Raw genomic sequence first — 144,179 nt, 5'->3', positions numbered from 1 at the left:
CAAATGCGCACACTTCCTGCCTATCAAAGAGACAGACAAGATGGAGAAACTAACAAGAACTTATACTAGGGAGATAATACGACTGCATGGTGTTCCTATATCTATTATCTCCAATAGAGATAGTAGATTCACTTCAAGGTTCTGGCAATCGCTACAAAGTTCCCTAGGAACAAGGCTAGACATGAGTACAACCTAGCATCCACAGACCGACGGACAAAGTGGGAGAACTATCCAAACCTTGGAAGATATGTTGCGAGCCTGTGTGAATGAATTTGGGAAGGCATGGGATACTCATTTACCCCTTGTCATGTTTCCCTACAACAATAGTTATCACACGAGCATAAAGGCTACTCCATTTGAAGCCCTCTATGGCCGAAAGTGTAGATCCCCTCTGTGCTGGGCAGAGATGGGTGACACATAGTTAGCTAAAGGACGAGTTCCTGATAGCACTCTCACTGGTCTAGAGATCATTTGGGAAACAACAGAGAAGATTTTTCAGATTCGTGAACGATTGAAAGCCTCTAGAGACCGACAGAAAAGCTATGCAGACAAACGAAACAAACCTTTGGAATTCCAGGTGGGTGACCGCGTTCTTTTGAAATTCTCACCCTGGAAGGGCTTGATACGCTTCAGAAAGTGTGGAAAGCTAAATCCAAGATACATAGGGCCTTTCAAGATTCTCCCTAGCATTGGCCCTGTAGCTTACAAACTCAACCTACCCCGCAAACTTAGTCACGTACATTCTACTTTCCACGTCTCAAACTTGAAAAAGTGCCTATCCGACGAGACTCTTGTAATCCCACTCGACGAGATCGAGATCAACGAGAGACTAAACTTCATGGAAGAACCTGTAGAGATCATGGACCGAGAGGTCAAGCAAACTAAGCAAAGTTGTATCCCGATAGTGAAGGTTCGATGGAATGCCAAGCGAGGACCTGAATTCACTTGGGAGCACGAGGATCAAATGAAAATGAAATACCCTCATCTTTTCGCTTAGTTATTTGTAACTACTTGATTCCTTAAACTCTATTTTTGGGATGAAATTTTCTCTAACGGGGGGATGATGTGACAACCCGAAATTTCTATCTTGTACAACTATTCAGCTCAAAGTCAGGCTTGTTTCTGCTAACTTTTAGCTCTGTTTAGAGTTCGTTTGAGCATCCTGAGCCTAGTACACCAAAGGAATTAGTAAAAGGAAGTTTCAGTTGAAGTTGTAACCTAACAAACAAGCCATAAACCCCTCAATGAGGAGTTTACGGCCAGGACACATGAATTTACGGCCGTAAACTCATGGTGGCTGTAAACTCCACACTACAAGTATGAAGCTTGGCCATTTTTCTTCACTTTTACCAATTCCATTCTTCATGGTGGCCGTAACTAGAGTCTCCTGGAGGGAGAGCGTGAATTTGTGTATAGGGCTATACGGGATTGACCGTCCTACACATTGTTGCTAGCTATAGTGGGACTTGTAGGTCTACGGGTGACGTATGTCATACCATTCCGACGTCTTCGAGCGTCGTGTTTTACTAATTCGATCAAGTATGGTTACAATTATATCACATTATACCTTAATTAACAACCGGTTTAAGGTAGTTAGTACAACAGTAGTCATTATAATGCAACACTACAGTACTTTATTATTTCCCATTGCATTCACATTGTGATCTTCTCACATAAACGGTAATGTAAAAACTATATTTTGTTAATGATAGTCACACTTGGGAAAAATACACACTTTTACAAGAAACAAACACTCAGAACATTTGATGCCTTGGTAGAAGGCTACTTTTAGTAGAAAATATAGGATTTTCTAGGAGATCTAAACATTTACTACAAACTTTTACAAACTTATACATTAAACACTTACAAACATTTTCATACAAACAATTAAACTAAAATGCTTATGAACTCACCAGCTTTAAAGTTGATAGACTCTTTCAAAATAACTTGTATTTTCAGGTCATCAGTAGACAGGTACCGATGATAGGCTTTGAGAAGACGGAGCTTTCAAGACTCGTCTCTTATTTTGATTCATAATTTTGGTATCTTATAAACTATACAGAACACACTTGTATTAATTTATATTATTAATGAATTAGATAATGTTGTTGCTTGTTTACTATTATGCTTTGTTGTGATACTATACATGACATCCTCCGCCCGGAAACATTTCCGCCGTTCAGGTTTTGGGGTGTGACACCAAGGGAAGAAGATGAAGAAATAGAATTCATTCCCATTGAAGATCCTATAGTCAAGAATAGTGCCATGCTCGATCTCGGCTCTTCTATTAATGTCATGCCCTATTCGGTGTATGAATCATTGAACGTTGGGCCTTTAAGTGAAATCGGTGTCATAATTTCACTTGCGGATAAATCGAGTATTTTTCCTAGAGGTGTTTTGGAAGATGTCTTAGTGCAAGTGAACCAATTGGTGTTCCTGGCGGATTTCTATGTGATTGATCTAGAAGAACAAGTGTCCTCCAAGTTGTCTCTAATTTTACTTGGGAGACCATTTTGAAGACGGCTTGAATAAAGTTTGATGTGTATGCGGGAAGCTTAACAATGGATTTTGATGGGGAAACGATAAGTTTTAACATTTATCATATTATGTGATATCCTAGTGATGTTTCATCCTTATGCTTTGTTGATGTTGTTGAACCATTGACCCAAGAATTGTTCGAGTTGTCTAATGGTGACATGTTGGAGACGATTTTGAGCAAATGATTTGATTGTGGTAAGCTATCCAAGATGTTGAAACTTTACTCATTAGACCTGGAAGTTGAGAGAGTGGTTAATAATTTGGAGATCAAGAAAACCACTCAATTCACTGTGATGCAAATTGAATTACCTCAAACTCACACAAGATTGCCACCCTCCCTCATTCAACCTTCGAAACTAGAATTCAAAGTCCTACCTCAACACTTGAAGTGTGCCTATTTACGAAACAAAGAGACTCTTCCGGTTATCATTTCAAACCACTTAATTGAATTTGAAGAAGAGCAACTCCTCAAGGTGTTGAAGGAACATAAAGAAACAATGGGTTGGACGATTGCGGATATCAAGGGATTGAGCCCCTCCACTTGTATGCATATGATCTTGATGGAGGATGAATGCAAGCCGAGTTGGGATGCGCAAAGAAGATTGAACCTGCCTATAATGGAAGTGGTCAAGAGAAAGATATTAAAGCTCCTTGATGCTGGAATGATCTATCTAATCTCGGATAGCAAGTGGGTGAGCCCCGTGCAAGTTGTACCAAAGAAAACAGGAATCACGGTGGTCGAGAACAACAAAGGTATGATGGTCCCCACCCGCATGCAAAACAGGTGCAGTGTATGTATTGACTACCACAAACTCAATGCAAGCACAAGAAAAGATCATTTCCCATTACCTTTCATTGACCAAATGTTAGAAAGTTTGGCCGGGAAATCTCATTATTGTTGTCTAGATGGATATTCCGGTTTTCAGCAAATCCCAGTGGCACCGGAAGACTAAGAAAAGACAACCTTTACATGTGCATTTGGCACTTTCGCATAGGGGTGAGCATGGTGCGGTTCAGTGCAGTTTTTGACCAAAACCGAACCGAAAACCACATTCTTAGTTGCCCTAACAGTTGTTTTCTAGACCCTTTTCTCTTATCTGGGTCTCTACATTCTTAGTTGCCCTAACAGTTGTTTTCAAGGTAGTTGCCATTTTGACCATTGGGCCAAAGTCAGTGGGCAATCCGTTAGCAAATCTATCAGTCTTGGATAGTTAAGTAGGAACCAAGTAGGGAAATAGCTTCATCCTCTCGGTGAATGTGGTGGTATACTCATCAACACTTATCTTCCATTTCTTCAGGTGTTGAAACTCATTGTTCAGGTCTATCAGATATATCTCTAAGCAGTACTACATTTTCAACTGTTCCAAAAACTCTTCCCATGACATCCTTAGGGCTTCTCCTCGTGGCATCGTATCTGCCAGTAGCTTCCACCAGCTCAAGACTCCTGTTTTCAGTTGTCTTACTGCGGAGATAGTCTTCTGTTTCTCACTACAGCTGTAGCTCTCAAACACCATCTCCATCTCGTAGATCCAATCCATAATCTTAACCAACTTTGGGTTTCCTGAGAGACTTGGTGGTTTCGCACCCAAGAAATTCTTGTACATTCGCCCATCCTTGTCATTTCTCCTTTCCGGGCCATCCCTTCGTTCACCTTGAGTCCCTACTTGACTTACTTGGCGGCTGTAGTTCCCTTCTTCCGATTGCTCGGGAATCAGTTCGGGTTGCTCAATGGGCATAGTAGGTTCGTCCCTATTCAACATCTGCCTCATTTCTTCCCTTTGTTCAGCTAACATAGCACGAACCATGGCTTGTACTCCATCCATGGTGATTGGCTCAGTTACATATTCTACTACAACAGGTATTTGCTGAATTATCGGGGGTTGATTCCTACTCCAATTTGCATTCCCAGCTCCACTGTGGGTTCTTGCCATTTTGATCTATACACCGATTAAGGTAAATCCAGACCTTAATTTAGGATTGAAGTTTAAATCATCCTTATCACTCTGAAATGTTTATATGCTAGTTCTAATATCGTATTCGTACGTTTAGAATCCTAAACACATAAGGTTTCCAGATCCGGTCGGCAACAGACCATAGATCCAATCAAAATATAGCAATCAGCATAACAAATCATTTAGCACGTAAAAGCGATTTAGGCAGCATTCCTAAAATAAGCTAGTGCTTGTATCTATTCAGGTGTATTACCTAAATCTATTAGACACACTCCTCACAATCATCACTTAGCATTCTAAGTTTAAGTCTATAAATTTCCTACAAATTCCTAGTTTGCTTAAACTAATGCTCTGATACCAACTGTGACATCCCCATTTTCACGGCCAGAAAAGACCGATTTTTGTTTATGCTTTATAAAAATCAGAGTACCTCTTTTAATAAAAATGTTGCGGAATTTGTTCCCAGTAAAACATGATAAATACGTTATCAAAGCATTTCTGAAGAAAAAGTATTTTTAGTTCATTTTAAAACATTTGGGATGTCATCGTCAATACAGAAACATAAGCATAAACAGAACTTACATTTATTTACACTAGTGATCTACATCTCTTTAATCTCTCAGTGTAATGTGACTTCATCTCAACACCTGTAATATAAATAAACTGAGTGGGTCAGGTTGGGAAACTTGGTGAGTACATAAGGTTTTCAACCCACAATAATATAATTATTATATTTAAACAATCAAACAATCGAACCAATTATCAATCCCCATTATCTTCTTTACTCTTCTGGATCTATCCTAAGAGTCATATATCCCGCATTTGTTCATTCTGAAGTCCTTTGCTTCCAGAGTTATAGGACTTGAACTAAATCCATAGTTGCCAATGCTCGTTCGTAAAACACTAATTCCATAGTTGTTGGGTACTAAATCCATAGCTACCAGTGTTTATCTAATAGGTACTAAGTCCATAGCTACCAATTCCTACCATGTACTAAGTCCATAACTACCAGTATTTATCCAATAGGCACTAATTCCATAGCTGCCGATGTTATTTGTTAGGCAGTAAGTTTATAGCTGTCAATGTTTACTCAAATCATCTTTTATCTCTCATCATTCATCTACCCATCTCATACCCAACATACTTGTATATTTAAAATACGTATACAATTCAAATCATTTAAAACATGTATAAAAAAACATTCATCCAGTATAGACAACAAGTATTCAGATAATATGTACACATAACACGTAGCTTATATAAAATACTTCATATCTATGTGTAAGATGAAAGTAACTATGCACTCACCTGAGAAGGTGGTGAGTCGGTACTCGGACAACGCTTCGTTTACTTTAAAATAATTTCCTTCGACGAAACCTAGTATTATTACCACTAGAATTTAGTGTAATAGTTACCGTGACTAATTATTATTATTATTATTATTATTATTATTAATTATTATTATTATTATTAGTAGTAGTATTATTAACTATATATATTAAAGCCATGGAGGAAAAGAACAATATTCTTTTCTATTTCTGATTTTTGCCACATATTTTCTACATTTTATGACTTTTGCCACATCTTTTCTACATTTTAGTGTTGAAACTTCTCATCTTCATAATTTGACCACTTTATTTTACTTATTTGTAATTTTGCCACTAAAGTTTCAACAAACTTTACATTTTTATAATTTTGCCACTTTATTTGTACTTCTTTATATTTTTGCCACTAAACTTTCACTTTTACTTCTTTACAACAATTTTTTCTTTATTCTTTATCATTTTCGTCTAACGTATTCTTCTATCATTTTTTTTTAGTCTTTGGAATTTCCGTCAAACATATTCTTCTACCTTTCATTTTTTTTTTCTAAAAAGAATGACCCGTGCAAAGCACGGACCTTTTCCTAGTTATTATTATTATATAAGTGTTTAAACAATACTTTCCAACCACTATGTACAGATAGGGGCCAGACATAAAACAACGGAGGGCAGGACCATTTTGGCGTATAGCACTTCTGAAATCCGACAACCCTATGCGGCCCTTTAAACTAGATTTCCCCTACCGCGAGTAGTTAAAAAGATATTATAATGGTACTTATATAAGTCATAATAATAGCTCAAATATTTATTATAAATTTATAATAACAATACTAATTTTAAATATAAACTATATTTAACATAGGGTAAGCATACTTACTTACAAGGGATTTTAGCTAGGAGTCGGGCTCTACAAGGGTAGAACTTCGTCGCTGAATTTTTCTAAGAAAGATTCGTGCAACGCTTCAGCGCTCACCTTACTATACTAAAACTACAAAAAGAGAAGTCGAATCATGAGGGACCGAAATGCTCGGGGGATAAGGAGAGACAGACTCTTGAATCAAGAGAATGATGCAAGAAATGTGAGAGCCCAAGACTCTTATTTATACTAATTAAATTTTCAAAAAACTACCCTCCATAATTACTTAATGACATTTTAGTTATATAAACAACTAAACACCAATTTATAATACTATTTTAAATAGATTTAATGATATTTGTATTAAAATAATATCAAAAGAACTCAACATTAGTCTTATAATGATCGTATCGACGATACCTTTCTAATGATATATACATATGTATATATATGTATACATATATATGATTTATACTTTATTTTAATACGTAAATATACTATTATAATTTGTAACTCGTTCATACGAACTCCATTTTTGACATTATTTACATCCACGCGTAGGTGAAGACGTACTTTACAACTTTCTTTTAGACTTCGTCAGCTAATTTTGACTTTATTTTTAAAGTTATATTTTTAACAGGCTGGGACAAGATCGGTCCGTTAAAATCTCATAACTTCTTCATCCGATGTCCATTTTCGTTTGTCTTTTTATCATTACGCTACTAATAACGAGATCTTCGATTCTCGTTTAGGTTGTGTCGGCTAAAAACCGCTCGATCTAATATTCGAATTTTGGGCTGTACACTGCTAATCTGAAACTTCGAAAAATCATAACTTCCTCATACGAAGTCAGATTTTGGCGTTCTTTTTATGGACGCTTTCGGTTTAACGTATTCTACGACTTTCGTTTAGATCGCTAAGGCTAAATCTTGCTCTATCGTAAATTCACTGTTTACGTTTCCCGGTATCGTGCCGGTTCCGTCGCGAAAGTTCGACGGGTCATAACTTCTTCGTTATAACTCGGATTTCGGCGGTCTTTATATGTACGGAAACCTTGTAACATATACTACAACTTGGTTAAGAATATTTATTCTAAATAATATTTTGCCGAAAAGTCATTTTCGATACTTAGTGCCTCTAAATTGACTAGCCCAGATCTACGAGCATTACATCATACCCCTTATTTTCAGTTTTCACTATGTTTTGGGGGAGAATACAATTTGTTTATTTTAGATCTATGTGTGTATGCATGACTTTGTGTGTTTTTCATGATATATGTGTGATTATGTGTTATAAACTCCATGAACTTGAAAGTATGTTAAAATATGATGATATTGTAGAACATAACATCCATTGTAAACTTATTATGTAAAGAAAGGTTTTAAAATACTTCAAAGTTGCTTAAAACTAAGAAAATTACATAAAAGGGTCAAAAATGAAAAAATAATAAAAAATAAGGTATTTATATGAAACTCATGGTTTTAAGGGATCATAAAGGATTATTTTAGATAAATATGAATCCATATGGTACTTGTGATTTTAAAAGGATTGAAAGTATAAATTTTCACAAATGGACCTCATTTTTGGGCTTTAACGGTTTTTGGGCCAAAATTATAAATGTTTGGAGTTTTGTGGCTTTAGTGTCATTTTCAACAAAGTTGTGCCAAAAATGTAAATTTTTGATAAGAATAACTGAAAATATAAATTTATTAAAATTTGGGCCAAAAAGATAAATTTATTTATAAATGGACCGAGAATACACATTTTCATAAAACTAAACCAAAAATGATATTTTTGACATAAGTGAGTTTAAAATGTTATTTTTACTAAAACTAACCTTAAATGCAAACTTGGGCCTTAAAGGACCTAAAATGTCATTTTTATAAAAAAAAATGTAGCATAATTGTAAATTTTCGGTTTTTAAGACAAAATATAACCTTTTACAAAAAGAATGGCTTTTTATGTCATTTTGGTAAACAACGAAGCTTAAATAACCCACGGATCAATTACATCATTTATATTTTTGTTGGGCCTGGAATATAATTTATATGCTTAGTGGGCCTTAGTTGTCCACTTACATATTTATTGTGCCTGCAATATACATTTTGTGTTTATTCGCGTAAATTCGATTAAGGATCTAGTGAGACATTTCGTTTGACACCAAATGAGTGTGCAAACGTAGCTTCTAGTTATAACCAGCATCTCCCGAAGAGAGAGTGAGAGTTTGTGTATAAATCTATACGGGGTGACACCGCATACCTGAGCTGTGGGTACTGTTAAACACACCTAAAATTTGGGTCAAAACCACCTGACAAATTAAAGTCAGAAACCACTGCTTTATCTTTGAAACCCCAATTGACAAGACTTTATTACTTTTATATATTTTTTTATATTTTTTAATTAACTTAATAATCACTGTATTTTTGGTTTAACCCTTTTACCCCATATAGTTTAAATATACTTTTAATTTATATACTTCTCTATTTTAAAAAAATTACTTTCAATCCTTATTAATATATTATTAATATATTGATATTTCAACTTTTTCATTCAGGTATACACACGAATTTAAATATTTTCAGTTTATATCATTCTCTATTTAAAAGATAATAACTCTCCCACCTTGCCATTTTGTATTATGCAAAACTAATAACTATATTTATATTTATGGTCCTTTAACTTATCATACATTTACAATAAATACCCTATATTTATTTTAGTGTTGTCTAAACGAACGATCAAATCAAAATAAGGTAGTTATATTTACATTTATGGTTCTTTAACTTATCCTACATTTACTATAAATACCCTATCTTTATTTTAGTGATGTCCAAACGAATACCACTATCTTTATTTTAGTGATGTCCAAACGAATACCACTACGATCAAATCAAAATAATATAGCTATATTTACATTTATGGTCCTTTAACTTACCCTATATTTACAATAAATACCCTATCTTTATTTTAGTGTTGTCCAAACGAATACCACTACAATCAAATCAAAATAATATAGCTATATTTACATTTATTTTAGTGTTGTCCAAACGAATACCACTCCAACTAATCAGATCTTTTGCGTAGCATTTGTCTACATGCATAAGGAAACAGAATCCAACTACACTTGGGCACTAGAGTGTTTAAAATCAACAATAGATAGTTGCATGTTTCCACATGTAATTGTCACAGATAGAGACTTGGGTTGCATGAACGCATGCAATAATGTATTTCCATAAGCTAAAGGATTACTTAGTAGATGGCATATCAATACAAGCATTAAGAGAAAATACAAACGTTTTTAGTGCATCGTCGTTGTTGGACCTCCTTTTATTAAGGTTGGAAAAAATTAGTTGAATCTGAAAGTGAGGAAGCATACAATTTTAATCTCTTACAAGTCGAAAACATTCTGGTGGACAATAAAGGTATTTATTTAACATATCTATTAGATTTTTTAGTGTGTGTATATATATATATATATATATATATATATATATATATATATATATATATATATATATGTATTATGTTTCAGAAGTTATTACTTGAAGAAAACGTGGTTGACACAATATAAAGAAAAGTTTGTATCGTTTTGGACCGATGTATTTCTCCATTTTGGGTATTACACAACCAATAGAGTGAAGAGTCAGCATGTCAAAGTAAAATTATACTTGGACTCATCACAATCAGATTTAGCGACGGTATTACCAAGAATTCATGATGTTGTTCAGTCACAAGACTATGCTATCAAAGCAAGTTTAGGACAGAGCATGATTATTGCACGACATAATATCCTACTGTTGAGTACACAAACAAGACCTACTGTTCTACCCACTCAAGATCCAACGACTCAATATCCTCGTAGACATAGTTTTGTGACGTCTATGTTAGATTATAATGGGTCTAATCAGTTTGATATAAATCAGTAACCAGAGACGCACAATACATTTTCGTTTCAACAACCTTCAACATTTTATTCAAATTCCCTTATGAGTGAAATTCCAAATGAATTTCATCCATACATTACAAACATTGAAGATGTGGAGGGAGATGGAAATTGTGGATTTTGGGCAATAGTTGTCTCCCTCGGGCATAGTCAAAATTATTGGCATAAATCCACTCAGAATTACACAACGAATTATTAGAAAAATGGGGATGATTGCAATGATTTTTCAGGATGATATAAACAACGTACATCACTCGTTGAGTTTCACTGGATTGGGTTCTGCACAAAGTGAATATTAGTTGATTATGCTGGATATTGGAATCCTCATTGCTAATAAGTATGGTATAATAGTCTATTTTTTTAGACAAACAAGGTTCGTCAACATGTTTTCCACTTTGGCATAGCCCGCAAGACATCTCACATCATAGATCTATTGTTATCGCCTTCGTTTATAATGGTCATTACGTAAAAGTTGATTTACAAGAATCACATCCAATGCCTACAGTTTTGATACTTTGGCGTCACTACATATCTGAATGTGCCGTTGGATGGGAAATATTGTATAATGCTCGACTTAATGCATATATTCCACCAAATGCACCACGTAATAATTGTAATATTCATGTAGTTGATGTCCCTGATAATTAATAAAATTAAAATATGACAGTGTTTAACAAAACAATGGTAATTGAAAATGATAATTTTATTTATTATAGTTGTGAGAAAATATTATATTATATTTTTTATTGTTCGTTTAATTGTTGGTAATCGTTATTTTTTATTGTTCGAAACGTAAACAAACCCGAATTTAAACCGAAAAGTTTATAAAAAACCATGTAATTTAAAAAATATAACGAAAGAAAATGTTAATCACCTTGAACTATACCCACAAATATATAAAAATAAACTCGTAAAAATATTTTTTTTTAGGTTAACAAATAAAAATTTTAAAAAAATAAAAAAATTATATATCTTGACAAATATATATATATATATATATATATATATATATATATATATATATATATAATTTGAAAAAATAAAAAAAATTATATGAAATTTATACAAACTTTATTAAAATAAAAAAACAAATAAAATTGTTATATAATAATAATAATAATAATAATAATAATAATAATAATAATAATTTGTTAAAAGAAAATAAAAAAGAAAGAATAAGTTAATGTATTTATATGAAACAAGGACTAAAAGTGTAATATTTATAAAACATGCCACCTATTAATTTTTAAATTAGGGAACAAAACTGAAATCAAAACAAAACACAAGGATCATTTCTGTATTTTATTCAAAACAATAACATTCCGGTAATCTCATTTACTATCATTACTTTTTAACATTTTTTAAATTAAATTTACTCTTCATGGTTTTAAAAAGGTGGTTTTTACTTTCTTTTGGGTGTATTTAAAATCCCTCCTAAGCTGTTCGCTACAGTTAGATTATGCTAGTCTAGAGTGAAAACCCTTACCTTAAACAAGTCGGCGTCTAATAGACGTCATGATAGGCGAAATTGTCATTATCAAGTATGGTCACTTAGAGGAATTAACACCATTATAGAATTTACGGGAAACAACTTTTTATGGATAACACGGTAACCTACACATACTGGTACTCAACCTCGGGTGTTGAGATTCCAACATTTTTATAGACGGGCAACATCGGGGTGCATGGGGTCATTCTCTTTACATTCTCATAAACATTAACACACATGCATTAATACAATATCAGACACAAACATTTCAAACCGTTTTTCAGAAAATATCGGATTTTCTAGTGTTTACAAAGTAATAAAAAACATTGTTAAAAAAACTTGCTTATGAACTCACCAACATTATATATATATATATATATATATATATATATATATATATATATATATATATATATATATATATATTGATGTTTTTAAATTAACTTGTATTCTCAGGAAATCGTGGAGTAGGTTGGTCAGCAAGAATACATGGATATTTTGTCAGCAATGATGGTTGTAATATTACATGTTTGATGATGATGATGTAATGTTTCAATTATATACACTGTGATGATACTACCAGAATGAAGTCACACAAGCCCCCAGGCATTTCCGCCGTCTGGTTTGGGGGTGTGACATGATGACTTCTTTTTCCAATTAACGTAACTAAAAGTACAATATGGATCTTACCCTTGTGAAAAATAATTTTGTTTTGGGTAATTGTTCTTTAAGGATAATAATCAAATCATTAACTACATTTCAATTTTCTACTTTTACAGATGTCTTCAAACAAAAACTCTTATGCTTCAAAATTTTCAATGCTAACACTCATCACAGAGGATAAGGGTAATGGATCTGATTATCTTAACTGCTATCAAAACTTGAAAATCATGCTCAAGAGAAGAAGATCTCTGCCATTGAAGAAGTTATCTATAAGGCTCCTCCAGCTAACGCAATGAGGGTTAGAAAAGACTATCATGAAATATGTATCAATGAGTCTAATGGCATGTATTTAAATAAAGTATTGAAACTAGGAAAGTTACAATTCCAATATATGCTAAAGGCATTAAGGTTGGCACATATCACCTAAGAGATTTGAATTAGTGCAAGTAAGAGTATGTTGAAGATATATCCATAGACAAAACAAGTTGGCAACACCATTAATAATACATATGGCCATCAGGTAACACATAGTGTACAATCTAAAATAATAAGAATAATAGATAAAGGATTAGTTCTTATTCATCAATAATTTGATGGTTTAGTTTGAAACCACAAAAGAGAGGGCCTTGATTTGTAATTAAGCATATTTGAATTATGACAAAATAATTATATATTTAATAGATAATTATTTATGTGAAATATAATTATGCACTAGTTTTATCCTACTAATGTAACTAAATTTCTACATAAAGCAGTGTACATTATTGTAAATAGTATAGCACAAAAGACAAGTATCGAACACAAAGAACGGGATATTCAGCTAATTATTATCTACTATCTAACTAAATTATAAATAAATTTAGAAAAAAAACGTTTTCTCTAGTTTTGCAAGACTAGAAACTTAATTAACTAAGCTAAACTAACAATTAACTCAAGCAAATATCAAACTAAAGCAAGAAACAAAAAGAAACGATTTAAACCAAGTTATTTGAGAGACTTTCGTTTAGCTTTAATTTACTTGCTATTATGGTTGATTTATGGAAGTTCAATGGATTAATGTTTAATTAGTTACCGATTCCTAATATGACCAAGTTAATATTCACTAACTTAATCCGTTAGCAAACAAGTTCATTCATATGGTGATTAGGCAGATAAACTAACAGGCTCACTAGCGTTCGATTCGAGTTAAACTAGACTTATAATAGATTGACAAATTTTGATTAATTGATTCAATTCAATATATGATTGGTCATCATATATTAGCTCCTACACTTATTTACCCACTTTTCTATCTGTAACGCCCGTAGATCCGAGCTAGTCAATTTATAGATAATAGGGGTCGAAAACGACTTTTTGACAAAAGATTATTTAGAATAAATAATCTTAACCAAGTTGTAGAATACATCTCAAGGGTTCCGTACATATAAAGAAAGCCGAAATCCGAGTTATAACGAAGAAGTTATGGCCCGTCGAAGTTTTACGGCAAAACTTGCACGACACCTGAAGATGTAAATAGAGAATTTACGATGGATGACTTGTTATCCTTAGAAATCTAAACAAAATTTGGAGTATACATTAAACCGAGAACGTACACAAAAAAAAAAAAGAACGCCCATATCTGACTTCGTATGAGGAAGTTATGAATTTTCTAAGATTTGGCATATCAGTGCACAACCCGAAACTCGAATTTTAGTTCGAGTGGATTTTGGCCTATGCGACCTAAATGAAAGTTGAAGATCTCATTAATAGGAACTCAAAGACAAAAAGACAGACAAAAACGGAGTCTGTATGTAGAAGTTATGAATTTTACGCAGACATTTAACAATATAATATCATCGTATTGTTAAATTTAAGATCGATCGAGAATTAGCCGACAAAGTCAAAACGAAAGTTGTAAATCTTATTTTTACCTATGCGTGGATATTAAGAACGTCAAAAACATAGCTCGTATGTGAAAGTTGCGGATTTTAGAAGCCGGAAGTGTGTTGTGCGAAAATGGGTGACGTGACATAATCTTGGTCATTGCTTTCTCCCCAAGTCTTGCCACCAGATGGTGACATGTGGCACCAAGTTCAGCTGTATTTCACCATATAAATAGAACCTCTCCCACACTCATTTTCTTCACACATTTCCCATTCTTTCTTCATTTTACTCTCTCTCTCTCTCTCTAGAACCTCTCTCTAGCCCCGAAACCCCCCGAAAAGCCTAGGGAACCTCCCTAGCATGAATCGGAAGCCCCAGAATGCTCGAAGGCTCTGAGAAGAAGAGATTTTCGGCTCGGGAATGCTGCTCCAAGCAAAACCCGGTTTTCTATAAAACGCGTTGTAAGTGAGCTACGCCTACGCTATTTTTAATACAACTTTTATTTAATTATAGTAATGTTATTAGGAACTTATAATAAGTACTTGGGCTATTATTATGGGTTATATAAGTATTTTTTAACGCTTATATAATACTAATCATAGCTAGACTATTAATTAGTCTCGGCGATTAATAGACTAAACTCTAGTGGTAATAATACTAGGTTTTGTCGAAGGAAATTATTTTTAAGAAACGAAACGCTGTCTGAGTTCGGAATCACCACCTTTTCAGGTGAGCATAGTCTCTTTCATCTTACATATAGATATAAAGTATTTTAATATAAATTACATGCTATGTGTGCATATTGTCTGAATACTTGCTGTCTATGTTGGGTGAAAGAATTTTATACACGTTTTAAATGATTTAATATGTATATGTATTTTATAATTATAAAATGTTTTGGGTAAAACATGGGTAGGTGTAATAGTTTTTGTGTGACCCAATAAAGTAATGATAGGCCTCATTATCGATGTTATTGATGATCCAGTCATCTAGCGAAGTATAGATGACGACCACAGATTATTCTAGACAGTCTAGTGGAACGCTAGCAGACTCGCAACCTGTAGGTGTTTATTTGAACTGTGTGCTCACCAGCAGTACTCCATCCCCCATATGGTTTCCTTATTTGAAATGAATTGATGAGGAACCCCCGAAGCATGTGTTGTCACCCCGATGAAAGTCGTTAGACTAGGTCCCTTGTGTTAGATGTTTTAGGGACATAAAGTGAGGATAACTGGAACGGGTAATAAGGTTTGTTTGGTTTGATAAAGTTAATAAACTTATTTATTGTGGGTTGAAAACCCTATATACTCATCAGGTTTATCAACCTGGCCCATTCAGTTTATTTAAATCACAGATGTTGATATGAAGTCACATTACACTGAGAGATTAAGGAGATATAAATCACTAGTGATAATGAATGTAAGTTCGGTTTATGTTTATGTTTCTGTACTGACGATGACATCCCAAATATTTTAAAATGAATAAAAAAATACTTTTCTTCAGAAATACCTTGATAACGTATATATCATGTTTTACTAGGAACAAATATAGCAACATTTTTATTAAAAGAGATACTCTGATTTTTATAAAGCATAAAGAAAAATCGATCTTTTCTGGCCGTGAAAATGGGGATGTCACACTATCTAACCCTAGGTTTTAGTCAAAACTCCAGCCCTATAATTTTTGCAATCCACAAAGATCATAAGATTCAATCTCAATTAAGAAAGATAGTCATGCAAACTTAATTAAACTCAACAATAAATAGATTAAGTAGTTATCACAAGCACGGAAGGTTCTTTAATAAGCTAATTGAACAAATAACCAAATAAACATAATCCTAACCATAAATCAATCCATAAAGTCAAGAAAATCTACACCAAATGAAAGCCATAGGGTTTTAGCCCATGATTTCAGCAACTAAAGTTAGAAAAACGAAATTCATATGCATAGACATGATTAAACTATAATATAAAGTTGTAATTAAGAGTTTTATTTCCTTAATGCTTTCAATTCCCAAGTTATAATCGATGTCTTCACTTGGAAGCTTCAATTCAGATCCTTGGCCATCAAAAATCTTCAATAGCTCCCTACAAAAGTTCTTAATTCGGAGAAGAATGACTCATATTTTATAGATTTCTGAAAAATAGATCACCACAATGTGGTAAGTCCACCATGTCGCGGTCTTCGTAATTATCATGTATTCAACAAGTCTTCGAAGTCAATCGGGAAAGTTCCAAAACACCACGTCATGGGGGTGTCACCACGACGTGGTAAGTGTATTTTTCTTCATTTAAAACTCTTGATTCAAACTCCTATCTTCCAACTTCCAACTTCCTTTTTGCTCCAAGTATGTCTTTTACCCTTTCAACACAATACATAACAAATTAAGTACATTTTGTTTTACAAAGGGTATAAAAGTAATTAAAAATATTAAGATATGATGTATAATTATATGTATATATATACACATATCAATTATATTATTATTCAAATCAGTTTCTCGGTAGTCAAGTAAGATTAGGGTTGACCTATGTAAGACATCCCTTTTAAGCCTTTCTCGAGCTTCTCTCTTGATCAAACTCTTATCCTCCCCTCTCACTCTTGTTTGGATAAGAACATACAAATCCTATTAGGTTTCCAATTTGCTTTTCTTTTTTTTTTTTTTTTTTTTTTTTTTTAAGTAAACACATTGATCTTATTCTCTTGTGGTCGACATCATCAATGAGAGAAAAATGAGATTCTCAAGCTAATGGCATGGTTTGCTAGATTAGAGATGTGAAACGATAGTTGAATTCTACTTTGGATTATCAGTAACATCTAAAACAAGGTTTACAATGCATAATCTCTTATAATGTAATTTATTGTTTGAAATCAGTAATTATGAATCCATGGTGTTATATGATGATCAATGTATTTTTAGCTGCTTTTGTTTTGTGTTTTGGATCATCATATTCCAACAAGGTTTTGCATTCATTGGTAAGCACCTCCTCTCTCTCTCTCTCTCTCTATATATATATATATATATATATATATATATATATATATATATATATATATATATATATATTACCTCTAAGCTCCATATCATGTATTGGTTTTTCTTCTCATGTATTGTTTTTTGGCAAGTCATTAGGGTTGCAAATTTTTTTGAATGAATATTCTTAAGTTCTATCTATTATGGTGGGATAATATTTCCCAATGAATATAAAGATTTTAATAACAACTGGAAAATACCAAGTTCCACTATTTGTATCTTTCTGGAGACGATGACCTTCATCTTTTCTTATTTTAAAAAACCGAATTGAAATAAAATTTGACTGAGATAAAAAATAATAAATCTAAGTTTTTTTTTTTTTATATAGTTACACATCCAAACACACACCACTAAAACAAATAACAAAATAATATTTACAAAACATAACTAAAAAATATATTAGTTATTTTACATAATGACCAAAATGTTAAAAAGAAAAATCGGATTCATTTATTATTATTATTATTATTATTATTATTATTATTATTATTATTATTCTTATTATTATTTTATAAAATATATTTTGACACAATCGATAGAAATGATACAAATCTATTTATTATTAATTATTTATTATTATTATTATTATTATTATTATTATTATTATTATTATTTGCATAATTACATTTTCTCTTTAAATATTCAGAGAAAATCTAAAAGTATCCCAACAATCGATACAAATGTAAAACGTTTTGATGTTTTAAATAATAAATTTTGTGAAACACGTGGTGTCCACTTCCCCAAAAGCATTTTATAATTCGAAATTACCATGTAACAAATTCAAGAAGTTATTTGACAGAAATTAATCTAAAAATCTAAGTTGACGTTACTTATAAACAAACCTTATGTGAAATTCTAAAATGAATATTTTCCATGGTTACCTTCAAATAACATTCCTTGATAATAAAATAATACAAGTATGTTATACTTTTTCTTTAATATATGTCCATATAAGTAAATCCTAAAAAGGAGTAGTGATTTGCGAACCCTTTCAAGTTTCCAAGGTGCTCATAAGTCAACTACCAAACTTTAAGAGGGCTATTCTGAATATAATAATAGTAAAAGGGGTTATTGTGTAAATTATGTCCTTCAGACTTCCAAATTATGACGTGAGCAATGACCGACGATGAGTTTTAATCGCCGACATTCAGAACCTTCTAGTCGTCCCTTTAATCCTCTTCATATAAATCAAGCTTCCAAAATCACAATAACCCTCGATTTTTTCTTAAATTTGCTTCATCTGAAAGCTAATCAAATCAACCCCAGATCATGTCGTCGTCTTCGGAGCAGGATTTTGATCAGTCAATTCGCGATTTCATCACTTCATTTGTCAGAACTGCCGTTGCCGCTGCTCCTCAATCACAAGATCACGACGGAGAAGAAGCAGAAGCAGAAGCGATCGTCTTCACGGTTTACGCTACTCACCCCGGAAGTCTCGTGAAAGACGGGCCATTACCGGCGTCGAAAGCGGCGATAGAAGCCATCCCGACGGTTACAGCGACGGAGGAAGAAGATTGTGCGATATGTTTGACGGATTACAGTGGTGTTGCCGGAGAAGCGAAGGAATTGCCGTGTAGGCATCGGTATCATTCGGATTGTATCATGAAGTGGTTAGGTATCCATGGGTCGTGCCCGGTTTGTAGATACGAGATGCCGGTGGATGAAGAGGAGAAGCGGCGGAGAGACGGTGGTGGTGGTGAGTGGTGGCGTGTGATGATCACCGTGGAGCGTCGGACTCCGCTGAGTGAATCGGGTCGGAATTCTTCGGATTCGGTAGAGGGTAGTGGGTCATCGACAGACTATATGGATATTGATTAGATTTTTATATTTTTTAATTCTTTTTCTCCATTAAGGAATTTTGTACAAAATGCATCAAGTTTGGTTTTTATATAATTCGCTAAAACTGATTAGTTCGATTTTGAATTTTTCATCGTACGTGTTTTTTTATTGTTGAAAGGTTAATTAAGCAATCTCCAAAAAAGATTAGAGCGTAAACTAAAATAATTCTATGGATGATTGTTTTTACAAAAAAATGGATTTGTTATTTTTTCTTTTTTTAACAAGAGAGTTATATTGTGATATTAGATATCTTAGTTCGGTTTTTACCAAATCTTCCACGAGAAAATAAGCGTCTTATATGGGATGGAGTCGTGGAGACTTTTTTTTGTTTTTACAAGCACCACAAATTGGTTGGAGAGACTAATAAGTTACTAAAAGTTCATTAATTGTAAATTGTTGGAGTTGTAAAGATATGTTTCTCGTTAATATGTTTGCTTGCGAAAATTTTGGACTTTTGAAATAATAAAAATTTTCAATCACTCAACGTCTAAATCCTAACCAAATTTGTAAAATATTTATAAATAAAAGGAAAGTATTTTTTTTGGTTGCCCATATACAACGAAATTTGAATTGATAGATTAAAAATAAATGATTTGTTAATATATTATGTGATTAATAAACTAAATAACAATAGTAATTAATTAATTAAAGATAATCAGATTTGATTAATTAATTAGAATTAATCTTAAATTAATTTGAATTAATTATAAGTGCAATGTATTTATTCAATAATTGAACAAAAAACAATTCTAAAACCCTTAGTACGAATGGTTTTGAAAAAGTTTTAATCTTAAATTAATTTGAATTAATTATAAATGCAATTGATGAATTGTATTTATTCAATAATTAAACAAAAAACAATTCTAAAACGTCAATGGTATATTGGTATGAATGGTTTTGAAAGAGTTTTTAGGATTTTTGGAAACCTCTTGGTAGCTCATAAGAAAATTATTTGAATTGAGATTAAATTTATTATTTAATTATTCAAATCTAGATTCATCTGCAAGTTACCTAAACTATAAATAGAACCTTTGGAAACCAAGATTTCATGGTTCTCATATTATTGGAGCGAGGGTTTCTTGTGTTTTAAGTGTGAAACATTATATGCTTACATATTATTAGAGCCAGGTTTTCCAAGGAAACAACAAGATTTGATTAACTTGATTAGAATCAACAAAATGTACGTATCTCTAACCATGAATTTCAATTTATAAGGTTTAGTTTTGTGTTTTTATAAGTATGTTGCTATTAGACGTGAAAAATGTACAGATCTATTTTAGGTTGCATGCATCCTTAAGTTGTATGAGAATTTATGCATGTAGAGTTGTCTTGTAACCTAAAATCCCCATCACAAACAACACTTGGAGAGACAAGCACAAATCCTTCATGTGACATGTAAACCAATATAAGACATGAAGTTATCCAAACCTCTACTACTAGTTTTACTTAAACATCCCTTACGTGAGCAACTTTAAATAAATTTAATAAATTAAATTTGAGGTCTAAGTCTTTCCAAAAATGTTTAAGATTTCGAAATAAAGTTGACCCCAAAGTTCAAAGTTTGACAATGTCTGTTTTACACGAGATAATGTATCAACCAATAGAAAAACATAAGCATAAGCGAGTTATTGCAACTAGAAGACTTCTAAAATTTCATGCTTCCAACAATAGCAAAACATAAACATAAATGAATCATTGAAGCTAGAAGTATTCTAAAATTTCATGCTTCTACTTCGGTCTTCAATATCCAGTCTTATTCGAGTACATGTCAAAATATATGTAACATCCCAAAATTCAAGCCCGAAAATTTCATTTTTGAATTAATAATTTTTAAAACATTTTACCATAACATTGTCAATAAAGCAAAACATTACAAAATCATAATATTGTGTCCTAAACCATGACATCAAAATAATGAAAATCAGAGTGCAATCCCAGAAAATCCGATGCGGAATCATGTGTGTGTGTGTGTGTGTGATGCGATGCTACGCTGCCAGCTCCTTCCCCTTAGACGAAGAGGTACCTGAAACCAAAACAGAAACCGTAAGCACAAAGCTTATTGAGTTCCCCCATCATACTACATACCATACAATATCATCGGTATCTTTCAACCGGTAATCATCATCGGTATCTTTCAACCGGTAATCATCGCCGGTATCTTTCAACTGGTAACTTCCATCGGTATCTTTCAGCCGGTAATCATCATCGATATCTTTCAACCGGTAACCATCATCGGTATCTTTCAACCGGTAATTGGGGACTATTCCACCCCTACCACTAGCACACAACATCAAGATATAAACATACAATCAGGTATATTCGGGTACTGAACTACCCTTCAGTCCTAAGGACCACTGTCAGGGAAACTGATCCCTACTATACACATAACATACCATACAGATAAATCTCATAACCAAGGCACTTAACTAGACCAAGATAATTATCACAAAGACAATCATCTCGTAAATATTCCTCTTTGGTGGGCCGACATTGTGGCCTTAGACCCACCCCTACTGAAAGGTAATTCACCTTGTACGAGTAGCTACTGATAATGTACGCGGGGAAACCTCTGTCTGTTGCTGCTCCGGAGATCCTCCAGCTAAAATCCCCATAAAAACACTCAGTCATAATCTTATATCTACTCTTAGGGTAAAATGACTATTTTATCCCCAACCAAGTCCAAGTCAAAGTCAAATTCCAGTTGACCCGACTCGACGAGTTCGGCCATCAACTTGTCGAGTCCCTACCCTTTACTCGTCTTTATCCATGACTCGACTCGTCGAGTTTGGCAACGACTCGATGAGTTCCCCTTCTTTACGAACATCAATGAACCTTCATCCGACTCGCCGAGTTGTATGAAAAACTCGTCGAGTTCACCTTCATCTGATGAACAAGTCCCGACCTTGACTCGCCGAGTTGTATGAACAACTCGTCGAGTTCATCTTCAAACATAAGAAGATTGCCTTGGACTCACCGAGTCTGTTCTAACACTCGTTGAGTCCCATGAATTCTAGGTCTAAAACTAAGTCCAATGCATTAGGTCACTCTTTCTGTACTGCTACAACCCTTCTAACACCTTACTGAGTTCTTTTGACCCTCAACAGATATGGGAATCAAAACCTTGGACTCGTCGAGTCCCAAGAACGGACTCGGGACTCAAATCCTTGGACTCGTCGAGTCCCAAGAACGGACTCACCGAGTCGATAACGTCCACACCCTAAATCCTCGATTTCTGATGTATAACACTTGTCCAAATGATAGATGCAAGCCCCTAAGCTCGATCTAGCACATAAAGTTACGTACTTTACGTGCATGCATGGGACTTTTGAGCCAAAAAGGATCTAAAATGGCTCTTTTGTTGCATGGGGCCTTCCTTGGGTGCAAAAGCAACCCAAATCTTCCTTGTGACTCTTCCCATGTGCTAGATCTGAAGTCTTGACCCCCAACCATGTTTGCAAATCATGGTTGGTCACCTCATATGGCTTAAAAGCCCTAAATGTGACAACCCGATATTTCGAGACAATGAAATATAACATCAGTCAAATATAGGTAAAAATTAAACTTAACTAAAATCTTATTTGGGTTAAATAAAGTGGTAGGAATCGTATCAAGGTTTTCGTACATATAAAGAACCCTAGAATCTGAGTTATAACGAAGAAGTTATGACCAACCGAAGATTCTCGGCAAAACCGACAACAATGATAGACGTAAAACGTGAAGTTTCAATAAAATAATTTTTAGCTTTAGATATCTAAATGAAAGTTTTAGATATCATCAAACTGTAAACGTACATAAAACGAACGTCCAAATCTGACTTCGTATGAGGAAGTTGTGATTTTTCTAAGTTACAAATATAACAGTAGACAGCTAAAAACTCGAAATAGAGATCGAGAGACTTTTAGCCGACACAATCTAAATGAGAATCGAAGGGCTCAACAATACTAGCGCAACGGTAAAAAGTCTGACGAAAACGGACGTCGGATGAAGAAGTTATGGAACTTTAACGGACTTTTCCTGTCCCGACCTATTAAAAATATAATATTAAAAATAAATTCAAAACTAGCCAACGGAGTCTAAACGAAGTTGTAGATCATAGTCTCACCTTCGCGTGGATATAAAGAACGTCGAAAATGGAGTTCGTATGAGAAAGATATGAATTTTTGAAGTTTACTAATTAATTAAAATATAAATATAATTAAGCCCTGGTATTATCCGAAGAACGAGTCAGCGGTCCGATCCCCGGTACGCCCAACGTACTCGGATGCTAGGCGCCGGTTCGTCCACGTCGCTCCGATGTTTCAACCGAGGATGCGCTCATGCATGACGCATGAATACGCAGCGCGTACTCTCGTACGCCCCGCGTAACGATACCTCTCAGACCCCTATAAATAGAGATGCGAGGATTCCGGGAAAAACACCCCATTTCTCTCATTTCTCTTACGATCTTGCCTCGTTTTCTGTGCCCATACTACCCCGAAGCCCCGATCACTTTGCTCGAGTCCCGAAGGTCGTTTGTGCTCCCGAGATTTCCCGAGAATCTCGAGAGATCCGCTTTCTCGAGTAGAAGTTCTGCTCGGTTTTCGTCACGCTTTCTTCAATCAATCAAGTGAGTTCATACCCCTATAAACTACACTTTTAAATGTTTTATAAATACTTTTATATGCTTTTAAGGGGGGAATACAAGTTAAATACTCGATTATTGTCGTGTGTTATATAATAAAGTTCATTATACGCTTTTTATCAACGGAATCATATGTGATTTATAACAATTATAGGGAAAACTTTCGTATGAAAAATATATCACGATAACATCATAACTTTTGAAATGAAAAGTGTTGTTATATATATATATATATATATATATATATATATATATATATATATATATATATATATATATATATATATATATATATAAATCAAACACTCTGCTTATACTGTATGTATATGTGTCCATCTTTGGTACTACAATCATACAATTATTTTGGCACGAAAAACATCAATATTTTGGGATACTTGTTGTTAATAAATCAATCATATGGGATTTATAACTAGTATACAAATGGATTTACTACAAGTTTAGCAGTTTTACTAAACATATTACTTCAAATGACTTTCTTAAACGTTTTTACATGATTAAAGCTCTTTATCAAACTGTCTTACACACTGTAAGCTTCCTTTCAAACTCGGTTACAAATGTGTTTTCAAACGGTGGTTTTCCATGTACTTAAACTGTCTTATCAAACAAAATACTTTCAATCGTTTTATAAACTGACATCAAGTCACAAATTCTTTATTAGACTTTTCAACGGTTTTACAAAACTTCTTTTATGCTTTTATATTATAAATTGCATGCCTCTATATGTATAGTCATATAAGAAATGTTTAAAAGACTTAGGAAGGCTATCCACCCTATTTCCTTTTCCTCGATTTGGATGTGGTCTGGTGGGATATCGGGTACCCGTCCGAAGGTCGTTTAAATATTAGTTATATATCATGTGTACATATATAGTCATAAATGTTCCATCAGTTAATTCTGTTCTGACGCTCTTGGGTAGCAAGGGTGTATAAATCTACTTGGACACTCATCAAGTACATTCTAGTAAACTATTATAGGAACAGTTTAGGGGATACAAAACATTATTCTTATTACAAGAAATTACACCAGAGTCAGTTCATTCATGAGTCTAGACTACATGCTATATGAAGGGATACTCTTACAGAGATTCCTCTTACATGGATATATTTATAGGGATACTCTTACATAGATACGCTTTCATGAGTACGTTTACATGAACAATCTTACATGGATACTTATACATGAATACTTTTACATAGACATTATATGACAAATTACTATTACATATTATATGTCTAGATACTATTATATAGTCCTCCTTTCTATCTTTACCTTGTGATACAAACACATCATCGACGAGATAGATTGGACCTTATATCCTAGTACCAAAGGATACTTTACGAGATTAACCACTCCTAGAATCTCTATTAGCTACAGAGGTAAATGCACATCCACGGATGTCTTCGGTTGATACCATTACAGGTATACTTTAAGGGACTAACTATTCCTACACCCAGCTGTTAGCAACAGAGGTAAATGTACATCTACGGATGTCTAAAGTTAACACTGTTAGTTATCCTAGTATAAAGGGATAATACGTAAGTTAGTTATATTATTACCATTATCTTGTGACTCATCCACATAACAAATGAGGTGAATTGTATTTGAGTATCCTTGTACCAAAGGATACAATTTCTTATATTAATAATAATAATTGTCAAACAGTCGGGTCTTGGTAGAAGACTACTGTAACAACCCGTTATTTCAAGTCAGTAAAGATCGAGTCATGTAACCTCCTTGAGAAAGGAAATAGAATATGAAGTATTCAAAAACTCTATTTGGAGTACACTATGTGGTAGTTATCGTCTTAAGGTTTCCAAACATATAAATAACACAAAAATCCGAGTTATAACGAAGAAGTTATGCTCATTATAAGTTTTCCGACAAAAACCAGCAATACAAAGTTGCGTAAAAACGCAAAGTTTCAATAAAACACTTTCTGACCTTAGGTGTCTAAATGAAAGTCATAGATATCGTTAAACTACAAATATGCATAAAAAGAACGCTCAAATCGGACATCATATGAATAAGTTATGAATTTTTAAAGAAATTCCTTAAACACGTCACTTTAATAAATAAATAATAAAAATAATTTCGGAATTTGCCAACGGAATCTAAATGAAAGTTGTAGATCGTAGTCTCACCTTCGCGGGGATATAAAGAACGTCAAAAACGGAGTTCGTATGAGGGAGATATGAATTTTTGAAGTTTGATAATTAATTTATATATAATTTTTATTCAAAATTCGGTATTATCTGAAGAGGAGTCAGCCTAGGGCTAGAGTACGCGCCGCGTACTCAGAGGCCACGGCCTCGGATCGTCCACGTCGCCCCTATGCGAGCTATCCCTCTCCCGTCCCATCCGAGACGCTGCAGCCGAGGAAGCGGTCAGCAATGACGTCCCGTACGCGCCGCGTACGGGAGTACGCCCCGCGTACGCAAGCTGATCCGCCCCCCTATAAAAGGGATGCGAGGGCTCCCGAGAAAAGGGCTCATTCTCTCTCATTTCTCTTGCGTTTTTCCTCGTTTTCCGTGCTCATACTACCCCGAAGCCCTGGTCGCTTCGTGCAAGATCTGAAGGTCGATTTTTCTCTCGAGGAATCCCGAGATTTCCGAGGAAAATCCATTTTCCGAGACGAAACTCTGCCGTTTTTCCATCTCGCTATCTTCAAGTTGTCAAGTGAGTTCATACCCCTTTCAAACACACTTTAAATACATTTTTAAATGCTTTTATACTCTTTTAGGGGGGGGGGGGGAATACAAGTAAACATACGGTTATTATCGTGTATTTTATAAAGTTTCACTTCACTTGTGTTATCAAATAAACCACTTGGAACTCATTACTATTATGGAAAACTCTTGTCATACTTTGTGTGCATTAGACTTATACGAAGTATATAATGGTCTTTCATTGTTAAATCTTTTTATACATTCTAAAAACTTATGATTTTGCTTTATCAAACATTGTGAAAAGGGATAAACTTTGCATACAAAACTATCACTTTAATATCAACTTAATTGAGAATCCATGAGCCGTGTACATCTTCAAACGTTACTTTTCTTTATTAGAAAGTACTGCAGTAAGTCCTGTTTATAACCAGAATCTCCCGCGACGAGAACGTGTCAAATGTGTATAGATCTATACGGGAAGTCATGATCCCGCGCCCTGACTGTTAGCTACAGTCCGTCTTTTGGGGTGACAGTTGTCATAGCACTGCGATGCCTGAAGAACGTCGTTACAGGCATATTATGTTTAGTATGGTTATAAAACTCATTGGATATACAATTATTATGATATTCAGTTTTGATGAACGAGTAGCTATTAAAACTATTCTTCATCCAACCGGTTCGATCTTCGCGTAGTTTTATTATATATAAAACTACGACACAACTTACGAGAAACGTTGGTTTCTTGCAATTTTCGGTCTTAGAGACTGCCATTTTGTGTGAGGAAAATAAGGGTTTTTCCTGCACACAAACCAAACAACTAATAGGAAAATAAGGGATTTTCCCGGTGCAATCATTTACAACTTATAACACGAATATTTATATGCATTTCATACTTTTATAAGAAAATAAGGGTTTTCTTGGAAAACACAACAACTCGTATCTCAACCATTAGGGAAAATATGGGATTTTCTGGATCTAATGCATTCATTTTCAACACAACAAATCACAACTCTTTACATTTTGAAATGCTACGTTTACTGGAAAACATACACCTATTTAGGAATGGTATCCAATTTTTCTAAATTACTTGTGGACTCACCAACTTAATTGTTGACACTTTTTCTTTGAAATAACTTGTATTCTCAGGAAATCGCTAAGCAGGTTGGGAATCAACTTTTGGGATTAACGCGCTGGCGTTAATTACTTCTTTTGATTGATGTTTATGTATTTATCTTTTGAACATGTAATGAATACAATTATGTAAACATCTTGCAAACTTACTATATATGGTGGTGTGTACTTTCCTTTCTATGAACTGTTATGATATTGAACATGATGTCCTCCGCCCCCGAACGTTTTCGCCGTTCTGGTTTGGGGGTGTGACAGATTGGTATCAGAGCATTGTTTATAGGGAATTAAGTATATCAAAACCATTTCTTTTTGGTATACAACTATAAACTCAACTGGGTAAAAACACTCTGAGTAAGAGTCATACTTTTAAAAATTAAATTTTTATTTTAGTTTTTGTAAAGTAGGCATGCATTCATTTCATATCAACAACATGGTCAGTATCATAATTAAAACAACATTGAAGTATTATATATCAGTTGTGCAGTGCAGGTATGCCTTGGGACATGTAATCAGAACTGGGAAGGATATAGCCTGATCAACTATATTTGTCCAAGAGCCGACTAAACATATGCCAAGGAGTGTCTGTAATGGACAACAAATTTTAAAATTACCAAAAGCATATCACTAAAGAATATTGAGGGTGTATTCGAGTGCCGTCAACCATTAAACTCGAGAGAAAGTTTCATGTGCTCTAACTTATAGTAAACTTTTAACCCTATTCTCGTACAGTCTAAATGGCGGGATTCCATCACCCCAATGACCCCTACTACCCCAACCAAGGTAATGGTGGGTGGATCGAAGCAGATTCTGAAGAAGACGAAGAGCCTATAGATTTGGAGGCAGGGGATGACTCTGGCACGGATTCGGAGCCAGAAATTATAAATCCACCAGTCCTACAACCTCCCGTCCACGTGAGGAATTTCCAAGGACCCACTCCAGTGTGGGGAAGTCACCTCCATCATTGGAGCCAACAACAAAGCTTACGCCCTCCTTACGGCATGTGCCGAGACTTCTATGATGTGAAAGGCGGGGGATCAGCCGATCGCGCACTTCCGGTCATGGTTGGCAAACTCGCCAACCAGTGCTATCAATCTGGAGTGCAAGCCAACCGAATCCGAGAGATCAATGTGGATGTGCAAACTCACACGGCCGATATCAACCGCCTAGAGTTGATGCAGAACGACATCCACATTCGCGCTGAAGCGTTTCAAGCACAAGCAAACGCGGCCTTCGCAGAATTAAGAGAACAACAAGCTGCGTTTGATAGACGCCTCATGGGGTCGAAGCAGTCCGACACAGAGTCGAGCTCCAAACGCAAGGCGCACCGCAAGTAGTACTTGCCCAACTCTCAAATTTTGTTATAAACTAGGAGTTCGGATAAAAGTATTATTTTCTTTAAAAATTTTCCGTAACCGGAGGCCTTTAGAGAGGCCAAGAAATTTTGTCTAGACCCCGCTGTAACACAACTATATGTTTAATATATATAAGGGTATACCGCTCTTCTTACCGTTGTTAATCATGCGCAAATAGTTCGATTCATTGGTGCATCTATTCAAGCTTTACTTTCAAGCTCAAAACATTGTGTTAGTCAAACTCAACTTCTTAGAACTATTAAAAGTTCATTCAATATCATTCATCTTTGAACTGCCAAAACTTATAATTTTCTTCCATATTTTTCTTTTGGCAGCAAGATGCCTCCTCGTCCAAACCTAAGGCCTAGGCCGGGCACGGCACCACCACCACCTCCACCACCAGCTTATGATCCGGCCATGGTTCAGGCTGCTATCACGGCAGCAGTAACTGCAGCCCTCTTGCAAATAAACTCCCAAGGGAATGGAGGGGCGGGAAGCAACACGAATCATCCAAATCATGGCACTGGTCATGGCCAAGGAAGAGAATGTACCTACAAGGAGTTCTCTAACGCTAAGCCAAAAACTTTTAATGGAACAGGAGGAGTCATTGCACTAATGCAATGGTTCGAAAAGACCGAAACGGTCTTCGAGATCTGCTCATGCCTAGAAGCAAGCAAAGTCAAGTTCGCTGCCTGCACTTTTGTAGATCGAGCCCTCACTTGGTGGAAAAGCCATGTGAATTCAGTGACGCTCACTGTCGCCAACGCCATGAGTTGGGACGACCTAAAGGTTCTACTACTGGAAGAATACTGCCCAAGGGGCGAAATACAAAAGCTTGAGCAGGAGCTCTGGAATCTGAAAATGACTGGGTCTGACCTAGTCACCTACACCGCTAGGTTCAACGACCTCGCTGCACTATGCCCTACCATGGTCAACCCAGAATCAAAGAAGGTTGAAAGGTACATTTGGGGGTTGTCACCCCAGATTCAAGGGCATGTCTTAGCTTCCGGCCCTGCTACCTACAACAGCGCTAAGCGCCTGGCTCAGCGACTCATCGACCACGGAGTAAAACCCAGTATCGTTTCAACAACCGCAAATCCACCTAGGGAAACTCAGGGCCAGAGTAAGACTTGGAACAAAAGGAGGGGACAAACTCTCCAGGAAAACCCCAGGAAACAACAAGTAATAGCAACCCACACTATGACTGTACCTGTGAACCCTGCCCCCACGAGCTCATATATTGGGAAACTTCCTAAATGCAACCGATGCAGTTTCCACCACCACGGTCCTTGCCCCAATCTGCAGTGCACCAACTGTAATAAAAAGGGACATACAACCCGCTATTGCAAAGGGCCAATCCAACCATCCGTTCCCACCACTAATACCGGGGTAAACCGCGCCTGCTTCGAGTGCGGAGACACGGGGCACTACCGCAAGTACTGCCCAAGGGTAAACAACCGGAATACCGGCGGAAGGGGCCGAGTTTTCGCAATGGGACAGGATGAAGCCATTGCGGACCCTACAGTTGTTACGGGTACGTTTCTTCTCGATAACTCGTATGCATGCATTTTGTTTGATAGTGGAGCGGAAAGGAGTTTTGTGAGTCACGACTTTAAAGGCCTGCTAAAATCAATACCACAATCATTGAGTGAACCATTCATAGTAGAAATGGCCAACAGGAAAACCGAAGGCACTAAAGAGATATACTTAAACTGCACCCTAACTTTAAACGATAATCCCTTTTCGATCAACCTCATGCCAGTCTCGATTAAGAGTTTCGATGTCATCATTGGCATGGATTGGCTGAGTTCTCATCATGCAGACATTCTATGTTACGATAAGGCCGTTCGCCTTAATCTGCCAACCGGCGAAACTTTCATTGTCTTGGGCGACAAACCAAGTACCACTCTTCGTATCATCTCAAATATCCAAGCTCGGAAATGCCTACGCAAGGAGTGTCACGCGTTCTTGGCACATGTTGTGGATGTGAAACGCAAAGTCCAAGATATCAAGAGTGTGCCCGACGTACGCGATTTTCCCGATGTTTTTCCCGAGGACCTTCCGGGAATACCACCCGCGAGACAAGTGGAGTTCCGAATCGATCTGGTTCCCGGAGCTACCCCAGTAGCCAAAGCACCCTATCGATTAGCCCCGGCAGAAATGCAAGAGCTATCCAGCCAACTGAATGAACTACTGGGAAAAGGATTCATCAGGCCGAGCTTCTCACCATGGGGAGCACCTGTACTGTTCGTGAAAAAGAAGGATGGATCATTCAGAATGTGCATCGACTACCGAGAACTCAACAAACTTACCATCAAGAACCGATACCCCCTACCCCGAATCGATGACTTATTCGACCAACTTCAAGGAGCCAACTACTTCTCCAAGATCGATCTGAGGTCGGGATATCACCAGCTGCGAGTCCTGGAGAGTGATATCTCCAAGACAGCTTTCCGAACACGATACGGACATTACGAATTCGTAGTGATGCCGTTCGGGCTAACCAATGCCCCAGCCGTATTCATGGATCTAATGAATCGGGTATGTCGTCCATTCTTGGATAAATTCGTGATAGTATTCATAGACGACATACTCATTTATTCAAAGAATAAAGAAGAGCATGGTCAACATCTGAGGCAAGTGCTAGAGACGTTACAGACTGAGAGACTGTATGCAAAATTCTCAAAATGTGAATTTTGGATTAGAAAGGTGGACTTTCTCGGTCACGTGGTCAGCAAGGAAGGGATCCACGTGGATCCATTAAAAATCAAGGCTATCAAAAACTGGTCTGCGCCAACTACACCAACAGAAATTCGCCAATTCCTAGGCCTGGTTGGTTATTATCGAAGGTTCATCCAGAATTTCTCCAGCATCGCAAAGCCTCTTACCGCCTTAACCCAGAAAGGTGTGACCTACAATTGGGGAGAAAAGCAAGATTCTTCATTTCAGACTTTGAAACAGGCCCTTTGCAGTGCGCCCATCCTTTCTCTCCCTGAAGGGACCGAAGATTTTGTAGTATATTGCGACGCTTCGAAGCAAGGGCTGGGCTTTGTACTAATGCAGAGGGGAAAGGTTATTGCATATGCCTCACGATAACTAAAAACGCATGAGGTCAATTACACCACTCATGATTTAGAGCTTGGGGCGGTGGTCTTCGCTCTTAAAATCTGGAGACACTACCTATATGGTACCAAATGCACTATCTTTACAGACCACAAGAGCCTACAACACATCTTCAACCAGAAGGAGTTGAACATGAGGCAGCGACGTTGGGTCGAATTACTCAACGACTACGAATGTGAGATTCGCAATCATCCAGGAAAGGCTAATGTCGTGGCAGATGCCCTTAGCCGTAAGGAGTACTATGGCCGAAGAGTGAAGTCATTAGCCATGTCGACACAGGTCAAGGAAGCTCAGATAGAGGCCCTGAAACCCGAAAACGTGACAAGTGAGACCCTTAGGGGAATGGACAAGAATTTAGAAATCAAGAGTGACGGAGCACGCTACCTCATGAACCGAATATGGACGCCCAAGTTTGGTGGACTTAGAGAGGTAGTTATGAGCGAGGCACACAAAACTCCATACTCCGTACACCCCGGGTCAGACAAGATGTATCAAGATCTCAAACAACTCTACTGGTGGCCAAAAATGAAAGCAGAGATTGCTACATATGTGAGCAAGTGTTTGACTTGTGCCAAGATCAAAATAGAACACCAGAAACCCTCAGGACTACTCCAACAACCTGAAATTCCTGAGTGGAAATGGGAGCAGATTTCCATGGACTTCATAACGAAATTGCCCAAAACTCAGGGTGGCCAAGATACTATTTGGGTAATCGTCGATAGATTAACCAAGTCCGCTCATTTCCTACTAATCAAGGAAACTGATAAAATGGAAAAGCTATCGAGAATCTACATCCGAGAGATCGTACGACTTCATGGAGTGCCAATGTCTATCATCTCGGATAGAGACAGCAGATTCACGTCTAGGTTCTGGCAATCATTGCAAAAATCCATGGGAACAAGATTGGTCATGAGTACAACCTATCACCCCCAAACTGACGGACAGAGCGAAAGAACGATCCAAACCTTGGAAGACATGTTGCGAGCATGTGTAATCGACTTTGGTAAAGCATGGGATGTTCACTTACCTTTGGTTGAGTTCTCTTATAACAATAGTTATCATACCAGTATCAATGCTGCTCCATTTGAAGCCCTTTACGGCCGTAAGTGCAGATCACCTCTGTGCTGGACGGAAGTAGGCGACACCCAACTAGCAAAAGGTCTCGTCCCTGATAGCACCCTCACTGGTCCAGAGATCATCAGAGAAACTATTGAAAACATCGTGCAAATACGAGAACGACTGAGATCCTCGAGGGATAGACAAAAGAGCTACACCGACAAAAGACGTAAACCATTGGAATTCCAGATTGGCGATCGGGTACTACTGAAAGTCTCACCCTGGAAGGGAATGATACGCTTTGGAAAGCGTGGGAAGCTGAATCCTAGGTACATTGGACCCTTCGAAATCATTTCAAGGGTTGGTCCAGTAGCCTACAAACTCCAACTTCCAATAGAGCTTAACAAAGTACATCCAGTATTCCACGTATCAAACCTGAAGAAGTGTCTGTCCGACGAAACACTTGTAATTCCACTCGATGAGATCGAACTAAATGAAAATCTTAACTTTGTGGAAGAACCCGTCGAGATCATGGATAGGGAAGTTAAACGAACTAAACAGAGTCGCATTCCAATAGTAAAGGTCCGATGGAATGCTAAGAGGGGACCCGAGTTCACGTGGGAACGAGAGGATCAAATGCAACAGAAGTATCCACATCTCTTCCCCAGCCCCTAAGACTCTTCTTTTGTATTAAAAATTTCGGGACGAAATTCCCTCTAACGGGGGGATGATGTAATAACCCGTTATTTCAAGTCAGTAAAGATCGAGTCATGTAACCTCCTTGAGAAAGGAAATAGAATATGAAGTATTCAAAAACTCTATTTGGAGTACACTATGTGGTAGTTATCGTCTTAAGGTTTCCAAACATATAAATAACACAAAAATCCGAGTTATAACGAAGAAGTTATGCTCATTATAAGTTTTCCGACAAAAACCAGCAATACAAAGTTGCGTAAAAACGCAAAGTTTCAATAAAACACTTTCTGACCTTAGGTGTCTAAATGAAAGTCATAGATATCGTTAAACTACAAACATGCATAAAAAGAACGCTCAAATCGGACATCATATGAATAAGTTATGAATTTTTAAAGAAATTCCTTAAACACGTCACTTTAATAAATAAATAATAAAAATAATTTCGGAATTTGCCAACGGAATCTAAATGAAAGTTGTAGATCGTAGTCTCACCTTCGCGGGGATATAAAGAACGTCAAAAACGGAGTTCGTATGAGGGAGATATGAATTTTTGAAGTTTGATAATTAATTTATATATAATTTTTATTCAAAATTCGGTATTATCTGAAGAGGAGTCAGCCTAGGGCTAGAGTACGCGCCGCGTACTCAGAGGCCACGGCCTCGGATCGTCCACGTCGCCCCTATGCGAGCTATCCCTCTCCCGTCCCATCCGAGACGCTGCAGCCGAGGAAGCGGTCAGCAATGACGTCCCGTACGCGCCGCGTACGGGAGTACGCCCCGCGTACGCAAGCTGATCCGCCCCCCTATAAAAGGGATGCGAGGGCTCCCGAGAAAAGGGCTCATTCTCTCTCATTTCTCTTGCGTTTTTCCTCGTTTTCCGTGCTCATACTACCCCGAAGCCCTGGTCGCTTCGTGCAAGATCTGAAGGTCGATTTTTCTCTCGAGGAATCCCGAGATTTCCGAGGAAAATCCATTTTCCGAGACGAAACTCTGCCGTTTTTCCATCTCGCTATCTTCAAGTTGTCAAGTGAGTTCATACCCCTTTCAAACACACTTTAAATACATTTTTAAATGCTTTTATACTCTTTTAGGGGGGGAATACAAGTAAACATACGGTTATTATCATGTATTTTATAAAGTTTCACTTCACTTGTGTTATCAAATAAACCACTTGGGAACTCATTACTATTATGGAAAACTCTTGTCATACTTTGTGTGCATTAGACTTATACGAAGTATATAATGGTCTTTCATTGTTAAATCTTTTTATACATTCTATAAACTTATGATTTTGCTTTATCAAACATTGTGAAAAGGGATAAACTTTGCATACAAAACTATCACTTTAATATCAACTTAATTGAGAATCCATGAGCCGTGTACATCTTCAAACGTTACTTTTCTTTATTAGAAAGTACTGCAGTAAGTCCTGTTTATAACCAGAATCTCCCGCGACGAGAACGTGTCAAATGTGTATAGATCTATACGGGAAGTCATGATCCCGCGCCTTGACTGTTAGCTATAGTCCGTCTTTTGGGGTGACAGTTGTCATAGCACTGCGACACCTGAAGAACGTCGTTACAGGCATATTATGTTTAGTATGGTTATAAAACTCATCGGATATACAATTATTATGATATTCAGTTTTGATGAACGAGTAGCTATTAAAACTATTTTTCATCCAACCGGTTCGATCTTCGCGTAGTTTTATTATATATAAAACTATGACACAACTTACGAGAAACATCGGTTTCTTGCAATTTTCGGTCTTAGAGACTGCCATTTTGTGTGAGGAAAATAAGGGTTTTTCCTGCATACAAACCAAACAACTAATAGGAAAATAAGGGATTTTCCCGGTGCAATCATTTACAACTTATAACACGAATATTTATATGCATTTCATACTTTTATAAGAAAATAAGGGTTTTCTTGGAAAACACAACAACTCGTATCTCAACCATTAGGGAAAATATGGGATTTTCTGGATCTAATGCATTCATTTTCAACATAACAAATCACAACTCTTTACATTTTGAAATGCTACGTTTACTGGAAAACATACACCCATTTTGGAATGGCATCCAATTTTTCTAAATTACTTATGGACTCACCAACTTAATTGTTGACACTTTTTCTTTGAAATAACTTGTATTCTCAGGAAATCGCTAAGCAGGTTGGGAATCAACTTTTGGGATTAACGCGCTGGCGTTAATTACTTCTTTTGAATGATGTTTATGTATTTATCTTTTGAACATGTAATGAATACAATTATGTAAACATCTTGCAAACTTACTATATATGGTGGTGTGTACTTTCCTTTCTATGAACTGTTATGATATTGAACATGATGTCCTCCGCCCCCGAACGTTTCCGCCGTTCTGGTTTGGGGGTGTGACAGATTGGTATCAGAACATTATTTATAGCGAATTAAGTATATCAACCCATAAAAGATATACTAACTATAACTACAATGGGATTAAAAATACTCTGACCAAGAGTTTATACTTTTAAATAATAAAATATTTAATTAAGTATACGTGCCTGCATTCATACTAAAATCAGTGTCACAATGACAAGAACAAAAGTATTACGATTGTTGAATATCACAAGTAAGCTTGGGGATGTATGGTCAGTCCTGGAAATGGCATAGCCTGATCAACTATGCTGGTCCGAGGAGTGATTAGCATATGCCCAAGAATGGTTGTGATGTGGCAACAAGTCTAAAAACTTACCAACACCACCACAATGAGAACATTATAACAGAACCTAAGTCTAAAATACTATAGGAGTATTTTGTGTTACTATAATTATTTACTTGAGAACCAGAAAGGATCTTCATTACTAAGTTGATAGTTGCTAAGTGGATATACTAAGGTTATATGTAACTAGGATGTCATAGACTTAGAATCTATGAAATTCTGCTTTACCCCGATTCCTTGTGAATTTGGAGTTGAGTTCACTTATTCGAAAGCCTATCCTGTTTTGATTACATATAACTGGTATGCACTTTACAAATAATGATGTAACTAATGGAGGTTATTTAATAATTATCTAGATAGTCCGTCTAATAATTATTTCTTTACCTAAATTATCGTATAGATAACATGGCTGGACTCCATCCCCACGACAACCCGTACTCCCCGAACAAAGGCAGTGCTGGATGGTTCAGAGAAGAACCAGAGAATGATCATCCATTCCCTTTTGAATGATCACCATGCTGAAGACCTTTTGGATGATGATAACTCCGAACTCGAGGATGAGAACCTACCCCCAGTAGCTCCCAATTCAAACCCTAACCCTCGTCCAGCCCTTCATGGCCCGATGCCTCCTTGGGTAGAACGCTTGGAAACATGGAGTGAAGAACAAAATCAACCTATGCCGTTTAATGGATACCGAAGCTTCTACCACTCAAGTGAAGGAATCTCAGCAGATAGAGTCCTACAAATCATAATCCATAGAGTTGCCCGAAACGTAATTCAGGGCAGGACGACCTTTCAACGTATCGAAGAGGTTAATACCAATTCAAGAATGCATACCATTTGCACCAATCACCTTGATCACCAGTGAGAGATCTGAGAGAAACCATGAGACCCTACTGCAAGCACTAGCTGAAACCCGAGCCGAAGTCATAGAGCTCCAAGTACGCCAGAGGGTGTACGAGAGATACCTGCTTGATATGAAACGTCAACTAAGGGTTCACCATAGGGGTGACCATCGCCAATAGGAGATACCTTACTTCCTTCTTTGTTTTAAAGAACCATGTTCATGTCTATGTGCTGTGTAGTACTTTCTATGTGACTACCTTGTACTGTAAGTACTTTTAGTAAAGTCTTTATGCTGTCAAGGACTTTTCTACTCCGAATATGATGTATGACCTACAACAAGGTCAATTCCCCAAATCTATTACATTTTAAACATCAATGATATCGAAAGTCGACTAACTTCCGTGTTACTCATTGTTCAAATACCTTCGTTTTACTACCGTTGGAGTCTATCTGAAACCCCATGTAGTCAAGTTATTGGACTATGGTAATTTAACTCCAAAATCATTTTCAAGCCTCTTTTAAAGGTTGGATCATATTATCCACCAACCTATAATACCTCGGCTTGAACGATAAACGTTTAAAGACCATTCTACAAACATACTTCTACTCTGAACTAGGACTACATCATAGGGATGTAGGTCAAACTATCATGAACATACTTCTTATCTGTACTAGGACTGCATCATAGAGATGTAGGTCAAAACTTCAAGAACATACTTCTACTCTTTACTTAAGCGATCGAAGTACATCCAGGTTCAACCATACTCACTCATAAATTCATTTTCTTTCCATGCAACAGAATCATGTCGCCGAAGAAAAACGATCAACCCATCAACCAAACACCAACTCTTCAGATTGATGCAACTACCTTTCAAGCTGCAGTCTCGGCTGCCGTGTCAGCTGTTCTGACCCACCTTAATGCTAACAATGCGGATGTTAGCGGTATTGTTAACAATAATTCCAATCCAAGTAACAATCAAATACCTCAACGAGCAACAAACTACCACAACACCCCGAATCCCAAGCCCAAGAATAATAAACGAAAGTTCTGGGCTAAAGCTAAAGGAAAATAACCACAAGGGGCGAGAAAAAGACAAAAACATGTGGCAACCTTCGTAGCCACGACATCTGTACCTCCTACTACCATCTCTTCTAGTATCCCAATTGTCCCTACACCAGCTCGGCAGTATGCCGGAAACCTACTGAAATGCAATAAGTGCAGCTTCCATCATCTAGGTGGTTGTCGTCCGTTACACTGCTTTAAATGCAACAAGAACGGACATACTACAAATTGCTGCCGGACACGGACCCAACACATTACTTCAAACACCAATGTCGAAATCTCTCGAATATGCCATCTATGTGGCGTAATGGGACACTTCAAGAGGGACTGTCCAACAGAGAAGGATGATGGCGAATCCGGAGGAGTTTCACCTCAGAATGGAAAGAAGCAACGAAGGACCCTACTATAGTATAGGTTCACTTCCAATCGTCAGTATTATGTATGTCTTTTTAAAATATGTTTAAAACTAGTGCAACTAGAGTCTTATTTTTGCGGGATCCCGTCGGTATAGGGATGCTCATACTGCGTATACTTACCTTTTGTAGTATACCTTATTTACAGCAATAGTCTTATAGTAGTCTAAAGTGTTGTAACTCTGTTGATGGTTGCACGGTTGTGTTTTGTCTGTAAACGTCTTAAGTTCAAATCTAATGTCTTTAAGTTTCCTTATGATTCCGACATTATCATACGACCTGATTCAATTTGATCCTCACAAAAACAGCTTCATACATACATCTCTTCCTCCGAAATCATCTTTCTAGCAAAGCCGTCATTCCAGAACATCAAAGTACTCGTGCATAGAGCACTTATTGTTTCCCATCCTTTCCAAAGAAAAATTCAACAAACCGCCCGAAAGTACCACTCGTGCAGTACATCAAGTTCAATCCAAAGACCCATACGGTTGATCTATCGTTGAAGAATGTATACATAGGGGTAGTATATAATCAAGGTTCTACAGGTTTAGAATTGATGATTCCACTTTAACTTCTTTTCCTCATTGGGATGTGGGCTTAAAGAAGAATCATTTATTCGACTACCTTTTCAATCTTAATTATATACGACTCATATACGCGAAACTGTAATTGATGAACCAGGTATGAGTTCTAAGATGAACTTCAGGATGGAGACTACTTAAGACTACGAGTGATCATGTTGTCATGCGAATAAACTTAGAAGCCAAACACATGCCCTTTCCACCGATCGGGACAAGAGAGACAGATGGAACAAAAGTACCTATTCTTTTTCCTAAATTCATGAGTAATCATACTTACTTTTAGATCTTCACGACATCTAATCGACCACAAGGTTTTTACTTCATAATCAGTACGACTAGGTTGTGTTCTTATGCAAGAGGAAAGGTCACTGCCTATACCTCAAGACAGCTTAAGACACAGGAAGTTAACTATACAACACATGATCTTGAGTCAGGAGCAATGATAATTGCTCTGAAGATCTGGAGACACTACTTGTAGGGTACAAGGTGTACTAATTTCACAGTCCACAAAACATCCACCATACATTCGACCAAGAAGAGTTATCACACCAGTAAGGCAAACGAAAGAAACAAAGTCGTTCCTCGATAGTAAAAGGTTCATTGGAAGGCCATGCGAGGATTTGAATTCACTTAGGAACGCAAAGATCAAATTAAACTTCTATCCGTAGCGTAGTATCAATTCTGCTTAAACTCTAATTTCGGGACGAAATTCCCTCTAACGGGGGGATGATGTGACAACCCGATATTTCGAGACAATGAAATATAACATCAGTCAAATATAGGTAAAAATTAAACTTTCCTAAAATCTTATTTGGGTTAAATAAAGTGGTAGGAATCGTATCAAGGTTTTCGTACATATAAAGAACCCAAGAATCTGAGTTATAACGAAGAAGTTTTGACCAACCGAAGATTCTCGGCAAAACCGGCAACAATGATAGACGTAAAACGCGAAGTTTCAATAACATAATTTTTAGCTTTAGATATCTAAATAAAAGTTTTAGATATCATCAAACCGTAAACGTACACAAAAAGAACGTCCAAATCTGACTTCGTATGAGGAAGTTGTGATTTTTCTAAGTTACAGATATAACAGTAGACAGCTAAAAACTCGAAATAGAGATCGAGAGACTTTTAGCCGACACAATCTAAATGAGAATCGAAGGGCTCAACAATACTAGCGCAACGGTAAAAAGTCTGACGAAAACGGACGTCGGATGAAGAAGTTATGGAACTTTAACGGACTTTTCCTGTCCCGACCTATTAAAAATATAATATTAAAAATAAATTCACAACTAGCCAACGGAGTCTAAACGAAGTTGTAGATCGTAGTCTCACCTTCGCGTGGATATAAAGAACGTCGAAAATGGAGTTCGTATGAGAAAGATATGAATTTTTGAAGTTTACTAATTAATTAAAATATAAATTTAATTAAGGCCCGGTATTATCCGAAGAACGAGTCAGCGGCTCCGGTTCGTCCACGTTGCTCCGATGTTTCAACCGAGGATGCGCTCATGCATGACGCATGAATACGCAGCGCGTACTCTCGTATGCCCCGCGTAACGATACCTCTCAGACCCCTATAAATAGAGATGCGAGGATTCCGGGAAAAACACCCCATTTCTCTCATTTCTCTTACGATCTTGCCTCGTTTTCCGTGCCCATACTACCCCGAATCCCCGATCACTTTGCTCGAGTCCCGAAGGTCGTTTGTGCTCCCGAGATTTCCCGAGAATCTCGAGAGATCCGCTTTCTCGAGTAGAAGTTCTGCTCGGTTTTCGTCACGCTTTCTTCAATTAATCAAGTGAGTTCATACCCCTATAAACTACACTTTTAAATGTTTTATAAATACTTTTATATGCTTTTAAGGGGGGAATACAAGTTAAATACTCGATTATTATCGTGTGTTATATAATAAAGTTCATTATACGCTTTTTATTAACGGAATCATATGTGATTTATAATAATTATAGGGAAAACTTTCGTATGAAAAATATATCATGATAACATCATAACTTTTGAAATGAAAAGTGTTGTTATATATATATATATATATATATATATATATATATATATATATATATATATATATATATATATATATATATATATAAATCAAACACTCTGCTTATACTGTATGTATATGTGTCCATCTTTGGTACTACAATCATACGATTATTTTGGCACAAAAAAATCAATATTTTGGGATACTTGTTGTTAATAAATCAATCATATGGGATTTATAACTAGTATACAAATGGATTTACTATAAGTTTAGCAGTTTTACTAAACATATTACTTCAAATGACTTTCTTAAACGTTTTTACATGATTAAAGCTCTTTATCAAACTGGCTTACACACTGTAAGCTTCCTTTCAAACTCGGTTACAAATATGTTTTCAAACGGTGGTTTTCCGTGTACTTAAACTGTCTTATCAAACAAAATACTTTTAATCGTTTTATAAACTGACATCAAGTCAAAAATTCTTTATTAGACTTTTCAATGGTTTTACAAAACTTCTTTTATGCTTTTATATTATAAATTGCATGCCTCTATATGTATAGTCATATAAGAAATGTTTAAAAGACTTAGGAAGGCTATCCACCCTATTTCCTTTTCGTCGATTTGGATGTGGTCTGGTGGGATATCGGGTACCCGTCCGAAGGTCGTTTAAATATTAGTTATATATATCATGTGTACATATATAGTCATAAATGTTCCATCAGTTAATTCTGTTCTGACGCTCTTAGGTAGCAAGGGTGTATAAATCTACTTGGACACTCATCAAGTACATTCTAGTAAACTATTATAGGAACAGTTTAGGGGATACAAAACATTATTCTTATTACAAGAAATTACACCAGAGTCAGTTCATTAATGAGTCTAGACTACATGCTATATGAATGGATACTCTTACAGAGATTCCTCTTACATGGATATATTTATAGGGATACTCTTACATAGATACGCTTACATGAGTACGTTTACATGAACAATCTTACATGGATACTTATACATGAATACTTTTACATAGACATTATATGGAAAATTACTATTACATATTATTTGTCTAGATACTGTTATATAGTCCTCCTTTCTATCTTTACCTTGTAATACAAACACATCACCAACAAGATAGATTGGACTTTATATCCTAGTACCAAAGGATACTTTATGGGATTAACCACTCCTAGAATCTCTATTAGCTACAGAGGTAAATGCACATCCATGGATGTCTTTGGTTGATACCATTACAAGTATACTTTAAGGGATTAACTATTCCTACACCCAGCTGTTAGCAACAGAGGTAAATGTACATCTACGGATGTCTAAAGTTAACACTGTTAGTTATCTTAGTATAAAGGGATAATACGTAAGTTAGTTATATTATTACCATTATCTTGTGACTCATCCACATAACAAATGAGGTGAATCGTATTTGAGTATCCTTGTACCAAAGGATACAATTTCTTATATTAATAATAATTGTCAAACAGTTGGGTCTTGGTAGAAGACTACTTTCAAAACAACTAGGTCTTGGTAGAAGATTTCATCTATACTAATAGGAATCATAGGGATTTCTAGGGTTTACCAAACGGTTTCGATTACTTACAAACATTTCCACACTTATACGAACTTTCTTTCAGAACAATATCAAGTCTTTCATTACAAGTTTTACAAATCAAAAACACATTAATACTTATGAATTCACCAGCTTTTTGGCTGATACTGGCTTTCAAAATAACTTGTATTCTCAGGTCGCAAATAGACAGGTACGACGACCAGGTTTTGTGAAGACGGAGCAATCCAGACTCGTCTTATTTTTTGATTATTCATTTTATTGTTGTATATTATGAAAGAACACACATGTACTTGAAACTTATACTATTAATGCAATGGATGATGTTGTTGCTTGTTTACTACTTTACATTGTTGTGATACATTACATGACGTCCTCTGCCCCAAAACGTTTCCCCTGTTCTTGGTTTTGGGGTGTGACACTAAATCTTCCCAAAAGAGGGATCTAACAAACAAGAAAGCAAGGTACATACTTTATACCTTTTAAAGACTGCAAATGATGAATCAAACTTGAATCCTTCAGTCTCCTCTTGATCCTTCTATGCTTTTCCTTCTTCCTTTAGGTCAAAACCCACAAAATCACTCAAAAGCCTTAGTTCTTGCACCAACACACTTAGGGTTTGCTATGGAGAGTCTTTGGGGGCAATATGAATGAGCTGTGGCTAAAAGAGATGATTAAATAGGGTGCAAACCCTCAGATTAGGGTTTTGTCCAGTCAGAGCCTACTCGTCAAGTCTGGCCGCCGACTCGACGAGTCCGTCATTGAAGTCCCATCCAAACCCATTCCTACTCGAAGAGTTGGGCCTTAAACTCGCCGAGTCCCAGGCCAAAATTGCAAAATACAACAAAATAAAATACATACCAGGAATCGGGTGCTACAAATCTCCCCCACTTATTTTAGACTTCGTCCTCGAAGTCTACTGCTCGTTCCTGGAAAAGTTCTGGGTAATGCTCCATCATCTCATCCACCGGTTCCCAAGTCCACTCCGAGCCCTTCCGGTGCTGCCATTGCACCTTCACTAGCTCCATCCTCTTGTTCCCCAGATCCTTCGATTTCCAGTCCAGGATTTCCACTGGCCGCTCAATATAATTCAGGCTATCATCGACCTGAATATCCTCTAAGGGTACCACTGTTAAGTCGTCTACCAGGCACTTCCGCAGCTAGGAGACGTGGAAAGTGTTGTGGATTTGGCTGAGTTCGGCTGGCAGATCCAACCTATACGCCACCTTCCCCACTCTGGCTAAGACCTTGAATTGTCCAATGTACCTAGGGCCTAACTTGCCCTGTTTCTTGAATCGGATGACGCCCTTACATGGAGACACCTTCAGGAGAACCATATCCCCGACCTAGAACTCCAGGTCTGATCGACGCTTATCGGCATAACTTTTCTGCCAGCTCTGAGCAGTTTGAGGCCTGCTCCGGACCTGCTGGATCCTCTCTGTCATCTTGAGCACTACTTCGGTGCTCACCATTACCCTCTAGCCAACCTCGCCCCAACATATCAGGGTCTTGCACTTCCTCCCGTACAACATGTCGAAGGGAGGGCGATCGATGCTCGCGTGATAACTATTGTTGTATGAGAATTCAGCCAACGGAAGGTAAGTATCCCAACTACCTTTGAAGTCTAAGACACACGCCCACAACATGCCCTCCAAAGTTTGGATGGTTTACTCACTCTGACCATATGTCTGCGGGTGGAAGGCGGTGCTAAAATGCAGACGAGTATCCAGCTCGTCATGAAACTTCTTCCAAAACCTGGAAGTGAACCGAACATCTTTGTCTGAAAATCACCAACAGTGGCACCCCGTACCGCGCCACCACCTCCCTGATATAGATGTTGGCCAGCTTCTTGGCCGAGATGCTCTCCTGAATCGGAATAAAAGGGGTGCTCTTGGTTAATCGATCGACGATGACCCAATTCGAATCCACCCCTCGTGCGGTCGTGGGAAGCTTTGTAATAAAATTCATCGTAATGTCCTCCCATTTCCACAGTGGAATATCCAATGGCTGCATCTTTCCGTGTGGCCTCTGGTGCTCAGCCTTGACCTTCCTGCAGGTCAAGCACCACTCCACGTACCATGCTACATACTGCTTCATGCAGGGCCACCAATAGTCCAGGCGAAGATCCATATACATCTTCGTCGCCCCAGGATGAATGGAGAATCGATATTTGTGCACCTCTTCCATCAGAACCTGGTGCACACCCCCGTGGTACGACACCTACACCCTGCGGTGTAATTTCAGTAATCCTCGGCTGTTATAGTCGAAGGAGGTAAACTGCCCCACAATCCGCTCGCTCTTCCGATGTTCCTCCTTAATGGCCTCCTACTGGGCCTCCCGAATCCGCTCCAATAGCAGAGTCACCACTGTCATCCTCAGACAGATATCCATGATCGGTGCTACCTTACGGTTAAGCGCTTCGGCCACCACATTGGCCTTTCCCGAGTGGTAGAGGATCTCACGGTCATAATCATTTACCACATCAAGCCACCGACGCTACATCATATTCAGATTTGGTTGGTCCATGAGATACCTCAGGCTTTTGTGGTCCATGTAAATCGTACAACGAACCCCATAGAGGTAATGACGCCAAATCTTGAGGGCGAACACAATAGCCCCCAACTCCAAATCATGCGTCGAGTAGATCGCCTCGTGAGGCTTCAGCTGCCTTGAAGCGTAAGCAATGACATGCCCTTTCTGCATCAATATTGCACCCAAGCCCAAGATGGACGCATCACAGTACATGACGAAATCCTCCATGCCCTCTGGCAGTGCTAAGATTGGCGCCTTGCACAATCTCTGTCATAATGTCTCGAATGGAGCCTGCTGCTCAGGCCCCTAACGAAAGATAACGAACTTCCTTGTTAGCCTGGTCAGGGGTACGACTATCTTGGGGAAATCATGGATGAATCTACGATAGTAGCCGGCTAATCCTAGGAAACTCCGAATCTCAGATGGAGACCTCAGAACCTCCCATCTCATCACGGCCTCCACTTTGGCCGGATCTACCGAAATCCCGTTCTGGTTGACAAGGTGCCCAAGAAACTGCACCCCACGCAACCAGAACTCACACTTGGAGAACTTAGCATACAAGTTCTCCTTTCTCGAAATCTCCAGAATCTTTCACAGATGCTCCTCATGCTCCTCCTACATCTTGGAATAGACCAAGATGTCATCAATGAAAACTATCACAGACCGATCCAGCATCGGCCAGCACACATGGTTCATGAGATCCATGAACGCAGCAGGAGCATTGGTGAGCCTAATTGGCACCACCACAAACTCATAGTGACCATAACGGGTCCGAAGGGCAGTCTTCTGCACATCCTCCTCTCCGACCCTCATCTGGTGATACCCTGAACCCAAATCAATCTTAGAGAACCAAGATGCTCCCTAAAGCTGGGCAAAGAGGCCATCGATCCTCGGGAGTGGGCAACGGTTCTTCACCATCACCTTATTCAGCTACCGATAATCTATACACATCCGATGTGACCCATCCTTCTTCTTCACAAACAGAATCAGGGTTCCCCAGGGCGAACTGCTTGGTCTAATGAATCCCTTGTCTAACAGCTCCTGAAGCTGTGTAGACAACTTCTGCGTCTCAGGAGGAGCCAACCGATACGGTGCCTTGGCTATCGGAGCCGCACTAGGGACCAGGTTGATTCTGAATTCCACCTGTTTCTCCGGAGGTACCCCGGGCAACTCCTCGGGGAATACATCCTCAAACCCCCGTACTACGGGTACATCGCCCACCGCCGCCCTACGCACCTCCCGAGTATCCATAACATAGGCGACATAACCTGCGCAACCATGTTGAAGGTAGTTCCTAGCCCTCGCTGCTGAACATAAAGCTGGTCCTCGCTGTGGCCTTTCACCCTGAACCACCAGCTCTCCCCCACTGAGGGTCCTAATCCGCACTGACTGCTGCACGTAGTCACTACCCCATTGGGACTTGGCCAATCCATACCAATAATAACCGTGTTCCCCCGCAAAGGTATGGGAACCAAGTCCACCAGGTAACGTTCCTCGAACAACCTCAAAACACAATCCCGGTAGACCTCTGACGCTCGTACCGACCGGTCGCCCACAATCTCGACCTCAACAGGGCAATCCAACATGCCCGAAGACTTCGAAAACTTCTTGCTAAGCGCAAGAGAGACAAATGATTGAATGGCACCCGAATCAAACAACACCTGAACTGGGATACCATTCACATGGAACGTTCCTAAGCAAGGCACATAATATATCAAAATCACAACGACATAACATAAAAGTATAAAATAAGAAATCATATCTGTCACCACATCGGGTGCAGCACATGCCTCCTCGGCGGTCAGCTGAAATGCTCAGCTCCGAACCACTGGAGCCTCCAACTTGTCCTTCCAGCCATCCATAACTCGTGCTGTCGCTGGAGTCGGTGCCACTGCCAGCGCTGCTGCTGCTGTTAACCTAGGGTAATTTGCCTTTTTATGGCCCTTCTGATTGCAATGAAAGCAAATCAGGTTTGATATTTGAATCACAGGAGTAAGGGCAATACAATCTCTTCCAAAATGCCCAACCTTGCTACACTTATAGCAGCCTGAACCCAACCCAGTGCGACAAGCTCCCTCATGTGACCGACTCCATTTCCCACAGCGGTCCCGTCTTGACTAGCCTTTCGGCCTACCATCGGATTCCTTGGGCTTCTTCCCCGAAGCCCCCATCATCAGCCCCTCCACTGCCTTCCTCTTCTGGATGTGCTCCAGATCAATCTCCCTCTCCCTAGCCCTGGAATCATGGAATCCAGGGTAGGTCAAGCTGAGAAACTAACATGCTCCCAGATGTTAGCTCGTAGCATGTCATGGTAGCGGTTCCTCCTCATGTCCTCATCACTCGCATACTGTGGCACTAGCAATGCCCTCTCCCAGAACTTGGCGGTGATCTCCGCCACAGTCTCCGTAGTCTGTCTCATGTCCAAGAACTCCTTGGCCACCTGCTGAAGCTCCACAACGGTGCACAAAATCCACCTTGAATTTTGTCACAAAGTCTAACCAGGTCATAGTCTCAATAGACGAGGCTCCCAGAGAGTCACAAACCGACTCCCACCAATCTTTAGCTCTCTTTCTCAAACACCCTACAGCCAAACGGACCTTCGACACTTCCGGGCAGAAGCTCGTCAGCTGTGCAGACTCGATGTCTGTGATCCATCTCCTAGCAGTAATGGGGTCTTTCACCTCATGGAAATCCAGCGCACCACTCCATCTGAAGTCCTTAATGGACAATGTGCATGATCCTAACTGGCTGGCCGCCAAGTCACTCCTGAACGTCATGAGGCAATCCTCCATCAGCTCAATGATCCCTTCCTTGATCGAACCGAAGATAGATGGTGTCGCATCAAGGATACCTCTCGTAATCTCGGACACGATGAACTCGCGTAACCCATCATCCACATGCTCGGATCCTGCACCCGAGCCCGATCCTAAACCTCCCGCTCCATGTTGCGTGACCACCATTCTGAAAATAAACATACAAATGTTAGGGTCACATATACATTTTAGAGGTTTCACACAGATTCCAAGTTTCCAGGTTCCATCTAGGCCCTCCTTGATTCGAGTACGGATCCTATGCTTTCAGTAGTACGGGGCCATACTACCTTCCACATCTACCCATACTTTCCTCAAGGATTGCTTCGACTTCACCAAGTCCTTTTTACCGATACCCTTTCCACTGATCTCATCAGAGGCTTCCCTAGGACACTCTCCGACCTACCCTCCGCCATCAATTGCACTAGGAGTCCCCACCACCTCCCCCTAACTAGCTTGCAGATACTGTTACATATCTGTTCCTTAGTTAGTGGAAGATGGACAGAACCCCCATAGCACAAAGCAAGCAACATTCATGCATTGGGTAACCAAACCAGGCATAACCTACATAGGGCATCCTACTACTGACTAAACAGTCCTAGCATACAACTCATATAACAGGCATATAAGGCATCCTCCCTATACCCTTAGCCCTAACTAGTATGCAATTCTCAAAATCATATATCAGGCACACAAGGCATCCTCGTAGATCCTTGGTCCTATTCTAGCATGCAGTTCTCTGAATCAAAACCATATAACATAACATATCAAGTATGGGTATCTTGGGGAAAACTTACTTGAGCCCGTCCGGTCGCATGCATCACACACTTCATATTTCTTAAAATCCCTCCATTTAGATTTTAGAAAACCATTTCCTTGTAAAAATATTTTATTCCTTCGGTTTGAGTCCAGACACCCCCGGGGGTGTGTCTGAATCCCTCAAACCAGGGCTCTGATACCAACTTGTAACATCCCAAAATTCAAGCCTGAAAATTTCATTTTTGAATTAATAATTTTTTAAATATTTTACCATAACATTGTCAATAAAGGAACACGTTACAATATCATAATATTGTGTCCTTAACCATGACATTAAAATAATGAACATCAGAGTGTAATCCCAGAAAATCCGATGCGGAATCATGGGTGTGTGTGATGTGATGCTACGCCGCCGACTCCTTCCCTTTAGACGAAGAGGTACTTGAAACCGAAATAGAAACCGTAAGCACAAAGCTTAGTGAGTTCCCTCATCATACCATATACCATACAATATCATCGGTATCTTTCAACCGGTAATAATCATCGGTAGCTTTCAATCGATAATCATCGCTGGTATCTTTCAACCGGTAACTTCCATCGATATCTTTCAACCGATAATCATCATCGCTATCTTTGTAATGACCCGTTCCCGGTATGTTGATTTATTGGTTATTATAGTGAGTTTTTCAAGAGGGACTCGACGAGTTCTAGCCTGACTCGCCGAGTAGGGTCGCATCTGAGGGCACGCGTGAGCCGGGGACTCGACGAGTCCATATCCCCGACTCGGCGAGTCCATCTGTCTGGGTAAAACCCTAAAATCCCCGGGTTGGCCACTATTTATACCACCTTATAGCCCCCATTTTCGCCTCCCTCACCCTGAGAACGCAGTGATAGAGCCCCAAACCTCCATTGAAGAGCTTATATGTGTTTTGGTGCCCTCTTTGTGAAGGTGTGAAGAAGGAGAAGAAGAAAGAAGCAAGGAGAAGGGTTGTAGTGCAAAGATCCAAGGCCAAATCAGAGTTTATTGAGGTATTTTCGGAGTTCCATCTTATTATATGCTTTAAACTTCCATTAGAGCTCTCCTAAGAGCTAGTTGGTGCTTGTTTCAAGCCTTACACTTGCATGACCGTCTTATTAAGTCGATATATCTATGGATCTGAATGTTGGGGTGTTGTAGAGCCTAGATCTACTGTCTTTTTGGAGTTATATTGCATGATAACCATAGATCTACCCATTTTATGCATCTTTTAGCCTTATTTCCCTTATTCATGAGGTTGTGCACGTAAAATTGGAAACTTTACGTGGTAAAACAGCTTATTGGACTCAGATCTATCAATTGTATGCATTGGATTCAAACAAAATCAAGTAAAAATCAGTTGCATGGCGGCGACTCGGCGAGTCGGAAGAACGACTCGACGAGTCGGGTCGCGAGTCCTAAGTCCTTCAGTTTTATCAGTGTCGAGTGGACGAGGTGAGTCAGGAAGTGGACTCAGCGAGTTGAGAGTAGACTCAGTGATGGAGGGACTCGACGAGTTTGTTCATACAACTCGGCGAGTCCAAGGCAATCTTCTTGGGATCAAGAACAACTCGTCGAGTCTGTTCATCCGACTCGGCGAGTCGGATGAAGATTGTCTGAGTTCTTGGATCAAGAGGGTACTCGTCGAGTCGATGCCAGACTCGACGAGTAGCAGTGAGTAGGAGTGAAAAGTAAGAGTGGGACTCGGCGAGTTGGGTGGCCCAACTCGGCGAGTCAGCCCAAAAGATAATTGACTTTGACCGAGGGTAAAAGAGTCATTTTACCCCAAGCGCAGTGTTTAGTATTTGATTGAGTGTGTTTATGGACTTGTAGCCGAGGAGATTCAGGAGCAGCCGCCGTTAGCTTCCCGAGCCACACACTCAGCAGCCAACTTACGAGGTGAGTTTCCTTCCAGTAGGAACGGGTCTAAGGCCACAATGCCGGCCCGTTCAGTTAGCAGTAGTTTCCGGATTTAGGTCCGATGCAGTAGTTGGTATGTTCGATGCCTTCGTGGTTCGAACAGGATTTGTGTGCTATGTTTTATGTGTTAAGTATTATGTGTTCCGGGCCACGGCCCGATGTAGCATGTCGTATATGTGTTATGCTAGTTGATGTGTTATGCGATGCCATGTTCAGTCAGACAGTTCCGGACTTCGGTCCGATGCAGTTAGTTCCGGACTTCGGTCCGATGCAGGGGACAAGGTCCCAATCAGTTCCGGACTTTGGTCCGATGCAGTTAGTTCCGGACTTCGGTCCGATGCAGGGGACAAGGTCCCAGTCAGTTCCGGACTTCGGTCCGATGCAGTTAGTTCCGGACTTCGGTCCGATGCAGTTAGTTCCGGACTTCGGTCCGATGCAAGGGACAAGGTCCCAGTCCGTTCCGGAGTTCGGTCCGATGCAGTTTCCGGGCTTCGGCCCGATGCAGTGGGCAAGGCCCAATATGTGTTTATATGTTATTGTATGGTATGTGGTAGTTTGGGGGAGCTCACTAAGCTTCGTGCTTACAGTTTCAGTTTGGTTTCAGGTACTTCCGCAAGCAAAGGGAAGAGCTCGGGGTGACAGCATCGCACACACCACATCATAGCTTTTATCCTGGGGATGTCTTTTGATGTTTTGGATTGATGTTGTATGATACAGTTTTCCGCACAATATTTTATTATGTTTTGGGGATACATCGCGTATGTTTTATGTTATGATACTTATATTACGGTTTAGATTATATTGAAAAACGAAATTTTTTGGGTCGTGTTTTTGGGTTGTTTCAAGTTGGTATCAGAGCCCTGGTTTGAGGGGTTCGGATACACTTCCGGGTGTATCTGAACTCAAACTAAGGGAAATAAAAGATTTTAGTAAAATAAAAATGTTATACAAAAAGAATTTTGAAAGCACTTGGAAAGAAAGAATTGTTTTTAACAAGATAGAGGTGTGTGCATGCGGTCAGCCGAGCTCAAGTAAGTACTCCCAAATTACCCATACAAGTTATTTGTTCAGTTTCAGTTTCAGTAGAACAGCATGCTAGTATAGGGCTAAGGATCTAGGAGAATGCCTTATGTGCCTGCTTATGTGTTACAGCTTTATGAGTATTGCATGCTAGAATTGAGTAGACAGCAGTAGGATAGCCTGTTTAGGTTACGCCTGATAGTAGGAGCTTAGCATCCTATGCTAGTGCAGTTTCTTGTTATAAGAATAGTTTTGCCTGAGTCTATTTCCCGTGTCCGAATGCTGCTTGCTTCGTGCTTAGTGGGGTTCTGAGTAGTGGGAGTTAGCCATTAGGTGAACACGTCACACCACATGTGATCAGGTTTGAATAATCCCAGAGTGCTGGAACTAGCTCTACTGCGCAACTCTTGTTTGAGTCCAACCGTTGTAGGGACGGATCTTTTACTTGAAGGATTATCTGATCCTCATCACATGTGATGGTGTTTAGGTGGTGGCTAACTGGCATTATGAGGAGACCTACAGCAGCTGAGGACCAGTCGCGTTGAGCTTGAAGTTTCCCTAGGGCAAGCCTAGGATGAGAGTAGCAGAGAATGGCGGTAGTAGAAGTGACTTGGCGGAGTCAAGGCAGTTCTTGAGGAAAGTACGGATAAATGTAGAAGGTAGTAGGGGCCCATACTACTGAAAGCAGAGGATCCGTACTCGAATTAAGGAAGGCCAAGACAAGACCAGGAAGCTAGTAGTAGTATCATGATCCCTTGAGATATTTCAGTGTTCTGATGTTGTTATGATATGTTTCAGAATGGTAGTTTTGCGTCCGAGGCCAGCAGCCGGCAGTTCAGATGCCGGAGGGGGATCAGGATTGGGATCAGGCCCGGAGGCCGGGCAGATGGATGAGCAGACTAGGGAGTTCCTTTCTTCTGAGGTTACCCGCATCATACTAGAGCAGACTCCTGTGATCTTCGGTTCGATCAAGGAGGGTATTTTAGAGCTGATGGATGAGAGATTGAGTACTTTCCGTGCCGAGATGGCGGCCGTGATGGGGTCGCGCAAACTTACGTTCAGGGAGTTCAGTGCATGCTGGGCTCCTGACTATCATGGGGCACGGGACCCCATAGCGAGTACCAGGTGGTTGGCGGATGTGGCCAACGCATTCTGCACTAGCAGATGTCCCGAGGGGGACAAGGTCAGATTGGCGTCCTGTCTTCTGAAGGACAGGGCACGAGACTGGTGGGAGGAGGTCGGACATGCCATCGGGGATGATGCGGCACTGGATGCCATGACCTGGGCTGATTTCTCTACCAGGTTCAGAGCGGATTTTGCACCGGTCATCGAGGTGCAACAGTTAGCTAGGGAGTTCCAGGATCTTACCCAGACTACCGAGATAGTGGCGGAGATCACCGCCAAGTTCAGGGAGAGGTCCCTTCTTGTTCCTCAGTATGCAGCCGATGAGGAGATGAAGAAGGCCCGTTATCATGAGATGCTGCGGAGTGACATTCGCATGTTTGTGAGCCGGTCCAGTTGTAAAACGCTGGACGGCATGATTGCTAGAGCCAGAGAGAGGGAGATTGATCTCGAGATGGAGAAGAAGAGGAAACTGGAGGCGGTTTCGGGTTTAGGCAGTGTGGGCAAAAAGCCCAAGGTTTCAGATCACAGGTCCAGGGGTCAGCAGAGCCACGGTCGGTGTGGCAAGTGTGGGAGGTTGCACGAGGGGGCGTGCAAGGCAGGGAGTTCCGGCTGCTACAAGTGCGGTCGGACTGGGCATTTGAGTAGGGATTGTACAGCCCCTGCTACTACGGTTACAGCATCAGATCTGATTTGCTTTCAGTGCAATCAGAGGGGACATAAAAGGTCCCAGTGTCCCAGTTTAGCTGCAGCAGGGAAGGTGGTTGCACCTGCCCCTGCCACCCTGAGGATTACGGATGGCCGGCAGGGCCGAGCTGATGCGCCGGTGGCGAAGAGCAGGGCATTTCAGATGACAGCAGAGGAGGCGCGAGCGACTCCTGATGTGGTGACGGGTATGAATCTTTCCTTCATCTTTAATTGTTATTATATCGTTTGAATATTACTTGATGATATGTTTTATTTAGGGTCGTTCTCGGTGAACGGCATCCCTGCTTTGGTATTGTTCGATTCGGGGGCTACCCGATCATTTGTATCGCTTGCGCTTAGCAAGAGATTTAGCAGAGCTCCAGGGGAGCTGGATTGTCCACTAGAGGTTGAGATAGCAGATGATAGGACCGTGAGGGTCGGCAGAGTACATAGAGGGTGTTCCCTTCAGATATTTGATGAGCAGTTTTCAGTGGACCTGGTTCCTATTCCCCTGCGTGGGAATAAAGTTATTGTGGGCATGGATTGGCTGAGCCCCAATGGGGCGGTGATTGATTGTGAGCTACAGCTAGTGAGGGTTCGCACTCCCAGTGGGGGAGAGATAGTGATTCAGGGCGAGAGGCCCCAGCGAGGACCGATCTTTTGTTCCGCCGCGAGGGCGAGGCGCTATGTTCAGCAGGGTTGCGCCGGTTTTGTAGCTTACGTCTTGGATGCCCGGGAGAAGGGCAAGACGGAGATTGATGATGTTCCTGTTGTTCGTGACTACCCGGATGTGTTTCCCGAGGATTTGCCGGGGATACCTCCAGAGAGGCAGGTTGAGTTCAGGATCGACCTAGTTCCTGGTGCGGCTCCGATAGCCAAAGCACCGTATCGACTTGCTCCCCCTGAGATGCAGGAGTTGTCTACACAGCTTCAGGAGTTGTTAGACAAGGGTTTCATTCGGCCGAGCAGTTCGCCTTGGGGAGCGCCGATCTTATTTGTGAGGAAGAAGGATGGGTCGCATCATATGTGCATTGATTATCGGGAGTTGAACAAAGTAACGGTGAAGAACCGTTACCCACTTCCGAGAATAGATGACTTGTTTGATCAGCTTCAGGGAGCGTCTTGGTTCTCCAAGATCGATCTACGCTCCAGTTATCATCAGATGAGGGCTAGAGATGAGGATGTACAGAAGACTGCTTTGAGGACCCGGTATGGTCATTATGAGTTCGTGGTGATGCCATTTGGGCTCACCAATGCCCCAGCCGCATTCATGGATCTCATGAACCGCGTGTGCAGACCGATGCTGGATCGGTCGGTGATAGTGTTTATAGATGACATCTTGGTGTATTCCAAGACACGGGGGCAGCACGAGGAGCACCTGCGGGAGGTGTTGGAGACTTTGAGGAGGGAGAGACTTTTCGCAAAGTTCTCCAAGTGTGAGTTCTGGTTGCGCAAGGTGCAGTTTCTTGGTCATCTCGTCAACCAGAAGGGTATTTTGGTAGATCCGGCCAAGATTGAGGCCGTGATGCAGTGGGAGGTCCCGAGGTCTCCATCTGAGATTCGGAGCTTCCTGGGGTTGGTAGGGTATTATCGGAGATTTATTCAGGACTTCTCCAAGATAGCAGTGCCGCTCACCCGACTAACCAAGAAGTCGGTGGTTTTTCGTTGGGGGCCTGAGCAGAGGCGGCGTTCGAGACTCTCAGGCAGAGATTGTGCGAGGCTCCGATCCTTACCTTGCCAGAGGGAGTAGAGGATTTCGTAGTCTATTGTGATGCTTCGATCACAGGTATGGGAGCAGTATTGATGCAGCGAGGCCATGTAGTAGCTTATGCCTCGAGACAGTTGAAGCCTCACGAGGCTAATTATCCTACCCACGATTTGGAGCTGGGGGCGGTTGTGTTGCCCTCAAGATTTGGAGACATTACCTTTATGGGGTCCGATGTACTATTTACACGGATCACAAGAGTTTGCGATATCTTATGGATCAGCCGAGTTTGAACATGAGACAGAGGAGATGGTTAGACGTGCTGAAGGACTATGACTGTGAGATCCTTTATCATCCAGGGAAGGCCAATGTGGTGGCCGATGCCCTGAGCCGCAAGGTGTCGACGGCCCCTATCAGAGATCTGTGTATGAGGATGATAGTGATCACTCCGTTGTTGGAGCGGATCAAGGAGGCTCAGATGGAGGGCCTCAAGGAGGAGAGGCAGAAGTGTGAGAGGATAGTGGGCCGAGTGGCTTCATTTGATTACGACAGTCGGGGTTTGTTGACACTTCATGGTAGGATATGGGTACCGTACTGGGGTGGGGTACGGCAAGTATTGATGGACGAGGCTCATAAGTCTCGGTTTTCTATCCACCCAGGAGCGACGAAGATGTATCGAGATCTTCGATCTGATTATTGGTGGCCCTGCATGAAGCGAGATGTCGCTTGGTATGTGGAGAGATGTTTGACCTGCCGGAAGGTCAAGGCGGAGCACCAGAGACCTCACGGCAAGATGCAGCCGTTAGACATTCCCGTGTGGAAATGGGAGGACATCACCATGGATTTTGTCACCAAACTCCCTAGGACCGCACGCGGGGTGGACTCGATATGGGTAGTAGTGGATCGGTTGACGAAGAGTGCCCATTTTATTCTGATTCAGGAGAGTATATCGGCGGAAAAGTTAGCCGATATCTATGTGCGAGAGATTGTGGCACGTCATGGAGTGCCGGTATCGGTGGTGTCGGACCGAGATGTTCGTTTCACGTCCAGATTCTGGAAGCGATTCCACGACGAGATGGGTACTCGTCTCCATTTCAGCACCGCTTTTCATCCTCAGACTGACGGGTAGAGCGAGAGGACGATTCAGACTCTTGAGGACATGCTTAGGGCATGTGTTCTAGATTTTGGGGGCAGTTGGGATACGTATCTTCCGTTAGCGGAATTCTCGTATAACAACAGTTATCATGCGAGCATTGATCGACCTCCTTTTGAGATGTTATAAGGCAGGAAGTGCAGGACCCCGATTTGTTGGGGCGAGGTCGGTCAGCGAGTCATAGGGAGCACCGAAGTGGTGCTCAAGACGATGGAATTGATCCAGCAGGTCCGTAGTAGGCTGCAGACTGCGCAGAGTCGGCAGAAGAGCTACGCCGACAGGAGGCGTTCGGACTTGGAGTTCCAGGTGGGAGATATGGTTCTTCTGAAAGTCTCACCTTGGAAAGGTGTCATCAGGTTCCGGAAGAGGGGCAAATTGGGCCCCAGATTTATTGGTCCCTTCAGGGTTTTGGCCCGGGTGGGTCGGGTTGCTTATCGGTTAGATCTTCCTGAGGAGCTTAGTCTGATACACAACACCGTCCACGTGTCGCAGTTGAGGAAGTGTTTGGTGGATGAGACAGCAGTCGTTCCCTTAGAGGACATTCAGGTTGATAGCGGCCTAAATTATATCGAGAAGCCGGTCGCGATTCTGGAACGGAAGACCAAGACCTTGAGGAACAAGGTAATTCAGCTAGTAAAGGTGCAGTGGCAGCACCGGAAGGGGTCTGAATAGACGTGGGAGGCTGAGGAGGAGATGAGAGCGCACTACCCGGAGTTATTTGCAGATCCAGCCGTAGCAGACTCCGAGGACGAAGTCTGAGACAAGTGGGGGAGAATTGTAACGACCCGTTCCCGGTATGTTGATTTATTGGTTATTATAGTGAGTTTTTCAAGAGGGACTCGGCGAGTTCTAGCCTGACTCGCCGAGTAGGGTCGCGTCTGAGGGCACGCGTGAGCCGGGGACTCGAGTCCATATCCCCGACTCGGCGAGTCCATCTGTCTGGGTAAAACCCTAAAATCCCCGGGTTGCCCACTATTTATACCACCTTATAGCCCCCATTTTCGCCTCCCTCACCCTGAGAACGCAGTGATAGAGCCCCAAACCTCCATTGAAGAGCTTATATGTGTTTTGGTGCCCTCTTTGTGAAGGTGTGAAGAAGGAGAAGAAGAAAGAAGCAAGGAGAAGGGTTGTAGTGCAAAGATCCAAGGCCAAATCAGAGTTTATTGAGGTATTTTCGGAGTTCCATCTTATTATATGCTTTAAACTTCTATTAGAGCTCTCCTAAGAGCTAGTTGGTGCTTGTTTCAAGCCTTACACTTGCATGAACATCTTATTAAGTCGATATATCTATGGATCTGAATGTTGGGGTGTTGTAGAGCCCAGATCTACTGTCTTTTTGGAGTTATATTGCATGATAACCATAGATCTACCTATTTTATGCATCTTTTAGCCTTATTTCCCTTATTCATGAGGTTGTGCAAGTAAAGTTGGAAACTTTACGTGGTAAAACAGCTTATTGGACTCAGATCTATCAATTGTATGCATTGGATTCAAACAAAATCAAGTAAAAATCAGTTGAATGGCGGCGACTCGGCGAGTCGGAAGAACGACTCGACGAGTCGGGTCGCGAGTCCCGAGTCCTTCAGTTTTATCAGTGTCGAGTGGACGAGGTGACTCAGGAAGTGGACTCAGCGAGTTGAGAGTAGACTCAGTGATGGAGGGACTCGACGAGTTTGTTCATACAACTCGGCGAGTCCAAGGCAATCTTCTTGGGATCAAGAACAACTCGTCGAGTCTGTTCATCCGACTCGGCGAGTCGGATGAAGATTGTCTGAGTTCTTGGATCAAGAGGGTACTCGTCGAGTCGATGCCAGACTCGACGAGTAGCAGTGAGTAGGAGTGAAAAGTAAGAGTGGGACTCGGCGAGTTGGGTGGCCCAACTCGGCAAGTCAGCCCAAAAGATAATTGACTTTGACCGAGGGTAAAAGAGTCATTTTACCCCAAGCGCAGTGTTTAGTATTTGATTGAGTGTGTTTATGGACTTGTAGCCGAGGAGATTCAGGAGCAGCCGCCGTTAGCTTCCCGAGCCACACACGCGGCAGCCAACTTACGAGGTGAGTTTCCTTCCAGTAGGAACGGGTCTAAGGCCACAATGCCGGCCCGTTCAGTTAGCAGTAGTTTTCGGATTTAGGTCCGATGCAGTAGTTGGTATGTTCGATGCCTTTGTGGTTCGAACAGGATTTGTGTGCTATGTTTTATGTGTTAAGTATTATGTGTTCCGGGCCACGGCCCGATGTAGCATGTCGTATATGTGTTATGCTAGTTGATGTGTTATGCGATGCCATGTTCAGTCAGACAGTTCCGGACTTCGGTCCGATGCAGGGGACAAGGTCCCAGTCAGTTCCGGACTTCGGTCCGATGCAGTTAGTTCCGGACTTCGGTCCGATGCAGGGGACAAGGTCCCAGTCAGTTCCGGACTTCGGTCCGATGCAGTTAGTTCCGAACTTCGGTCCGATGCAGGGGACAAGGTCCCAGTCAGTTCCGGACTTCGGTCCGATGCAGTTTCCGGGCTTTGGCCCGATGCAGTGGGCAAGGCCCAATATGTGTTTATATGTTATTGTATGGTATGTGGTAGTTTGGGGGAGCTCACTAAGCTTCGTGCTTACAGTTTCAGTTTGGTTTCAGGTACTTCCGCAAGCAAAGGGAAGAGCTCGGGGTGACAGTATCGCACACACCACAGCATAGCTTTTATCCTGGGGATGTCTTTTGATGTTTTGGATTGATGTTGTATGATACAGTTTTCCGCACAATATTTTATTATGTTTTGGGGATACATCGCGTATATTTTATGTTATGATACTTATATTACGGTTTAGATTATATTGAAAAATGAAAATTTTTGGGTCGTGTTTTTGGGTTGTTTCAATCTTTCAACCGATAACCATCATCGGTATCTTTCAATTGGTATATGGGGACTATTCCACCCCTACCAATAGCATACAACATCAAGATATAAACATACAATCAGACATATCTGGGTACTGACCTACACTTTAGTCCTAAGGACCACTGTTAGGGAAACTGATCCCTACTATACACATAACATACCATACAGATAAATCTCATAACCAAGGCACTTAACCAGACCAAGATAATTATCACAAAGACAATCATCTCGTAAATATTCCTCTTTGGTGGGCCGACATTGTGGCCTTAGACCCACCCTTAGTGAAAGGTAACTCACCTCGTACGAGTAGCAACTGATAATCTATGCGGGGAAACCTCTGTCTGCTGCTGCTCCGGAAATCCTCCGGCTATAATCCCCACAAAAACACTCAGTCAGAATCTGATATCTACTCTAAGGGTAAAATGAATATTTTACCCCTAACCAAGTCCACGTCAAAGTCAACTTCTAGTTGACCCGACTCGCCGAGTTGGGCCATCAACTTGTCGAGTCCCTACCCTTTACTCGTCCTTATCCATGACTCGACTCGTCGAGTTTTGCAACGAATCAACGAGTTCCCCTTCTTTACGAACATAAATGAACCTTCATCCGACTCGCCAAGTTATATGAACAACTCGTCGAGTTCACCTTCATCTGATGAACAAGTCCTGACCTTAACTCTCCGAGTTGTATGAACAACTCGTCGAGTTCATCTTCAAACATAAGAAGATTGCCTTAGACTCGCTGAGTCTATTCTAGCACTCGTCGAGTCCCATGAACTCAAGGTCTAAAACTAATTCAAATGCGTTGGGTCACTCCTTCTGTCCTGTTACAAGCCTTTTAACACCTGACTGAGTTCTTTTGACCCTCAACAGATATGGGACTCAAAGCCTTGGACTCATCGAGTCCCAAGAATAGACTCGCCGAGTCGATAACGTCCACACCCTAAATCCTCGATTTCCAATGTACAACACTTGTCCAAATTATAGATCCAAGCCCTAAGCTCGATCTAGCACGTAAAGTTATGAACCTTACGTGCATGCATGGGAGTTTTGAGCCAAAAAGGCTCTAAAATGGCTCTTTTGTTGCATGGGGCCTTCCTTGGGTGGAAAAGCAACCCAAATTTGCCTTGTAACTCATCCCAAGTGCTAGATCCGTAGTTTTGACCCCCAACCATGTTTGCAAATCATGGTTGGTCACCTCATATGGCTTAAAAGCCCTAAATCTTCCCCAAAAAGGGATCTAACAAACAAGTAAGCAAGGTACAAACTTTATACCTTTCAAAGACTGCAAATGATGAATCAAACTTGAATCCTACAGTCTCATCTTGATCCTTCTATGCTCTTCCATCTTCCTTGAGGTTGAAAACCACAAAATCACTCAAAAGCCTTAGTTCTTGCACCAAAACACTTAGGGTTTTCTATGGAGAGTCTTTGGAAACAATAGGGACGAGTGGTGGCTGAAAAAGATGATTAAATAGGGTGCAAACCCTCAAATTAGGGTTTTGTCCTGTCAGAGCCTACTCATCGAGTCTGGCTGTAGACTCGACGAGTCCGTCACTTAAGTCCCGTCCAAACCCACTCCTACTCGACGAGTGGGGCCTTCAACTCGTCGAGTCCCAGGCCAAAATGCAAAATACAACAAAATAAGTTACATACCAGGAATCGGGTGCTACAGTATAGGTGTTAGGCTTCAAAAACATAATTTTATTTTCCATGGGTAATGCAACATCTCAACCGTCAAGTATTATTATTATTCCATTAGATTTCATGTTTGAAGGTTTATTCGAGGAGTTGACATTGTGACTCGTCGAGTAGCAGCGGGTTAGGACACGTCATTTAATGAGTGACTCGATGAGTCGGCTTGGGGGACTTGATGAGTAGGTGCTGGGAAAGGAAACCCTAAATTTCAGGGTTTTTGCACCATATATATTGGACCATTAGCGCCTACCACTGTCCTCTATCACCCCTTGAGAGCCAGAAACCCTAATTTCCATGAGTGTGAGCTTGGAGAGTGTTTTGGAGCTTTAGAAAGTGATTTTTGTGAAGGAAACTTGTAGATCAAGAGGATAGCATCAAGGATTTCGTGTGAAATCCAGTGTCTACTTCAGTTTGGGCACATCTTGGAGGTAACAAGCTGTTACCTTGACCTCTTTTCTTCTATAATCTTTCATATGTGAAGTTTAGGGCTTTCTTTAGCTATTCATTAGGGATTATGGTATAGGAGCTAGATCTAAAGTTGGAACTTCAGATGCGAACCTCTTTTGAGCCCTAAGTTCATAAAGTTCTTTGTAGTGTCATGAAGGAACCCTTATTTATGTGTAAAGTCCCATTTCAAGCTTAGATGTGGAATTTGAGTCATTCAAATATGTAAAGGTAGCAACTTTACGTTGCTAATGCACTCTAGGGACCTAAATCTACTGATTTGAAGCAAAGGGGTAGTTCATAATCGCGTGATCATGAGAGTATGCGTATGGAATCGGTGAGTCTGGGAGATAACTCGGAGAGTCGGGTAGGGTTTTGTCCAAATTAGTCCTGCATGGACTCAGCAAGGTCTGGGAGATGACCCGACGAGTCAGTTTGGATTCCATGCACTAGGTCGCATACTGACTCAGCGAGTCAAGTTGAGGAATTCTAGAATCAGGAGGGATTCGAGGCAGAGAGAGTTATCAAATAGGTTAACATGGACTGTTCACCATTCACCAGTGACTTGACTTGACTGTGGGATGTCATGTACCTCCCAAGGGCATTTTGGTATTTTGTGTGATTATTGAGTGGACCACTTATGGGTATAGGCGAGGTAATTGCAGCTATATCTGGAGGAGTGAGCGGTATCATTTCCGAGTTACTAGCAAGATGAGTTATCCTCACTATATGTTTTTATGCTCTTATGATCCATTAGGATTGGTATGTTAGTGACCTGGTTAGGTCGGTGCTCTCGTTATGAGAGATTGCTATGATCGATGATCTGTGATGTAGTTATATCTGATATTTGTTATGCTAGTATATGTTAGTTATGTGCACATGGTTATTTGCTTGATGTTGGGTTGAGGCGGTCCTACTTTGTGCAGAAGGCCAACATACCCTATGAGCGATCCGGATAGACTGTAGGCCCGTATGGCGGTCCAGTCATACCGAAGGCTTGGGATAGATCTAGATAGACTATAGGCCCTGCAGGGCGGTCCAGTCGGGCCGAAGGCCCATTATGCATGTTGTTGATTATATGTTATTGATATGGTATTATTGGTGTTGTATTGGTATTTTAGGGGTATCTCACTAAGCCCTCGGGCTTACAGTTTTAGTTTATTGTTTCAGGTACTTCCAGAGATCATGGCAAGGCGAAAGCTTGACCGTACCGCTCCTCATCCATATGACCATATTTTTGGGACACTCTAATGAATAATATTTTGAAAACATTTTATAAAACACTATTTGGTTTCATGATTGAAAAGGTTTAAATTTGGATTAATTTATTTTGTATGTTGCAAGTTGGTATCAGAGCCTTGGTTTAAGTGAATTGGAAGAACACTCGTGTGAATCCAGTCTCAAATCAAGGAAAATTTTTAGAATAAATTTTATAGTGGTTTTCAAAATAAGGGATGGAGGATGCGGAGGGTACAATCATCCAAAGCCAGTAAGTTGTAACATCCCAAAAATGCAGGCCAAAAATTTCATTTCAATTAAGTTATTACATAAAACCATTAGTATAAAAACATTCATAATAATACCTCATGTCAAATTCCAAGTCAATAATCAAAACATAGTATCATAAAACCATATCAGAGTGTAATCCCAAGGATCTCGTGTGCGGAAAACATGGTGTGATGCGATGCGATCGAGCCGACTCCCTTCCTTTGAAAACGAAGTACCTGAAACCAAAACTGAAAACCGTAAGCACGAAGCCTAGTGAGTTCCCCCATCCTACCACATAATGCCTATCTCTCGGTATCTTTCAACCGGTATCTGTCTGGCATAACCGGGAGCTGGATTTCCATGCGATATCTTTCAACCAGTACTCGGGAACTAGCCTCCCCTTCGGTATCTTTCAACCAGTAACCGGGAGCTAACCTCCCCTTTGGTATCTTTTAACCGGTATCCGGAGACTATTTCACCCCTATCACTATCACATAATAAAATATCATAAACACATTGGTTCCATGATAACATAACATAAACATACTGAATCATATAATGGCATATCATTACCAAACTGGTCACATAATATCATATCATAAACATATTGCTCACATAATGGCATATCAAAACCATACATGTCACATCATAATGTATCATAAACATACTGCTAGGCATGCATGGGTTCTGTCTACCCCTTTGGTATCTTTCAACCGGTAACTGGGGACTATTGCACTCTTACTACTATTAACACATATCTCATGGCATCCCAGCACAATAAGCATATCAAATAATGGCAACCAGATAATTACCACAAAGACAATCATCTCAAACATAATCACCTACTGGTGGGCCGACATTGGTGCCTTAGACCCACCCCTACTGGAAGGTAACTCACCTCACACTGCTGAAGTCCCACAGACTCAACCCCACATTGTTCAAGTCCCGCAGACTCAACCCCAGCTGCTGGATGGCAGATTCCCGAACTGTCAACACCAAAATAACACCCAATTAATAGTTGGGTCCCAACACATAACCATAAATACATACTCGGATAATTACTACATTACCCCAAGGTTAGCTATATTCAAGCCTAAGGCCCAATCCATAGGCCCAAAGTAAACTATGAGTCAAAGCCCAACATATAGCCCAAATTTCTAAATTGGGCCCAAACCTTTACATAGTCTCATTCTAAGGCCTAACCAAAAGTCCAGTCCATCATTTGGTATTTCAAATGGCCTAATATCTCATAATCATAAAGGCCCAAACTATGGCCTAGTTTTCCAAATTGGTCCCGGTCTTACCCTAAAGCCCATTAAACTATTTTAGCCCATTCGCTTGTTCTTGGATGGCCCATCATTATCCTAATCATCAAATCCCAATAGAAAGGCCCAACTTAAGGCCCAAGTGAAATTAAGGTTTCACATGAAATGATGATTAGGGTTAAGTTTCCTACTTTAGCCCATTCGCTTGCTTAGATTAATTTTTGCCAACGATTATCATTTAATATTTCCAGTTATCAAATAATTCTCGTGTGTCCCAATTAATTCCCCAAATTAGGGCTTTATGGCTTTAGTGTTTTCCAAACCCTAATTATGGTTTCCAACCCATATTAGCCCAATAGGCCATATAGCTAGGTCCTTAAGCCCAATAGGGCTTTCCTTAGGTCAATTAGGGTCCATTAGACCCATTAGGGTTTCAACTACACCAAACGAATCAAACTTAACGAGGCAAGCACACCATCACCCGACACGGCGACCGGTGGCGGCAACCACCACCCTAAGGTGGTGGTTTTTAATTTCTTTCCATTATTCCATTTTTAACAATTTACAATGAAAATACCAAAATAAACGCACACACACACACTACACTAAAGTAAACAAACACACGCAACCACCCTTGCGGTGGTCAGCGGTGGCACGTGGCGGCAGCCACCACCTCACGGTGGTCGCGGTGGCAATTCTCGACTTTCTAGCTAGACAAAACACACACAACCCACCAAAGAAAACACAAACACATCCATCCATACTTGCTTCTGATCTGCAAGATGTACCCCAGCCACCCACTTGGTGGCTCACGATGGTGGTAGAAGGAGGTTGGATACCGGTAGGCGGTGCTTTGCGATGACAGCCACCACCTCACGGTGGTGGAAGTTGATTCTTTCGATCATTAGCCCAGCACACGATAGCATAAATGCAGACATCATGAGGTGGATGATGGTTATGAACAGCGGCAACAGCTGCGCTCCCAGTCGGTGTCGACGACGGCAACAACGACTTAAAGGAGGCGGAACAACAACGCTACAACGGTGCTCATAGCCGCTGAAACAGCGACACACGACATAGTAGCCTCTTAGGAATGGCGACCAATGTCTGGAGTAGAAGAAACGAGCCCTCCGGCAGCGGCAGTAGCAATGTAACAATGAAGGTTAAGCGGACGATGACGTCTTCATCTTCTTCATAGGGGCAGTGCAGCGACGGAGGCGGCAACTTTCAGGCCCAACAACGTAAACTCTGGTTGATAACATCGATTGGGAAACAGCCTACTTGCCGAACTCGTTGATTGGAACGACGAAGAAGGGTGGCGGCTGGAGAGCTTCCGACGATGGTGGGTGCAACTATGGGTTAGGTTTAGGGTTAGACGGGTGCTCATGTCTATATACTCCCGTCCCATGAACGTTTCTCCATAATAACATATTTGGTCCCTCCTTTCTCTTTTTATTTCAAAATTAATACGAAATTTACCTTTTTAACCCCTGTTCCACAAGTCTTTACAATATAAATGCAAAATTTACATTTTACCCCTTGCTTCCATAATTCCTTCCATATTAAGTCCTAGTTGTTACCATGCAACCCCTGTCTTCAATATTACTTACAAAACTAATCTGCAACTTACACTTTTAACCCGTGACTACTAAAATTGTATCATTTAGTTTCCGAAAGCCAACTCTCCATTAAAATTATGGATATAGGGATACTAATGATTAATTAATTAATTTATTTATTTATTAAATAAACAGGGTGTTACAACTCTCCCCCACTTAAATTAGATTTCGTCCTCGAAATCATTCTTTACCGTTCCTTACACGCCCAACCACTCTTGTGACATGGTCACCATCCTGGGCACACCCTAACCTTCCTAGGGTAGTCGTGACCAATCTTCATAAAGCTCCAAAAGTCCACAGGTGAATGAATTCCTCGCAACAAAATCACATGTACTCTGTTCGAAATTTGATGTCTCGAGATGGTCTGAATCCCTGACAGACCACTTATACTGAGTTATTATCGTTGAATCCAATCTGTTTATCCCTTAACTGACTACTTAACTTCTGATCACTCGTGGTTCCCACTATATAACAGGGCCACATACCCAAACATCCTTGCATATCACTTATACTTGGCCAAGGCTCGGCTAATCCCGTCGTGAGTGATTTGTCACTACCCAAATCATCTAGCTATTCCGTCCATACTTGCAACCTAAAACACGAATGCTAACACTGCCCAATGCTGAAACTGCTTGAACATTGCACTGCCTGAAGCAGTATGCTGCTACATAGCTGCTTCCTAAAATCTATCGAGACCTTCCTGGTCTCAAATCATCCGTCAGTCATCTGAATTTACCGGGTTCCTTCTCGGTCGCCGAGCTAAAAGGGCTCCCATATAGCCGTCTCACACGACTTCTGAACAAAATCCTTCTCATGAACTAGTTTCCACTAGTTATCATGTCACCAAGGCTCTACTAACCTTATGATTTAAATTATTGGATCCATTCGTCAAATCCTGACGTCACCAGATCCGAAGCTAAAAGTGATTGCTACATGACCAATGGTAGACTTATATCACAAACGTCCATAAGAAATTCCTTGCTTCCTTGATCTCATAAATGTAGTGGCGTTCCTACAGTCCTATCGCTGGCTCAACCATATCTAATGCATCTGGGTAATTCCGAAACCTAATCCGTGGATTTCCATATCCTCACTACTACACTCGAACTGGTTGGTACTCCTGTTCCTTCCGCGTCCTAACAACACACTCATGCCATCTACCAACCTGGTGAAAGCTACGGCTACACCCGTAGTCTCATGATACTCTATCACTATCTGACCGCTAGTGAATGCTACGACTACCCCTGCAGTCTTACAACACTTCCCATGCTAACTTACCACTGAATGCTATGGCTACCCCCGTAGTCTTACAACACTACCCATGCTAACTGACCACTAGTGAATGCTACAACTACCTCCGTAGTCTTACAACACTTCCCATGCTAACTGACCACTAGTGAATGCTACTGCTACCCTTGTAGTCTTACAACACTTTCCAAACCGGGTCGAACATGCACTCGACCTAAGACATCACTGAACTTGAGTCCTAACCGGAACTCTAACCTGGTTCCCGAAACTTGATATGACCCGAATGTATCAGTACCGCACCCACGCCCGTGATCAAAGCGTCACAGTAAACCACAAAATGTTCTACACCCTCTGACAGGGTGAGAATCGGTGCCTCACACAACCACTATCTGAGAGTCTCGAAGGTTGCCTGCTGCTCAGCCCCCCAGCAAATGGCCACCGATTTCTTGCTCAGTCGGGTCAAAAGGAACCTCAATCTCAGAGAAGCCCTGTATAAATCTTCGGTAATAACCCACTGGACCTAGGAAACTCCGAATCTTAGCTAGAGTCCTTGGAATTTCCACTGCATCGCGACCTCTATCTTGGCCTGATCGACCAGAATACCCATTTGGTTGACAAGTTGCCCAAGAGATTGCACCTCACACAACCAGAACTCACATTTGGAGAACTTTACAAGAAGTCTCTCCCCCACTTAGATTTGACTAAGCCTTCACGGCATGCGAGAATTGAAGGATTCCAAATCCTCACTACTAGAAAAAAGGCCTTTTATGACGCTCATTGCGCGTCGTAAAACGCTCAGACGACGCGCAAATGCGTGTCAAGGAAGGCCCTGTCATAAAGAGAGACGACGCGCATTTACGACGCGCATTTATGACGCGCATTTACGACGCGCGGTTATGACACGCAATGCGTATCAAGGAAGGCCCTGTCATAAAGGAAGACGACACGCATTTGCGTGTCGTAACCTTACGACGCGCGTGTTTATGACACGCAATGCGTATCAAGGAAGCCCCTGTCAAGAAAGGCCATGTCATAAATAAAGATGACACACATTTTTGCGTATCATAATTTTAAATGTTTAAAAAAAAATATTATTTATAGATTTACTAATCTTTCATATTAAATAATACATTAGAAATCTCATAATAATAAATAAAATACCATAAATAACAAAGATAATTCATTTCACTAATATGTCAAATACAAATAATTATTCCAATAGTGAGTAAATGTTATAAAAAAATGAACTCATTTATATACAATTGCATTATCTAGCTTACTATGTGCCAACAACTTCTATCTTTTTCCTTCTCTGCATAAACTTCATTAGCAGCATCCTAAAGAACTTCTATCTTTTTCATCAGCAACATCCTCAAAAACTTCTATCTTTTTCCTTCTCTGCATAAACTTCTATCTCACACTCAATGTAGTTTTAAACATCAGGTTTAAAAAATCAACTTTAAGGTTGCCTTGTTAAAGAGAATGACTAGAATAGATTTCCATTTTTCACAAGGCATGTGCTTGCTTGCACATATATATGGAATCATTCTAACAAAAAAAAAACTGTTCATGTCAACTACTCCAAGGACTATTACGTAATTTAACATGCAGAATTTTGTCCAGATGAAAGGATTGACTTTAAACTTTATAAAAATCATTTAACAGAACTTACCTGACCATGAAGCATGTTGATCCAGGATCTCCTTGCCTTCCTGCTCTGCCACGAAGATTTGTAAAGCAAGAAATAAATTAAAAAAGTGAGTCTGAAAGTATATGCTAAATTTATGTAAAACCTTAAAACACAATACTGATGCAAAGTTACCTGATTATCAATTCTTCGGGACTCATGCAGAGATGTCCCAATGACATGGAGACCACCAAGTCGTTTGACTTCCAATCCTTCATGAAAGCAATGAATCTCACAGTCCTTTAGAACCGATAAATAGGCAATTGCAATGCAAGGACCAAGAGGGTACATCTCTGCCTGTTCTTCCACAAGCCTTTGCAGTTCATCTAAACCCATTGACTGGCTCATTTCAATTGACTCTGAAATTATAGATTTTGCCTTCTCATATGTCCAACTCTTGTTCTCACTTTTGCCCACGTATTTAGCTACGTTATTTACCCAAAACCATATACCATTCACATTAACGTTAGGGCCAAATGAAAGAATAGCTACCTATTTCTAATTACCAGCATCCTACTCTCAGTACAACATCCTAAAAAGAAAAAAAAATGAAAGTATACAGCTATAACCATAAGTGGTATAGTTCTCAAAGTATAGTGCCTTATGAAAGATATCTTTTTTAAAGAGTATGCTAGTATGGTAGAAAGCAATGAAAGTAGGATGCTATAACACACAAATAGATGAAAACAAGTAGTTATTGTTACTTGTTATATTTTTAGCCCATATAGAAAGTGAATACTTACTTCAGTTTTTGCAGTTCCTGTCATCCCTGAAAGCTTTGGATAAAGCTTAAACATTGATTGGTATGTGATTTGTGCCACTACAACTGAATCAGCCTGCAAAGCCCAAGAGGAATACAAGGTAATAGCTTTAAACAAGAGTTGTCAAAAAGAATGATGATGTGGCAGGCAATCGCAATATATACCTGGATTGGTAACCCTTCTTTTGCCTCCACAACCAGGTGAATCCCCTCTGACCATCGTCTTTTTTTTTCCACTCTCCCCGTCAACTTCAAATGAACATTAATTTACAGCAATATAACTAGTTTTTCTCCTAAAATAAAAATACGATGTTTTTAATACCTCGTTTATTATAAGAGCTTTCCCATTTTTAACAATGTACTGGACATCTTGGCGATAGAACTCCCATTTTTAACAATCTGCAGCTCCTCCAGCCATTGTGCCCAACATATACAGATTAATTTCAATGATTTTTTTTTCACAGATTGAGATGCTGCAAAAAAAAAAAAAACAAAAAACAAAATTAAACGAGTGTTTTTGAAGACTATTTAATGCTTTCAAATCATGTTGCTTTCGATTCATAATTAATTATTAATCAAGTAAAGATATATTATAATTTAGAAGGAGAAATGCATACATATGTAGCCTCCCATGCTAGCTCGGGAATCTGCAGCAACCATCACACCTTCATTAAAAATAAAAGCCAAAGTTGTTGTTCCTTTTGCTGGTTTTACCATTTGGATAGAATTCTTCTGAAATCCATCAACTTGAAGCAAAGGATTTGATGTAGTGTTTTAGCAATATATACATTCACTTAATATCTAGCAGAAAGGAAAAGAGAAAAAGGCAAGAATTGTAAAGAAACTCACATCTGATGTAACTGGTAGGTCAAATGAAGGGGCATCAGAAAGCAGGTCGTCACTTCCTCCATAGAGTGGTGCACTTGTGCAGTTTAATCAGATGCAAAATAAATCGCATACGATAATAATTACCTTTGATGAGCTGCAATACATCTTATACTCCAAACCATTCACCACATGTACGCCTTCCATGACAGCTGATATAGCAGAAGATTCATCAATACCTGAGAATTGGCATTTATTTCTGCATGTAATTAGGAAACAAATTAAATATGAACATAAATAGATACTTATTTACTCAATGTCATAAGAAGTATTAATATTTATTAGTTATTACCTCTGCAACATAATACCAGAATCCTTTTTTCCAGGCACAACAGAAAGAAAACCATTGTGAAGATAAGTTGAAAAATTATGATCCACAGAAACCGCAACCACATCAGTCTTTGCATTCCCAACATCCATCAGTTGAATGGTTAAACAACATGGGCCAGATGACTGCAAAAAAATAAGGAAAAATAAATAAATAAACCAGAGTTCTTACAGGATACAGAGACTGCTACATATGATTATACAGTAATAATTTATGTTTATTGTTATTGCTATTGTTACTCTACCTTCACTGTTTTTGTTTTTGTTAATGTTATTATTCCTGTTACCTAAGTGTTAATGTTATTGTTTGACTGCTTTCTGCAACCATAGTTATCAAATTTGTGAGCAAAAATAAAGATAAATAAGCTTACCTACCATTAAGCCAGGATAAGAGTTTAGGGCATCAATGGAAGATGTCTCCTGGATTTTATTACCTCCTGGACACACACCATAAATTTTCAATAACTTGGTTCCAAATACATACCTGTAAAGGGTATGTTTGTAAATTGTGTGTTAAACAACCTCAAGAGGTCCAACAAAAGAATTGTTGAAAACATGGAATATGTAAAGAACCAAAGTCTCTAGGGCATAAGTTGATATGAGCCCATGGTGAACACCAAGTATGCGACTCTCATAATAACACCAGGCTTTGATTAGTATAATGCTCCTCTTAAACAAATGGTTATGGTTTATCAGATTATCAACCTCCTCAAGAAAGCAAAGGGTACACAATCCTCCAAGTTGATTAAAAGATATATCTACCATAATGTTTTCAACAAGGCACTTTATAATCTTCACCTGTAGTTAAACAAACCATAAAGAAATCCGCTTGTAAACAAGTTGAGAAAAAAGATTGATAAGGGGGTGTACCTCAATCAAACACAAATTAAAATTTGCACAAGGCACTTTAATTTATTATTACCAACCATTTAAATCCCCCATTCTTTGCATTTATCAATACATTTGATTGCCAAAGCAGCCTCCTCTTGAAGCTGAAACTCACAGAAAACTTTAGGGGTGTATATGTCTTTTGTGTTCTGGTATATAAAAAATGATAAGGGGGTGTACCTCAATCAAACACAAATTAAAATTTGAAGGGTAAATTAGTAGCTTCTTCATCACTGCATACTTGTATTATGGACGGACAATCAATCACCTCTTAAGTTACCTAAATGCTTTGCATTTGAACTCATCAGCAACGGTTTGTCATCATAACCTCCAAACATATCTGAATGTGATACCTGATATTTCTCAGTTGTATGATATTGTAAAGGTGAAACACTATTTGTAAAACCTGAATTATGTCTGTCAAAGTTATCTACATAATCAAATTTCAGTTCTTTGTGGATATTATTTGAAGGTCCAGTCATAAGGCCATGAGATTGTTCACTAGCACATTCCTTATTCATTGTTATGCACTTCTTCTCATATTGAAAAAACATGTGGACTAAATTCATAAGTGTCTATAAGGTTCTACTTATAAATCTTTCTATTTTCTGTTTTTGTAGTGCAAGGCATAATATAAACCTGGATAGCAGCAGTTAAAGCATGACCAATGTGTAGAGCTCCAGTAACATTAGGAGGTGGAAGAACCTGCATTTACACATAAACAAGACATCCATAACCAAATTACATTAATCAATGGTTTTTTACAAGCCATAAGCCACAATCCCAAAATCAATCTGTTTAAAAAGGTCTATAGAAACGTCACCGTTTATGAACATTTATAGACACGAAATAGCAGAGAAAATCACAAGAGACTCGTGATGGTGAAAGGAGGTTTAGAACTAAAACTCAGAATCTGTGATTCCAAAGTCATGATAGGCTCTGTTTTATTTTCAATTCCATTTCCATCCATATTGTCTGTAACAGCAGGAACTCATTGGAGGGAAGCTTCTAACGCATATGGAAGCCTTAACAGAACCTTTCGCCTCTTCACCATCATTTATGTTTTTCTCTTCTGCTTATAGAGATGCTTCCATAAGCACTGATAAGCCTCACTTCTACTCTCTAAGCATCTCAAACTATGCAGGTTTCAATGGCGATTTCCTTATCATTCCACAGTCCTCACTTCTACTCTCTAAGCATCTCAAACAATGACACTTGTGAAAACCTAACCGACATATGTCATTGAATTAATATAATTTAGCACAGAAGATTGTATCTTGAATAAATGGAATTTTGGTTTAGGAAAAGGTGAAACATCCGAACCCTAACGCACCTAAGAAATCAAACAAGAAGAATTAAAATTAGGGAGAAGGAACAAAGCATACCTGAGATGCTTAAAGAGTAGAAGTGAGGGCTGTGGAATGATAAGGAAATCGCCATTGAAACCTGCATAGTTTTTGAGTTAGGGTTTTCACAGGAGAAGATGATAAGATCCAAAATCGAAATCAAAGCTATGAATAGAGGAGAGATTAAAGAAATAGAAGAACAAAAACATTAGGAAGAGAGAATAAACATAGCATATCTTAGTCGCGCTAGGGTGTGGAAATTTGAGCAGTCTCTGACGAGGTCACATGAGCCCGAGGTCGCCGGAGGAAAATACCCCTAAGGTCGTTGAAGGAGAAGTGAGCAAAGATGTTGCCGACGAGGTGAGGCGAGATCATCGATCGATTGTTGTAGAGGCCAGATAGCACCAAGTGTTTCTGTTCTTGAAAAAAAGCCCTAGTCCCTGCGATTTTGTGGAATTTAGTAGTATTATCCTTGCTTGTCTTCTTCTTTTCTTCTTAAATCTAAATAACAATCTCTATGAAATCGCAGGTTGGCTTTTTAGGTTAGAGAGAGAGAGAGATATAGAGAGAGAGAGAGAGAGGAAGACGAAGAGGAGCGGGTTTTAATTTTCACATGGAATAGGCGGGGTTTTAATTTTTGGGGATTTCATTTCCCCCTTTCAAGAACGCGCCTTTTGAGTAAAACATAAAGCGACATTCACAGAGGGCGCACATTTTAGATAAAGTGCCCTCCGTGTTTTTATTTTTTTTTTACATGAGACACTAATCTAAGGGCACGCAATAATGCGTGACATAAATCCTTAAATTTTTTGAAGAGATGACACTTTTTTAATATCACTCCCTTTTGCGTAACATAAATCACCGAGTGTCGTGGTTTGTGCGTCGTTAAAGGCTCTTTTTCTTGTAGTGCCTTCTTGCTTTCTAATATCCCACCAATGACTACATGTGCTTACCAATGCTAGCGATCACTTACAAGATAAACCCTGAGATCGCCTATCCTCGGAAACCGTGATGAGTAATATTGAAAGCTGGTCCAGTCTGACCCTTCAATCCACCTCTCATAATGACTACTGGAGGTCTTAATCGTCACCCCGGACTGACGAATCCTCATTCCCACCCCCAATCTTGCAGCATCATTGCACTTTAACCGAGCACAACCCATGGAAAAATACAATGCTCTTGAACATCTAATGATCAACCACTTATGCATCTAACACCCACAACTGACACTACCCTCTTTATGATACCAGTCCTGTCCTAGCAACGGTAGTGCCTTGAACTCCAAATTTCATCCCTAGAAAATTTTTGACCACACCTTAACAATGATAGAACCCCTGCACGCTAAATTTTCTAGAGACCTATCACTCTAACCTGGCCCAGGATCTTCCAAACAATACTCCATCACAGATCTCAACAAAGATCCAGGATGATAATGGTACATGAGGAACCCACTCGACAAGGTACGCCCTTCTGTGGGTTCATCAAGGACCTTTCGGCATGCAGGATGGCATATATGATCCTTGATAACCCAGACACAAGCAGGAAACCGACCCAAGGTCTGACTTATCCAACTCACTCACAATTCCATATCGATACGTATTCCCAACATCCATCTAGCAGCAGTAAAAGATGACATACCCACAACATTTGGATGGATACAGATCACCTATAACTGACATGACCAACCCCGCCACACTTGTAGCATCCTAAACCCTTGGAGCAACAAACTCCATTGTGCATTTTCCCGTACATGCAATACTGACTCCGACCTTGCTGGCCTTTCACATGAGGATCAGAAGTCATGGATCTCTTCCCGGGACCCTTTACTATATGCACCTAACACAAACCTCTTTTCCTAGGGTGCTCCAAATCGATCACGCATTTGCAACTCTTGGAAATCATATCCTCCAGGGTTTGACACCCTGTCACACTCACTATCTCACTTGCTAACGGCTAAGCTGCAATAACTTGAACATCCTCTGTCCACAAACTGGGTCTCAAACTCTTGCCTGAAGCTTCTCAGATTCTCCAAGACTCTCAACGATTCGAGTATGGATCCTGTTCTTTTAGTCGTACGGGCCCAATACTACCTTCCACACCTATCCATACTTTTCTCAGCAAGCCTCCCGAATCCTCCAAGTCACTTCCTCAAACTAGTACACCCAGTTTCATTAAACCTCACTGGTAACCCACTGAAACATATCCTAGGCTCTCCAAGGTTCCTGAACTCACCCAATCCTCAGCTGCTGAAAGATTCCTAATAATGCCAACTAGCTATTTCATGAATATAGCTAGCTCACATTACTAAGAGTCCCACAAAGCACAAAGCAAGCAACATTCAGACAATGGAAAATCTAACCATCATATTACAATCAAGCCATTCTATCCTCTACGCAGGAGTCCTTAGTTGCAATTTAAAGGTTCATATAATCAGACATAACCTAAACAAGCTATCCTATCACTGACTGATCAGTACTAGCATGCAAGTCTACAAGCACATACAATAGGCATATAAGGCATCCTACTAGATCCTCAGCCCTAATGTAGCATGCAGTTCTCATAATCATATCATAACATAGCATGTATGGGTATCTTGGGGAAAACTTACTTAAGCTCGTTTGATTGCATGCATCACACACCTTGTTCTTTTCAAAGTTCCGTTCTCTTTTCAAATTATTTTCATAAAATGATCTTACTTTTGAAAATTTTCATACCAAGTCCTTAGTTTGAGTTCTGACACACCCGAGAGTGTGCCCGAATCCCTCAAACCAAGTCTCTGATACCAACTTGTAACATCCCAAAAATACAGGCCAAAAATTTCGTTTCAATTAAGTTATTACATAAAATCATTAGTATAAAAATATTCATAATAATATCTCATGTCAAAACCTAAGTGTCAATAATCAAAACATAGTATCATAAAACCATATCAGAGTGTAATCCCAAGGATCTTGTGTGTGGGAAACATGGTGTGATGTGATGCGATCGAGCCGACTACCTTCCTTTGAAAACGAAGTACATGAAACCAAAACAGAAAACTGTAAGCATGAAGCTTAGTAAGTTCCCCCATCATACCACATAATGCCTATCCCTCGGTATCTTTCAACTGGTATCTGTCTGACATAACTGGGAGATGAACTCCCCTTCAGTATCTTTCAACAGGTACTCAGGAACTAACCTTCACTTCGGTATCTTTCAACCGGTAACCGGGAACTAACCTCCCCTTCGGTATCTTTCAACCGGTATCCGGGGACTATTTCAACCTTATCACTATCACATAATAAAAGGTCATAAACATATTTGTTCCATGATAACATAAAATAAACATACTGAATCACATAATTGCATATCATAACCATACTGGTCACATAATATCATATAATAAACATATTGTTTGCATAATGGCATATAAAAACCATACAGGTCACATAATAACATACCATAAACATACTACTAGGCATGCATGGGATCTATCTACCCCTTCGGTATCTTTCATCCGATAACTGGGGACTATTGCACCCTACTACTACTAACACATATCTCATGGCATCCCAACACAATAAGCATATCAAATAATGGAAACCAGATAATTATCACAAAGACAATCATCTCAAACATAATCACCTACTGGTGGGTCGGAATTGGTGCCTTAGATCCACCACTATTGGAAGGTAACTCACCTCACACTGCTGAAGTCCCGTAGACTCGACCCCACATTGTTGAAGTGCCACAGACTCAACCCTAGCTGTTGGATGCCAGATTCCCGAACTATCAACACCAAAATAACACCCAATTAAGAATTAGGTCCTAACACATAACCATAAATACATACTTGGATAATTACTACATTACTCCAAGGTTGGCTTTATTCAAGGCCAAGGCCCAATCCATAGGCCCAAAGTCAATTATGAGTCAAATCCCAACATATGGCCCAAGTTTTCAAATTGGGCCCAAACCTTTACATTGTCTCATTATAAGGCCCAACTAAACATCTAGTCCATCATTTGGTATTTTAAATGGCCCAATATCTCATAATCATAAAGGCCCAAAGTATGGCCCATCTATGACCCAATTTTCCAAATTGGGCCTAACCCTTTTAGATGTGTCTTACCCTAAAGCCCATTTAACTCTTTTAGCCCATTAGCTTGTTCTTGGATGGCCCATCATTATCCTAATCATCAAAGCCAACTTAAGGCCCAAGTGAAATTAAGGTTTCATATAAATTGATGATTAGGGTTAAGTATCCTAATTAACCCATTAAGGAATTAATCCATTAAGTCTAATAAGCTTAGATTAATTTTTGCCAATGATTATCATTTAATATTTCCAGTTATCAAATAATTCTCATGTGTCCCGATTAATTCCCAATATTAGGGTTTTTCAAACCCTAATTAGGGTTTCCAACCCATATAAGCCCAATAGGCCCAATAGCTAGGTCCTTAAGCCCAATAGGGATTTCCTTAGGTCGATTAGGGTCCATTAGACCCATTAGGGTTTCAAGCACCCCAAACGAATCAAACTCAACGAGGCAAACGCCGCCACCACGCTAACATGGTGCTTTTTAATTTTTTTTCCATTATTCCATTTTTTACAAGTTACAATGAAAATATCAAAATAAATGAACATAGAAACACTACACTAAAATAAACACACACACGCAACCAGGAGGCAGAACGAGGACGCTACAACAGTGCTCATAACGGCTGAAACAATGACACACGACATAGTAGCCCCTTTGGAATGGCAACCGATGTCCGGAGTAGAAGAAACGAGCCCTCCAGCGGTGACAGTAGCAATGTAACAGTGGAGGTTAAGCGGACGGCAACATCTTCATCTTCTTCACAGGGGCGGTGCAGTGATGGTGGCGGTAGCTTTCAGGCTCGATAACGTAAACTATGGCGGATAACGTTGATTGGGAAATAGTTTGATCACTTGACTCGTTGATTGGAACGATGAAGAAGGATGGCAGTTGGAGTGCTTCCGATGATGGCGGCTACAACTATGGATTAGGTTTAGGGTTAGACGGGTGCTAATGTCTATATACCCATATCCCATAAACTTTTCTCCATAATAACATCTTTGGTCCCTCCTTTCTCTTTTATTTCAAAATTAATATGAAATTTACCTTTTTAACCCCTGATTCCACAAGTCTTTACAATATAAATGCAGAAGTTACATTGCATCGGTGTGATGGTTGGTTATGATATCCCTGGTTAGAACAAGAGAGTTGTTGAAGCCTTATATACAACTAGATTAGGGTAGCTTTGCTAGACAGACTCTTGGATAGAGTCTTGAGGTGTAGTCATTTGAAAGGATGTTAGTTTTAGTGATCGGTCGAAAATCCGACGCTTCAGATAATTAGTAGATCAGCTCGGAGCTCAAAAGATCTTAGATAGATAAAAAAATGTGATTATTGGATAGCAGGATAATTTAGGTTCATAAGGATTTCGTTCGGATTAGATTGCAAAGTGGAGCAATATTGGCTGTGATTCAGAATGGTTTTTTATGTCGGGACGTTAGATAAGGTGTTAAATTCCTGGTTTTTAGCTGAGTAGTGATGGCTGCCCTTTATTGGTTAAGGTCAGTGGGAGCAGGGATTCGCTTGTCGTCAGTATGTATGTTTTGCTAAAGATGGGTTCAATTATTGGAAGGCCATCGAATGTTAGGGCCGATTTTTATCAGGGATCTGGAAGATATGGTCGTATCATCTAATGGTCTAGAAAGTAGCAAGGAGTGATTTCGAGGACGAAATCTAATTTAATTAGGGGAGAGTTGTAACACCATATTGTGAGTTGTTTCATAATTCGTAGCTGTAACTCGGAGATCAAGTATCATAAGGCTTTGACCTTTGGGAAAGAGATGTTTAGACCCGTTTTGATGTGGGTATTGTAGATTATGTGATCCAAGAGTTCGGTTTGCGCTTTGGAGTCAATGGATAAAATGGGAAAAGTAGTGTTTCAAACTTCTTTATGAATTAAGGATTTTAGTGCGACGTGTTTTAAGTCAAATATATATTTAGATAGGGTTGTAGAGCTCCTCAATACTTTTCTGTGGATATAAATATCATCGAAATCAGAGTTCAAACGGAGAAGGTATGACCGTTTAAAGTTAGGACGATTTTGGGTTAAGTCGCGTACATTGGTCGTACGGGGAAATACGATGGGTGTATTAGGTCATCCCTATGTACGCTGGGTGTACCAGGAGTACATTGGGCATACATGATTAGTGCCTTATTTTGATGGTTTGATCCCTATTTAAGCTTCTTAACTTCCCAAAACCCATTCCATCCTCAGCGTCCACCTCTCTAACACCCCCTTTGAAAACCCTAACCCTAGTTGATCCTTTTGAGCAAAATAAGGTGTGCTTGAGTACTTTGGAGTGTTCTTGGTGCATCTTGTAGAAGAAGGAGCTCTTCGGAGAAGTGTTAGTTGCATTGGAGCTTGTTGATCTAGACTTTGTTCACTTTGATATTTTTTCTAGAGGGGTAAAGTTTGAATCTTGATGATGCATTTGATAGATCTATCTAGTCTTGGGTGTTACGAGCTTTTGATCACTTTAGTGAATAAAGTTTAGATCTTGAAAGTTTGTAACCTAGGTATGGATAAAGTTGGGAACTTTATCCATCTAAACATGTTATTGATTCAGTTCTAAAGGTTTGAGACTTGGACTTAATTGATTAAGTTGAAAGAGATGCTCTTTTGGTCCCTTTGAGACTTAAAAATAGATCTTGGTGGTTTAGACCATTCTAATGGATAAATTTGGAAACATTATCCATTGTGGAGCTATTAGGATCCATAAAAATGTGATCTTAGTCTTTCTATTCCTTCAATGCAAGTGTTACGATCTCTTAATGGATTAATATGTTAACGTTTTGGCTTTTGGACCTTTTCAAGACATGTAAATTCATAAAGGTGGAAACTTTATGACTTAGAATGATGTTGTCGGACTAGATCTGCATACTGGATGAAAGGACTTAAGAGAATAAGCACATAATGGAAAACTGTCATCTGACCGAGTATGTTGGGTGTACCTTTGGGTATGCTGCATGTACTTGTATCGGTTTCCGATTCTTGATGGTGAGTAAGCCATGCGTATGAGCTTAGTACGCTGGACGTACTCAACCTGAATTTTGACTTTTGTTGACTGTTGACTTTTGACCAAGTTTGACGTTGGGTTAAACTTGAGGATTTTGGGTTATTAATTAAGATTTTATCTGGATATGGTGTTAGTGGATTCACGGGTGTAAGTAGCGCAGAAAAGGGATCGTATCGTAGTGTTTAAGAGTTCTTTGATTTAGGTGAGTCTTCTCACTATGCTCGTGGGGCGAAGGCACCAATGCTGGCCAACTAAATTATGTATGTAGGATGCATGCTGTCCTTGTGATTCTTGTATGCTTACCTGTGTGGTAGTATATACGTGCTGTCCAGCTGGATCTTATTGCTGTTACTATGATATGTGATACTATATGTGCTAAGACTTTGATTAGTCTCCAGGGTTGTTGATAACACACATGACGTGTTGTTTGCCTACTGAGACTTTGGTTTGTCTCTAGGATTGCTGATAACCCATATCTGTTTATTTTTTTTGTGTTGTGTGTGGTATTTTGGGGAACTCGCTATGCTTTATGCTTAAGATTTGTGGTTTAAATGTTTTCATGTTTTATAATAATAAACGAGGGACATGGCTCGATTGCATCGAATCTATGGGACACTTGTGCAATTGATAACTTTTGACGATACTCTGATAAATGTTTTTAGATTAAATGGTCATATTTATGATTTTGAAGTTGTGATTTGAATAAACACTTAAGTATTTAATTGAAAACTTTGGGTTGGAATTTGGGGTGTTACATTATGCTTTGTAGATCTAGGGTTGTGAGCTTGTTGTGGTCCCTTTAATGGTATTTTAATGGAGTTTGGATAATTCTAGGTCCAAAGGTTATGTCTTAGGGTCTTCTGGACCGATTGTGATGTTAAGAATGGATCTTTGTCTTTCCCTCTTTCCCATGTATGTATTTGGGTTCACTTTTGGACTCATATTAGATGTAGAAGTTAAACGTTTTTGCATGAGGCTTTCTTATGGAAAAATATGGAAACTTTATCCACTAAAATCTCTATTAGAAGGGCTCTTGTATTGACTATAGAACATGTTTTAACATGCGGAATTATAGATTGCACAATGAACATGGTGATTTAGGTGTTTAAGAGATGTATTGAATATGTATGGTGTTACAAAAAGTGACATAGATCTACATCTACATAAATAACACACACTTACACACTCACTTTTACACCTCTCAAGCACACCTCTACAAGTGGACTAAACCCACCTTATATAGAGGTGTTTACATATCTCTCTCTCACTCTCACTAACTCATGGGTCAAAAGGCTAATGCACCACATACAAGTGGGTTTTACAAAAGTCAACACATTACAAAGTCAAACATGAATAACTTTGCACCCTAACATTCTCCTCCTCAAAGTTAGGAATGGATGACCCACTTTAAATCTTCCAAAATTGAGCAACTACGCGATCCGAGCCTCAAGGGTGACACATATCGAAATGAACTTCAATTCTTCTATTCTTCCATGATTCTTCAATTTGGACTCTAGGATGTGAGACCATACAAACCAAGCATCAACGAATGATCAAAAGCTTCTAAAACTCCAAATTGATCACCCAAACGTTGAGCATAAAAACACACCCCACAAATCTTCAATAAAACCAAACCCATTTTGAACAAATCACTTCCAAACTTCCAATCGCATCATTTCGTAAGCTTCAAAAATTCAAGGTCACTTCGGTCGTCAAATCCGCGTAATATGAAAAATTCAAGTTCAAATTTCCATATAATTTTCTCCCCCTTTTATAATAGAAATTTGATTATAAAACCTTTATGGAAAGAGAACGTGTTCTATTCGGATTTTTTTTTTGTCGAAACTCCCTTTTAACATGTGGCATAAACTTTGTGCTTTAATCCGGATAACCCAAAAAATCTTCAATTTTTAGTTTCGTTTACGGACCGCCTTTGACAGAATTTCTCCAAAATGGGTAGAAATTGACAATTTCAAAATGTTGCAGTGACCCGGTGAGCCCAAAACAGCCAAAAATGCAAAACTCTCCCCCCTTTCCAAAGCTGGGTAGAAAGCGTCAATTTGCACAAACTGCAGGGGCTTGAAATGCATATTCCTCAATTTACAGCAAAAACAGTCCTTTTTCTAATTTGGGTATGAACCGCCAAATGTTCGAAATTTCATGCACTATTTTTGACAATTCTGCCCTTTTATCTCCAAACATGCGAAGAGTACCCAAACATATGAAACTTCGACCAATTTTCGAAGTTGGGTGAAAAGTGTCAAAAATTCGAAAGTTGATTTATTTGTCAAAGTTGCCAAATATTCGGAGGTTCAGGGGCCGTTTTCGAAACTTTTGCTTTTCTTCTTCAATTCATACGAAAAATTGTGCTTACTCGTACAAAGTTTTTAAGTGTTCAGGGGCCAATATTGAAAATTCTGTTTTTTCATTCAAAACATACAAAACTTTAATCATTCGTATGAAATCATCTTCCCTTTTTTTTCTTCCTTTCGTATGAAATTCAAAGCACCCTTCATACGAAATCCTCATCACCAAAAACCGTAACCCATTTTAATGAAAACCATGTCATTTTCGTTAATAAACTAAGCCATCGATTCCAAACTAACGAATCCAGATTCTAAGTCTTCTTTAACAATAAAGGGGCATCGATTCATCCTTTGTCTATTAACCTCCAATACAGGCTTCGCGTTTAATACATCGTCGTCAAAATCAAATAACCAACGATCATCTACCAAATTGATATCTATCCCAATAACGAATCCAGACCCCAAGCTTTCGAAATCAGCTTTACAATCCTTTGTTATTACAATTCTCCCCAAAATCAACATCCATTTTCTTTTTGTGCATTGACCCAAATTATCAAATCCAGTCAAGATCAACTTGATATCCACAACTCTTGACTGTCAAAATCAAATGAAACCAAATAAGCGACTCTCAAACATGCAAAATTATCATCACTTCTCAATCAAATCAGGGTTCGACTATTGATTCATCTGCCCTTTGATTTCAACTTCAACAAAGTTACGAATCGAGATTGAATCCAAATTTTGATCAGAGCTTCCCATTCGATTACAATCCATTCAATATTCAAATCGATTTCACTAAAACTTCCAGGCCACAAAAATGTTCATTCCAGTCGGACACAATTTTTGAATGTTCGACTATCAACCCAATTTTCATTCAATTCCTACTGCTCAACATCCAAAATCAACCAATCAATATCAACTATTCGATTTTCAAATTGTTTGAAATATATTTTATATCAAGTTCACAATCACCATTTGATTCCCGCTCTTCATTTAAATGAGATGCGATGAACCATTAGAATCAACAAAATCGAACATCGGTCGGATGTCCAAAATCTTCATACGATTTCAAAATTACAAGCTTTGTTCTATAGATCTTCCCAAAACATCAAGTCTTTGACACCAAAATAAACTCGATCCGTCAATCAATAACAATTTCGATTTTCAAAAATTTCAAAAGGTCGATTTTGACCTTTATATTTGACCTCAATGAATACAGACGAATAAGAACAACTCTTCATATCCGATTAACATCAATAGATCTTGGATCAAATCAAATATGAATGGGCTTAAAGTAACCTGATTATGAATAGTATTGTATATAGGATTGGGCTTATGAATTGATATGTAACAACGCAAATTTTCAAATAAAATTTTCATTTAAAATATAGTGATTTCATTCAACCAAAAGTATTTATTCCATGTTCCATATCAAATACATATATAAAAAACCCCAAGATCTCAAATAGCAGCAGTGTGTATGTATCATGCCGGCGCCTTCCCACGGTCCTCGCTAGTACCTGAAACACATACATAACAACTTGTAAGCATAAATGCTTAGTGAGTTCCCCAGTATACGACTTACACATATACGCCTTTCCAGGCCCTGACCTTCCGGTCCACAACACTTCGCCTTCCGGCCCGTGACATAATCGCCTTCCGGCCCATAACATATTGCCTTCCGGCCCGTATCATATTGCCTTCCGGCCCATAGTATATTGCCTTCCGGCCCATAACATTTACAACATATAATACATTTAATATAACACACATAGCACACATATCATACATCATACCTGACCTTTCTGTCACATAACCTATCGCCTTCCGGCCCGTATAAACATACATATCATGCATAGCAACTACCTTTCTATTTATAGCATAATAACACATATCATATACGACCTTCCGGTCTCACAGTCAAACCCTTCCGGGTGAAGTATAGTGAGAAGACTCACCTCGAGGTAATGTAAGCTATCAACCCTTGAAACCACTCGCACTCGATCCGCCGATCTGCAGACTCCCTATAATACCATATACCCTTATTAATACTCTTATCATTCAAGACAACTGACCCTAAGAATTTACATGCAGGTCAACTCTGGTCAACGGTCAACTTGACCGGACTCGTCGAGTCTAGACGTCATCCCCAATTTTCCCTGTTGTTCCCCTTTCTACTCGTCGAGTATCCCTTTTGACTCGATGAGGTCCTCGTGGAAGAATCGCGGGGCCACCCCGACTCCACTCGCCGAGTCTGAAGAGAAACTCGGCGAGTCCCAGTGAATCTTCAAGCTACTCGCCGAGTCTGCTCATCCGACTCGGCGAGTCCATGCCATGCAATCGATCAACTGCTTCCTGAAACACGTATGGTCCCGAAATACACACTCATGGGACTATCTGGACCTCTAAACATCCTATTACTGGGGTATAAACACTTGGGTAACAATATAATAATCCATCTAATCATCAAATGGGTTCTATAAACCCTAACTTCATATACACATCAATCACAGAAGAACGAAATCCGAGATATTACCTGATTGATGCACTTTCTGTGTCCCCAATCCTCAGAACGTGATTCTCTTGCTGTTCCTTTAGCTAAACCTTCCTCTTCCTTGCACACAACTCTTCCAAACCCAACAATGGTCTTCAATCCTTGCTCCAGATGCATACAATCGTTCTAGGGTTCTTCTCAGTAAGCAAAAACGAACAATGACGGCCTAAGAGGCGTTGTATACGATCCAAACCAGACGGCTAGGGTTTCTGCTGAACAGCGTCGACTCGCCGAGTCCATATCTGGACTCGTCGAATCCAGTCGCGAACCCGCGACCAAACCTGTGGTCCTACTCGGCGAGTCAGGCACCAACTCGCCGAGTCCCCTCCTAAAATGCCCCAAAAATAGCTTTAAAGCAATACCTGAAATTCCGGGCTGTTACAACTCTCCCCCACTAGAACTAGACTTCGCCCTCGAAGTCTCACTCTGCGAATAACTCCGGATGTTGCTCCCGCATTTCACGCTCCGGCTCCCAAGTCATCTCCGATCCCTTCCGGTGTTGCCACTGAACCAACACCAGAGGTACCTCCTTGTTCCGCAGAACGTTGATCTTCCGATCCCTGATAGCTATTGGTCTCTCGGCGTAATTCAGGCTCGCATCCACCTGAATATCCTCTAACGGAACCACCGCCGATTCATCGGCTATACACTTCCTCAACTGTGATACATGAAAGGTATTGTGAATCTGTCCCAACTCTGCTGGCAACTCCAACCGATAAGCTACCCGACCTACCCTTGCAATTACACGAAATGGACCTATGAACCGGGGCCCCAACTTGCCCCTCTTTCTGAACCGGATCACTCCCTTCCAAGGAGAAACCTTCAGGAGGACGAAGTCGCCAACCTGGAATTCTAGCTCGGACCGGCGTCTGTCCGCATAACTCTTCTGTCGGCTCTGGGCGGTCAATAACCTCTGCCTAACCTGCTGAATCTGCTCTGTCGTCTGGAGTACGATCTCGGTACTGCCCATCACTCTCTGTCCCACCTCCCCCCAGCAAATGGGAGTCCGACACCTCCTACCATACAACAACTCAAAAGGTGGCATACCAATGCTCGAATGATGGCTGTTGTTGTAGGAAAATTCAGCCAAGGGTAAATGTGCATCCCAGCTACCCCCGAAGTCTAGTACACACGCTCTAAGCATGTCTTCCAATGTCTGAATCGTCCGCTCGCTCTGACCGTCTGTCTGGGGATGGTATGCGGTACTAAAATGCAGTTTAGTACCCAGCTCCTCATGGAATTTCTTCCAGAACCTGGAAGTGAAGCGTACATCACGGTCTGAAACAATCGAGATCAGCACTCCATGCCGAGATACTACCTCTCTCACGTATAACTCCGCCAACTTCTCCGCTGATGAACTCTCGCTAATGGCAAGGAAGTGTGCACTCTTCGTCAATCTATCCACAATCACCCAAATTGCATCGACTCCCCTAGCAGTTCTTGGCAATTTGGTGATGAAATCCATAGTAATCTGCTCCCACTTCCACTCAGGAATCTCCAAGGGCTGCAACTTACCATGCAGTCTCTGGTGCTCGGCTTTAACCCTACGGCAAGTCAAACACCTCTCAACGAACCATGCGACGTCTCTCTTCATACAAGGCCACCAATATTCCTTCCTCAAGTCCAAATACATCTTCGTAGCACCGGGATGGATCGAGAATTTCGATCTATGAGCCTCCTCCATCAAAATAGTACGCGTACCGCCCACGAATGGTACCCAAATCCGACCCTGAAACGTCAGAAGTCCTCGTCCATCCTTAACGAACTCTGAGATTAACCCAACGACTCTCTCTTTCTTCTGCATCTCGGATCTCACAACCTTGGCCTGCGCCCCACGAATAACATCCAATACCGGGGTCATCACCGTCAGTCTCAGACATACATCTCGCAATGGAATGCTCTTCCCCCTACGACTCAATGCATCTGCTACCACATTAGCCTTGCCTGGGTGGTATAGGATCTCACAGTCATAATCCTTAACCACGTCCAACCATCTCCTCTGACGCATATTTAGGTTGGGTTGATCCATCAAATACTTCAAACTCTTATGGTCCGTGTATATAGTACAACGAACCCCGTATAGGTAGTGACGCCAAATCTTGAGAGCGAACACTACTGCCCCCAACTCTAAGTCATGCGTGGGATATCTCGCCTCGTGAGGCTTTAGCTGCCTCGATGCATAAGCTATCACATGGCTCCTCTGCATCAACACTGCACCCAGTCCCGAAATCGATGCATCGCAATATACGACAAAGTTCTCCATCCCTTCCGGGAGAGCGAATACCGGGGCTTCGCACAGTCTCTGACGAAGTGTCTCGAAGGAAGTCTGCTGCTCGGGTCCCCATGAGAATGTAACACCCTTCCGGGTCAATCTGGTGAGCGGTACCGCGATCTTGGAGAAGTCCCTAATAAACCTCCGATAGTACCCCGCCAACCCAAGGAAACTCCTGATCTCGGAAGGTGACTTCGGTGCCTCCCAACTCATCACTGCTTCCACCTTGGCCGGATCGACCAATATCCCTGCCTGATTAACAACATGTCCAAGAAATTGGACCTCCCACAACCAGAAGTCACATTTGGAGAATTTTGCATATAGCGTCTCCGACCTCAGTACCTCAAGGACCTCCCTCAAATGTCCCTCATGCTGCTCTCTAGTTCGCGAATATACTAGGATGTCGTCGATAAATACAATCACAGACCGATCCAGCATCGGCCTGCATACCCTGTTCATGAGGTCCATGAACACTGCCGGGGCATTGGTGAGCCCGAAAGGCATCACCACGAACTCGTAATGCCCATACCGCGTCCTGAATGCTGTCTTCTGGACATCCTCATCCCGCACTCTTACCTGATGGTACCCTGATCTCAGATCGATCTTGGAAAACCAAGATGCCCCTTGCAACTGATCGAATAGATCATCAATCCTCGGTAACGGATAGCAGTTCTTGACCGTCACCTTGTTCAACTCCCGGTAATCAATACACATCCGGTGTGAACCATCCTTCTTCTTGACGAATAGAATCGGTGCTCCCCACGATGAGCTACTTGGCCGAATAAATCCCTTCCCCATCAACTCCTGGAGTTGCGAGGACAACTCTTGCATCTCTGGAGGTGCAAGACGATAAGGCACCTTCGCAATAGGCGCAGCCCCCGGAATCAGGTCGATACCAAACTCTACTTGCCTCGCAGGAGGTACTCCCGGCAACTCCTCGGGAAAAACATTTGGAAACTCGCGCACCACTGGAACCTCCTCCACTGTCCTCGGTCTCTCAGAAGCCTCCCGCGTATCCATCACATACGCCACAAAACCTTTACATCCCTGCTGTAGACATTGCCTCGCCCTAGCGGCCGAATAAAAAGCTGATCCCGAACGGGTACCCTCGCTGTATACCGTAAGAACTCCCCCACTAGGGTCTCGTATAGTCACCAGTTGACGCTCGCAGTCGATGACAGCGCTGAATCGGCTCAACCAGGCCATGCCCACGATGACACAGACATCCCCCATCGCAATAGGAATTAAGTCAATCAGAAACACAACCCCGAAAATCTCTAGTACGCATCCCCGAAGAACCTCCGTGGCACAAACCACCCTCTCGGCCGCTATAGAAATGCTCAGAGGCCGACTTAACAGCTCACGACTAATGCTGATATGCTGACTAAAAGCTAAAGATACAAAGGATCTACTCGCACCCGAATCAAATAACACTAGAGCAGGCATAGAATGCACAAGGAAAGTACCTACACATACATTACATAAGCATAACATTTCGACTTTAAAGTAAATACGTGAATTACAGCATACCTGCCACAACATCAGGCGCAGCGCGGACCTCCTCCGCAGTCAGCTGAAAGGCTCTCCCGCGAGCCCTCGGGGCCTCGACCTTCGCTGGTCGGGTCTTAGTAGTCCTGGTAGTAGGTGTAGATCCCTGACGAAGCTGCGGGCACTCGGCCTTCCGATGGCCTGTCTGGTTGCAGTGAAAGCAAACCATAAACCCCTTAGGGCAATCCCTGGCAATGTGTCCCTCCTTGCCACACTTGTAGCAACCACCAGCTCGACACGTCCCCTCATGACCCTTGTCGCACTTTCCGCAAGTGCGGCCCTTCGGACCTCCCATCCTCGAATCAGCGGACTTGATCCACTTGGCTGCCGGCTGAGGCTGAGCCGGCCGCCGATCCACCTGCCGAGACTCGGCCTCCTCCCTGGCCTGGGTCTCCAACTCGATCTCGCGCTTCCTGGCGTTCGCCTGAAGCTCAGTGAAAGTACGATAGGTGGAGTTTGACACAAACTCCCGGATATCCCTCCTCAGAACGCCCAAATACCGGCTCATCCGTGACTGCTCTGTAGATACCAGCTCGGGGCAGAACATCGCCCTCTCATGAAACTTCCGTGTGACCACTGCAACAGAATCAGCACCCTGCTTAAGGGTCAAGAACTCCTGAATCAATCGCTCCCTCTCCACTGGGGGAACGTACTCGTCCCTGAACATCTCGGTAAACCTCTCCCATGTCACTGCTGTAATCTCCGCTAGAGTGAAGTTTGCCGTCACGAACTTCCACCAATCCTTCGCTCCCAGACGGAGCTGGTTCAAGGTGAACCGTACCCTCAAGTGCTCCGGGCATGAGCAAGTATAGTAGCACCCCTCAATGTCGGCGATCCACCTCATCGCCGCAATCGGATCCTGCGTCCCATCGAACTCAGGGGGTTTCGTGTTGCTGAATTCCCGGAATAGCAACGAATCACCCCGTTTGCGGCCTAGCAGCGGCCACAGCTGCGGTAGCGGCAGCGACTGCAGCTTCAGTCAGTGCGGCGTACCGCTCCTCAAACTCCTCCATCAGGGTGGTCTTAATGGACCCAAACATCTCCGGGATCTCAGCCCGAACCGCCGCAGCTACCTCCTCCTGAATCATCTGACGAATCTCCTCGTCACTCATACTGCTCGAACTCGCTCCGTGGCGTGTCGTAACCATAATGTCTCTAAAATATAACATAAGATTATCAGAGACTCCGTCAAGTACTGCGGCACTCCATAACGCAACCCTACTCAGTCTCCGACATCCAGGGATTCTTACTTGGGTCGCCCACTGACCCGGTGTCTTCGGTAGTACGGGCCCAATACTACCGACCACACCGTATCAGCATTCGTCCCAAATCTTCCTCCCCGAACCTCGAATAGTGAGTACTCTACTTCTAATTTGCACTACCTACCTGCACGCTACCGAATATATCATATAAGCAATCTTCCTAGACTAAGGCATCACAAAACAGGCCATTCTAGTCCTATCATGTATACCTAGTCTTCTAGCATGCATAAAAATTCATAATTCAATGCATAACATAACATCGTAAGGTATTCTGGGGATCTTTACCGTTCGGGCATTGGCTGATCGTACACACTGCTTCTTTCTTGTTTACCACTTTACCATTTATAAAAGTTTACGTATTTATTATTTTTAAAAGATTTTTCCTCAAATCCTCGGTTTGAGTTCAGTTACACCCGAAGGTACACCCGAATCCCTCAAACCAAGGCTCTGATACCAATTGTAACAACGCAAATTTTCAAATAAAATTTTCATTTAAAATATAGTGATTTCATTCAACCAAAAGTATTTATTCCATGTTCCATATCAAAAACATATATAAAAACCCCCAAGATCTCAAATAGCAGCAATGTGTATGCATCATGCCGACGCCTTCCCACGGTCCTCGCTAGTACCTGAAACACATACATAACAACTTGTAAGCATAAATGCTTAGTGAGTTCCCCAGTATACGACTTACACATATACGCCTTTCCAGGCCCTGACCTTCCGGTCCACAACACTTCGCCTTCCGGCCCGTGACATAATCGTCTTCCGGCCCATAACATATTGCCTTCCGGCCCGTATCATATTGCCTTCCGGCCCATAGTATATTGCCTTCCGGCCCATAACATTTACAACATATAATACATTTAATATAACACACATAGCACACATATCATACATCATACCTGACCTTTCTGTCACATAACCTATCGCCTTCCGGCCCGTATAAACATACATATCATGCATATCAACTACCTTTCTATTTATAGCATAATAACACATATCATATACGACCTTCCGGTCTCACAGTCAAACCCTTCCGGGTGAAGTATAGTGAGAAGACTCACCTCGAGGTAATGTAAGCTATCAACTCTTGAAACCACTCGCACTTGATCCGCCGATCTGCAGACTCCCTATAATACCATATACCCTTATTAATACTCTTATCATTTAAGACAACTGACCCTAAGAATTTACATGCAGGTCAACTTTGGTCAACGGTCAACTTGACCGGACTCGTCGAGTGCAAAGGCGACTCGGCGAGTCTAGACGTCCTCCCCAATTTTCCCTGTTGTTCCCCTTTCTACTCGTCGAGTATCCCTCTTGACTCGACGAGGTCCTCGTGGAAGAATCGCGGGGCCACCCCGATTCCACTCGCCGAGTCTGAAGAACAACTCGGCGAGTCCCAGAGAATCTTCAAGCTACTCGCCGAGTCTGCTCATCCGACTCGGCGAGTCCATGCCATGCAGTCGATCAACTGCTTCCTGAAACACGTATGGTCCCGAAATACACACTCATGGGACTATCTGGACCTCTAAACATCCTATTACTGGGGTATAAACACTTGGGTAACAACATAATAATCCATCTAATCATCAAATGGGTTCTATAAACCCTAACTTCATATACACATCAATCACAGAAGAACGAAATCCGAGATATTACCTGATTGATGTACTTTCTGTGTCCCCAATCCTCAGAACGTGATTCTCTTGCTGTTCCTTTAGCTAAACCTTCCTCTTCCTTGCACACAACTCTTCCAAACCCAACAATGGTCTTCAATCCTTGCTCCAGATGCACACAATCGTTCTAGGGTTCTTCTCAGTAAGCAAAAACGAACAATGACGGCCTAAGAGGCGTTATATACGATCCAAACCAGACGGCTAGGGTTTCTGCTGAACAGCGTCGACTCGCCGAGTCCATATCTGGACTCTTCGAGTCCAGTCGCGACCCGCAACCAAACCTGTGGTCCTACTCGGTGAGTTAGGCACCAACTCGCCGAGTCCCCTCCTAAAATGCGCCAAAAATAGCTTTAAAGCAATACCTGAAATTCCGGGCTGTTACATGATAACAACCAAACTGTCATTGAATTTGGGCTTTATAATGTGAACAGTAATGGATTCGAATTTGGGCTCAAACCGGTTGAACCAACGACTTTTGGGATTTCCACAGATTTCTTTCTGCTGCTTCCCTTGGATAATGATCTTCTGAGAATTTGTTATGCTTGAATGATCCGAGGAAAAAGGATGGCCATTTTTTAAGATGGTAGTTTCTGTTCACTTCAAAAGCCTGATTGAGGAAGGAAACTCTCTAAGCATGCACGTCTTCTTGATGAAAAGTTGTGAAGGATTTCAGAGGAAGTTGCGGTTGTGTTATTCATATCGAATGGTTTTTATATACAGAGATACATGGAGATCTTGATAAAGGATGGTGACATTCGGTGGAAGAAAAGGCAACCTCACATGGCTTTGTTTTCCAACCTGTAAGACAGATCCAATGTCTAATTCACCTATTAATGATAGGGCCTGATATGTTTCAAGAAAACCCCAGAGACCCGAGCCACAATTTCGTGCTTGTTAGGGCCATTACCACATTCCTCTTAATATTACATGGGACCATGATGCTTCTCTTGTTTTTCATTCCCACCTTAATTTAGAATAGTGGTGTTACAAGTTATCTGCTTTGTTAATTATTTTCTATACACAAGTACACGATTAATTAAGCCATATTATTGCTTGTGACTTTTTGGTTGTGCTATTCAAGATCATACTTTTATAGTACAAGTTAGAAGACACAGCACATGATCTTACCTTCCTACTGCAATGTCCCCATCTTTCATATAATTTCATTTTTCTCACTTGTTGTACATTTGATTCTCCAATAAACCATTATTCAAAAGCTCCAGCATAATTTGTTCTCAAACACCTGATGACTTAATTTAATGAGTAATGGCAGAAAACAGAAAAGGCACTTGCAGGTGGAACAAAAACTGCACAGTTCACTTTTGATTCGGGAGAACACACCGAATTGGAGCAACTTTTCTGAGTTTTTTCATTAAATTGCAAAAGGGAAATACACTACATCTGTAAAAAGGAAAGGTAGAATTTCATATATACCCTTCCTAAACAGCTAAATATCGTATATGACTTCGAATATAATCGAACAAAAGAATTAAATTGAAAATCAATATGATTTTTGTATAAAATCTTGATTTAAACAAACAATTTCAAATGAGAATCAAATCGAACAAACAAATATAATATTGGACCGGACTTTGATCAATGAAAAATTATTGGATCACAACAAATGGGTTTTTCAAGAAAAAAAATATGATCCAACGAGTCAAACGATCAAAAATCAAGAATGCAACACACGATTCAATGAGATTAAGAGAGATCGTAAAGAGAGACTCACCAAAATTGCTTCTATTGTGACAAAAGTTGCCAAACCGAGAATCGTTCTTCAAAAATCACCTTGATCTTAAAGACTCGCTCTGATACCAATTGTAGTGACTATAGAACATGGTTTGGCATGCAGAATTAAAGATTGCACAATGAACATGGTGATTTGGGTGTTTAAGAGATGTATTAAATATATATGGTGTTACAAAAGGGACATGGATCTACATCTACATAAATAACACACACTTACACACTCACTTTTACACCTCTCAAGCACACCTCTACAAGTGGACTAAACCTACCTTATATAGAGGTGTTTACATGTCTCTCTCTCACTCTCACTAACTCATGGGTCAAAAGGCTAATGCACCACATGCAAGTGGGTTTACAAAATTCAACACATTACAAAGTCAAACATGAATTACTTTGCACCATAACATTTTCAAAAGATTAATTAAGAACACTAATTGTAAATAGAATCTGGTTTCAGCTCACATTACTCTCAAATGAACAAGAGTACAAAAGTAGACAACATTCAGGGAAAACTTTTTATCTAACTCTATGTTCAGTTCCTATTTATAGGAAACTAAGAGTACAAAAAATACAAAGTCTAAGAGTTACGCTTCGTACATGAAAATGACTTAGTAAATACATTACATACGGAACATAGTAAACACACTTCAACTCTTTACAACAAGACTTCGACCCTAACAATCTCACCCTTTGTAAACGAGTCGAACTACTCAATTCGTGAGAATCTGAGCAACGAAGTGCATCATCCTTCCGACTTCCGAATACCAAGTTAACACTTTCTTTAACTCGGTCTTGTCTCCTTCATTATTCTTCGTACAATTATTCATACAAGCAATGAAGTTCGTATATTGTGAAGTTGTGTATCTTTCTATCTCATAAACTTGGAATAAGAATCTTTTGGCTTTCCCCTTTGTATCTTTTCCCACAAACACCACGCCAAATGGTTTTAAGAAAATCTCACTATCTGCATACTTCTTTAGTTCAGGTTGAGGCTTCGAAGGTAACATAGCAACAGTTACATTCTTCTGCATACCCGAATTCTTCGCCCGTCAGGGCCAAATAATAATAATTTTCAATGAAAATTTTAATGTGAGCAAGACCAAGTCTAAACACCTCTTTGTCTATACCCTTAAGTTGAGATGCTTCCATATACTTCAAGATTAATGCAACTTGAATCAAGTCATTCAAGTTCATTAGTGGAAAATCTGCAACACTGAAGTTGACTTGTTGATTGTTCGCACGAACAACATGATACCTAAAGTTTTGTATCATGTTTTCGAACAACACATCTTTATTTATTGCAACAATCTTCTTGATTTTGATGAGAGACCACACTTCTTCAGGTTCCTTTCCAAGTACAGCATGAAAATGAATCTTCATGTGTGTGTAGTCATCAGCATTTTCGAACTTCTCACTTATCTTGTACTTAGCTGTTATGAATATCATTTCGTTGATAGAGAAATCAAGTTGATTCATGTCTGCATTGGCTATGGAATAACTTTTCTTCGGCTTCTTTTCAAAGGCATACAAGTGATTGAATGCAACCCTTGACGCTATAGATTCATAACCGTAGAGTTTCTTTGGATCTCCCTATTCCATGCCTGGAGGATCACTTTCCCTCAGCCTCATAATACTTTGAATATGCCTCTGAAGTTCTATCTCAACTTTGACTTCTACTTTCTTTTCTTCTTTAGAGTTTTCGACTACATGACCTTTCCCTTTATCTTTCAAAACAAGATTCGGTTTTGAAGAACTTGAGCTTCCCCCTTCAGTTGATGAACCAATTACAATTCCTTTAACAATAGGTCTTGCAAGTGGTTTTGTAGTCACAATTGTTGTCGAAATATAATTAGTGTTGGTAGGTAATGAAATTGGAATTTGCGAAGTCAAAACCTTCCCTACAACCTTTGCATCATCATCTGTTTTTTTAATGCCTTCTCCCTTATTATCATTTTTTGACCCTTTACTCACCCTCCTTTCTCCCCTTGCACCCCTGTGATAGCAGGTGGGGCATTGTGTGGTAACATTTTAGCAAACTTTGTGATAGGAGCAACATCCTTTTGTATGACTTGATCAAGAATGTTTAACTTCTGAGTAAGAAACTCAGTAGTTAAGAATGACGTCGGAGTAGGCTTAGAGACAACTTCTTTCAATTTTGTAAGTAGAGCATTTAGTTTCGCGATTTGAATTTTATCTTCATTTGCCATGGCTTCGAACATTGGTACAGTTGCTTGAAATGATTGAATGAAATTAGTTACAACCCCCGCTATAATATTAACTTTCTCCTGAATCGAGTTGTAATGATCATTTACTTGATGAATTTCACTCAAAAACTCCTTCTTTAATTATTCGAGTTTGAAATTCACATCCTCTCGTACCTTCTTCACATCTTGTACGAAGAGAACATGCCTATCTTCTGCAACATTTCGAAGCTCCTTTAACGAAGAGTTAAATAGATCACGCTGAGCTTTGATCCGAAGTTCGTTATTTTTATTAGTGACATCAATTTGATGTTGCAAACGATGCTCTACAGCTTTTAGCATCACATCAAATTGTATTCCTGGTACGGACTGCTTTGTCCCTCCGAAACCTCCTCCTTCTGTTTCATTATCTAAATGAGGCATTTGTGATTCAGTGGATTGTGATGAAAACAAAGTTGTGATAGGTTGGTTAAGGATATTGTCAAAGATTGTTGATGTATTGACAATTGATGTAGGAAGAGCAAATGGTGGTAAAGAAACTAAGGATGATGATGAAATGATTGGTAATGAAGTTGAAAGAGAAATGGGTTGCGAAACGTCGATACTCATCGAAACATTTTCTCCCATATCAAATACGTTAGTAGGGATGTTTGAAATAGGGACCTCCTCAAAAATTGACTTGGCCACCACTACTTCAAGTGGAATAGTTATTGAAGGTTCAATAGAAATAATTGGAGAAACTGATGAAATAATATGAACTGAAGTTACCATGGGAGTAGACGAAACTAGTGGTGTATCAGGGACCACTTCATTTTCGGACGAATCATCACGAAGAACAATTTTTCATTTGTTTTGCTTCTTTGAGATATGATTGATTACATCTTGAGCCCTTCGTTTTTTAGATGATGGAGAAGCAGGAGCAGGGATCTCACGTCAATAACCCCTTTGCTACTAACTTGAACTTTACAAACTGTCTGTGAGTCATCAGACACAATTCGTTTATGTGACAGTCTGCTTAACCTTTTCAATACTTCCGACTTTGATGGCATCACCTCCTTTGAAGGCTTAACAACAACAACCTTTTTCATCCGCTTCATATCACTTTAAGGCTTGTTCTTGGGAGACTTGGATGTAGACTTTTTCTTACTTGTAACTGGTAACTCTGCTTCATCATCCTTAGACTTCTTGGATTGTTTAGAAGTTCTAGCTTTGACTGTAAGCAAAACCCCTGTTTCCATATCAGGATTAATGGTCTTCAAATATGTCACACCCCAAAACTGGAACAGCGGAAACGTTCGGGGGTGGAGGATGTCATGTACAGTATTACAACACAGAATAATAGTAAACAAGCAAACAACATCATCCATTGCATTAATAATGTATTTTAATACAAGTGTTCTGTATAGTTTTATAAGACACCAAAATTATAAATCAAAATAAAAGATGAGTCTTGAATGTGCTCCATCTTCTCAAAAGCTGGCATCGGTACCTGTCTACTGATGATGTGAGAATACAAGTTATTTTGAAAGAGTTTATCTTAAAGTTGGTGAGTTCATAAGCATTTTAGTGTCATTGTTTGTATCAAAATGTTTGTAACAGTGTTTGAAGTATGAGTTTGTAAATGTTGTAGTAAAAGTATGTGAATGTTTTTAAATGTTTGTAACTCCTAAAAAATCCTATATTTTCTACTAAAACTAGCCTTCTACCAAGGCCCAACTATTTTGTATGTTTGTTTCTTGTAAAAGAGTGTAGTTTTCCCAAGTGTAACTATCATTATCAAAATATAGTTTATACATTACTATTTATGTGAGAATATCACAAAGGGAATGCAAGGGGAAAATAATATAGTACTGTAGTGTTGTAAAAGAGTGTAATTTTCCTAGCCCATATATTACAGTTAGTGACTTGACATGGCTATTCCACCATGTTAGGGATTTTTCTTCAAAGGTACAAGCAGCAAACTTGACCTTGCTCCCTACTGGATAGGAGCAGATCTCGAAGACCGATTATGTCTTTTCGACCCATTGCGAGAGGGAAATGACTTTGCTAGTCCCATTAAATGACTTTGGCTTACAGTTAGTGAAGTCCTTGTAGGAGCACTCTCTCGAGCGCACAAGGATTTCACCTTAAGTAGAATGAACAGGTGTTCCACCTCTACTGGCACTACTACAACATTTAGAGCTGTCGTATCGATTAGTGGATGAGGTGGTGGTGTTTGATTTGTCAGCGTGCCTCTGGCAGGACGTTTGCGAGGGGCCATCTTTTACTGAAAGTTTACAGAGAAGATGATGATAGTAAGATTCAGTTGTAATGTATGATGAGAGTGATCCATGGACTAATTCACCGTAGCCCAAACATTAGAATCAGTGTATGAATTGAATAGAGACACAACAATAGAGTAGGGAAAACACAAGGGTATAGAATTTCCAATAGATTTGCTAACTGCCAATATTACTGGTATTATTGATGTAAATGAGTTCGGGAAAAATGACCTAACAGTAGGTATTACATCAAACCATATGAGGGAAAATGTTGACAACTTAGTAGTGTAGATAGTATACTGAAAGAGAAGAATATTTTATAGACAAGTGCTTCCTAGAGCACAGATAAGAACAAGCTATTCCTTAAATTAAAAGAAAAGATGTGCCGGACATCTTCTACCGAAAATGGGCATTCCTCGGGTGAACCCTAAGGTCTGCCAGTTGATGCAACACTTTTTGAAGATGTCGCTCATGAGCTCTCTGACGAACTTGAAGTTCTATGACTTCAGCTCGGGATGTAGCTAGTTGTTGCTACATAGGATCATTGGCTCTTCCAGTCCTTTCCATCACCTCTTCGAGTTGGCGAACACGGACCGTGTTACTACCAGAGTTTGCATCAATTTCCATGAATCGGTCGATGGCTGCTCGACCTTGCTACACATTCCGAGCAATATTACGGACCATGATGGGTAGGACTCGGTTTGCTGAGCCACCCTCACTTAGGTTGTAACAGCTTTAGTCCCCATTGTAGGGTAAATGTTGACCATGTTCATCACTCCAACGATTCAAGTTTGTCGCCCACAAGGGTGTGGGACCTTGAAATGCTAGTCGGGGGTTGAGATTTGGGACTTAAACCTCTTAGGGTAGGTTGTTGAATTCTGGCTCTGAGTCAGAACCATCAGAAAAGCCTTCAGCGTGGTGATCATCCAAAAGGGATTGGATGATCATCTTCAGGATTCTCTTCAATCCATCCAGCATTGCCTTCGTTTGGGAAGTACGGGTCGCCGTGGGGATGGAATCCAACCATGATATCTACGCGAGAAAAGGGATATAAGAATCTAATATAAATAGACGTACTACTTAAGATAGTTATAAGACGATCCTTACCAGTTGCTTCAATATTTGTGTAATGCATTCCAGTTATATGAAATCAAAACAGGATAGACCTTCGAATAAGTAACCCTAACTCCAAATCCACAACCAAACAAGGAACAAGAAGTAAAGCAAAGACCACAAATTCTAAGTCTATGATACCTTAATCTCATATAACCTTAATGTATCCACTTAACAACTACTACCCTACTAGTAAATATCTTTTTAGTTCTCAGATAAGTAATTATAGTAACACAAAGTACTCCTGTAGTATTTTCAGTTTATGTTTTGTTCTAATATTATCAATGTAGTAGTGTTGGTAAGTTTTTTTAGACTTGTTGCCATATCACAACCATTCTCGGGCATATGCTAATCACTTCTCGGACCAACATAGTTGACCAGGCTATGTCACTCCCAGAACTGACCATACATCCCCAAGCCTACTTGTGACATTCAACAATCGTAATACTTTTGTCCTGTCCTAGTGACACTAATTTTAGTATGAATGCAGGTATGTATACCTAGTTAAATATTTTACTATTTAAAAGCATAAACTCTTGGTTAGAGTATTTTAATCTCATTGTGTTTATAGTTTGTATATCTTTTATGGGTTGATATACTCAATTCACTATAAACAATGCTCTGATACCAATCTGTCACACCCCAAAACCAGAACGGCGGAAATGTTCGAGGGTGGAGGATGTCATGTACAATATCACAACATAGAATAATAGTAAACAAGCAAACAACATCATCCATTGCATTAATAATGTATTTTAATACAAGTGTTCTGTATATAGTTTTATAAGACACCAAAAATGTAAATCAAAATAAAAGATGAGTCTTGAATGTGCTCCATCTTCTCAAAAGCTAGCATCAGTACCTGTCTACTGATGATCTAAGAATACAATTTATTTTGAAATAGTTTATCAACTTTAAAGATGGTGAGTTCATAAGCATTTTAGTTTCATTGTTTGTATCAAAATGTTTGTAACAGTGTGAACTATGAGTTTGTAAATGTTGTTGTAAAAGTATGTGAATGTTTGTAACTCCTAGAAAATCCTATATTTTCTACTAAAAGTAGCCTTCTACCAAGGCCTGACTCTTTTGTATGTTTGTTTCTTGTAAAAGAGTGTAATTTTCCCAAGTGTAACTATCATTATCAAAATATAGTTTATACATTACCGTTTATGTGAGAATATTGCAAAGCGAATGCAAGGGGAAAATAATATAGTACTGTAGTGTTGTATTATATTAACTACTGCTATACTAACTACCTTAAAACCGGATTTTTATCAAGGTATAATGTGATTTCATTGTACCATACTATCGACTATAAAAACAATGATAAAAGACGTCGGAAGTAATGACATTTGGCACCCGAAGATCTGCAGGTCCTACTGTAGCTAGCAACAAGGTGTAGGATAGTCAATCCAGTATAGATCTATACACAAATTCATGTTCTCCCTCCAGGAGACTCTGGCTACAAATCGGGCCATGGCAGTGATGACATGCCTCGACATAGTGGTTCACATTTATGTTATAGTATACTTGTATATGTATTGTATGTACTAGATGTATTGTATGTTCTCTCAGTTTAGTATGTAGTATATGTAATGTTTCTCATAATAGTAAGTTCTCTTAGTTTCTCATCATAGTATAGTTGTATAGTTTCTCATAACAATAAGTTCTCTTAGTTTCTTATCATAGTATAGTTGTATAGTTTCTCATAATAGTAAGTTCTCTTAGTTTCTCATCATAGTATAGTTGTATAGTTTATCATAATAGTAAGTATTGACTCATGAATGAACTGACTATTTGTAAGCTTCACTGAACTAGAAGTAATGAGTAGTATATCCCTAAACTATACTTATTATAGTTTACTAGAAGAATTGTTTGTATGACTGCATGTATTGAACTGAGATAAAAGCCTTTATATCTATACATATATACATAATATATAACTAAGGTTCCAACGACACTCGGACAAACAATAGGGTACTCTAAGTCCACAATTAAACAAGGAACAGGAAATGAAGTGAGTTATCAGTCCTAAGTCTTTCAATCCTTACTTATATAACTATATATGTATTAGATATGGTTTTGACAATATATAAGTTTGAAATATGTAAAAGAAAAGGTTTGATATATAAAAGTGAATTTGACAAAAGAGTGTAACATGTAAAAGAGTTTGATAATTAGTTTGAAGAAGTTTGTTTGATAAAACAATTAAAAGCATATAGTAAATCCATATGTTTGATAGTTATTAATCACATGTGATTGATATAATAACTATGATGTTTCAACTTGTATTCCCCCCATTAAAGCATTTAAAATCATTTAAAAGGTTGATTAAGGGGTATGAACTCACCTGTAGTGAGTAGATTGGATGAAAGTGTTAGATAAGGCGCTAGGTGTCAAGTGGAGACTTGAACACACACACACACACACTGATCCTATTTAGCATATATAGACACATATATGTATCTAATTAGTGATTATAACACTAATTAAGCAAGTAAAGACACCCTAGAACATGGAAAACACTTTGATTCAAGTGTTATAAGTACTAAAGGATTGCATCTATGGGTTGTAGGGGTGTACATTAGAGTTCACGACCCAAGAGCAAACTCTCCATGAGTTTACGGCCTAGGGTTTGCAGCCCATATGGGTTTACGGCTGTAAAACCATGGTGAATACTACCATTTTGATGTTTAAGGTCCTTAGTTCAAGTGGGAGGTGTTGTAGACCAAGTTCTAAGCCTTAGGAAGGAGTGGTGGCACAAATGCACCACTTAATAGTGTTTACAGTCCAAGAAGATTGTCTTGGCCGTAAACCCCATATGATCTTGAGTTTCTTGATGATTTCTAAGGGTTTAACAAGTGATTTAAGCATGTAACTAGTTAAGAGTAGTGTAGTTACAATATAGGAGCTTGTAAGCATGCTTAAAGCCCATGAACACTAGTGTGTGTTCTTGGTGAAATGAAGAACACTTGAAGATCTATGAAAAAGAAAGGATTTAATGGATGAAATTATGTATAACCACTAGATAAGTAGTTGTAACAACAAATCAAGAGAAGAAAAACTTACATTTTTGGAAGATTGGAATGAAGAAATTATGATACTTGAGAGGGAATTGGGTGTTCTTGAGTTGGAAAGGAAGGAATGGTGAAGAAAAGGGGTAAACTCATACTTATAGCATGAGTTCACGACCAAAAGTGGAGTTTACGGACCAAACTCCTAAAGTTTGGTCGTAAACACCTCATTATGGTGTTAAATGATTGATTGATTCACAAAAACCCTATAAGGTACTTTCTTTCATTTGTTCCATTGATGTATTTAAGATTAAGACACCCAAATGGATGCCAAAAGTGCTAAAAGTTAGCAGAAACAAGTTTGACTTTGATTGAAATGTGGGGTTTGTACAAGATAGAAATTTCGGGTTGTCACAAAATACTTCACAAGAACCTTGTGAGTAGGATTCACCTTCTTTAGCATAGCATCAGGAATGCATGCTACACTTGGAAAAATATTCGCATCATCATCCACAACTTTCGGAAACTGATACTTTGCAAATTTAGCAGTATTTTTATCATCAGGGACTTGGATTCCTTCTTTTTCATATATATTCTGAATAAAAAGACTCCAGTTCCTTGCACACGAAATCCCCTTCACCATATTTATGTTCTCCAAACTTTTAACAAACTCCTTCCATAACTGAGTGGCATAATCAACACTCAAATCATAGTAAATACCCATTACCATTGCGTAAACTTCCAATCTACCTTTGTCAAGTCCTACACTTCTTCCCGTTAGGCATCTAAGTTAAATTCCAAAGAAGAAGTTCCTCATACAAGGAAGTCATGATTTCTTGAAATCACTAATCTTCTCGAGTGGGGGTTGATGACCCATCTCATTGAACATGTGCATAATCTGTGGATTCTTAGGTTTAAAGAATGGTGGAGAGTTAGGAATTTCTAGATACTGAGTGAACATCTTCATCGTCAATCGAACTTTCTTATCGTTGATCAGATTGAAGGTAATAACATATGTTGCCTTGTTATAAGAAGAAGTTGAGGCAGTGTAACGCTCGTAGATCAGGGCTAGTCAATTTAGAGACGTTTAGCGTCAAAAATTTCTTTTTTATGGAAGATTAATTTGAAGGAATAATCTTAAATAAGTTTTAGTATATGTTAAAAGGATTCCGCACATATAAAGAACGCAAAAATCCGAGTTATAACGAACAAGTAATGACCTATCGAAGTTTCGCGACAGAACCGGCACAACGCTGAATGACGTAAAAAATGAATTTACGCTAGAATGATATTTAGCCTTAGCGATCTAAACGAAAGTCGTAGAGTTCATTAAACCATGAGCATGAATTAAAAGAACGCATGAATCTGACTTCGTATGAGGAAGTTATGATTTTTCTAAGTTTCGACTTAGCGGTATGCAGCCCGAATACTCGATTTGAGATCGAACGGTTTTTAGCCGAAACAATCTAAACGAGAATCGAAGATCTTGTTGATAGTAGTACAACGGTAAAAAGATAGATGAAAACGGACGTCAAATGAAGAAGTTATGAATTTATAACGGAGTTTTCTTGTCCCGGCCTACTAAAATAATATAATAAAAATAAAATCAAAATTAGCCGACGAAGTCTAAACGAAAGCTGTAGAGCGTAGTCTCACCTACGCGTGGATATAAACAACATCGAAAATGGAGTTTGTATAAAGAAGATATAAATTTTCTAAGTTTATTAAATAATTAAAATATTAAATTTAATTAAGAATTTCGGATATTATCTGAAGAGAGGAGTCACAGGTCTGATCCGAAGGGTACGCCCCGCGTAACCTTTATGTACGCCCAACGTACCTCAGTCTTATACGGTCCGAGAGAGAGCCACAATTCACCATCCGAAGCTCAACACGTGGAAGGCTGATCCGTACTACGCCCCGTACAGTGCCTTGTACGCCCAACGTGGGTGTGAGGTTCAACCACTATAAAAGGGCAGCGATGCCTTCGAATTTTGTTGCTAATTTTTACACTTCTTCACCCTAAACTTTTTCGTCTTGGCATTTTATACCCCCAAAGCCCCAGAATTAATCCCGAACCCCGAAGCAAGTCCCGAAGCCCCGAAGATCCCAAGAAGTAAAACTCCCGAGCCGAAGCTCTGCCCGCGAGGAGCCCGGTTTTTGTGAAGATCTTCCAGATCTACCGAAGAATACTACTTCTATAAGCCGTAGTGCTGTCCGATCATCTTCTGATCAAATGAGTGTATAGTCACTTTCATCTTACATATAGATATGAAGTATTTTATAAAATACGTGATATGTATATATATATATATATATATATATATATATATATATATATATATATATATATATATATATATTATTGTTTATATGTGTGAGTGTGTGGTTACTTTCTTCTAACACATAAATATGAAGTACTTGCTTTGAAATACATGTTATGTGTTTATATACTATTGTTTATTTGAGATAAGTGTGGAATGGTTGTCTTATACGGTTTTTAAATGAGTTAAACCGTATATGTATTTTATATCTACTAATATGTTGGGTGGAACATGGGTAGATGAGATAGTTGGTATGTGATAAAATGATGAGGTAAATGACGAGGTATGTAAGATGCTTAAAGAATAATATTGGTAGATGTATCAAGTAGAGAATGTCATAATACTAGCAGATGCGCTTGAGAATAATATTGGTAGATGCACCTAATAGAGAATGTCATAATACTAGCAGATGCACTTATAGGATAATCCTAGCAGATGCGCTTATATGATAATGTCGGCAGATGCGCCCAAAAGAGAATGTCATAAACCTGACCCACTCAGTTTTCTTTGCATTATAGGTAATGGCACAAGAGTATAAGTTGGTTGACTTGACGATAGATTTTGGATTATAGATCAGTAGTTATAAATGACTGTTGTAAGGTCTATTTTTGCTGTTTATTCTTTTGGTCTGTATCGTAACATGACATCCCAAGCTTTTGTTATTTAATGAAAATACATTTCTTTAAAGAAATGTTTCGATAAATTCTTATCACATTTTGTTTTGGGAACAAATTCCGCAACTGTTTTCTTTAAACGATTACTCTGATTTTAAAAACAAAGCATAAACAAATCGGTATTTTCTAGTCGTGAAATTGGGGATGTCACAGTTGGTATCAAAGCATTAGTTTAAGCGAACTAGGAATTTGTAGGAAATTTCTAGACTTAAACTTAGAATGCTAAGTAATGATCGTGAGGAGTGTGTGTAAAATATGTTAGGTAGTACACCTAAATTGACACAAACACTAGTTTATTTTAGGAATAAGGCCTAAAATGCTTTTATGTGCTAAATGTTTTGTGTGATAGCTATATTGATACTATTATTTGTTCGGATCTATGGTCTGTTGCCGACCGGATCTGGAAACCTTATGTGTGTAGGATTTTAAGCGTACGCATACGGTATTAGAACTATCATGTAAACATTTCGGAGTGATAAGTATGATTTAAATATCTACCGTGAATGAGGATCTAAATTCACCTTATTCGGTTTATAGATAAAAAAATGGCAATAACCAGAAGTGGAGATGGAAACGCAAATGAAAACAGGAATCAACCACCTGTGATTGAGCAAGTGGCTGTTGTAGCAGCAGCACCAGAGTCGATAACAATGGACGATGTACAAATGATGTTTCAAACAATGTTGCATTGTCAAATTGAAGAAACGAGACGTCTGCTTAGGTAGAATCGTGAAGAACTTTCCATTCAAGTGGAAGAGTTTGAAGTGAATGGAGGGCATTCGGAGGGAGGTAACTTCAGTGGGAATATTGGTTAAGCCAACCCACCGTTAGTTAGACAAAACCATCAGGAGGGAGGAATTGATGGACTTGGATGCAAGTACAAAGACTTTTTGACTTGCAAAACATCGACCTTCACTGGGAAGGAGGATTCGATTGGAGTCATGGATTGGATTTCGGAAATGGAATTAGCCTTTATGACATGTGGTTGCAAGGGCAACTTACAAACCATATTTGCAATGTGTCATTTCAGAGGTGGTGCTGTTCGCTGGTGGAACACTCTGGGGAAGACCCTAAGCCCTAACGAGCCACTGCAACTGTCTTGGGCAGAGTTCTTGGTGCAATTCAAGCGCAAATTCTGCTCGGCCCAAAACCTGCTAGAGGTTGGAGAACAAATTTCTGATATTGAAGAAAGACAACATGTTAGTAGATGAATACACTAATGCCTTCACAGACAAGATGGAGTTTGCTTTGCGCATCGTCCCAGACGAGCTGACAAAAGTTGATCGGTACACAAAGGGACTCCCATGGGAGTATGTGGTGCCAGTGCGTCAGGCACCTACTCTAGAGGCAGCTATTTGGGCTGCCAAGTCTGTTGAGAATATGATCAAGGGGAGGACCACCAACAAGGTTGAAGTTGGTGTGAAGAGAATGTTAGAAGGAACTTTAGGTTCTAATGAGAAAAGAAAATTCTCGAAGTATGGAGGAGGAGGAAGAGATGAAGCAAGGTGGTGCGATAAGTGCAAGAAGAAGCACTCGGGAAAATGTGGCGCGGAGGTGACATGTTTCAATTGTAGAAATCATGGGCACTACGCTGATGAATGTATATTCAACAAAAAGGTGTGTTACGAATGTAACGAAGAGGGGAACTTCAAGTAAGACCGCCCAAGTAAAAATCAAGCAGTAAGGCTAGAGGCACCGCCAAAGCCCAAGGCAAGAGCATTTCAAATGATCCTTGATGATGCAGATGGCAATGCAAGGAATCAGGAATAAGGATTCTGTATCTAAAGATCAAGTTATAAAGTAGCGATGTGAATAGTAACATGTGGTGTACCTATTAAAGGCATAGTATAGGGTGAACTTGAACTTTTTTTAATAGTTTCAAGGAAATAATATAAACTCTAGTTTTGTTATCTGGTGTGTTGAATGATTGTATGATTTTTCTGGTATGGTGACTTGGTCGACTGCGGGACAATACTTGGGACGAGTATGAGTAGATGTGAAAGGTAGTAGATGCATATACTACCAGAAGCACAGGACTCGCACTTGGGTCAAGGAAAGTCACAAGGTTACCAAGAAGCTAGTGATTGATTCCCTTCATATAAATTTGAGTTCGACTGCGATGAGTATGATACATGGTCTAGAGAACATAGATAGATGTAACATCTAACTTAAGTCAAAACGTTGAAATTAATAAGATCGATAGTATCGCGCTCGTTGTTAAAAGAAGTTTGCAGTTAGAAGTGCTACATGCTGAAATGTGAGTATATCACATTAGAATATGAAGGAAGGCATATTCCATTTTGGAATTTAACTCTAAAAGACCGAGTCTAAGCGTCACATCATACGATGAGAGGTTAATAGAGCACGACCCATTGGTCTGTTGCAAAAGATAAATGAAAGTATTTATTCTACGAAGAAGGAGGAGTCCACAATAAGGACTTATTAGGTAACTCGAAGGTTACGATTGAACGTACAACATGGTAAGAAAAGCAGATGCAAGATTGAGCATCGTCTGTAGTCAAGAAGCCCTAGAGTTAAATACTCTTTCGAGGAAACATAGAAGTTACACTACCTAGGATGAAGAGGTAACGTACGAAATCATTGTTCAAGACATGTTTCGTTGATGATTCCAGGATGTAAGGAGGAGATAATTGTAACGCCCGTAGATCAGGGCTAGTCAATTCAGAGACGTTAAGCGTAAAAAATGACCTTTTATGGAAGATTAATTTGAAGGAATAATCTTAACTAAGTTGTAGTATATGTTACAAGGAAATTGTACATATAAAGAATGCCAAAATCCGAGTTATAACGAAGAAGTTATGACCTGTTGGAGTTTCGCGATAGAACCGACACGACACTGAATGAGGTAAAAAGTTAATTTACGTTAGAGTGATATTTAGCCTTAGCAATCTAAACAAAAGTCATAGAGTTCGTTAAACCATGAGCTTGCATAAAAAGAACGCCTGAATCTGACTTCGTATGAGGAAGTTATGATTTTTCTAAGTTTCGACTTAGCGGTATGTAGCCCGAATACTCGATTGGAGATCGAGCGGTTTTTAGCCGAAACAATCTAAACGAGAATTCAAGATCTTGTTGATAGTAGTGCAACGGTAAAACGACAGACGAAAACAGACATCAGATGAAGAAGTTATGAATTTATAACGGAGTTTTCTTGTCCAGGATTACTAAAATAATATAATAAAAATAAATTCAAAATTAGCTGACGAAGTCTAAACAAAAGTTGTAGAGCATAGTCTCACATACGCATGAATATAAAGAACGTCGAAAATGGAGTTCGTATGAAGAAGATATGAATTTTCGAAGTTTATTAAATAATTAAAATATTAAATTTAATTAAGAAATTCGGATATTATTTGAAGAGAGGAGTCACCGATCTGATCCGAAGGGTACGCCCTGCGTAACCTTTAAGTACGCACAGTGTACATCGGTCTTATACGGTCCGAGAGTGAGCCACAATTCACCACCCGCAGCTCGACACATGGAAGGCTGATCCGAATTACACCCCGCGTAGTGACTCGTACGCCCAACGTACGTGCGAGGTTCAGCCACTATAAAAGGGCAGCAAGGCCTCCGACTTTCGTTGCTAATTTTTACACCTCTTCGCCCTAAACTTTTTTCTTCTTTGCATTTTATACCCTCGAAGCCCCGATATTAATCCCGAGCCCCTAAGCAAGTCCCCAAGCCGCGAAGATCCCGAGAAGTAAAATTCCAGAGTCAAAGCTTTGCCCGTGAGGAGCCGGTCTTTGTGAAGATCTTCTAGATCTACCGAAGAATACTACTTCTACAAGCCGTAGTGCTGTCCGATCATCTTTTGATCAAGTGAGCGTATAGTCACTTTCATATTACACATAGATATGAAGTATTGTATAAAATATATGCTATGTATGTATATATATATATATATATATATATATATATATATATATTGTTGTTGTTTATATGTGTAAGTGTGTGGTTACTTTCTTCTAAAACATAAATATGAAGTATTTGCTTTAAAATACGTGTTATGTGTTTATATACTATTGTTTATTTTAGATAAGTGTGGAATGGTTGTCTTATATGGTTTTTAAATGAGTTAAACTGTATATGTATTTTATATTTACTAATATGCTGGGTAGAACATGGGTAGATGAGATAGTTGGTATGTGATAAAATGATGAGGTATGTAAGATGCTTAAAGAATAATATTGGTAGATGCATCAAGTACAGAATGTCATAATACTAGCAGATTTGCTTGAGAATAATATTGGTAGATGCACCTAATAGAGAATGTCATAATACTAGCAGATACACTTATAGGATAATCCTGGAAGATGCACCCAAAAGAGAATGTCATAAACCTGGCAGTCACGCCTCATAGTGTATGATGTAATCCTGGCAGAGGCACTTATAGGATGATGTTGGTAGATGCGCCTTATGTAGCAATACATTTTGTGCCAATTCCTTAGGTCAATACTTAGGAATGAATGACTGGCGGGTAGTTGAATTCTTAGGGTAAAATCATAAGAAATAAAGAAGATAATGGGGATGGTTAATTGGGTTGATTGTTTGATTGTTGAATATAATAATTATATTATTGTGGGTTGAAAACCCTATATGCTCACCAGGCTCCCAAGCTTGACCCACTCAGTTTTCTTTTCATTACATGTAATGACACAAGAGTATAATTTGGTAGACTTGACGTAAGATTTTGGATTATAGATCAGTAGTTATAAATGACTGTTGTAAGGTCTATTTTTACTGTTTATGCTTTTGGTCTGTATCGGAACATGACATCACGAACTTTTGTTATTTAATGAAAATACATTTCTTTAAAGAAATGTTTCGATAAATTCGTATCACATTTTGTTTTAGGAACAAATTCTGCAACTGTTTTCTTTAAACGATTACTCTGATTTTAAAAACAATGCATAAACAAATCGGTCTTTTCTGGCCGTGAAATTGGGGATGTCACAGGTAGCCATTGACAACCATGTCATCGGAACTGCGAATGAGTTGAACATTGTAGTTGCTAATCTAGATCGTTTCAGGGCCACGATTAGCATCTTCAATTCTTCAGGATATGACGAAACATTGGCATCAACTTGGTAATTGGTGCTTTGAATTTTCATCAACGGTTGAGATTCAAATTCTTCAGTGTTGGAGTTTTAAATAGAGCCATTTGTGAGTTCTTGAAAGCTTTTGGAAAAATTAAGGCTTTTTGGTTGTCACGTCTCATAAAGTACCTTGAAACTAGGGCCACGTTGCCAAACGGTAACTTTAGACTGCTCGTGAGTACAAAGTGGATAAGATCGAACCCTTCGGATTGGAGGCTAGGCTCTTTCGTTTTTGGGATTTGAAACGAAGTCATTTTCCAGTCTTGTGAGATATTCAGCCTAAGTTGGTATTATTTAGAACCTCAAGGATTTCGTGAGTGCAGTGTGCCAAGGAAAAAGATAAGAAGAAAATTAACAAAAATTTGGGTTTTGTGATGTCTAAAATGTAGACACGAAGGCAGTTAAAACCCCGGGCAAAGGTTGCTTCGATAATTATCAAGAGAGATAATCAACAACTTGTGTATGTTCTCGTGAATTACAGTTGAATACTTATAGATAAGTATCAAAGGGCTTCTTTTTCAAGGCTTCAAAGGGTGGCTATTGAATTTTGTTACATATAATCCTAAACATAAGGTGAGTAATTGTAACTGAAATTACTTGTTTGACCAATGTAGTCAATGACAAGTTGCTTTGGAAAATTATTTAAAAGTGGCTAAAGAAAAGAATTGATACTCACACGGAAATCATATCCAAAGAAAAATATTTATGCTGGATATTGTTGGGAAAGAAATTTCGTGGGCTTCGAACATTTGATCAAGACCACTCATACGAAAGAATAGGATTTGGAGTATACGGAATTTTGGTACAGAAACAAGTGTTTCGTAAGAATCTGGAACAAAGTTCCCCGTCAATTCCTTAATAATTTTGTATATTTGGGTTTCACTTGCATCACGGTCTCATGAATTAAGATCATTAACACATATTTTTGATATGTTTAGGTCATGATTGTTTTGATCAATGAACTATTGAACATGTGTCTTTCTGTGTGAAAAGTGTTAAGAATTTTGTGATGAAAAATATGGTGAAAGATACAAATGTACCTCTGTTAGACATGGACCAAACTGTAAACTCTTAACTCATTTGAGAATAGTAAGGTAGCTCAGTGACTAATGTGAATGTAAGCCTGATTGGGAAGATACTTTTGTGCGAAAGTTTTCAATAAGGCTTTCGTAAACACACATTGAGTCTTTGGAGGCTTGGGTCGACATGCAACAACATGCATCTAGGGACATTCTAACTAGTATATAGTTTGATGAAAAATATCTTCCGTAAGAAACATAAGCATGACCCTTGAGAATATCTTCGTGTAAAAAACCTTGATACCTAAAAAAAAATAACAAAGTAACAAAAATCTTTTTGGATTTTAGATTTTTGAAAAGAAAGAAAAATATTTTTGTGATTTTGAATTTTTCGAAAAATAAAATATGCAGCAAAAGAAAATCTTTTCGGAATTTTTGAATTTTCGAAAATGATTACAAAGAAACGAAAATATTTTTGGTCTTTCAGTTTTTTAAAAAAAATAGAAGACAAACTAACAAAATTTAAAGATGATACCAAACACACGAAATTTTTTAGCTCCGATATACGAAAACGAAGCGTGGCGAAGCGCTGAATGTGAACGGTAACCTCTAAATGGTTAATACGATCAACCTCTAAATGAATCATTTTGCCTCTGATTCAACACCTTTTTACTAATAGGAACATTGTTAATTTTGTATGATTGATCCTGGTACAGAATTTGCATCTAACATTCACAATCTTGCGAAAATTCTCATAAAAGATTTGTCATCAAGAGGTTTTGTGAAAATATCAGCAAGTTGATCAGTTGTTTTCACAAAATGAACTTCAATATTTCTATCTTCAACGTGATCTTTTATGAAATGATAACGAAGAGCAATATGTTTCTTTTTCGAATATCGTATTGGATTATGAAAAATGCGTATAGCACTTTGTGAATCACAATAAAATAGAATCTTTTTCATATTAATTGCATAATCACACAATTGACTTTCAATCCAGATGATTCGAGAGGTGCAAGCAGCAATATAAATGTATTCAACTTCAGCAGTGGAAATTGCAACACAAGTTTGCTTTTTTGATTGCCAACTAACAAGCTTCCCATCCAGTAATTGATATCCTCCACTTGTACTTTTTCTATCAAGAGTACATCAACCAAGATCTGAATCCGAAAAGGCTTGAATGAAAAATCCAAATTTCAAAGGATACCACAATCCTAACGAAATTGTTCCTTTGAGATAAGGAAAGATATTCTTCATAGCTGTTAAATGTGGTTCTCTGGGATTTGCTTGATACGATGCACAATTACATACAAAAAACATGATGTCAGGTCTAGTTGCAGTTAAATAAAGTAGAGAACCTATCATGCTTCTGAACAAAGTAAGATCAACAGCAGGTGAATCTAACGATGGTGTTAATTTCGTTTCAACTGCCATTGGGACTCTTAGCTTCGTGCTATTCGTCATTTCAAACTTCTCAAGCAAGTTCTTCGTGTATTTTTCTTGGTTAATGGAAATTCCTTCTCTGCTTTGACGAATATTTTACCCAAGAAAATTGTTGATTTTACCCATCATGCTCATTTCGAATTGACTCTTCATCAAATTCTCAAATTTACCAGAACAAGTTGGGTCAGTAGAGCCAAAAATAATAACGTCAACATAAATTTGAACAAGGATTATATGATTCCCAACTTTCTTATGAAATAATGTGGGGTCAACCGATCCTTGTTTAAATTTTGACCGTTTTAAGAAATTGGTAAGTGTTGCATACCATGCTCTTGGTGCTGGTTTTAACCCATAAACAACCTTATCTAATATGTATACATGATTAGGAAATTCTTCGTTAACAAAACCTGGTGGTTGTTCAACATACACAGTTTCTTCAAGATCTCCATTCAAGAATGCACATTTGACATCCATTTGATAAACATCAAAGTCCTTATGAGCTACATAGGCTAAAAATATTCGAACAGCTTCGAGTCTTGCGACAGGGGCAAAGGTTTCTTCATAGTGGATACCTTCTTGTTGCGAATAACCTTTAACTGCAAGCCTAACTTTATTTCGAATGATATTGCCTTCTTTTTCGGTTTTGTTTTTGCAAATCCATTTTAACCCGACAATCGAAATGTCTTTTGGTTTTGGAATCAATCTCCAAACCTTATTTCGTTTGAATTTAGCAAGTTCAGATTGCATTGCAACAACCCAATTTGAGTGTTCCATAGCAACCTTAACTGTCTTTGGCTCAATTTTCGAAATAAAAAACATTAAACATGAAAAATTCTTGATTCGTATTGAGTACCTTATTTTTCGCACGAATTTGAACTCTTGTTAAAAATCCATCTTGTGGATTTCCTATAACTTGCTCTTTCGGATGATTTTTCGTCCATTTCTCAAGTGGCGAATATGGTGGATCAAAATCCAATGGTGCATCTTCATACATATCTTCATTTTCAGATCCTGCAACAGAAATATTATCATTAATTTCATGAAATTCATCATTTTGATCAAGATTTATTGTATCTGTTTCATTATGTTCCCCCTCAACATAATTGTCATGTTGATGCTCCCCCTCGAAATTATCATTCATACTACTCTTCTCCCCCTCAAAAGGATGCTCCCCCTCCAAACGAACATCTAGCATACTTTCACCATTTTTACTAGATTTCGAAGTTAGTGTTGAATCATCGGTATGTTTCGAGGATTCGGGTGTTTGATTATCAACAACATTAACTTCAACATCAACAACCATGTCTGGAACACCAAAATTAATTCATAATGAAAATCAATTAAATTATCATCTTCAGTTTGTATATCGGATTCATTAAGAATTGGTTTTTGTTCAAAATGTCTTTCCACTTGTTTGACATAATAGTCATTAAAAGTAAGATTGAACGTTTCGTCATTTTTTTGTGTTCGTTTGTTTAACATTCTATATGCAACTGAATTGTTTGAATATCCCAGAAATATTCCTTCATAAGCTTTAGCTTGAAATTTTGAAAGATTATCTTTGAGGTTCATAATGAAGCACCTGCAACCAAAAACATGAAAGAAATTGACATTAGGTGTGACAACCCTATTTTTCCCAAAAGCATTGTAAACATTCGAAAGCTAAAAACAACGAAATTAACCTCGAAAAATAAAGTGTTCAGGTATCTAAGTTGGGATGCATCGAATATTAGATATCATGCCCAGGTTTCCAAAAACATAAAGAACACTCAAAACCGAGTTATATTGAAGAAATTATAACCACTCGTATAATTACGACACGACGTTAAAACGTAATTTGACGTAAAAAGTGGAATCTCAATAAAATACATTTTAGCCTTAAAGTATCTAAACAAAAGTCGTAGATCTTGTTGAAAGATGAGCGTGCATAAAAAGGTCGCCCAAATTGGACCTCGTATGAAGAAGTTACGAATTTTCAAAGTTTCGTAATAGTAGTATAGGGCTAAAAACTCGGATTAAAGATCGAGTGTTATTTAGCTATCACCACTAAACGGAAGTTGAAGATCTCCTCGGTGGTAATAAAACAATCAAAAGACAAACGAAAACCGACGTCGAATAAAGAACATATGAAATTTTAACGAACTTTAGGAGGCCCGGCCTATTAAAATTATATCATTAAAAATAAAGTCAAAACTAGCCGACGGAGTCTAAATGAAAGTTGTAGAGCATAATCTCACCTACGCGTGGATATAAAGAACGCGAAAAACGGAGCTCGTACGCGAAAGTTACGGAATTTAGAAGTCGGAAGCAGGGATTACGCCCCGCGTACTAGACCCAGAGTCGAGTCTCATCAACCCGCCCAAGCTACGCTCGGCTAGACCCAGTAGTCCCATCGACCCGCCCAAGCTACACTGGCTAGACCCGAGTCATAAGCCATGACGCCACTTTACGCCCCGCGTACTCCGGAAGTACGCGCCGCGTACGGGGTTTTCCAGCCCTATAAATGGAAGGCATAAGCTTCGAGTTTAGGCACACCTTCACCATTTCTCAGCCATTCTCCCAGTTCCAGAGACCATTTCATTGCCTCGGTTTCCGCACTCGAGCCCCCGACGAAATATTTACGTTGCAGAGGTCCCCGAAGAGCCCGACGACGCAACTATCCGCGATCGAAACTCTGCTTAACTCTAGCCCCTCTCTTCAAACTTAACGAGTGAGTTCATACCCCTACTTTTCAATCCTTTTTCATGTTTTAGGGGGGAAATACAAGTACATTACACGTTAAAAGTATCGTTTTCTAAACATAAATACAAATTCTAACTTCGAATATCGATACAAACATCTTACGTATACAAGGGCGATTATATCACTAAGTTATGTCTACCAAATGAAACATACTATCTGAAAAACTATAATGGGTATAGTTAGCAAGTCAATCCTACATTTTTATACAATTTAAAAAACGAAACACTTTCAAAAGAAGTAAGGTCATTTCATTGTAAATCTATTTATACTAGGTAATGTGAGACATTTAAACTTCAATGTACATTTTTGTATGCATTTCAAGTCCTGTATTATATACCATAATCTCTTGGAGGGAGAGCGTGATACTTGTGTATAGATCTATACGGGATTGACAATCCCGCACCTAAACTACTAGCTATAGTTAGACCGGCAGGTATGGGGTGACAAATGTCATAACACTGCAACACTTGAAGATGTTGTTACAGGCCGTCAGTGTCATCAGTATGGTTATAAAACTCACATAAAAAGTATAAAACAAGATTGATTTACGAGATTCATATGTGCGTCGCAGTTTTCCTACATTATATTTCCATACTAAATTATTGTCATCATTTGTTTATAAAAGTTACTAACACATTCCAACTTGGGAACCTTTTTCATTTTACAAGAAAATATTGGATTCTCTAAAAACCTCGTTTACCAAATTACTACAAAAAGGAATATACTTTTCAACTCGGAACACTCATGAACTCACCAACTTAATTGTTGACACTTTTCAAAACCACTTGTATTTCTTAGGGAATCAGTGATACAGGTAAACTACCAGCTTTTGGAAGAAGGAACACAAAGGATGTTTTTATCATTAAACATTTATCATCATATTGTAATATTCTTTTGATAACATGTATAACGCAACAATATACGTTTTCATTTTTATATATATGATGGTTGTGTTACTTTCTTTACAATATTCAATCGTTGTGATACTACGTGAAGTCATCCACCCCCGAATGTTTCCGCCATTCTGGTTTGGGGGTGTGACATTAGGTTTTCGATTGTTTATTATTTCATATGGAGTGATATTAAATCGTCTATGACTAAAAGATCGATTCTGAGTAAAGCATGGTGTTGATACAGCTTCGGCCAATATGTATTGAGGAAGATTCACATATGTCAACATTGTTCTTGCTGCTTCGCATAATGACTTATTTCTCCTTTCGAAAACACCATTTTGTTGAGGTGTATATGGTGATGAAAAATTATGTGAAATCCTTTTTTCCGTTAGAAACAAATCCAACACATTATTCTTAAAATCAGACCCATTATCACTTTTGATTCTTCGAACATTATTTTTTAGACTCATCTCTATTTTCTTGATAAATTCGATCATTGTTTGAGCAACTTAAGATTTTATCCTGAGAAAATATACCCAAGTGAATCATGAAAAATCATCAACAATAATCAAAATGTACCGTTTCTTGTTAAGTGTTTCAATAGTTGATGGTCCACAAAGATCAATGTGAAGAAGTTCCAACGGTTCAACAATTTCCGAATCTATGATGATTGGATGTCCTTTACGATGTTGTTTTCCTTGTTTACAAGCTGCACAAAGAGTATCTTAGGTAAACCATGAACTAAGTCTTCTATAACTAGCTTATTCAAGTTTCGAAAATTAAGATGTGATAAACACCTATGCCATAACCAGTTGACATCATTTGGGGATTTCGAAAGTAGACACACAGATGGTTTGCCCACAATTGGTTTGATATCAAGCGTGAACATATCTCTATATCGTTTCGACTTAAAAAAACTTCATTTGTTTCAAATTTTGATATTATGCTTCCTTCTTCGTTAAACACAACTTGATTCCCAGTGCCCATAACAAGTTGCAAAACACTTATCAAATTATGTTGAAGACCTTCCACATAAGCAAGTCGATTTACTATGAATTGGCCATTTGTTACTTTGCCATAACCTCTGACTTGACATTTATTATTATTTCCAAACTTCACCACTCCAGCATTTTCTAGAGTTTTAAAATCTCTTAAATTCTCCTTTCTTCCAGTCATGTGACGAGAGCAACCACTATCAATGTACCATTTCTCATCATATTGCTCGTCACACAATACCTGCATTCAATTAAAGAATTTAGGTACCCAAGCTTTTTAGGTCCTTGTTATTAGCTTGAAACAACAACTAGCATTTAGAACTCAAAGCCCAAGTTCGAACTTTTGTTTTTACACTATCAATTAAGTCAACATCATCAGTTAAAGATATTGAAACATAACTTTTCGATAGTCTTGGACTTTCATTTGATTCCACCTCAGGCTTCTCAATTTGTGTAACTTTGTTGATTGGTTGCCATCTCTGAACCGGAATATTCGAATCTGTAGAAGATGAACTTCCTGTTGAAGATTCATTCAAATACACTTCATAAGCATTTTTAATCTATTATTGAGAAAACTTTCCTACTTGAAACTTTTTCCCTTGTCCTTCAAGCCAATGATTGATTGATTTCACATCCGAAGTACCTTTTGAGTATGAAACCTTCATTTCTTTTTGAATTGATGGATTTGGAAATTTTGGTTTTTGTGGAGTAAATTTTACATTCATTTGAGAATGTGTTGATTTTTGAACATTATCAGATTTTCTGACATACACAAGGTTGTAAGTTATCTTAAAATTTTGAAAGTTGACACCCTTTCAAACATTTTGAACCTTTTGATTTGTATCACTTTGCCGTTGAAGGAAATTTATCTATTACATTTGTTGGCTTTTGAAAAGAAGAATTTGTTGGTTTTCTTTAGTAAAACGTCTTTTGAAAAATCTTTGATGTGTTTAAATTTGAAAAATTGCTAATTTTTCGTTATTCTGAATCAGACGAAACTTTGGATTTTGTTAGAGCAGGATTTTTCTTTTTCATTGTTGGCCCAGTTGTTTGATTTTCATATAACACTACTTGCCAAAAAATTGGTTTTCGTGCCTTTCTTTTTGAAAATCCTTTTTCTTTTGAAAAATTTTCAACAAGTGTTTTATATTCTTGTGAAATAAGTTTTACAACTTGAGATGTCTCAACAATTTATTGTTTGAAAACTACTTTTTCTTTTTCCGATTTTACAACCCACTTTTGTTTTGATATTTATCTTTGAAAAACATACGAATTTTGGTTAGGTTGTTTTCAACAATGCTTTGATTCGAAAAAAAATCTTTCATCTGAAGTTCTTTTGTTGTCTTATTCAGTTAATTTGTTAAACTCTAGCCTGATGTTCTCAGCATTCCCTGTAGTGACAAATACTTGATTTGGAAAAACAACTTCATCTGTACATGTAAAATTTGGATACACGATAGTATTAGTTTCCAAATAGTGAGCACCTTTTTCATTCATCACTTTGTCAAACTTTTCTGTTCCTCCATAAAATTGTTCAACAAAGACTCTTGGAATGGATGTTTTACTCGAAACATTCTTTTCTGACTTATTTTAACACGAAACTTTGACTTCGTCCTCCTCATCATCACTACTATCCGTTTGACTGTCTCATATCTCCACATCATCAAAGTAAAAAACATTCAAAGTAGAGGGTTTTCCAATGTCATCCTCAACCATCAAATCATTAACAATTTCTTTATCTTTGATCTTATATGTGAGATTAATGATATATAACTGAGAACAATCAATACTTTCCTCTTCTTTGATTTCACTGATTTCACTAACGTTATCCGAGATATGATCAATATCAGCAAAATTGAATTGAGAGTCAAGTTTCGAATGTTGAGTTCTTTTCAAAATTTTCACTTGTTCATCTTTTGTCAAACTTTCATTTACAATTTCAACAAGTTCGTCATTATTTAAAAATTCTTCTATCTTAACAAAACCATATGCAAATCTATCATCCAGAACTTTGTTAAAATCAACTATGGTATTTTCACAATCATACGAGATGATATCAACTTTTTCTCTCTCAAAGACAAGGAAAGTTAGCAACTTACGATGTTGTTCTTTGCTAATCTCAGATGAATGATGTAAAGCAGTTAATTTTGCATACAAATGCTTAACTGAATTACAATAGATGTTTCGTTGAGAAAGTAACATCCTAACTTCCTTGTCTAGATTTTCCCTATCAGTATTAACATTCCTTAATTGTAATTCTAGATACTCTACTCTGCTTCGTTTCGTGTCAAGTAACTTTTGTGTCTTTAGTAGTTGATTATTAATTTTCTTTGCTTGATTACTAGCAGACACAACAATAACATCAAAGTAAGCAACAATATCATCAAAAGCAATTATTTTTAAGAATCATATGCTTGTAGACGAATGTTAAATGACTCAAGAATAGAACGCACCTTTGTTGTCATTGGATATTTGTCGCTTGACTTCGTTATGAAGCATCGGCTAGTCACTTCTTCTTCTCCATCCTCAAACTTAGCAAACATGGCACCATGAGTGGGATGCCTCATCTCTTCATCATTAGATCTAGAAGACCAGATCTGATAAGTGCCATCATCATCATTTTCTCCTCTTGTCATATGGGACATTCCCTTAGCCTTCGTACGAACCTCTTCAAGCTTCTCAGAGTAGTACGCTTCATCCTTCACACTATTCTTCTTATCATCTTTCTTACGAAGCATGCAGTCGTTCACAAGATGGTTTGCTCAATTGTAATAATGACAATCTATTCCTGATTCACCTTTCAATTTCTTCACTTTCTTGGACTCTTTCCCATTTTCATCATTTTTCTCAGTCTTTTCGAATTTATTCTTCTCATCGACACCAAACTTCACGAAGCTTCCTTTTCCATCACTTTGCTTCCCTTTGGAATTAAAAGGCTTCTTCAAAAACTTTTTAACTCGATTGTTCGAGTAAAATGCTATAGCTTTATCATCAGAGTTCATGAGAAAACCTTCTTCATCCGAACCCTCTTTTTCAACAATATCCACCTCAGATACTTTAGAAACCAGAGCTAGAGGTTCACCTATGCTCTGTTTCACTTCTTCCATCATTTCTGAAACTTCACTTTCGTGTGTTTTCAGGTGATTGTACACATTATTTAGAAATGAACTGTCGAAACTTTGTTGATTTTTGATCATCATACTCATACTCCTCCACTCCTTACGAAGTCCCATGACAAAAGTAAGATTGAACTCCGTTAAGGACCTTGTGATTCCATACCTATTGCATTGATAAATGCGCTCATTCAGATGATCATAATAACCTTCAATTGTTTCATTTTCCTTTTGTCTGAACTCCTTCAGCTCTACCAAACATTGCTTAACTGAATTGATATTTGTCTTCTCACTCCCCAGATACTTCTCCTTGAGAGTGATCCCTATAGAACATTTTTCATTGTTTTCAGCTTTATGGATTGATTTTCAACAGCAGAGGTTGTTGTAGATGAACCAATGTTCTAAATATTTGTTGGAGGTTGAACTGTTCCTTTGATGCAATTCCATAATTCCTCATCCAGTCGATTCAGATAGTCTTCCATACGATCCGCCCATTGATCGTAGTACTCTGGAATCAACATCAGAATTTTTGTTGATGATCTAAGTAGATGAGAATAAGAAGTCATTGTATTCAAGTTGAAGCTCGCCATTGATGAAAAAACGAGAAAATTCAGAAAACTTGATGAATTTGAAATTTGATCAAATGAATTGATCAGAAGCTTGTAATCGATCACTCGATTATACAATTCGAATGCAGAATCTAATAAAATTTGTAGATCAGATGAGATTTTCAGAACCAAAATGTGGAAAATTTTTGAGACTAGATATGACTAAAAAACAGATGATTCAAAATGAAAATCAGATCATTGCAGTTTGATTCCTGCTCTGATACCAATTGAAGATGAATTGTAACGAAAAATCGAATAGAATTAGAGTTAAACAAGCAAAAGATCAATTAAGAACACTGAATGTAAATAGAATTTGGTTTTAGCTCATCTTACTCTCAAATGAACAATAGTACAAAAGGAGACAACATTAAGGGAAACTTGTTATCTCACTCTATGTTCAGTTCCTATTTATAGGAAACTGAGAGTACAAAAATACTATGTCTAAAAGTTACGCTTCGTACATGAAAATGACTTAGTAAATACATTACATATGAAATATAGTAAACACATTTAGACTCTTTACAACAAGACTTCAACCCTAACAACTCTAGAAAGATTGATCCCTTGTATTAGGGGGTTAAGTGCTTAACAAGAAAATGGACTATGATGTATGAATCATGGTGCGAACACGGAAATGTTCGCACTATGATTTTGAGTTTGATGTCGCAACTATCTTGTCACTTAGTGATCATGACATGACCAGGGTAAGGGTCGTGGTGTCTGGGCATTGTCCATTGACTTTGACGAGTTGGCTGTTGACTTTTTGACCAATTTGAATTTTAGTCACTCTTTGATGGATTTGAGTAATTAATTAAGAATTTGTCTTGGATAGGTATTAGGTGGTTGTGCTAGCGGTTTTAGTGGAAAGACTACCATTGAGATTTTGTTCTTAGCATCAGGTGAGTTTTTTCACTATATTGTTTATCACATTGTATGTCTACTGTGGTAGTTGAGTGGTTACAATTAGGATATAACAGTATGTTTAGGTTGGTTAGTCTATCTGCTTGTTATATATTGGATCCTAGGGGAAATTGGTAGTAAATCGATAGGCCCACTAGGATAGGTAGCTGAAAGTTCAAAAAGTCTTTAGGATAATGGGGATGTGCCTATAGGCCCACTAAGGTGTTAACTATGAGAAAATGATGGATGCAAGTTCACTAGGTATTTAGGATGATTGTTTTATACCTATAGACCCACTAAAGTGTTGACTATGAGTTGAATGGAAGTGTAACAGGTCTTTGGGATGATGGCTACGATCCTATAAGCCCACTGATGTGTTGAGTATAAGGCTTTATATGTATACATTGTATATCTAATGTGATATGTGGTATTTTTGAGAACTCACTAAGATGTATGCTTACAGTTTTTGATTAACTAATATTTTTCATCGTTATGAAAAATTTATAATACTACTCTGTTTTGGAAAATTTTCATCGTTATGAAAAATTTGTGATATGTAGTATTTTGGTGAACTCACTAAGATTTATGTTGTACTCGATATTGATTTATGAATTAGACTTCTACACACTTTATGATATTACTCTGTTTTGGAAATTATGTTCTACAATGATTGAACAAAAGAGCTTTTATATTACTTTTTGGAACATAGTTTGACATTATATTCTAATTTAAAAACAAAAAATTTGGTTTTAAATGCGGGACATTACACTTAACTAATATCATCTTAACGTTCTTATATAGAATGTCAATATTCACATTAGATAGAGTTATGGTCGAATGACCATAATAAAGCTATTAGGAAAACTAGTAAAGTTATCAGGAGAAGGTAATATACACATAAAAGCTCGTTATCGGGGCTTCATATGTTGCCTTCAACATCATGATCAACTCAAAAAATATCATGAAATTATTCCTCATACTCTATCCTTTTGTCAACATGTAAATGATAACTATCTTTAAGATAACTAGCTTCTTAATTAGCGAGTTCTTAAAATAAAGCTCCTAAAGCCTATAACAAATACTCTATAAAGTATTCTTTGAATAATTTGGCCAGACATTCCCTTCTCCATTGCTAACTAACCAATTTATTGTATACTATCTCATATCCTTCAGGGACATCCGATAAAATTGGGACTATTTCATATCCTTAAGCACTTGTGGTGATGTACCTTGTTTAAGATTATTGGGCACAAACACTAAAAAATGATACCAATCAACGATCAACATAGTTTTATATTCCATTGACATATACCAAAGTCACCATCCTTATTCCATTTTTTAATATATAGAGTGAAGTGTATAATAGCATATGAACCCTCAACATATAATGATGATGATCATAAAATATTACCATCAGAGGAATCAGATATTATATCAATTATATGGTGCACGTCACAAGTTAGCAAACTGTAGAAGTGTTTAATCGAGTATGAGAAAAAGTCAGAGTAAAAACGATGTAATCTGAACACACGAAGTAAATAAGATCTGTTTATATCATAATACATTCAATGAACAAGAGTACAAACTGATAGTAAAAATGGGAAAACTCTACTACCAACTCTATGTTTAGCTCCTATTTATAGGAGACTGAAAGTACAAAAAAAAGGCTAGACATTACGCTTCGTAAACTAGATGCCTTAGCAAATACATATAAAACATACAAAATGAAAAATATATAGACTTCAGCATATTACAATACATTTTGACTCTACAATCTCCCCCTTTGTAATCATGTCGAACTTCTCAATTTATGAGAATCTGTGCAGCAAAATGCATCATCTTTTGTATCTCTGAGTACCACGTCAATATCTTCCTTAACTCAACTTTATCTCCTTCATTATTCTTCTTGCAATTATTTATACAAACAATAAAGTTCGTATACTGAGCTATAGTGTACCTTTCGACTTCACTTTCTTGAAACAAAACCCTCTTAGCTCTACCATTCTTATCTATTCCTGCAAAGACTAATCCAAAAGGTTTTAAGCAAATCTCTCCATCATCATATTTCTTCAGTTCAGCCTGAGTCTTCGATAACTCCATAGCAACATTCACCTCTCTTCCCATTCCTGATGCTAACTCCTCATCAATCAATGCTAGACAATCATAGTGATTATCTATGAAGATTTTGATATAACCAAGACCAAGCTTCAATATACCTTTATCAGTTTCTTGAAGTTGAGAAGCCTCTGTGTCCTTCAAAATTAATGCAACTTGAATCAAGTCATTCAAGTTCATTGGAGGAAAATTAGCAACTGAGAAATCACACACTTGATTTTTCGCCCTTACAGCATGATATCGAAAATTATGTATCATATTCTTGAACAATACATCTTTTGTTATACTGATGACTTTCTTGATCTTCACTAACGACCATATTTCCTCTGGCTCTTTTCTAATGACTGCATGAAACATAAGTTTCATATGAATAAAGTCATCCTCTTTGTCCACTATTTTAAATGAGCCATGATAAACATCATCTCATTCACTGGAAAATCAAGCTGATTCATATCCGTGTTGGCAATAGAATAACTTTTCTTTGGCATTTTCTCAAATGCATACACATTATTATATGAAACCCTTGTATCAATTTTCTCATAGTTGTACAATTTCTTCTGATCTCCCTTAACCATACCAGGTGGATCACTTTCACAAAGCCTCATTATACTTTGAATTTGTCTTTGTTTTTCCATCTCGGATTCAACCTGAGCTTTCTTTTCTTCTTTCGATTTTTCAATCAAAACTCCTTTCCCTTTTCCAGCATTTCCAGAAGGTTTTGAACTAGAACTTCCTACTTCTATATTTGACCCAATAACAATTCCCTTCAGAATGGGTTTTGTTGTTGTCTTAATTGCTTCTGTTGTATTCACCTTCGAAACTATAGGTGTTATAACTTGAGTAGGCACAACTTTCATTACTTAACCAGTAGTTACAATCTTCTCAATCGTTTTCGTCTTGTCAACTCATTTTATAACTTTTGAATATTTGCCTTTTAGAATTTTCGTTTCTCCCCCTTGCACCACTTTGTTAACAGGAGGGGCACCAGTAGGCAACATATTTGTAAATTTCGAAATCGGAGCAACTGCCTTCTAAATCGCTTGATCTAACCCATGTATCTTCTGAGTTAAAAATTCAGGAGTTAAGAAGGACTGTGGAACAGGGTTTGAGATAATATCTTTGATTTCACCAAGAAACACCTTCAATTGATCAAACTAACCTTTATAATCTTTGTCCCTGGCTTTGAAAGAAGAAGTAATCGATTGAAAAGTTTAAATGAAATTCGTAACTGCTCCAGCTATGATGTCAACCTTCGAAAGAATATTTGAGTAATTAGAACCCAAAGTGTTCAATTCTTTCGAAACCTCAACTTTTAACTCTTCCAGCTTTTGATTGACATCTTCACGAACTTTCTTCACATCTTGAACAAAAAGAACATGGCGTTATTTTGCAACTTGTCGAAGCTCCTTGATTTCTGAATTAAACAAATCAGCTTGAGCTTTGACTTATAACTCATTATTCTTGTAAACTATATCCATCTACCTTTGCGTTCATATCTCAACAACCATAAGCATCACACCAAATTCGATCCTTGATACAAAATTATCTGCACCAGAATCTGCTTGTGATTGAAGGATATAATTTAGTTTTCTATTCAGAATCTTGAACTGCTTCCTCGACATTAGCATATGATCAGGTATGTTCTCTTCTTCAGAATTAAATTCAAATTTAGCAAAAGTTCCTCAGAAACCTGCTCCATCTGTTTCATCATCGGAAGTTGGTATTGGTAGATCGGTAGGTTGGGATTGAAAAAGTGTAGTTATGGGTTGTTGTAAAATAGTGTGAAAAGTAGGTGAAGTAGTTGTGGTTGAAATATGTTGAATGAAAGGTGGAAGTGAAATAGGTTCAGAAGAGGTGATAGGAATACCTTGAGATAATGGATCAACACTTACAGAGACATGTGCACCCGTATCAGATATGTTCGCAACAATGTTGGAAATTGGAACCTCCTCAGTATTTGATTTGGTAAGAGCAATTTCGAGTGGAACAGTTGTAGTCGGATAAGAAATAGTTGTGATGACTGGTGGTGGTGAAAGTATTTGCGTCTTTCTCTTCGTGGTGAGATGCTTTGCCATATCCTCAGCTCTTCGCTTCTTTGAGGATGGTGAGACCGGTGCTGGAATCTCACAAACTATAACACCTTTTCTACTAATCTGTGCTCTACGAATAGTTGGTGAAACATCATCAGAGGATATTCTTGATTTTTGAGACAACTTGCTTAATCTTTTTAAGACACCAGATTTCGAAGGGATCAATTCCTTTGAAGATTCATCAACAACCATCTCCTTAGGCTTCACAGTTTCACTTGTAATTTTCTTCTTTGGAGACTTAGTTGTGGTTTGCTGCTTTGGGCTTCCGTTAATAACATCATCTGCATCCTTCTTTGATTTCTTAACTTTCTTAGATTGTTCCTCAACACTTATTTTCAGCAAAATCTCAGTTTCAATTGAAGGATTAACATTTTTTAGGTATGATACCAACACAGAATTTGTTGGAGCAACTTTCTTCAACATGCCATCAGGAATGCAAGCAATTTTGGGAAATAATTATGTATCATCTTCAACAGTCTTTGGAAAATGATACTTCACGAACTCTGCCTTAGCTTCTTCCATAAGAGCTAGAACATCTTCTTTTTCATACACCTTCTTGAGAATTAAACTCCAGTAACAAGCACATGAAATCCCTTTCACCATGTTCGTGTTTTCCAGACCTTTAACAAACTCCTTCCACAGTTGAGTAGCAAAATCAACATTCAAATCATAATACAGTCCTGCTACCATAGCGTTAACTTCCATTCTCCCCTTGTCAAGCCCTACACTTCGCCCAGTTAAGCAACGAAGGTATATCCCAACCAAGAAGTTCCAGATACAAAGGAGACTAGATTTCTTGAAATCATTGATCTTGATGAGTGGTGGTTGATGAACCATCTCGTTAACATGATAAAATCTGAGCACTGGATGGTTGATAGAATGGAGGTAAATTTCGGATCTCCAAGATTTGAGTAAACAAATTCTTCGTGAGACGAATTCGCTTTTCATTCACCAAATTAAAGGAGATAACATCAGTAGCATTAATGTAAGATGTAGTAGAACCAGCCATGGATAACCAGGTCATCAGAACTACAAAGGAGTTAAACATAGCAATAGCAAGAACAGAATGTTGAAGAGCAACAATGAACATCTACAACTCCTTAGGGTACATAAAAACATCACCCTCGACTTGATAATTGGTTCTTTGGGTCTTCATGATTGGTTGCGATACAACTTCTTTAGTAGTGGTGGTTAGATTAGCCGCCATTAATTAGGGTTTTCAAAAATTCTTGATGAACATAGAAATCAGGGCTTTTTATTTTTTGATGATTTGAACGTGTAATTATAAAAGAAGATAATAATTTCCTATAATTTGTAACCCTAATTGAATTCCGAACGTGTTCTTTAAAGAGTAAGCCACGTCTCTTCTTGGAACTCGCACCACTAGCCGTTAAACGTGCCATGTCAGATAAAGTACCTTGAAACTAGCACCGCGTTTCAAACAGTTACATCAAACTGTTCGTGAGTACCAAGTGGATAAGAACAAAAACCTTCAGCGTGGAGGTTAGTCTCTTTCGTTTTTGGTTTTTCAAACAAAGTCATATCTCAGACTTTCAAAATCATCAGCCTAAGTTGGTAATAATCAGAACCTAAAGGATTTCATGAGTGCAATGTGCCAATAGAATAAGATTAGAAGCAAACTAACAAAAATTTGTGATCTATGATGTTCAAAAATTAAATTTCGACACAAAGGCAGATAACCCGAGGAAAAGGTTGCTTCGTTAATTATCAAGAGAGATAATCAACGACTTGTGTGGCTTCTCGTGAATTACAGTCGAATACTTATAGAGAAGTATCGAAGGGCTTCCTATTCAAGGCTTCGTGGGTGGCTTAATAAATTTCATTACATATCAACCTAAACATAAGGTGAGTAATTGTAACAGAAATTACTTGTTTGACCAGTGTAGTCAGTGAAAAGTATGCTTTGGAAATGTTTGATCATGACTAAAGATATGAATTGATAATCATACAGAAACCATATTCATGAAAAATATTTTAGCTGGATCCTGTTGAGAAGCAAATGTCGTGGGATCCCAACATTTGATCAAGACCACTCATAATGAAAGAATATGATTTTGAGTATTCGAAAATGTGGTACTGAAACAAAAGTTTCGTGAAAATCTGGAACCCAGTTCCCCGTCAATTCCTTGAAAAGTTAGAAATTTAGGTTTCACTTTCATCACAGCTTCATGAATCAAGATCATAAACATAGAGTCTTGATACATCTAAGTCATGATTGGTTTGATCAATGACCTCTTGGACATATGTCATTGTGTGTGAAATGTGTTACATGTTTAAGATGAAAAAGGTTGGTTCACGGAATCAAGTATACCTCTATTATGATTGGACAAAACAGAAAACTCTTAACGCATTTGAGAAGAGTTAGGTAGCTCAGTAGACTAATGTGAATGTAAGTCTGATGGGGAAGAAATTTTTGTAATGAAAATTTTCATTAAGGCTTTCGAAAACACACATTGAGTCAATGAAGGCTTGGGTCGACATGCAGCAACATGCTTCTAGGGACAATCTAACTAGTACAAAGTTTCGTAAATTTTACCTTACCCTAGAACTGTAGACATGACCCTTTTAACACTTCGTTAAAAGCTGCACTAAGAAAGAAAAGACAAAGTACAAAATAACAAAAATCTTTTTGGAATTTATATTTTTGAAAAGAAAGAAAATATTTTTGTGTTTTTGAATTTTCGGAAAATTAAAACATACAACAAAAGAAAATCTTTTTGATATTTTTGATTTTTCAAAAAGTAAACAAATTAACGAAAATATTTTTGGTATTTTGATTTTTCGAAAAGAAAACAAATTAACGAACAAGCAAAAATATAAGAATGTACCAAACTAACGAAACTTTTCTTTCCCAAATGTCGAAAACAAAGCGTGTCGAAGCGCTGAAAGTGAACAGTATCCACTGAATGGTTAATACTATCAGTGTCTGAATGAACCGTTATTACCTCTAAATAGACACTTTAGCATTTCTTTGTCATTCTTTCAAAAGTATTCCTGTAACTGAATTTGACTCAATCATCACCAAACCTTGCAAAATTCTAACAAATGATTTCTCGTCCAATGGTTTTGTAAAAATATTAGCAAACTGATCAGCTGTTTTTAAAAAATGAACTTCAATGTTTCTATCTTCCACATGGTCTTTAATGAAATGATAACGAAGTGCAATATGTTTGGTTTTCGAATATTTCTACTGGGTTATGAAAAATGCGTATAGCACTTTATGAATCACAATACAATGGAATCTTTTTCATATTAATTTCATAGTCATGCAATTGACTTTGAATCCATATGAAGTGCGAAGTGCAAGCAGCAGCTGCAACATACTCAGCTTCAGCAGTTGAAATTGCAACACATGTCTGCTTTTTCGATTGCCAACTTACAAGCCTCCCATCCAACAACTAACATCCTCCACTTGTACTTTTCTTATCAAGAGTATATCCTCCCATATTTGAATCTGAAAAAGCTTGAATAAAAAATCCTGATTTCGAAGGATACCACAATCCTAACGAAATTGTTCCCTTGAGATAACGAAAAATATTTTCAACTGCAGTCAAGTGTGGTTCTCTTGGATTTGCTTGATACCTAGCACAATTACATACATAAAACATGATATCAGGTCGACTTGCTATAAGATAAAGCAATGAACCTATCATACTCCTGTATAATGTAAGATCAACAACAGGTTTTTCTGAAGAAGGTGTTAGCCTTCTTCCAACTATCATCGGTACTCGTAGCTTCGTGATATTTGTCATTCCAAATTTTTCGAGCAAACTCCGGGTATATTTTTCTGGACTTATGAATATTCCTTCTCTACTTTGATGAATGTTTAAACCAAGAAAATTATGTATTTTACCCATCATGCTCATTTCGAATAGGCTTTTCATCAAACATTCAAACTCATTAGACAAAGTAGGTTCAGTAGAGCCAAATATAATATCATCGACATAAATTTGAACAAGCATTAGATGATTTTGAACATTCTTTCGAAATAATGTGGGGTGAACTGATCCTTGTTTAAATTTTGATTTTTTTAAGAAGTTGGTAAGAGTTGCATACCAGGCTCTTGGAGCTTGTTTTAACCCATACACTGCTTTATCTAAAATATAAACATGATCAGGATATTCTTCATTAACAAAACATGGAGCTTGTTCCACATAAACTGTCTCTTCCAGTTCTCATCAAAAATGCACATTTCACATCCATTTGATAAACATCAAAGTCTTTGTGAGCTGTATAGGCCAAAGGTATTCGAACTGCATCGAGTCTTGCGACATGGGCGAAGGTTTCTTTATAGTCGATTCCTTCTTGTTGCGAATAACCTTTTACTACAATCCTAGCTTTATTTCGAACAACATTACCAAGTTTTTCAGTTTTATTTTTGAAAATCCATTTTAATCCAACTATCGAAACATCTTTTGGCTTATCCCATTCAATGGAGGACTTTTCAATTCTTGCGATTCCCAGCCCCCTTAGCTTAGGGATTAGTCTCCAAACCTAATTTAGATCAAATTCAACAAGTTCAGATTGCATAGAAACAACCCAATCAGAGTGTTCCATTGCAATTTTCACTGATTTTGATTATATTTTCGAAATAAAAACATTACACATACAAAATTCTTGATGCGTATTCAGTACCTCATTCTTTGCACGAATTTGAGCTCAAGTCAAAACACCATCTTGTGGATTCTCAATGACTTAGTTCTTTTGGATGATCTCTTGTCCATTTTTCCAATGGTGGATTTGATGGATCAAAGTCCACTTGCGCATTTTCGTACATTTCGTCATTTTCAGGTCTTGTTACCGAAAGATTATCATTCAATTCATGAAACTCATCATTTTCATTAAGAATTGGTTTTTGTTCGAAACGTTTTTCAACTTGTTTCACATAGTAATTATAAAAAAGTGAGATTAAATGTCTCTTCAAATTTTCGTGTTTGTTTATTCAACACTCTGTATGCAACCGAATTATTCGAATAAACCAAGAAAATTCCTTCGTTAGCCTTAGCTTGAAATTTCGAAAGATTATCCTTGAGATTCATGATTAAACACCGGCAACCAAAAACATGAAAGAATTTGACATTAGGTTTTCGGTTATTTATTATTTCATACGGAGTCATATTAAAACGACGATTAATGAAAGATCGATTTTGAGTGAAACATGTTGTTGAAACTTCTTCTACCCATAGATATTGAGGAAGATTCGCATATGTCAACATTGTCCTTGCTGCTTCGCAAAGTGATCTATTCCTCCTTTTAACCACACCATTTTGTTGTGGTGTATATGGTGATGAGAAATTATGCAAAATTCCTTTCTCAGTTAAGAATGAATCAGGCACATTGTTTTTGAACTTGAACCCATTATCACTTTTGATTTTTTGAACTTTCTTATTTAGGCTCATCTCAATTTTCTTGATGACTTCGATCATTTTTTGAGCAACTTCAAATTTAACCTGAGAAAATACACCCAAGTAAATAGTGAAAAATCATCAACAATAACCAAAATGTACTATTTCTTGTTGAGAGTTTCAACAGATGATGGTCCACAAAGATCAATATGAAGAAGTTCCAACGGTTCAAAAAATTTCGAATCTATGACAATTGGATGTCCTTGATGATATTGTTTTCCTTGATCGCAGGCTGCACATAAAGTATCATTGTCAAAATTTAGAATAGGTAAACATCGAAAAATGTCTTCTACAACCAGCTTATTCAAATTTTGAAAGTTTAAATGAGAATTACAACGATGCCACAACCAGCTAACATCTGATGAAGCTTTCGAAAGTAAACAAACTGAGGGTTTCCCAACAATGGGTTTGATGTCAAGAATGAACATATTGCCATATCTTTTTCATTTCAGCAATACTTCATTCGATTCAACATTGTAAATAATACTCCCTTCTTCGTTAAACATAACTTGATTGCCAGTGCCTACAACAAGTTGTGAAACACTTATCTAATTATGTTGAAGACCTTCGACATAAGCAAAACGATTAACAATAAACTGTTCATTTGTTACTTTCCCATATCCTTTGACCTGACATTTGTGATTGTTCCCGAATTTCACAGCACCAACATTTTCCAAACTTCAAAAATCTCTCAAATTCTCCTTTCTTCCAGTCCTGTGACGCGAGCAACTACTATCAATGTACCATTTCTCATCATATTGCTCGTCACACAGTATCTGCTATCAATAGAAGAATTTAGGCACCCAAAGCGGTTTAGGTCATTGGTTATTAGTTTTAAACAATGAATGAAATTTAGAACCTAAAGCCCAATTTCGAACTTTTGTTTTGAAAGTATCAATTAAGTCAACATCATCAGTTTGAGATATCAAAACATAATTTTTCGATAGTTTTGGAATTTCACTAATTTCTTCTCATAATTCTCAGTATGTTGTGCTTTTGGGATGGGTTGCCATTTTCGAACTGGAGTATTTGATTCTTTCTAAGATGAACTTCAAGATGAAGTATCATTCAAATGTTGTTCATAGGTCTGCGGGATTTGATGTTGTGAAAACTTTCCTGATTGATACTTTTTCCCTTCTTACTCAAGTCAATGATTAATTGTTTCCACCCCAGATGAATCTTTTGTGTATGAAACTTTAGTGGTTTGGCGTGTAGATGGATTCCGAAAATTTGGTTTTTGTGGACGAAACTTTGCTAATGTTTTGGATTTATCATTCACAAATGTCTGATTTGTTGCAAACTTTTGAAGGCTTTCAAATTTTTGAACATTTTCAAATTTTCAAATATTCTCAAATTGACGAACATTATTAAAATGTTGATTTGTTCGATTTGAGGAAAAATCATTTGTTGGTTTTTGAAAATTCTTTTGTTAAGCAATTGTTTGAAAATTCATTGAAGTTGATGATTTTGAAAACTTCGTGAAATTTTTTTGAGAATCAGATGAAATTGATTGAGCGGGATTTTCTTTTGTATCTAAACAATTTGAAAACTTTGTTTGAGCAAATTTAAACAATCCTTTTTCGGATGTTTTTTGAATTGGTATTTGTGTTTTCTTTTCATTTGACACAACTTGCCAAAAAAATTTCTTTCGAGCCCGTCATTTTGAAATTCCTTTTTCATTCAAAAAATTTTCAACAAGATCCTTCAATTCTTGTGAATTAAGTTTCAAATTCTCATTTGTTTCATTTGATAGACCCTCTCACACTCACATATGATTAAAATTACACACATTTGAAGTAGAGGGTCTATCAGTGTCATCCTCAACCATCAAATCATCACAAATTTCTTTACCTTTTGACTTAGATGTTACTTTAATGACAGATAACTAAGAACAATCGATACTTTCCTCTTCCTCAATTACACAATTCAAACACAGAATCAAATAAAAAATGTAGATCAGTGATGATTTTCATAATCTAATAGTGCGGAAACTTTTGAAACAACTTACGACTCAAAAATAGATATTATTGAAAATCAGATCTTTGCAGTATTGATTCCTGCTCTGATACCAATTGTAGAAGTGTTTAATCGAGTATGAAAACAAATCAGAGTAAAAATGATGTAATATGAACACACGAAGTAAATAAGATCTGTTTAGCTCATAATACTTTCAATGAACAAGAGTACAAACTGATAGTAAAAATGCGAAAACTCTACTACCAACTCTATGTTCAGCTCCTATTTATAGGAGATTGAAAGTACAAAAAAAAATATTAAGGCTAGACATTACGCTTTGTAAACTAGATGTCTTAGCAAATACATATAAAACATACGAAATGGAAAATACACAGACTTCAACATATTACAATACATTTTGACTCTACACAAACCTTATAAACAAGGAAAACCCGAATGCGTTCTAATTAAATGATCACATACCACTTGTTGTAGATCCTACGGTATATTTAAATGATTGCCAAGTATATTTCAAATGTATCTCGAAGATATTAAAAACATGTAATCCCATAAACAGGAACCCTAATACACAACTAACTATAATACATAAATATGATAAAACATATTTAATGACAAGAGCAATAAACATAACAACGTAACAAACTTAAACGACAAAAAAATTTAACTTGATTTTGCCATCGATGAGATGATATACATCCACACAAAAGAGAACCCCAAGACTTGTATTATTAATCAACAATTTAAGACGTGTTATAAAATCAATTACAAGTAAACAAAATGAAAATATGACTACTCAAATATTCAAAAAAATATGATAAAGAGGAAAATGAGGCGATAAGTAAGTCAAAAGTGCTAAAATAATGGTCGATCGTGGCATGGTCTTGTAATCAAGTCCAACAGCCATATCACCCATAGGGGTTAACCAAATGGTTGTTTTTCAAAAACCTTGTGAAGGAAAAACAAGGCTATAATTTTCATTGTTACATTAGATTGATTAGATTGAAATCATTTAATAGCCATTTAATGATGACATAATTTTTAGAGGTATTCGTTTTGGTGGATCAATTTGATCCAATCCGATTAGTTGAATCCAAATTGATTTTATTTTTTAAATATGGATCTTAATAGTCTGAACTAATATATTATTAACCAAATTACATTTATGTTGGAAATCCGTTTTTAAGAGATGATACATTTTCAAAAATGTATAACTTGATTATTAGATAATTCTCTAAAAGAAACAAAAAGAATTTGTTTAGTTGTAAATTAAAATTTATAAACAACTATTTGAGATGTAATTTAACATTCTACTGATAAGCAGTCTTCAAAAAAAATAATATTAAGTTGTCTTATTGGGCGATTTTTTCTAATCTATTAAAAGAAAATTTTAATAAATTAATAAATATATAAAGATTCATACGAAAATAAACAATATAAATAAATAAATAAATAAATAAATATTATTTGGTTTTTTAAAACCATTCGGTTCTTATTTTATATATCAACAATCCAAAATCCAAAATAATAATTAGATCTTCTTGAAAGCCAATATGAATATATTAATATCCGAATCAAATAATCCAAACAATCTGGGTTTATCCAAATAATGAACAAAATAAATTTTCTTCCTTTTTTTTCGTGAGAGAATTTCATCTATGTCACTAATAAACATCAAAATATCCTATTAGTTATGTCTAATATTTGAATATCATATATACATTTCATAACCTTCCAAATATCATATTTGTGTAAATCCTATATTAACTTTTATAATATTTTAAAAATTAGTTTTTTATTTAAATCATTTTAATTATAAAAAATATAGATTGAACATAATACCATTGCCTCAAAATAAATCACCAAATCCACATATATTAGTGTTCGTTCATGGAAGCTTCCATGTTGCTTGGTGATAGGTCGAACATCGACCATAAAAGTACTTTTGAGAAATTAAAGATTTGCGTGAACTTGAGAAATCATTTTCCACACATCATTTTTCAAAACCAAGACCAACAATATTCATCAAATGACATGTCTAAGAGGTATCGATGCTCAAAAATAGATTTGACGATTTTTGGAAATATGCATATATGCACATCAACATATGCATACATGCATATTATTGGACTATGGATGCACCCTAGTAATATAGATAATCAGTACTTATATGGACTATAGAAGCATGATTATTTGTAGTAATCTTGACTGCGAAAACCATTATATGGAATGCGGACGTAGTGATATGGTTGCGGATATATATATATATATATATATATATATATATATATATATATATATATATATATATATATATATATATATTGTTGGGTTTTCTACGCATCAAATACACTCTAAACTAGGTAGTGGAAAAATCGAAACTACGATATACTTAAGTGTACATGCACCCTAGGATCTATGGTTTTATGCTAATTACATCTATCCTAAAAAACATAAAACAAAGAAGAAAACATACGTCTTATATAGCTCTTGATCTCCATGCTTGAGATCTTGATAATCCATGAAGTTGCTTGGATGAGACGACCCAAACCAAAATCCCTTTAATGGTATCACACCTAATGACAACAAATAGTGGAATAAAAAGAACTAGGAGAAGGGTCAATTTTTCATGCCCAAAGAGGGTTATAAATTGTCCCTATGGGAGGAGGAAGAAGGGTTGGCGAAACTTCAAGCCAAGGTGCAAGGAGGAATGAAATCCCTAAGGCCCTACTTATATCCTTGGATGCCTTGCTAGGTTTTGTACTCCCTCCCATGTGGGATGGGAGCATAACAATGACATTTTACTCCTTTCCTATGTGCGATGGAGTGATTTTCTTCCAACCCTAATCCCATAAGGATTCTAGAACATTCCTGATTAACCAACTATCGATAAATGAATATTCAACCCTTTAATTAATTAAATTGTTAATTAATTCCCAAAATATATTTCCAATTAATTTCTAATTAATTATTAACCATAATAATTAATAAACTAATTTCTCGTTTGTTTATTCTACTCAATTTAGGTCTTGAGGGAAACCTAAAACGACCATGTTATTATTAGAAATATTACCAATAGTTAATGACCTTGGACACTCTTTCCAATAGTCTCCCACTTTGACAAGTCATTAACTATACAAGGACCAATACTTCTCTAATAATCAACATAGATTTAGCCATCCAATGCAACTAGCAAACTCTTGATCTAATGAAGATTCAGTCCTTAGATAAGTGATCAAGTATCCCTTTGTTCTATGATATCTGTATGAATTCAAGACATGGATAATGGCCACTCTCATAATTCAAGATTATGTTACCCGATATAGATTTGTGACGACTGCATCTGACTACTAAATTACACACATCAATTAAAGTCAGGTCCCAACGAAACACTTTAGATGTATACACGAAATCATCGAGGTTCCCACAGATATCACTTCTTCTGTTAAGACGGAAGGAACGAATAAACTTCGACTACATAGTTTTTGTCTATTTCATCATATCAGACATGGACATACCCTTTATGTAACAACGTAAATTTTCAAAACAAAATTTTCATTTTTGCAAACATCAAAACCATCATTTAATATTCTGAAACAACATGTGTAACAATGTCATTATAACAAAATACATCCCATGATCATAAAACAGTTCCTTCGTCAGTGTGTACAGATCACGCCAACGCCTTCCCACGGTCCTCGCTAGTACCTGAAACACATAACACAAAAACTGTAAGCATAAATGCATAGTGAGTTCACCAAAATACTACTTACGCACATACGCCTTTCCAGGCCCTGACCTTCCGGTCCATGTGTCTCAGGGGACTTCTATCCCGACTCGGTAAACCTTCCGGTCCTACCTGTGTCGACCTTACGATCTACATCATAACGCCTTCCAGCCCATAACATATATGCCTTCCGGCCCATAACATAATGCCTTCCGGCCCATATCAAGCATAACATACATACCACAAACAAACGATTAACTTATCATATACAATGCATATAACTTATAACATATCCGACCTTCCGATCAAACAATAAAACCCTTCCGGGTACAGTATAGTGAGAAAACTCACCTCGTGAAAAGTCTAGAATCTCGCGTACTCGCTATCTCCAAATCCTAACGAAGACTCAACCTCGCCTAATCATAACAAATATCATTTTATTTAATATAGACTTCCACAACTAGACTTTACCCCTTATCATCATTCCTCAGAGGGTAAAAGACCATTTTACCCTTCCTTGACTCAAAGTCCACATGTCGACCAAAACCCTAAAAGTCAACAAAAGTCAACCTTCCAGTACGCGGGGCGTACATCGCCAACCCAAGAATCGGGGTCTCCACCTAGTACGCTACGCGTACTGGGAGTTACGCACAGCGTAACCATCAGACCTAAGCATTCATCATTTCTGGTCTTAATCGGTTAAGCCATAACTTTAACTTCTAGATCTGGCTTTATTTAAGCATCCTTACTCATAAAGTCGAAACCTTTAAGCCTTGGCATGGCTCTAAAGGCTCTTACACTCCTTAACACCTTTCCATTTCAACTCAAGGATATAGATCTCATGCATGGCCAAACATTCACGTCCAAGATTACATTTTTATGAATCTACAACTCAAATGGACCAGAAATATGATGGATCTATGCTAATGGAGACCATTTGCTCATAAAGTCTCCACCTTTGGGACCAAAACCCTAGAAAATGGTCCATAAAGCATACCACAAGAACTATATGTCAAGATCCAAACTTTTTACCTTAGAATGAAGCTCCAACCTTTGCAAAGCCCAGATCTACACTTGAACACCAACTTCCAGCCTTCCCAATGAACTCCTCTTCTCCTTTGCTACGTTGAAATGACACCACCAAGCCTAGAACACTCACAAATGGGCTAGGAACGAATAAACACTCTCTTAGGGTTTCTTTCTGAGGGATGGTGGCTAAGGAGTCGAGCCAACACATTCCTTTTATAGCCAACCCAACAATTAGGGTTTTTGATTCAGGACCGGTTGCCCCCAGCGTAACCCTGGGTACGCCCAACGTACCCAAAGGAGAACGCGTTAAAATAAAGCGCGCGAGTATGCGTAGTGTACTCCTTGTATGCCCAGTGTACTCGCCCAACATGCAAAACCCTAAAATGACACAATTTAAATATAAAGGGCTAAATAAAAGGGTACCTAGATTTCGTGCTGTTACAATTCTCCCCCACTAGAACCAGACTTCGTCCCCGAAGTGTCATACTGAAAACAATTCCGGTTACTGATTCCGCATCTCAGACTCGGACTCCCATGTCAGCTCAGACCCCTTTCGATGTTGCCACTGCACCTGTACCAAGGGTACTTCCTTGTTCCTCAGAACCTTTACCTTTCGATCCCTGATCGCCACAGGTCTCTCAACATAGTTCATGCCTGCATCCACCTGAATATCATCTAATGGCACCACTGTCGACTTGTTGGCATCCACCTGCCTACCTTAGCGATTACCCTGAAAGGTCTAATATATCGAGGTCCCAGCTTGCCCCTCTTCCTGAATTGTATCACTCCTTTCCAAGGAGAGACCTTTAGGAGCACAAGGTCACCAACCTGAAACTCGAGGTCGGACCGACGCATGTCCGCATAACTCTTCTGGATACTCTGAGTGGTCAACAATCTCTGCTTGACCTGCTGTATCTGCTCGATCGTCTGCAGTACAATCTCCGTGCTACCTATTACCTGTTACCCCACCTCTCCCCAGCAGATGGGGGTGCGACACCTCCTCCCATACAATAGCTCAAAGGGTGGCATACCAATGCTCGAATGATGGTTGTTGTTGTACGAAAACTCTGCTAAGGGTAAATAGGTATCCCAACTCCCTCCAAAATCCAAAAAACATGCTCGGAGCATATCCTCGAGCGTCTGAATCGTCCTCTCGCTCTGTCCGTCCGTCTGCAGGTGGTATGCGGTACTGAAATGCAGCCTCGTACCCAACTCCTCGTGAAACTTCTTCCAAAACCTGGAAGTAAATCGTACATCCCGACCTGAAACGATCGACATCGGAACCCCATGCCGCGATACCACCTCTCTCACATATAAGTCTGCTAACTTCTCCGTAGAAGAGCTCTCATTGATAGCTAGAAAATGAGCGCTCTTCGTCAATCTGTCGACAATCACCCAAATTGCATCGAACCCTCTCGCAGTCCTTGGCAATTTGGTGATAAAATACATGGCAATCTGTTCCCACTTCCATTCTTGAATCTCCAGTGGCTGCAATTTACCGTACGGACGCTGGTGCTCGGCCTTAACCTGACGACAAGTCAGGCACCTCTCAACGAACCATGAAACATCCCTCTTCATACAAGGCCACCAATACTCCTTCTTTAGGTCCAAATACATCTTATTAGCCCTAGGATGGATCGAGAATTTTGATTGATGCGCTTCTTCCATCATATAGTATGCGTACCGCCCACAAACAGTACCCAAATCCGACCCTGAAATGTCATAAGTCCCCGACCATCCGTAATGAATTCTGATACCTGACCAACAACCCGCTCCCTCTTCTGGTTTTCTGGTCTCGCAGCCTCAGCCTGGGCCCCTCAGATGGTGTCCAAAATCGGAGTGATCACCGTCAACCTCATACAAACATCTTAGATCGGGGCGCTCTCCGCCCTACGGCTCAACGCATCGGCTACGACATTAGCCTTGCCCGGGTGGTACAGGATTTCACAATCATAATCCTTCACCACATCCAACCATCTCCTATGATGCATACTCAGATTTGGCTGATCCATCAAGTACTTCAGACTCTTGTGGTCCGTGTATATGGTACACTAGACCCCATAAAGATAGTGTCGCCAGATCTTGAGGGCGAACACCACAACCCCCAATTCCAGGTCGTGGGTGGGATATCTCGACTTGTAAGGCTTCAGGTGCCTCGAAGCATACGCTATAATGTGTCCCCTCTGCATAAGCACCGCCCCTAGTCCAGATATAGATGCATCACAATATACCACAAAGTCCTCCATTCCTTCCGGGAGTACAAGCACTAGGGCCTCGCACAATTTCTGACGAAGGGTCTCGAATGAGGACTGCTGCTCCGGACCCCATGAAAATGCAACACCCTTCCGGGTCATCTTGGTAAGCGGCACGGCGATCTTGGAGAAATCCTTCATAAACCTTCGATAATAGCCGGCCAATCCCAGAAAGCTCCTGATCTCAGTGGGCGATCTCGGCACTTTCCATCTCGTCACCGCCTCGATCTTGGCTGGATCGACCAATATCCCTTTCTGGTTAACAAGACCTCTCCTAACTAGAAATCACACTTGGAGAATTTGGCATACAACCTCTCCGATCTCAATACTCCAAGAATCTCCCTCAAATGTTCCTCATGCTGCTCCCTAGACCTCGAATATACCAAAATATCATCAATGAATACGATCACTGACCGATCCAACATCGACCTGCACACCCTGTTCATAAGATCCATGAACGCAGCCATGGCATTGGTGAGCCCAAAAGGCATCACCACAAACTTGTAATGTCCATAACGAGTTCTGAATGCAATCTTCTGAATATCTTCATCCCGAACCCTCATCTGATGATAACCCGACCTTAAGTCTATCTTAGAGAACCAAGATGCCCCTTGCAACTGATCGAACAGATCATTGATCCTAGGTAACGGATACCGCTTTTTAACCGTCAACTTGTTCAACTCCCGGTAATCGATACACATCCGGTGTGAACCATCCTTTTTCTTGACAAACAGAATCGGTGCTCCCCAAGGTGAACTACTCGGTAGAACAAACCCCTTTCCCAACAGCTCCTGAAGCTGCGAGGATAACTCCTGCATTTATGGTGGAGCGAGGCGATAAGGCGCCTTGGCGATGGGTGCCTCTCCCGGAACCAGATCGATACGGAACTCCACTTGCCTTTCCGGAGGCACACCTGGTAGCTCTTCGGGAAACACATCCGAAAACTCGCACACTACTGGAACCTCGTGAACCGAGTTTGGCCTCCCCGCGGCCACTCGTGTGTCCATCACATAGGCTATGAATCCATTGCAGCCCTGCTGCAAACTCTGTCTCGCCCTGGCAGCCGAACAAAATGCTGACCCACACTGGGTCCCCTCGCCATACACAGTAAGCACTCCCCCACTAGGGTCTCGTATAGTCACCAGCTGTCTCTTGCAGTCAATGACTGCCCCAAACTTACTCAACCAATCCATGCTGATGATGATGCAGACATCTCCCATCGCTATATGAACCAAATCTATAGGGAATTTGACACCAAAAATCTCGAGCACACATCCTCGAATCACGTCAGTGGCGTATACCGCTTTCTCATCAGCTATGGAAACCCTCAGGGGTCGACTCATCACCTCCCGATCAATACCGATGTGCTGGCTAAAAGCCAAAGATACAAAATACCGACTCGCACCCGAGTCAAATAATACCAAGGCAGGTACAGAATTCACAAGAAAAGTACCTACGCATATCATAATATAAGCACAATATCTCAGCATAAAAGTAAATACACGAAAGAATACATACCAGCCATGACATCGGGCGCCGCGCGGACCTCCTCCGCAGTCAACTGAAAAGCTCTCCCACGAGCTTTCGGAGCCTCGGCTTTCACTGGCCGAGTCTCGGTAACCCTAGCAGTAGGTGGATCCCTGGTGAAGTTGAGGACACTCGGCCTTCCGATGGCCGGTCTGGTTGCAATGAAAGCAAACCATAAATCCCTTGGGGTAATCCCTAGCGATGTGCCCCTCCTTGCCACACTTCTAGCAACCACCTGATCGATATGCCCCCTCATGACCCTTGAGGCACTTTCCGCAAGTGCGGCCCTTCTGACCTCCTGTCCTTGGATCGGCGGACGTGGTCCGCTTGGCTGCTGGCTAAGACTGAGCCGGCCGCCGATCCACCCACTGAGACTCGGCCTCCTCCCTGGCCTGAGTCTCCAACTCGATCTCTCTCTTCCTGGCATTTGCCTGGAGCTCAGCAAAGGGCTGGTATGACGAGTTCGATACGAACTCCTGAATGTCCCTCCTCAGTACACCTAAATACCGACTCATCCGAGCCTGCTCAGTGGACACCTGCTCAGGGCAGAACATCGCCCTCTCATGAAACTTCTGGGTGATCATAGTAACCGAATCATTACCCTGCTTGAGGGTCAAGAACTCCTGAACCAACCGTTCCCTCTCCACCGGGGGAACATACTCGTCTATGAACATAGAAGTAAATCTCTCCCAAGTAAATCCGCAAGAGTGAAGTTCACCGTCACAAACTTCCAGCAATCCTTTGCTCCCAGGCGGAGCTAGTTCAAAGCGAATCGTACCCTTAGATGCTCCGGACATGAACATGTGTAGAAGCATCCCTCAATGTTAGCAATCCATCTCATCGCAGCGATCGGATCCTGCGTCCGGTCAAACTCGGGTGGCTTCGTGTTGCTGAACTCCCGGAATAGCAACGAGTCACCCCCTTGTGGTCTGGCAGTAGCCACAGTTGCGGTATCTGCAGCGGCTGTGGCCTCAGTCACCGAGGCGTATCGCTCATCGAAAGTCTCCATCAGTGTGGTCTTGATAGACCCAAACATCTCCGGAATCTCGGCCAGGATCACCGCAGCCACCTCCTCATGAATCATCTGACGAAGCTCCTCGTCACTCACATCGCTCGTCCCAGGTCTATGGCATGGCCCAACCATAATACCTCTGAAATACAACATAAAAATATCAGAGACTCCATCAAGCATAATCGCACTCGATAACCCAACCCTACTCAGTCTCCGATACCCAAAGGATTCTTACTTGGGTTGCCCACTGACCCGATGTCTTCAGTAGTATGGGCCCAGTACTACCGACTACACCACATCAGCATTCACCCCAGGTCCTCCTCCCTGGACCCCGGATCATGAGTACTCTATTCTTGCTATGCACTGGCTACCTACTCGCTCTCAAAGTATCTCATAGTAGCAGTTTCCCCTAGACTAAGGCATCACAAATCAGGCCACTCTAGTCCTAATATGAATACCTAGTCTACTAGCATGCATATCATATTATAAGATATCTCATAACACATACTGTAAGGGTATTTTGGGG

At 38.9% G+C, this 144,179-nt stretch overlaps 1 protein-coding gene across 1 annotated transcript; it reads left to right on the top strand.

The window, feature by feature from the left end:
- Positions 1 to 18,844: 18,844 nt before the first annotated feature.
- Positions 18,845 to 19,590, top strand: LOC145037164 (uncharacterized). The gene has a single exon (XM_078985757.1). The coding sequence runs from the start codon at positions 18,930 to 18,932 to the stop codon at positions 19,476 to 19,478; it is 549 nt and encodes a 182-aa protein (XP_078841883.1). The 5' UTR covers positions 18,845 to 18,929; the 3' UTR covers positions 19,479 to 19,590.
- Positions 19,591 to 144,179: the final 124,589 nt, after the last annotated feature.

The sequence above is a fragment of the Lactuca saligna genome, chromosome 3, assembly GCF_052625555.1.
Source record: "Lactuca saligna cultivar CGN05327 chromosome 3, ASM5262555v1, whole genome shotgun sequence".
Taxonomy (NCBI): domain Eukaryota; kingdom Viridiplantae; phylum Streptophyta; class Magnoliopsida; order Asterales; family Asteraceae; genus Lactuca; species Lactuca saligna.
The sequence above is the reverse complement of the archived record's forward strand: the minus strand, read 5'-3'. Positions and strand labels throughout refer to the sequence as shown.

Bases quoted from the DNA above. Each gene is read 5' to 3' on its own strand.
- LOC145037164 (XM_078985757.1), top strand. From the start codon at position 18,930: ATGTCGTCGTCTTCGGAGCAGGATTTTGATCAGTCAATTCGCGATTTC.